The sequence below is a fragment of the Heloderma suspectum genome, chromosome 1, assembly GCF_057233095.1.
Source record: "Heloderma suspectum isolate Gila_16-S chromosome 1, 16-S_ref, whole genome shotgun sequence".
In the NCBI taxonomy this organism is placed as follows: Eukaryota; Metazoa; Chordata; class Lepidosauria; order Squamata; family Helodermatidae; genus Heloderma; species Heloderma suspectum.
The window spans coordinates 265,589,628-265,733,806 of record NC_139458.1 but is presented as its reverse complement, the minus strand read 5'-3'; the positions used below and the strand labels follow the sequence as shown (position 1 = coordinate 265,733,806).

The window sequence follows — 144,179 nt, the reverse complement described above, 5'->3', positions numbered from 1 at the left end:
TAAATGACATGTTTATAGCTTCAATTAAAGGTATGTATCTATGTATTGGTTCATACATTTTTTTTTTTACCTTCACACAATACATCCCCAGACTAGACTAGAAAGAAAAGGTAGACGTTTCCATTCAATTCAATACCAAAATCACACCATAATCATATTATTTTTCAAACAAAAAAGTGCACATTTTCAGTCTTACTCTCCTGCGCTTTTAATCATAAAAGAGAAAAAGAAATAATGGAAAGAATATTCTCCTTGATTTCAAGGAATGATGTTTCTGGTTTATAGTACAAGAAATAGAATAGATTACCCCCAAAGAATGAAACACTCCTATTCGGTGATGCTTTTGCATTGCTGATGAAGCATCTAGTCATTTTACTTTATTATTGAAGATCTGAAACAAGGGCAGCTTGGAAGCCAGTGAATATCTTCCATTGCTATAGTCTCCAGATGCTAATAAATCCATTTACGTTTGAGCAAGGATAACATAATCTCTCCTCCTGCCTTGCCCTCTATTTCACAAAAAGAAGATCCCCCATCCAGGCAACATAGCTTGCAATGCAGCAAAGGCTTGTTTTTAGGAAGCATTACATTACATGCGTTAATTTCAATGCAACCGGTATTATCCTTCTCACCAGCAATTGCTTTCCAGGATTTCAAGCAGTCTCCCATTCCTTTCTACCTAATCCTTTTAACTGAAGATTTCAGGTATTGAACCTAGGACCTTCTGTGTGCAAAGCATGTGCTGTCGGAACCTGGACCATGATGGGCAGGGAGGAGGAGTTTAACTCCCCCCCACACACACACTCACACAGTACAGTCCTGATTAAAAATCCCCCTCCCAGCTATTTGCATTGGGAAGGATTCCTCTTGGGACTGTGGTGGGGAAGTATTAAACTCCTGCTTATCCCTTCGAAACAGCGGCTATTTTTTGTTCTCAAAAACATTCATACATTTAATACAACTTGTAGTTTGGCCCAGGGCTATAGTGATGACAGATTTTGTTATTCTGTGGTACTGTGTTCAGTTTTTAACTGAATGTCCTTAGCCCTATTCATACATTGACCTATGGTGAAGGTGCCCTGCCCCAAAGTCGCACCACTCTTTCCACCCCTTCTGACACCATGTTCATCATAAATAACTGCTGCAATTGGGAGCCTCCTGTACTCATGAAGGCAACTTGCGCCATTTAGAACCCTGATTATGCATGCTCCTAAATCACACAGTAGTCACCATGAGTACAGGACACCCCACCCCCACAACACACACACAGATGCACGCATGCACGCACACACACACACACTTCAGAAGTTATGAAGAACATGGCAACAATGAGAGGAGTGGCATGACTTTAGGGCCAGGGCTAAACACACTGCCCCTTTCACCACAGATACTGTAGTCACACAAGTAACCAATGAATAGTGCTCTTTTGTGTCACATGTTCCACTGTTCATGAAGGACTTCTGGAAGAAGTTCACAAGTTTCATGTCTCCGGATTATGGCATGTATATTCTCCCTTCTAAGGCTAACAAGCTTTACAAATGGAAGGTACTAGATTTTCATAGATTAATACAGGGATGGGGAACGTGTGGCCCTCGAGATGTTGTTGGACTACAGCTTCCATCATTCCTCGCTATTGGCTATGCAGGCTAGGGCTTATGGGAGTTGCAACAACAATTGGAGGACCACATCCTTGTACTAACACCTAGGAGAAAAGGTGTTTCTGTCATATACTCCAGGATTTCCTACTTTCATAATAAGTAGGGGATGGAGAGGGTTAGGTGCCCTAGAGTGTTGGAGCAGAGTGTAAAATAGGGTTGATGGATCAGAACAGACGGCTTCATACACATCATGTATTCTTGTGCTCTTTACAGAGGAGTGAAAATCATTTTTGCCTTGGTAAGTATAATTTTTCTCATGCTTATTTTCTCATTGCTGGAAAATGATGCCTAACTGAAGCTCTAATACACGTGTTTGTCATTTTGTATCATTATTTTCAAATTGGTAGCAAACGTAGCAGCAGCACTAACAACAATGGTTTTATTTTCCCACAGGCATGTCAAGCTGACAGAGCCACAATGCATTCCAAAATCAAACAGCACAAATACAAAGTCATGCAAATGTTTCTTAGCCACAGCCATTAGCCTTAGTAATACTACTGCTGGAAAACAAAGATGATTACTAAGCTATGCTGGTTGTGTAAAAAATGGCTATTGGTGGTTCCATGTGGTACTGATTCCTTTGGTGATATAAATGTCCTTGCCTACATACTGTGGCAGCCTTCCTCAATCTCATGCCCACCAGATGTTTTGGACTACAAATCCCTTCATCCCCCATCATCAAGGCCAGAGGTCAGGTATGCTGGGAGTTGTAGTCTGAAGGAGGGCACAAGGTTGGAGAAACCTGCACTATGATATATTCTATTTATTTATTCATTCATGCATTCCATTGATCAGACGTACAATAACAATAGTCTTCTCAGCGACAAACAAAATAAAACTGATTGAAAAATACAATTCCAATAAAACAAGAATAAAAAAAGCAACAACTAAAACAGAGATTCCACAGCAGCGATCTAGAGATCTAGTGGTACAGGCGACCTTCTGGCACACCTCTCCCACAATGCCTGGCTCTGAGGAAGGACCCCCTCAGAGCCTAGCAGTTGGCCTGGCTGGCTCTCTGAAGAGCCCCACTGGCCACTTTTTCTGGCTGACACAGCTCTTCAGAGGGCCTGCTCACCCTCTGGCTCACTCTGAGAGGGTCCTCACAGTGAGCCAGGGGGCAGGTAGTGGTGATGGTGGGTGGATGAAGCAATGGGGTGGGGGTGACATGGTGGCAGCAACGGAGTGACGTGACAGCTGAGGCAGTGGCACATTTGTCCTCTCCCACCTCAGGCTTGTGCCGGCACTATCTAAAGGAGCTTATGATCATATTCGCTTGAACGTTATAGGCTTTGATGCAGTTGGGAGACCTGCTTTATCAGGGTCCCTGACGGTGCAGATATTCTACTTATATCCAAGTATTCAAGTATATCCAAGTATTCAAGTATATCCAAGCAGATATTCTACTTATATCCAAGTGGGCCTGTGTAGAACCCCCTGTCAGATCTCCCTGCTCAGTGAAGAATGGTTCAGGACTGAGTGGACATCAATGTTGGAGACAGGGGCTGCATTCAGACATCACTCTAAGCCACGGTGGCTTAATAAGCCACTCACAATAGCTTATTTTTGAAATAGTCCATGATACCCTGCCACATGACCAGGCTAATAAGCTATTGTGCCTAATCTGACCCATTCCCCCCACCCCTTGTCCTGCTGCAGTCCTCCCGCCTGAGCAGTAGTTTCACCCATTCATTACATCACAGCAGGGGCTACAAGGAGTGAAATCCTGGTGTGCACCAAAAAGGGGGTGGCATGAGTAACCCTTGGAAGTTGGCAGGATTGGGACCAAGCTTCACACACAGCCTCTCCTAGTGGGGAGGCACCTCATACACCATCAAAACCCTGCACAATTACCCCCAGAGGAAGGATAATTCTGGGTGCACCAAAAAGAGGTGGCATAAATAAACCCTTGGGGGTTTGCAGGGTCAGGACAAACATTCATAGGCAGCCTTCTCCAGTTGGGAGGCATCTGACGCACCTGCAAAACCCCCAGTTGCACATTTCCCCCCATAGCCATTGCTGGCATAGACGCCTTTAGTGTTTGCAAAATTGCTAAAGCGCTATAGAGCTTTAGCACTAAAGTGGAATTGTGCATTTCCCTCCATCCCAACATTGCTGGCAGAGCTGCTTCTGTTCTCAATATCGCTAAAGCACTCTGTCGCTAAAGCACAGTTGCACATTTAAAGGGTTAGCGCGCTACCACCTATGGGTTTAAATCCACAACTGCGATATAGTGACAGAGCAAATTACTGCTACCATGGTGAAAACAGCTGAAACTACTGCAGTATTGTCTATGGGTTTAAAGGGGGAAAATCCTGGGTTTAGGGATGTATGAAATGTACTTACCTTTCTGCGGATTATGTTTATTGGGGGGGGGGAGGCGTTCCGTCCCTCCCTCAGGAATCCTCAACGGGGGGGGAGGCGATCCGTTCCTCCCCCCCAGAGTCCTCGATGGCTGGCTGTGCTCCATGGCAGCTCGGCGGAGCAGCTGGCCAGGCCCAGACCAGAGCCGTCCGCAGCTGGATTTCCAGCCGCGGAGGGCTCTGGATAAAACAACAACAACAACAACAACCACGTACGCAAATGGCGGCGGCTACGGCCGCTGCCATTTGCGTTTCTTATTTTTGGCCATCTTAGTCTATGTAAATATTTACGTAGACTATTACGGCGAAAATAAAGGAGAACGCAAATAGCTATGCTATTTGCGTTCCCCTTTATTTTCGCCATAATAGTCTACGTAAATATTTACGTAGACTAAGATGGCCAAAAATAAGGAACGCAAATGGTGGCAGCCATAGCCACCGCCATTTGCTTACGTGGTTTTTTTTTTTTTTTAATCCAGCCGTGATAGGCTATGTAAATCTTTACGTAGCCTATCACGTCTCTGTAAAAAAACAAAAAACCCCTCCAGACTGCAAATGGCAGCTGCAGCAGCCGGTCGGAAGACCAGCCGCTGCCGCAGCCACCACCGGAACCACCGACGCCCGGAACATCCGCCCCAGGTAAGTCTCGTCCCGGGGGGGATCCGTGGGGGGGGCAGGGGGGGCAGGCTGTTCTGCCACAGATTTTGAGATCCGTGGCAGAATTCTCTGACATCTCTACCTGGGTCCCAGAAAGCGGGTGTTGTCTGTAAAGCCTTGGAACTCTGCAGGGTCGGGATGAAACTTGTCACACAGCTTCCCCACACCGCAGCAGAGTGGTACTGCCTGACTTTGCTTTTTCAAGGAGACGTAGCCAGAAAAGGAGGTGAGGGCTATAACTCTTTGGCATTTAGCTGGAATGAGGCAAAATGCACAGGTTGGGAGCCCTCATGGGGAGCCTCCAAATGCTGTAGTGGATAGCAGCACAGTTTTGTGTTGTTCATGGAAAAGCGAGCTTGTTTTTTTCCCCTATTCCCCCATTTTCCCCTATTCTGCAGTTGCTTCTGTTGCTCTTTATTTTTTATTTTTCCTTTGCACTTTTGTGCGTTTTCAAAGTTGTGCATTTTCTGAGTTGCAAACCAGGATTTTTTCCTCAATACTTTTCCTTTTCCTTTTACACAAAAACATAAATGCGCATTTTCACAGAGGCAATCAGCGAGGTTGCAGGAAACAACAGAATGAAATTTAATAGGGATAAATGCCAAGTTCTGCACCTAGGAAAAAGAAACCAAATGCACAGTTGCAAGATGGGGGATACTTGGCTCAACAACACTACAAGCGAGAAGGATCTTGGAATTGTTGTAGATCACAAGTAGGGATGTCAGAGAATTCCGCCTGAATTTTTAATGGGATCGAATTCTGACAAATCCAGTCCACGAAATTGTCCTCAGAACGGGGCAGCCCGGTCGACCCGGACCGGAGCTCACTCGGACCCTTTTTTTTTTGTCTGCCAAACTGGATTTTATGAAAATAATCACGAGAAGAAATCTATAAATCGGAAACAGAGGAAAAAGAACACAAACGGCTTTGCCCTTTTTACAAGGCATTTTCCCTGTGACCTGAGGCTTTCTTTTGCGGGGGCTGAGTCGCGAAGTTCACAGAAATCCTCCATCTTTTCTGTTTATTGTCTGTGGAGGTGAGGTTGGGTCAGGTCTGGTGAGGTGAGGTCAGGACAGGTCCGATGAGGTGAGGTCAGGACAGGTCCGGTGAGGTCTAGTGAGGTCAGGACAGGTCCGGTGAGGTCAGGTGAGGTCAGGTGACCGGAAGTCTCCTTACAAAGGGCTTTACCCTCACGGAGACTGACGGCGGGTGTGCAAAAAGGATTTTTCGGCAGTACTTACAGAATTATTTACGTAAGTTGGGGGAGCCAAAACCCCCCCAGGGGAATGCAGATGGCAGAATGGGATGGCCCTCGGCTCTGCGGAATCCTTGTGGAGCGGAGCCACTCCACGAGGATTCTGGGTGGGTGGAACGGATCGCCTCCCCCCCCATTCCCCACCACTTAATAGAAGCATAGCTTCCACTTAATAGAAGCATAGCTTCCAAATCCCAGGAAGTACTAATTCCCCTCTACTCAGCACTGGTTAGGCCTCATCTGGAGTACTGTGTCCAGTTCTGGACACCACACTTTAAGAAGGATGCAGACAAGTTGGAGAGGGTTCAGAGGAGGGCAAGGAAGATGATCAGGGGACTGGAAACAAAGCTGTATGAAGAGAGACTGAAAGAACTAGGCATGTTTAGCCTTGAGAAGAGAAGACTGAGGGGAGATAGAAAGCACTCTTCAAGTATCTGAAAGGTTGTCACAGAGAGGAAGGCCAGGTTCTCTTCTCAATCATCCCAGAGTGCAGGACTTAGAATAATGGGCTCAAGTTACAAGAAGCCAGATTCTGGCTGAACATCAGGAAAAACTTCCTGACTGTTAGAGCAATACGACAATGGAACCAGTTACCTAGGAAGGTGGTAGGCTCTCCCACACCGGAGGCATACAAGACGAGGCTGGACAGCCATCTGTGAGGGGTGCTCTGGCTTGGATTCCTGCACTGAGCAGGGAGTTGGACTCGGCCTTGTAGGCCCCTTCCAATCCTACTATTCTATGATTCTGTGAGGTCTGTGATTGTCTAACTTTGCAGCTATGCGATTGTTTTGCCCCTGCAGTAGGCTTCGAACTCTTAATTTAGAGGTGTCAAGATAGTGATAAATCAGATCCAGGTTTATTTACAAGGAGATACTTTATTGAGTACAATCAGCACACAGGCGTACCCAGTGGTTGGATCAGACAGCTTCTCTGAACTCAGAGCCATGGGGTAAAGTCGGTCTTATACCATACATGTTAGCAGTGAGGCAGCATGACACTAGCAAGTGCTGACTAGCATTCATTCCTAGCATAGACTAGCAGTGCTTGGTTCCCATCACAGCCACCTGCAGCTTTAAGACAAACAAACGTCGCTTCCTGGGCACATCTTGATAAGACACTCCACTCATTAGTCTTGAGGCCGCTACTATCACCCTTTGACTCATCCTGGTAAATCAAGAGGCCTGTTAAGGAAAACAGTAGCTTTCTGAACCAAAGTCAGAGAGCATTATGGATCTAAGCCACTCTAAAACTACTAATAGCTTGGTTCAGGCCTGGGGCCTTACAGGGATCGTGCGAACAGGGAAGGCTGGCCAGAAAAGGAAAAGGGGGAGGGGGCTCTAAGTCCTTGGCAGTTTGCTGGAATGCAGCAAAATTGCACAGGTGGGGTGCCCTCATGGGGAGTCTCCAAAAGCTGTACTGGCTAACTGTGCAATTTTGCTTCCTAGGGGGAAAGTGCACATAACAGGAAAAAGGGTGTGGCACCTCTAACTCCCTGACAGTTGGCTGGAATGGTGCAAAATTGCACAGCTGGGGTCTCTTCATGTGGAGCCTTCAGAGGCTGTAGTGGATAATTGCACAATTTTGCTTCTTCATGGAAAAGTGCACAGTTCTTCCCCTATTCCCCTATTCCTAGTAGTGATCAGGGAAGCCTCGCAATGATGCTATCAGGGGAGGCTGTCATTGTACTCCAGGAAAGCTGTCATTGTGTAACTTCACTGTAGCTCAGTATCAGGGAAGGCAGTGCTTGTTTGGCTCTGGTTGTCCCTCAGCCGCTTGTCAAATCTCGGAAAAAGAACTCTGCAGGCTGGAGCAGAGTGGCCACAACAATTTTGACTGCTCTTGCCAGGCAACTCTGTAGCGATCGGAATAAGCCACGCTCAGTGGCATATGACACGATAACCCACAGTGGGTTAAATAACCCTTACTGTAGACCGTGGCTTATCAGAGTGGCTTATTTTGGCCAAATAAGCCATCATGGATTAAAAAATTCCCGACAGATGACACAATAACCAATGATGGGTTAAATAAGCCACCATGGCTTATTTAACCCATCGTAGGTTATCATGATATGTGAACCCAGTCAGGGTGTACATGCACACCCACATCCCCACTTTTAGCCTCCAAAGAACAGACTGAATGTCTGCATACATTCTTGGGCAAAACCCTTGCCCTGAACAAATATGGTATACCTTCTAGGAATTCAAGTGAGGCTGCGATATGCGGAAGGAAAGAAAGTGTTTCTGGAATGTTATTTTATTTTTAAAAAATCCTAAATTGCTTGCGTTAGTTTCATTTTTGGTACACTCTTTCTGAGCTAAGCACTTCACTGAAACATTTTATTCACTACTTTGTTTATAGAGAAAGATGAACTTGAAGCCTTCTGGTGCAGCTTTGTTGAAAGAGTCTTTCTCTTACAGCATTGCTGCAAATGGTTTGTTTGGATTTCTTCAGAGACAACATACAATATGTAAGATTCTCCCACGCGGCAAGAGGGAGAAAAATTATCAAAGAAAGAGAACTACAGAAATATGTATATACAATTCCATGGCATTTGATTTCATTACATACAGAGTAGGTGAGCAGAACTGGACAATATTAAGGAGTGAAGGATGGAAGATGACAGGATAGCTGCCCCTACTATGTCCTAAAATGGCCACTGGTCATTGTTCTGGCCTCAACACACATTGGACTGCATATCTATCCAGGCAGCTAAACTCACATCCAGTACAGAGGATCAAATATTTAACTGGAGAAGGAGAATAAATGGAAGTTGAAGCAGTTAAAATAAAAGAAATGGTATGCATGAGGGAAAAGACCATACAAGGCCAGGCCGTCCAGGCTGCAACTCAGGACAGTAGCAAAGAACCAGACCAGAGGGAGGCTTATTCCTACTGAGGAATAAAGGCGGTTTGAGTTGGACTAAAGGTTCTCCCTAAGAACAACCAATAAATGCATGATAGCAGATAATAAGGCTTGATCAGTTGCAGACAGAACTATGCAGGGGAAATTAAAGCAGTTCTAAATGCGAAGACTAGGGGTGCAGTATAACAAACAACACAAAGCCCCGTTGGGACAGAGCAATCATAACTACTGCTCTCTCCACACACTCTAAATGTCTCCGTATCAGAGACTGCGGGAAGGGGAGCAACGGTATCCCTCAGCTATCTGGATTTGGCTATCAATGGCTAATCCATGATAATGTAAAGTAAGCAAGATTATCTTAAGCTGATCTCAAAATGGGATAAACTGGATAAGAAACATGACCAGATATGTAGTTTGTTCCCGTTTAATTTCTTTCATTGGATGCTTCATACCATCCCATCTCATGTCACCAATATAGTTCAAAGTGCAGAAACAACCCAAGCCTAGGAATACCTCCAGGGGGAGCAGGAATACTGGAATGGAAGTGAAAAGGCAGCACCACTGAATTTGTTTGCTTGCTTGCTTATTTATTTATTTATTTATTTATTTAATTAATTTCTTAAACACCCATCTGGCTGGTCACCTGGCCACTCTGGGCAATATAAAACAGTACAATTTAAAACAGTAAAATTACACATTAAACATTATTTAAAAATACCCTAACCCACCCCAGATGCCTGCCTGAATAACCAAGTTTTCAGTGCGTGGCAGAAGCTCATTAAAAAGGGGGCATGGTGGAGTTCCCTAGGGAGGGAGTTCCACAGAGTGGGGGCCACCGCAGAGAAGGCCCTCTCCCTCGTCCTCATCAGCCTAGCTGTCCTTGCTGATGGGACAGAGAGAAGGCCATCCAAGGCTGATCTTGTTGAGCGGCCTGTCTGGAGTTTCTGGAGGCACTCCTTGAGATAGGCTGGTCCAAAACTGTATAGGGTTTTAAAGGTCAAAACCAACACCTTGAATTTGGCCCGGAAAACAACTGGTAATCAGTGCAACTCCTTCAGCACCAGAGTGATGTGATCACGCCAGCGGCTGCCTTTAATCAGGCGAGCCGCTGCGTTCTGCACCAGCTGCAGCTTCCGGAACATCTTCAAGGGTAACTCCACGTAGAGCACATTACAGTAGTCTAGACGAGAGAAGACCAGGGCATGTACTACCGATGGAGGCAGATGGTCGGGAAGGTAGGGGCGCAGCCGCCATATCAGATGGAGTTGATACAGTGCTGTCTGGCTCATGGCTGACACCTGAGCCTCCATGGACAGCTGGGAGTCTAAAATGACCCCCAGGCTGTGGACCTGGTCTTTTAAGGGTAGCTGTACCCCATTCAGCACCAGGTCAACATCCCCCAACCTACTCTTGTCTCCCACCAAAAGTACCTCGGTCTTGTCAGGGTTCAGCTTCAGCTTATTCCTCCCCATCCAGCCACCCACTGTCTCCAGACATTTAGACAGGGATTCTACAGCCAACCTTGGTGAAGACTTGAATGAGAGGTAGAGCTGTGTGTCATCCGCATATTGATGACACCGCACCCCAAACCTCCTGATGATAGCCCCCAGCGGCTTCACATAGATTTTAAATAGCATCGGGGAGAGGGTGGAACTCTCCCCAAGTGAGCGGCCATGGGTCCAACACCTCCTCTCCCAGTGCTACCCTCTGGTGCCTGCCAGAGGGGAAGGACCGGAGCCACCGTAATACGATGTCTCCAGTGCCCATCCTCTCCAGACAGTCCAGGAGGATACCATGGTCAACGGTATCAAAAGCTGCTGAGAGGTCGAGGAGAACAAGGAAAGAACATTCACCCCTATCCAAAGCCCTCCTCATATCATCCACCAAAGCGACCAAGGCCGTTTCTGTCCCATGCCCAGGCCTGAAGCCCAATTGAGATGGATCTAGATAATCGGCTTCTTCCAAGTGTGCCTTCAACTGCATTGCCACCACCCACTCAATGATCTTGCCCAAAAATGGCAGATTCGCAACTGGGCAACAAGTTGTTCAAAACTTGGGGATCCAAGGAGGGCTTCTTTAAGAGTGGCCTTATCACTGCCTCCCTGAGGGCTGATGGCATCACTTCCTCCTCAAGGGAGGCGTTCACCACCTCCCTGATCCCCTCACCCAGTCTCTGTCTCTGCAGCTCATAATGAGCCAAGATGGGCAAGGATCAAGTAAGCAGGTGGTCAGCTTTACAGATGAAAGCACCTTGTCCACTTTGTCAGAAGGAAGAAGCTGGAACCGATCCCACAAAACCGGTTTGCCACAGGCTGCCTCTCGCTCACTAACTGTATCCACAGCGCATGGAATAACACTCCTGATCCGTTCAATTTTATCCACAAAGTGCCTTGCCAAGGCCTCACAGGAGGCCTTAGAATGCTCCAGAATGCTCCAACTGGACCGACCAGGCTCCGGACCACTTGGAACAGCCTCCTGGGACAGCACTCTGTGGACGCAATAGAGGCAGCATAGTATTCCTTTTTTGCTGCCTTCATCGCCACATGATAGGCTGAAGATACAGCTCTAGCCCGTGTCCGATTGTCTTCGGAGAGAGACTTCCGCCACCGGTGCTCTAGCCATCTCACCTCCTGTTTCAGGGCTCGTAACGGCGGATTGAACCATGGTGCAGTTTGAACCCTGTTCAGGGGGAGAGGGTGTTTCAGAGCCACCCGATCTAATGCCCCAGTGATTGCAGCATTCCAGCCACCCACTAGGGTCTCGACCGAGTGGCCGTTTGCATGCTCCAGAGAATTCCCAAGCGCTTTCAGGAATCCATTTGGATCCATAGGACGCCTGGGGTGGACCATTTTAATAGGTCCTCCACCCCTGTGGAGGTGTTGTGGAACCGAGAAGTCCAACATCACCAGATAGTGATCTGACCATGACAAGGGGGTGGTGGATATACCCCTGACTTCCAGATCACTCCCCGCTTCTCCAGAAACAAACATAAAGTCTAGTGCATGACCAACTACATGGATGGGCCCAGTTAGAATACGGTACTCCCAGAAAGTCATGGTTTCCATGAAGTCCTCAGGTGCCCCCGTGAGGACAGCCTCTGAATGTACACTGAAGTCCTCCAACACCAATAAGTTAGGGGACTGCACACGGACATCAGAGACCACCTTAAGCACCTCAGCCAGGGAGTCGTGCAGTAGGGTGGACGGTACATGAGCAGAATCCCCAGACTGCCCTTCGGGCCCAACCTCCAGTACATGCACTCTTGGTCTCCCAGAGAGGGGGTCTGGTGAAGACCAAGGACTCCCAGTAGATAACAGGCACTCCCCGTCCCCAATCCCCAGCCCTTGGCTGCTGTGCATACGAAAATCCAGCTGGGCACATGGCTGCCAGAGCTGGAGCAGCGGCCTCAGCCAGCCAGGTCTCCGTAATACATGCCAGGTCTGCACCCTCATCCAGGATCATGTCATGGATGAGGGAGGTTTTCTGGGTAACAGACCTGGCATTGCAGAGCAGCAAACGAAGGCCAGAAGGTGGAGTCACGCCTCCTCCAGCCATCCTTTGGCTCTGGACAGGCCCAGAATGGGACAGATATTACACATCTCTCCCTTGTTCTCCTTACCCGGCATTGCCTGCCCCTAGCACTCCGCCAGTGCCTGCTGCCCAGCCTTGGTATGTTCTGGCCCCCAATGCTCCCCCCACTGCCTCCGTCAGGTGGACACATGCATGCCCCCTCGCTCCTGCCTATCAGGCAGGCTACCCACCCCTAAAAACACAACAAAACCCCCACCCCCCCACCAACAGTTAAAAAACAAACAAAACTACACTGATTGACACCCCCCCCCCCAGGTCCCCTCAATTGGCCCAATATCCTTCCTCCCAGGAACATACTCAGGCCACCAAAAAGCCAGGCAAAGAAGCAGGGTCCAGGTCCTGCAGGCTCACAGCTGGGTGGTGTCTGGCCCCTCCAGCAGCAGGCGAGCCTTTGTAGCTGGAGCCAGGTTGGGGCCCTGCCCTCCTAGGCCAGGTGGAAGGAGCCAGGCAGGGAAGCAGGGTCCAGGTCCTGCAGGATTCACAGCTGGATGGTCTCTCATACTGAAGGGTGTGTGTGTGTGTGAGGAAACTGAGCTGTTTCCTTTGGAGTTCCTTCCAAATTCTGTGGAAGCAGGGAGAATTGGTGTGGGAATGTGCCCATGGGGCCAAAGAATTGAAAAAGGAGCTCCTCTGGAGGGGATGGAACATAAGGAACTTCCTTGTACTGAGTCAGACCATTGATGCATCTCACTCTATATTGTCTATGTTAACGGGCAATGGCCCTCCAAGATTTCAGGCTGAGATGTCTTTCCCAGCCATACCTGGAGATGCCAGAGATTGAACCCGGAATCTTCTGCATGCAAAGCAAGTGCTCTACCCCTGAACTATGGCCCTTCCTCAAGGAAAGAAAGAATATTAACCATTATTTTGAAGATGGGTCAAGTGAGCACCCTTCAGATCCCCAGTAGGGTGGAAGCAGTTTCTTCATGGTGGCTTGCACACCGCTAGACAGCAGCCACATGGACAGGGCCAGTCAGATGGTCTTTTCCACCCATCTGTTGCCTTCCCAGGATGCTGATGACCCACATGATTGGCCCTGTTGACACGTTGCTTTGTTCACAAGGATTCCCAAGTTGAATGGAAGCACGCCACAAGGAAACAGCTTTGGTACTGTGAAGCGGACATGGGCAGGGAGCACACTGGGGAGGTGGGGGTGGGGAATACAAACATAGGACCAACTTGTGTGGAGCAGAGGTAGGGGACCTGTGGCCCTCCAGGTGTCCTTGAACTCCAGCTTCCATCAGCCCCAGCCAGCATGTCCAATGGCCAAGAATGATGGGAGTTGTAGTCCAACATCTGGGGGGGCTACAAGTTCCCTACCCCTGCTCTAAAGGAAAGGGATCATTCATTTTTTAAAAAGTATTTACATCCTGCCTTTTAAAAGTTGTCAGGGTGGCTTACAAGAAAAAATAACTACAAAAACTTTTTGAAAAAAATTATCTGTAAAGCAAAACAATAACATGCATGAAAGCAGCATAAAATTGTTCAGTAGAGATAAAGTCAATTTAAAAGCTGCATCTCAGCATAGCTGCATAACCCAGTCTCTGGGGTAGAATTTGGCTTTCTGCATATCTTAGCTCCTCCATTAAATAAGGCGGCAGGTTTCCAGCTCTCATGAGATATTTGAAAATGTAGGATGATATGATGGTGATTTGTATCTGGTTAGTGATATAAACTATAACTTAGTTCACAGCTATGTTCATAACACATGTTATACTTAAGAATTTTAATCCACTGCTGAGTTTGTAAAGCCCAGACAAGCTCAAGAAGAATAACTTTCTAAGCAAACAATATGGATTGCCAGGGCTACATGGCTTGTTCAACATTAAATCTTTGAAGGAACAGTTACACAGGTATATTGGGTTAATTAATCACTAGTTCCCACACTTCCTAGCAAACAAAATAGGCAAGATGAACTTCCACCTGGCATTTCCATTTAAAAGAATATTTGACAGTTGGTGTGATATTAAAAGAATTGCTCTTCATGTAGCTGGAAAGGAAAATATTTCATATACTTGTTGCATCTCAGAGAAAAGGCTAACTCCTTTGGACATTTTCTTGTTGTGCAGGGGAAATATATTATCTCAGTACCTTGGATCAGAGGATGTTACGTTTAAATCCTGCCATGGCTGTATTAATAACTTTGAAATGGTTCAATGTTGATTTTGCAATTTGTGGCTTGATTTTTGTGGGAAAGGCATTTTCCCAGCCTTGGTCTCTTGAAGTGTCAACATTTGAAAAAAAACTAAACTGTTAACACTTTAGCAGGAAGAGTGTTACATTTTTAAAAGTTAAGCAGAAATTGAGAGGGGGATGAAATTTAGTAAAATGTTATGTGCTTTGTCCTACAAATCAGAGTGCCATCGATGTCATTTTTTTCTTTGCTTTTGTGAGGCACAGATTCATGGATGTATATTTAAAAATCATATCAAATGTCCATGCAATGTTGGGATATTCTGTTACAAGAAGACTGCTTTCCCCATATATACCCAGCTGGCCTTTAAGATCTTCAGAGGAGGTCTTGCTGATTGTTCTGCAACCAACAAAATGTCACCACGAAATACCTCAAAGGTGGATCTTCTCGGTGGCGGTGCCCTCCACCCTCCCGGAACATCCTGCCCCATGGAGTTTGGGAGGCAGAAAATTGAAACACCTCCTGAAAACACACTTGTTTGCCCAGGCTTTCTCTGGCTTGTAATTAATTCCAATTAATCATATGCTGATTAATATGATTACCATTCATGTCTTACCATTCCTTGTATTGCTTTTTATTGTTACTGTAGCTGAAATTGTTTTTTAATAGTATATTTTAAATGTGATTTTTAATATTTATATGTAAACCATTTAGAGTTTTTATTATATTAAGCTGTATATATGTATTATAAATCAATCAGTCAAACAAACAAATAATACAAAGGGCTTCTTCACACAGAGCTTTTATCCTGCTATTGAGATTGCTCACTCACTGAAGTTTGCAGGCCCCTTAGATGATGTCGTGAACCTCCAGGGCGTCTCCTGCACTAAATGACCTTCATTCTGTTTTTAAATAAATTGGAGATAATGCGGTATAAAATTACCCCGCTTATGTTCTGCTTGAGCTCCCTCTGTGAAAAAGGAAAAGCAGCAAGAAGAGGAGCTGGACCAATGAAACATGTGGAAGACTCAGATAAAGGGGAGAAGGAGGGGGAAAGGGGAGGGGGGAAAGGAAGCGTGTGTGAAGGGAGTCCATCGTGATCCTGCATTTAAAACAGATGCAGAAAGCCCTGTTTTAAATACGGGATTTTAGGCTGGTGTAGAGATACTCAAAGTTTCACTTCTCCATTCATTGAGTGGAAAGCAGGATCAATAGAGACTAAAACGTTTTACTGTTATGCCTGTATGTTTCTTATCCAATTAGAAGCCATAGTTACTCACAAAGATAACGTGCAGAGATACGTCACTGTCTTGCTGTGGAATTACTTATATTCCTGCAATTGGATGATTTTAATTGCTACCCGCTGTATGGGAAAGACTGTCAAATCACTGTTTTACATATCGAGGTTGCTTCGCATGCCTGAGGTTCTGTGTGGCCTCCACCCCCAATGGCACTTGACATACACTTACCTGGATACTGAAGTTTGGCTTCCAGGTGGCACCTCTGTCCTCTGGTGCTCCTGTCGGTGAAAGGAGCTGGCTTTCCCCTCTGCAGCTAAACTATCCAGCACTGTAAACAGGAAGCGGGCTGGTGGTAACTACTGGAACGAGGGACAAGACATGGTGAGACGTCCAGCCTTCTAAAGGTAAAACCTTTCTTCTTTCAGACCTAAGGAGGGGAGATACAAGGGGAGTGTGGATAAGGCCAAGTGAAAATATAGCTTAGTTTAGAGATAGTTCACTGAGGGATGATGAAAGAGTTGGACCCTGTTGATCCAGCCACATAGGTGAGGATTGTTCTTTGAGTCTTCTTGGCTGCACTGGTGCATGCTGTGGATGAGCCAGAGAACGTACCCTTCAACTTGCAGGAGGGAAGCACAGCTGCAAAAGCCAACTGAATGTCTCCTCTCCTCCTTGTTCCTTCAGCCTGTGAAGAGCCTGTTGTTCATATTTCCTCTAGAGTCAAGTACAGGAAAGCCTTCTGGTTATTTTTGTTTATTTCCTTTTCCCTATTGATATTGTTGTGTTATCCTTGCCTGAGTGAATAAGCATGGTTGTACCATGCAGGAAGACCAGAAAGCCCAATGCCCTGAAGTGCTGGGCTAAGTCACAAATGCCCAGGCAACCTCTCCTTGGCCTGCATCTGCCCATGAAATGCTGGCACACCACCACCTAACAGTCCTCACTTTAGAGCAGTCACATTGAAAGTGTTCTAAATGGAGGACAACCCAATCTGTTGGGTAGATGGCTGCAGGCCTGATCTGAGAGCACCATCAATTATGTGTTTCAAGTTGCCTTGTCATCTTTTCCTTGAGAACTTCAGATCTTGTATCTCACCAACAGTTTTGTGAATCCCATTGCAGTGAGCAGAGATTTCAGAACAACATAGCCAGTAGGAATAGCACCAGCTTATAATGGAAGAATGAAGAAATGTATGAAAACTTCCTTTCTTTTTCTTGCACAACATGAATTTTGTTTCCCTTCCCCATTCAGAGTTGATAACATTATCTGCTCAAGTTTTGAAAGGATCTTTACAGCCAAATCCTGGCCTGTTGAACTGGAATTGGGGGAGGGGGGGAGGGGGATCCATTTTGTCCACATCTCTACCATCCAGATGATAGAACACATCCGTCATGAGGATTTATTCAGGCAAGACATTTTTCTGAGGGTGAATACACAATAGGAGCCCGAACGATGTTAGACATTTCCCACTGACAAGGAATATTCCTTCTGCAGGGCAGATTGCTTTCTCTGCTTTCAAATAAGCCAAGGGCCCCTTTTCAAGGGCAATCCTTTGGAACCCCCAAGTAATGATACCTTGAGTTTAAACAACAGCAAAGTTGAAGGGGTTTCAGCAGGGAGTAGCACACCGTTTTGTTAGACTTGTGCCTGATTACTCTTCAAGCTTTGTTCCTTCACAGGGATTTCACTCCGAGAGTCTTTAAACAGCAATCTGTTAGTCTTGGCAACCTTCAGTCCAGAGTGCAGCATTCATCAGTGTCTTTCCTTTCAGTCACAAAGGCAATATACTTACCTCTAATGATTTTGCTGTGAAACAAAATGGGAAATATGCAAGACTCTCAGAGTGAAATCCCTGTGAAGGAACAAAGCTTGAAGAGCAATCAGGCATAAGCCTAACAAAACTGTGTGCTACTCACTGCTGAAAAACACATTTTGTGGAGTTGTGACAGGCTTGTTGGAAGGAGCCCCTTTCTTTAATTATTCTTTCTGCAGTTGTGTTCATGTTTTTCCCCTTTAAGTTTTTATCCAGCTCTGCAGGACTCATTCCCTTGGGGGTTGCTCCGGGGAAGGTTTGGCTGGGCTGAAACTGTGGTGCTTTTTACACCTAATGTATTTCCATGATTCCTTCACGATTAGCAGCATGGCATGCAGGCCTGCTGTGAGAGATGAAATGATTGGTTTTCTTCTCCCTTGAGGTGAACCACATTTTGCTTGTGTGAAAAAGCAAACATTCCTAACCAGACCAGAAAGCAGCCTACTGCTTTGGAGAGGCTTCTAACAGGCCGGGATGTAAACTGCTGACCTCTGTTGATGGGCCTCCTTGTGGCCATGAAAGGCTCCCCACGCAACATCCGGCCTGGCCACTTGGGACATGTATTTCTTAGTCATGTCTATGAAGTTTTGCTTACTGTGTTAAACCTTCATGAGCTAACTGATTATTTTACAAAGACTTATATCCCCCAAGATACACAACTGCATGGCTAGTTGAGTTAAATGGTAGCAAGTGGAAACTCGCACTCCGTTGCCCTGGAGGGCTAACTTGGTGTTATCCAACCAACCTCTACAGGACAGGTTTCTGGAGATGGGGAAATGTGTTTAGAATATTTCTGAATCTTGGCAATGGAAAGAACTACACATCATCTTGGCAAATATATCTTCATAGACCTGTGTTTACTGAGAGAACAGAAATCTGGGGGATGGTGTCTTTTTAGGGGTGACTAAGTAGGTGGAAGGAAGGGCTGGTTAACTCCTTGCACCATGCCCACTGATTAAGCCTCATCAGGCCACTTTCTTCTAAAGCCAGGTTTAAACCTGGCTTTAGACCCCAACTTGGGGAAAGGTATCTGGGGGATACTTTAAGGCAAGAAAAATCAGTAGACTGGGGAAGGGTTAAGCACTTTCTCCCACCTGGTGATCTCCCCCCACCCCAGACACACACAAACACACAACTACCACCACCCCTGCACAATTTTGCCTCATAAGGAAAACATAGAGCTAGGAGCCCCATGTTTTCTTTGTAACACATAGTTCTGTCTTAAGTTTGTATGTGTGAAAGAAAGGAACTATACCTTTCCCCTGACTCCCTCTGGGAATGGGCAGAGTGCTAGGGATGTACCCGGGCATATGCTCTTTGGCCTGGTTCACACATAACAGCAACCCAGGGTATGGGTTGAGTATGGGCTGTTGTTGAATCATGGGTTGTTGTTATGTGTGAACTGTGCACTATAGTTTAACTATAGGCTGTTAACCACAAACAACCCAGGAAGAGAACCCCTCGTTTGCTGTTGGGTTGTGAACTCTGGGTTGTTCGTGGTTAACAACCCATAGTTAAACCATAGTGCAGGGTTTGTAAGTAACAACAACTCATGACTCAACCATCCCTGATTCAACAATCCATATTCAACCCAAATTCTGGGTTGCTGTTACGTGTGAAGAAGGTCTTTATCACTTGAGTTTTAAAACCCCTTGATGTGTATTAAATCCTGCTCTGCTCTCCTTGAGGGCTCTTTCACATATCAAAAGAAGAGGACGTAGAAGGGATGTGTTAAGTTGAGGACTGGGTCTTTGGATCAACAAACACCAGTACCTGCTGCGAGAGAGGCTCCACCAATGTGCATATGTGGCCATTTTCTAGTAGGTCTTAATGAAGTGTCCCGCTTTTCACTGCTTAATGTATAAACAAATCCATCCATCTACTCTGATCTGATCAGTGACATAGGAACTTTGTTTCATTTCTTGGCAAAGGTATTACGTTGTATGCCATCTTCACATTTTTTTAAAAAATGTGTCAATTGGCTGGTTGTTTGCCTTTTAAGACTTTGGGAATTAATATGTGACATGATAATCAGATAACAGTTTTGTCTGAACAGAATGGAAACTGCTTCAAGTATAGTCCAATGTTGCACAATCTGGCCTTACAACCACTGCATAGTATACCTAGTATACCTATACACCTGGTATATCACTATATCCTTAAAGTATCTATGGTCTTGGCGTGTGACTATGGGTATTCTTCAGTATATTAATAGGGGCATGGAGTAAATGCAATTCTCCATGGGTATATGGTTATTCCCACATCTTGTGGAGGTGTACCAGGTTCCCTAACGTGCACATCACTGAAGAGAATATGTGAAAGAACCCAATAAGAGGCACTAAAGTGAAGAAAGATACCTCTCTTTGAAGTATATATTCCTAACCTTGAATTGTTTTTTAAAAAATGAATACAACCAAAGTCAGCTTCATACTTTCCTTGGGTATCTGCCTCTATCTTTAGGGTTGGATTTGATGGTCTTATAGGCCCCTTCCAACCGTACTATTCTATGATCTACTCCAGCAAGAGAGGCTACTTCTTCACCATGCTATACATGGTTCTCCTGGTGGGCAAGAAGTGGACACCTAAACGTTGAAATCGCTTAAACAATAAAGGAGTAAGGCACAAATCACACTTGAGTACCAGACATGGAACAACCTAATGTTTCTCTTTTGTCTATGTGAATGTAACCTATCAACCTTAAAAAGTCTCTCTAGCTCCATCATAGATTTTTTACTTTTGGATTAATGCAATCTCCGAGTGAAAAACTCAAGGCACATAGCAGCTTGTAGTTATACAAGAATTTCAGATACCATACATTTCATGTAGCTGTCTCTTTGAACAACGTATGCTATGATTATATCTGAACAAATCTGTAATCTGTACCTGTATTTAGTAACATCCACACTATGCTCTAAATCCAAAGGATTTTGGGGGGTCCAGGAGACCCTATTTAATGAAATATAATTCATGAGACAACTGATACTAAACACCAGTGGGAAAGATGGATTGTCAACAATGTCAGTTTTGACTGTCTACGTGGCACAAATTGCACAAAATATTTAGAGCTTGCTGTGATAAATATGTGTCTTTTCTAATTCTAGTTCCATAGAAGGGAGAAGGGTGTTCATGTTGCTTTCGACTTTAGCTAACCCCTCTCCAGAATCACAGAATGATTCTGTTGTTGTTGTTGTTGTTGTTGTTGTTGTTGTTAATGTCACCAATCTGGGTGCCTGAACTGTAAAATTATGAGCACAGGAGTAATCGAGATTTTGACTCTGCTGTGCTGTTTCTCTGGCTGCTCATTAAAGAAAAAACAACACGGTTTGTGTAAGCATAAAACAAGCTAACCCTCAGAGAGGGGACACTGAAAGCCAAAGTGAAGTGAATCATCTTGTGTGGAAGCTTATAAAAACTCAATCAGTCCCTGGGGTTCAGTAGGTTCATTTGAAAACTACTGACTAGCATTTCTTTCTCCACTGATGACAACATATACTAAAGATGCAGAGGGTATCAACTTTGAAGCCAAGCCGGCTCTCTTGTGCCTTGCCAGGACTTGTAAAAGTGAGGCCTGTGTCATGAATAGGATATTCCTCAGATTCTGGAGTCCCATAAGCAGAGGTTGGGTAAATATACTGCCTCAGTCAGCAAGTGCTTGAAAGTGTGGTAAGACTCTGAATGAGCTTTTTTCTTCTTCTAAAAATAATCTTTGTAATTTATCAGGTCTTTCTGGAACATAATTTGTAGTTTAAGAATGAAATGTGGCAAGAGGATGAACAAAGGTATTGACTTCATGGCCAGTAATGATTTTTTTAGTTATAAGAGGATGGGGGATGGAATTGTTTCAAAATGCCTTGGACAGGATGAATGTTTATGTCTAGCTATAATCACTGCTGATTATATTTTCTTCTTCTTCTTCTTCTTCTTCTTCTCCTTCTTCTTCTTCTTCTTCATTTCCATGAGTAACTCCCGATGGTGTTTGGCCCCAGGAAAAAAATTATTTCTGAGAGAAACATGTTTTAAACTCACATGTAACTGTAGTAATAGAATGCTGTAATATAGTAAAGTGTTAGGATGGCCCTTATCTCTCCTCCCTGCCACTAATATTTATAGGGATGGGTGGATTACTTACCCCGTTCTGGTTCGGGCATCCGCTGGGGAAGAGGGGGCAATCAGTCCCTCCCCCGGGAATCCTTCCTCAGCCAGCTCCGCTCCGCAGCGAGTTCGCAAAGCCGCCAGCTGGGCCCATCCACAGCTGGACTTCCGTCTGCTGCTGGGCTGCGGCCGCAAATGGCGTCCGGCGTAGTGGCCGCCATTTGCGTCCCTGTGTTAGCCGCTATAGGCTACGTATATATTTACGTAGCCTATCACGACAAAGAGCAAGGACACAAATGGCAGCCACTACGTCATTTGCATCCCTGTTCTTTTTGTGATAGGCTACGTAAATATATACGTAGCTTATCACAGCTAACGCAGGGACGCAAATGGCGCAGCAGATGCAAATAGTGTAGCATAGTTTAAATTTAACCTGGGAATCAGACAAAACTTCATTCTGTGGCATTGACCTTGCACTCATCTGCAAAACACATCTTCTATAACTCAAGTAACTGGGGCTGTAACATTTGATCTCTTAATTGGTTAGATTTATTGATGAAAGCATTTTGATCAACTAAGTCCCCCTGTTTAATTGGTCAGTAGATTCTTTTTTTAAAAAAATGTTTTAATTATATTTAATGTAAGTACTTATAAAAACTGTAGATTGCAAGCACCATCTTAGAGGCATTCCCTGTTGTGAACAAGAATGGGAAATGCATTTCCTAAAAGGATTCATCCTATAATACATGCATGTATCTCTTTAAAACAAAAGGTTGTGTCCAAAGATAGCCTTCCACCAATGGAAGGTTTTTTGATCTAGTGGAGACTTTCATCAGGGTAATGTGCAAGGAAATTATTTTTGCCAGGCCCTCCAGCTCAACCTCCCAGGCTGTTCTGAAGGCTCCCCAAACCTCTGCAGCGTATTAGCAGGGGGCTGCAGGGGGAGGGTGAATCATTGAAAATTGCCTCCCTATTCTGCTGACAGAAGCATCCACTGGATCATAGAGTCTTCCATCAGTTGAGGAACCTCATTGAATACACAACCTGAAGGATGTGTGTGTGTGTGTGTGTGTGTGTGACCTTGGGTCTGTCACACACTCTCAGTGGCTACTAGTCCTGATGGCTATATGCTACCTCCACTATCAGAGGCAGTGAGCCTATGTACACCAGTTGCTGGGGAACATGGGCAGGAGGGTGCTATTGCACTCATGTCCTACTTGTGGGTTTCTCACAGCCAGCTCATTGGCCATTGTGTGAATGGAATGCTGGACTAGATGGACCTTGGTCTGATCCAGCATGGCTCTTCTTATGTTCTTAACCTAGTCTACCTCATCTACCTCATAGGGTTGTTGTGAGGATAAAATGGAGCAGAAGGAGAATCATGTATGCTGCCTTGAACTCCTTGCAGGAAAGGCAAGATTTAAATATTGTCAACAACACCAACAATAACAATAATAGTTTTTAGTTCGTTCATTTATTACTTGATTCATCAGCTAATTTTCATATAATTGATTGACTAAGATTTCTTTAATTGGCAGAAATACCCTGCAAATAATACTTGCCTGTTGATCTATTCCTATGTATTTTGGTCCTTGATCAGTATTGCACTATAGTTCTGTGCAGATATCCTGTTTTCTTAATAACTTACAAGCTAATTGCAACAGAACTTACAAAATGTTTCCTCTTCAAAACGTGTGGTGCATCCAAGGTGCTATGATTGAGGCTATGCACAGGAAAAATATTCACCTGGGGACCTGCCTCATTGGCTCAGACAGAGAGTTGCCTTGGCTTGGTGGCTTGGATTAACATCACGCTTTGCTTCAGATCAAAGGCAGAGGGCCACCTTACCTTGTTTTCCAAAGCCTCAGAAAGACAACAAACTTTAAAGATTGGGGTTGGGTTTCTGGTGTTTTTTTTTAAAGATGTGATGCCATTCCCTGTGGTTTTGTGGGAAATACAGATGCCTCTAGGTAAGTTCCCTGCAAAATTCTAGAAGGATAGGTGTAGGGTTTAGGGAGTTATGAATAAAAAAGCAGTATTTAAAAATAATTATTTTGCTTTCTGCTCAGTTTGCACCAAAGTAAAAGAAAATACAAAGCTGGTTAGGACAGATTATAATGCATCCTTTCCCAAAGCACTGTGACTGGAGGTAAAAGGAGAACTGGGTAAAGTCATTCCTTTGCTGAAGGCTAGGGTTTTCAGTCAGACAAGTACAGCCTCCTTTTCCTTCCCTCTCAGAGGAACATAGAAAGCTGCCTTAAACTGAGGCAGACCCTTGGTCCATCTAGCTTAGTATTGTCGACACTGACTGGCAGCACTTCTCCAGGGTTTCAGACAAGATTCATTCCCAGTCCTACCTGGAGAAACTGGGGATTGAACCTGGGACCTTCTTTCTGCATGCAAAGCATGCACTCTACCACGGAGCTACACCCCCTCTCCTTTCTGCCTGGTATTTTCTATTTAGGGAGAGCTTGGGGAGAGGGTGTTTATAAAATATCTCAAACCGGTTCACAAAGCACCTTAAAAGCCTTCTCAAGGCTCCAAAGCAGTGCTGAAACCTTGAAGCCAGCCTGCTTCACCCTGGACTGCCTGGCATCTGAGGCACGTTGGCTTCTGCGACAGTCCAAATATCCCCAAGGCGGGGCTTTGTGCCTCTGACTCATTTCTTTCCCAAGGCGAATGCACAGCCCTCGGTACAACTACTGACTGCCAATTTATTTTGTTTATTTATTACATTTATATCCTGCCTTTTTTCCTCTTGGAAACTTGGAAGTCTGGATCAAATCGAAAATGTTTAATATTTCAGAAGTTGTGAATGATGTTTTGGTAGGTTATTGTTGATCAATAGGACTTATTAATAGGATTTATTGTTGTTACGTTTATATTTCATCTTTTTTCCTCTTGCAAGAAACCCAAGGTGGCTTACATGGGCCTCCTCTCCATTTTTATCCTCACAATAATGCCTGGGAGGTAGGTTAGAGAGTCAGTGACTGGCCCACAGTCACTCTTTGAGCTTCATGGCTGAGTGGGGACTAGAACCTGGCTCTTCAAGTCCCAGTCCAGCACTCTAACCACTACACCATGCTGGCTCTAATTTCCAGTTAATGGAGAGTACTTTTGACACTTGTCTCAGGAATGTAAAAAAAAAGATCACTAACATGTCGATGGCCTGTACGTTTTTCCAAGAGAGCCGGTCCTGGCAGGCAGCGGGACCGGGTGACGACTTTTACATTGCCAAAAAAGAGGAAATGTTTCACCAAAAAGAGGACAAAAAAGTGGATTTGCATAAAATCTGCATATGCTAATTTATATGTATAGATGCAAATTCAGAAATAATTACTATAATTTTAAATAGAAATACAATACGTCTCACCACAATGGGGAAGGCTGTGCAGTGTTGCTCAGTCTGCTGTCCAGGTGCTTACTGTTGATAAAAATCCCTGCTTGCTCTCCCTTCTTATGGTTCTCTGTTTTTAAAAAAGATTGGGACTGCACACCCCTTCAAATAGAAGATGTCTTCAAATGGAGGACTGTCCTCTGTAAAGCAGAACACTCGGCTACCCTACAGCATGATGAAATGATTTACTTCAGGCGGCACCAACTGAGGAAGGTGTTGAATCAAGAAGGAAGGAACTGGTGTCTGAATGGTACAGCAGAACTTTTCCATTTTCCATTCATTCATTTATTAGGTTTCTATACCACCCAACAGCTGAAGCTGTCTGGGTGGTTTACAAAGATTAAAACCATTTACTTACAAACATATAAACAGACAGCACATGCAGAGACACGCATATATCTAAAATAATTTTAAACAAACATATATACTATAAACATGTATACTATATATGTCTATAACAATTTTAAACATATATTTAAACATATATTTAAACATAAACATAGGTTTAAACATTTTAAGCATATTGTGTAAAAACCTATATCTAAAACAAATTTTAAACTGTTGTTCCTAACAGGAGAAGTGGGGCAGCGGCATGGGGTGGGGGATGGGATATTTGAGCTTCAGGAAAACTCCAGGCAGCAAAATGTCCTGGCAGTCCTCATTATAATCATTCCTGAGATGTCTTTCAGTTTAGAATTAGCTCCTTTATCCCTGAAATACCACTCTTTGCCAAAATATCCATTCCTACCAATGCACTAATATATCTGTTCATGCCAAAGAGGCAGCCGGTCCCTTTGTTGTTCTGAAGTATTCAGGAATTCCTTTAGATGCCTGTGACTAACCCTGGTGGTAGCTAAACTTAATTACGTCTCTGTGGGATAGATATTGAAGATACAGTCATTGTGCTTCAACAGGTTTAATTGTATTCTTATTTTATTATTAATTACACGCAGCATCAGATATGTATGGTGGTCCATGTGGTGTGAGTGCTGTGCAATATTACATGGACCTGATCTTTTTGTCCCGTTGATACCTCATTTAAGGGTTCAATTACTATTTAGGAAAAGTGAGCCACAGACACAAATGGCATCCGCTAAGCCATTTGTGGCCATAAAGCTCTTAGTTTAAGCTAAATGCTGCCATTTACGGGTGCATTTAGCTTAATCTAAGACCTTTATGGCCGCAAATGGCGTAGCGGATGCCATTTGCATCCTGAGTAACTCAGCCTCAACCAGCGAAAAAGCAGTGGCGGCCGTATCACTGGTGCTACGGAGCCAGCCGGCAGTTCCACGGAATCACTGCAGAGCCAGCCAGTGAGGATTCTGGGGGGGGGGGCACAGATTGCCTCCCCCCTCTGCAGACCCCCCCCCGGAATGGAAGGTGGGTCTTTCGTACATCCCTACAACAGCAAATACTTAGGCTGATATTCATGAGAAGGGGATTTCCCATGTACCAATGTGCACATGGAGAGCTCCTACACTTAGGGGTGTATGAACCCCACTCACACGTCTGGTCCGGGGCATCCGCTGGGGGGGGAGTTGATCTCTCCCTCCTCCAGGAATCCTTCCCGGCCGGCTCTTCTCTGTGGCTAGTCCACGGAGCCGCTGGCCAGGCCCGTCTGCAGCCAGACTTCCGGCTGCTGCCACGCAAATGGCATCCGATGTAGCGGATGCCATTTGTGTCCCTGCCCTTGGCCATGATAGGCTACATAAATATTTACATAGCCTATCATGGCAAAGAGCAGGGACGCAAATGGCATAGCGGACTCCATTTGCATCCCTGCCCTTGGCTGTGATAGGCTACGTAAGTATTTACGTAGCCTATCACAGCCAAGGATATGGATGCAAATGTTGTGCGCTATACCGGACACCATTTGCATCTGCAGCCCTGCAGTGGATGGCTGCAGACAGCAGCGGATGGACCCAGATGGCTGGCGCCAGGTAGGTCCATCCCTACCAGACTTTGCGGGGTGGCGGGGGGGAGCAGTCTGTTCCGCCATGGACTCCAGGGGGCCAGATTCTTTAGAATCCAGCCTCATTGGAGTCTGTGGCAGATTTTTCCACCATCCCTACCTACACTTGAGGAAGACCCCTCAGTGGGTCAGCTCCAGCTTTTCAGGAATGTTAGTTGTAAAGCATGGAGTAGCAGTGGAGGTGGGGGAGAAGATAAATGCTAGTTGTGTGCTTCTCAGCTGAAGTAATGGCCATCTAAAGGGGAAAGGCCATTCAGTCTAGGATCTAAAATTACCTAGCTGCACCACTGGGAACCCTGCCCAATCATGGGGCTTCTTCAAGTGTAGGAACTCTCCGTGTGTACGTTTGCATGCTCAGAGTATTCCTTCCCATGAATGTCCGTGTACCGCTAGTCAGGGGAGGGGGGGTAGTGCCACTAAAGGTTCCGATGGTGGGCAGGCATAACCCATGGACAGCCCCAGGAATTCCTCCACACATTCATTGAACATGCAGAGGGGTTTATCTGATTCTCCTATGTACATGCATAAAAAAAAAAAACATGGCACGTTTAGGGATGTCAGAGAATTCCGCCACGGATCTCGGTGAGGCCGAATGCCAATGCATTTGGCCCCCCGAACTCCCTGGCGGAATGGCCTGCCACCCCCTGCCCCCCCACGGATCCCCCCCGGGATGAGACTCACCTGGGGCGGATCTTCCGGGCGGCGGCGGCTCCGGTGGCGGCGGTGGACGGTCTTCCGACCAGCTGCTGCTGCCGCCATTTCCAGGCTTGTGTAAAAAAAAAAAAAAAGACGTGATAGGCTACGTAAATCTTTACGTAGCCTATCATGGTTGGGTGGGTTTAAAAAAAAAAAACTGCGTACGCAAATGGCGGCGGCTACAGCTGCCGCCATTTGCGTTCCTTCTTTTTACCGTCTTAATCTATGTAAATATTTATGTAGACTATGACGGCGAAAATCAAGGGGAACACAAATAGCGTAGCGGGCGCTATTTACGTCCCTTTTGATTCACCCTTTTAGCCTATGTAAAGATTTACGTTGGCTAAAATGGTGAATCAAAAAGGGACGCAAATATCTCCTGCTACACTATTTGCGTTCCCGTTTGTTTTCGCCGTCATAGTCTACGTAAATATTTACGTAGATTAAGACAGCCAAAAAGAAGGAACGCAAATGGTGGCAGCCGTAGCTGCCACCATTTGCGTATGCGGCTTTTTTTTTGTTTTTGTTTTAACCCAGAGCCTTCCGCGGCCGGAAATCCGGCTGCGGACGGCTCTGGCCTGGCCGGGCCGGGCCTGGCCAGCTGCTCTGTGGAGCTGTCGCGGAGCACAGCCGGCCGTTCAAGGATTCCGGGGGGAGGAACGGAGCGCCTCCCCCCCCCAGCCAGGATTCCGGGGGGAGGGACGGAACGCCTCCCCCCCCACCATCAACATAATCCGTGAAAGGTAAGTCACTTTTGTACATCCCTAGGCAAGTTCTAACTATCTACAGTATGTATGTATTTATTTTTTGAACACATATATATCCTGCCCTATTTCATTAGGATCTCAGGGCAGCATACAGATAAATAAATTTAGACAGTATAAAACAATAAATAATTTTAACAGCTAAAAACATATTAAACTATTAAACAAGCTAATACCAATTTAAAATCTAAAACAATAAAATAGTTAAAACAGTGTGCTACTTTAGGGAGTGCATTTAGCCCTCAAAGGCTAAAGCCATGTTTTAACTTGGCACCGAAATGAAACCAATGTCTGCTCCAATTGGGCCTTCGATGGGAGGGCAACTGGGGTGCCACAGCAGAAAAAGTCCTCTCCCACGTCCCACCATAGTGTATGTCTCATATTGGTGGGACACAGAGGAGGGCTCCTCCAACAGCTCTCAGTCCTCGGGCAGGCAGGTATAGGGAGATATGCTCCCAGAAATATCGCGGTCCCAAGCTGCTTAGGGCTTTAAATGTCATCAACAGCACCTTGAATTCTGACCAGAAGTGTATTGGCAGCCAGTACAATTCCTTTAAAATTGGTCTTATATGATATTTATGAGAAGTTCTGGTCAGCAGTCTAGCTGCTGCATTTTGCACTAGCTGCAACTTCCGAGTCGTCTTCAAGGGCAGCCCCATGTAAAGTGCATTGCAGTAATCTAATCAGGAAGTTACCAGCATGTGCACTACTGTGGCTAGGTTATCGCTGTCCAGGAAAGGCCATAGCTGGCAGACCAGCCAAAGCTGACCCCAAGTACTCCAGGCTCCAGGGCTCCAGTGACAGGGATGGATCTAGGAGTGCTCCCAAGCTATGCACCTGCTCCTTCAGGGGGTTTGCAACCCCATCCAGGACAGGGTGCTTACCCAATTCCCAGACTCAGAAACCACCAATCCGAGCAGGGGCGGGGAGCAGACATGTGCCTCAGACTTTGAAGGGTAGAAATTGCAACATGTGAAGGGGTTCTGCGATGCCTCCTAAAACATTACGCTACATCAGATGAGCTCTTTCCATATTTGGCTTCCTTTAATCTTTGGAATGGGGCAGGCTGCAGATCCAAATGTATACATGAAATAATGCTTGTCTGCCTAGCGACCTATTCTACACTTCAGTGCTTAGGACATTAATGGATGTAGTTGACTTTAAGTCTCAATTGTTGTATGATTATTATACTTTTTTTAAGCTGTTTTGTGGGCCTGTTTGAAGGAAAGGCAGGTTATAAATTGAAAAGTAAATAAAATAAAATAAAATGGAGATAGAAAAAGTTGAGGTGGCAGCCCAAACAGCAAGATGGATGGTAGCTCTTGGCACAGTAGGTTGATTTATGCAGAAAAATTAAATAAATCAAGCCTGCCTTTAAAGGGTTTAGCCCAAGGCTACATTGCCTTTAGGAAAAGTATGCTAGAATAGTCCAAAGTGAGGTGGTTTAGTGTAACTGTCTGACTGCATGTAGGATGGACTAAGAACAGGATGGTCAGAATGGTGACAAGAATGGGCCGGAAGAGGGCAAACACAGCTAGGAGCTGAGGTATTTAGACCTGGGGCAGATGTTGGACACAAGGAGGTTGGAAAGGAGGTTAAGCAATCTCTGTAGGGTTGCTCTGCTCTTCCCACTGTTCCCAACAGTGTTGCGGCCATAGCATTGATCACATCGTCATTTGAATTTTTAAATCGCCAGTTCTTTCCATTCCAAATCTGAAGAAATTTGCACATTTTGGAAAATTCTGATCAGAAACGAACTGAAATGAAATTTGCACCCTACTGATAGATGAACATCAACAATGGCAGTGAGATAGCATCTTCCACCACAACTGAGGACAGCAAGCTAGCTTCCTGAGTTCCCCAGATGCTGTTGTATATTATGTTTACCATGCAGTCTGATTGTTAACAGGTTATATGCACATCAGCCTTCAGGAAGCAACAGAAGACTACACAGAAGCTATTTCTTTATTTTTAAGTATTAATTTGTTTGATGACAGGTATGAAGATGGCTAAATAAAGGATCTCTGCAAGTGATACATTCCAGACACAACGCCAACTACAGAAAGTATGCTTCGAGTGCAAACCATTGAAAATCCAGAAGGTTTGGTTCATTCCTTGATACCATATGGTTGTTGCTATTATGGAAGGGTTCAGAAGTATTGTTTATGAACATTGCACAACCATTAATGCCAGCAATAATAATCTCATCAAATCTAGCCCAAACAGCATTTAACAAGATTCAAACTAATACATTATAATATGCACACTAATAACAAAACTCAAATTGTTTTAGAAATGGCATGAGGAGAACATTAGCCAATTTTGATCCTAATAATTATTTGCTTCCTGCACACAAATCTATTCAATATGCTTTTTTGCAAGAATAAATATTTGTTCTACTAATTGTTCTCCTGTTCTCATGGTTATTTTAAAGGGTTCAAAAGGAATGCTGGGCCAGCAGCTATCCATTAGAGGGAGATCTGGTTGTGTTTTTTTACTTTAATCATTGTACAGTATTTGAAGAAATTAGTTTGTCCAGTACTTCTGTCTTCTGTCCAGCTTTCAGTTGTCTGTATTTTGTATACCATTATAAAGCGACTTCTCAAGTAAATCTTTGCCAGATTAAACATGGTTTTTCCTTCTAGGACATTCCATTCAAAACCCCAAATACATATTGTAGGCCCTCTCAGAATTGTTTATAAGAGGTAGATTCCTGCATGTTAAGCTAGGTAGCTATTTCTAGGATTCCTGTGTTATTTTTTCACTTTAAAAAAATTACAATCTCAAAATGCCAGTTTTATAGAAACTATTCACATCTTTCGGCTACCGGGGGGGGGGGGGGATACAAATTTATAAAGGAAATATATGGATTAAGTGCATAAACATGATATTTTTAAATGGAAGGAAGGTATTGATAATTATCCTTCTGCAGAATTCAGGTTTGGTTTAAGGACTTTGCTGATTACAGCAACAGTAGTTTTGGGCCAAGCACCGAGTACTTGGGAATTTCCAGCTTAAATTCTAGGGATGGACGAAAGTCCCTTACCTGATCCTGCAGCTTGCTTTGCAGTGGGGGGGAGGCGCTCCGTCCCTCCCCCCGAAATTCTGGGCGGGATGGGAGGTGCCCCGTCCCTCCAGCCGAAATTCTGGCCGGGGGGGAGGTGCCCCATCCCTCCGGCCGCGAATCTCGTCTCCTGCCGGGACGCAAATGGCAGCGGCCGTAGCTGCCGCCGTTTGCGTCCCTGCAGTCAGCTGTGATAGGCTACGTAAATGTTTACGTAGCCTATCACAGCTGACCTTGGGGGGGAAAAAAGCATGTATGCAAATGGCGGTGCCCATGGGCGCCACCATTTGTGTTCCTTATTTGGGCACGTGTAGTCTACGTAAACATTTACGTAGACTATGGTGAAAATAAGGGCAACGCTATTTGCATTGCCCTTATTTTCGCCGTGGTCTATGTAAATGTTTACGTAGACTACACATGCCCAAATAAGGAACGCAAATGGCGGCGCCCATGGGTGCCGCCATTTGCATACACGCTTCCCCCCCCCCAAAGTCAGCCGTGATAGGCTACGTAAACATTTACGTAGCCTATCACGGTGTTTTTTGAAAATCTAGCCATGATAGGCTACGTAAATCTTTATGTAGCCTATCACGTTTGTTGTTGTTGTTGTTTTACTTGGAAATGGCGGTGGCGGCAGCCGGTCGGAATACTGGCCGCCGCCGAACCGCCGCCGGGAGCTGCTGCCGCCAGGGACATTCGACAAAGGTAAGTCCCATTCCGGGGGCGTGGCGGGGGGGTGGCGGACCGTTTCTCCACCAATTCAGGGGTCTGAATGCATTGGCATTCGGCCTCCCAGAGATTCGTGGAGAAATTCTCCGACATCCCTATTAATCAAGCTTATTTGGGCTACCTTTCTTCAATTAAGACTTTCATGGATTTGCTCTGCACGGTAGAGGAATATCAATCATTTCCATTGCTATTTTATGAAGGGAATAATCACCTAATTATCTTCAAGGGCCAAAGGAATGCCTGGCAGAACTGAATTGGATGGAACTAGTCACTCCAAATTTACCAAAGTAAATCCATTCACTTTGGAGAGCCTGAGATTGAAGTGTTCTACTTTTTTTCACAGATGGAATCCATCCCACAACACAGGACCAACACATTTGTCTTCTTCACACTCTCCCTGTCTTTGTCTCTTTACCTCTTACTTGTTCCTCCTTCTTCCAGTAAAGAGTTGGGGGCAGTATCCAATCCTGCCTCCACACCTCTGCTATTCTGTTTCACCAGCGGAGATGGCCACTAGCAAACCGGAAGTGCTAGCTTCCTAAAGCTACCCTGGAAATGAGCTGAAACACTCATTTCTTTGGGGGAGGGTTTAGGAACTGCCTGTTTCCTTGTACACTAGCTTTTGGTCCTGCTGGCACAAGGGCAGTGTTGGATACTGTCCTGGGACTTGAACCTGGGTATCCCTACATGAAATCTTAAACACTGTCCATTATATATCATTCTGTCCACACGACCTTTCCCACACTGAGTTGTTGTCTACGATCAATAGCTTTGAAATGGACCAAAAGCTCATGAAAGATGAAGAGTGTGGATGTGTGGATCTCCCCCATACACATCAGAAATATTTAGGGAATCTGATTAAGTCCCAACAATGAAGAGGGAAAGTATTTTCGAATGGCCCAGAACTGAACCCTGCAGAGCAAGTACATGCTAGAGGGTAGCTGCAGCAAAACCAATGAAGAGTCTTATGGCACCTTAAAGACTCACAAATTTATTCTGGCATCATGCATCTGATGAAGGGGAGTATAGTCCACAAAAACGTATGCCAGAACAAATTTGTGAGTCTTTAACGTGCCAAAAGACTCCTTGTCATTTATGCTTTAGGGAGAGAAAGATTAGCCTGAAGTAAGGATGGGTGAGAATAAGAATCTACCTAAGTCACACATTTCTTCATAGCTGGGACAGAAAGAATTTGACATTTTAAAAAAAGCAAATATGGGGTGGGGTGGGGACTGACATTTATCCATTCAGGCCCAGGGATTTGAGTGCATAGCTTTGACTTAGATTCCTGCATTGAACAGGGGGTTGGACTCGATTGTCTTAGGCCCTTCCAACCCTACTAACTATTCTATAAATTCCTCTGTATTCAACCATGTTTGCATGCTGAATTAGAGTTACGACCTTTTTTCTGACAGGCTCTTTATCTTGAACAGCTATCAGACAGGCAGGTATACCTTGGTCCTGTCTGTGCTAAGAATAGGTTTAGCTATTGAACTTGGCTGGTGCAGATGAGTGAGAAATTTGTTTCAGATCATTTTTGATAAGAATTTACCAAAATGTGCCTATTTTTTGATATGTGGGATGGAGAGAACTTTCAATATAAAAAATCTGAATATGGGAGAAAGTGGGTCAGTATTTATTTATTTATTTATTTATTTTCCCTACTGCTTTTTTGGGAGGGGGTTTAAAAAAAATTCAAAACATAAAAACCATAATAAAATAAAAACATAAGCCCTATTCAGGCGTTCAGAAAGGGGTTAAAATGAATGCGTGAGGATGCTCCAGCCCTGCTCCTCTCCCTCATCACGTTTGTCACTCTCAAGTCTGAAGAGGAGAGCTTCCTGCATCTGTAGGTAGAGGAGAATGCTGATTTTCCTCACGGGTTGATTTTAACCCCTTTTTGAATGCCTACATGGGACTATTGACAACATTAAAAACCATAACCATGATTTTAAGAGCCAAGTTTAAAAGATGCATCTTGACCCCCTTCCCGAATGCAGGTAGAGTGGGGACCAGCCATAACTCCACAGGGAGCAACACAGGAGGAAGACCTTCCCAATGTTCCTTATGAGCATGTCTCTGCAAGTGAGGATGTCTTCAAAGGGACCTGCTGATTTAAATAACTGAGCAGGTTCATAATAAGATAGGCAGTTGCTCAGGTAGCCAGGCCTAAGCTGTTTAGAGCTTTAAAGGTTAACACCAATATCTTGAATTGAGCCCAGAAAACAACTGGCAACTACTGCAGATCTTGGCAACTAGTACAGATCAGTATTGGATTGATATAATCTAGATAGCATGCACTGGCTAGCTGCCTAGCTGCCACATTTTGCACCAATCAGAACTTCTGGATGATCTCCAAGTGTAGCCCCATGTGCATTGCAGTAGTCTAACCACAATGTAACCAAGGCATAGATAACTGTTGCCAGATTAAGCTGACTCAGGAACGGTCACAGCTGGCGCACTAGACGTAGTTGTGCAAATCCAAGGCCAGCTATGAACCTTGGTCTTTCAGGGAGTGCATGACTCCATCATGAACAAGTTGAACCCCAGTCCCTGGGCCAGGCTTTCTATTGACCAACAGTACCCCTGTCTTCTCTGGATGTAATCTCAGTTTTTTGTTAACCCTAATCCAGCCCATTATCAAATTTAGGCAACATTCAAAGATGTTGACTGCTTCCTTGGAGTCGGGTGACAAAGAGCATTAGAGCTGAGTGTCATCAGCATATTGATGGCATCTCACTCCAAAGCTCTGGCCTATCCCAGAGGTTTCATGCACGTAGCCATTAAACAATATAGGGGACAGAACAGAACCCTGTGAGACACCAAAGGCCAATGGCCATGGTGCCAAAGAGCAGTTCCCCAACACTATCTTCTGCACATGACCTGACAGGAAGGACTAGACACACTGCAATACAGTACCCCCAAGGCCCAGCACCACCAGGCAGTCCAGAAGGATGCCATGACTGATGGTACTGAAAGCTGTTAAGAGGTCCAGAAGAACTAGTAGTTTCCCCCACCACTACCACCTCCAGTTCTTGGCATAAGTCACCCACCAAGGCAACCAAAGCAGTCTCAGTCCCATATGATTCCTGGCTGAAAGCCCGACTGAAATGGATCCAGATAATCAGTATCATCCACATGCATCTACAGTTGTGAGGCCACCACTTTCTCGATCACCTTGGCCAAGAATGGAATATTTGAGACTGGCCTCTAACTTCCTAGATCTTTGGGGTCAAGGGAAGGTTTCTTTAATAAAGGTCTTATTCCTGCTTCCTTCTAGCAAGAGGAAACATGCCCCTCTCACAGAAAGGCATTAATCGCTCCCCTTAGCCATGTGGCCAGTCTTCTCTTGGCTGATTTAATCAGCCAGGATGGGCAAGGGTCGATTCACCCATCCCTAGTCTGAACAGGTGAACATGACCTTGTGGAGGCAATGTATTTTTGCCAAATGTACCTCTCCCTCCCTCTTTTGGCTCCTATCTAAATAAACCTGCTCAGTAAGCATGTTTTAAGTGAAGGTGGTGGTGGTGGTGTGTGTTTGTGTGTGGAGAAATAAACAGATGCTGGTGGAGAAAGCAACATGGAATGTTTTCAGCTACAGCTAGACAGTCAGTGTAATGACTAGTTTTGCTCCTAGAATTAGTGAAGCTGAGAGCACTTTCTTGAACCCAAGCCTTCATACATACAGATGATGACTTACAAATAAAAAATCCAGAGTGCTATTCTCTTTTCTCTTCCTTGCAACAATACATTTTTGGAGGTATGGGAACCTTCATATTTGTCCCGAGATAAATTATTCTAAAATTGTCTACAGTCATTACCAAGTTGATCCTTGAAAGCATGAGCCCTGCTCTCCCACCCGTTTTAACAAAATGATGTGTAATTTCTCCCACCAATCTGCAGCCACAAATCTTGGGTGCACCCAAACAGCTGGGATTTCTGAATACAATGCAACCTTGACTGCATTCCATTGAAGCAATGTTCAGTTGCTGGGAGAATCTACTGGTGAATTCCGTAAGTCTCATTAATCACTTAAGCACTGACACTGCAGGGGAGGCCTTTACTTTTTTATTTCTCATTTGTCCTTGATATTCCCTGCTTATTACAAAATCCCTTCCTTTACAAAAGTGATAATGTAGCTGTTTTCAAATACAGCTTTATCCCTTTTCGCTCACTCTAGGAGATAGCTCCCCTGTGTGAGATCTGGGAACTAAATGACTTTTGTTGAACACTGAAAGTGTTCAGAGAATCCTTCAAGGCACAAAACACCTAGTGGATGAGCATCATAATGTGACCTGCTTGCAAAAACTGTCCTGCCAAGCATTGAACATTCCTTGCCTTGATTACTCTGGAAAATCTTCCATTTCTTATTCAGTGACTGCAGCTGCTGAGTACTAGTTAAAGGCAACATTTATGTTGACTTGAGCCTTGAATGTGGTGTCCAAGTGGTGTCTGCTTTCTGGGACTGGCTCTGGAGACCTTGTTGCATCTGCTAGTAAATGTTGATCCTCACCTTACCTCTGTACTACACTCATAGCATCATACATTTCATCTTTCACTTTGCTTGCTGTTCCTAAGTAGTGTGTGTGTGCGCAGGCGGGCGGGCTGGGGGACAGACAAAAACTCCAGTAGGGATCTTCAAATACATGAATGGTTGTGAACATGTCAAGGTTAGCAAGTCTGAAGTCACACCCTCAGCAACACTGTGGGGGAGGGCAGTTTGGAGAAAAATAGTGGCCCCTACAAGTGGCCACCATTCCCCCACCCCCCAAAAAAGCCCTCTTGGAATGAATCATGACACCGCATTATCCCTGGACTTCCTGGAGAAAAAGATGGTGGTTGCCACTTGCCAGTGGACTGGGGGGGGGGTAGGGAAGAGTACATTGATCGCACACAGCCCTTCTTGGAATGATGCTATATAATGAAATCGTGTTCTTTCAAGAGGGGTTCAGGGAAAAGAAAATGGTGGCTGCCTGCTGGCAACTACCAAAACAAATGTTGCTGCCAGCACTAGTAAGTGTCCTCCACACTTCACACCCCACCCTGAAAAACCTCCAATAATTGGGGTGGGGAGATTTGGACATAGCCGTACCAATTTCTATATATTATTTTTTCTCAGTCTGTGAATAATAGCATGACAGCGGAGCAACGGTCTGATACTGTTGACTTGAAGTTTGGCGAGAAGAAGCTCTTCCTGTTGCCGCTCTGAATCTCCCAGCCTCAATGGGCCATCTCTGACTTTAAAAGAGAAAGGACAGGGAGGGATCGCAGGTTATTATGTTTACCTCCAACGTTGTCTTCAGAGAGTTCTCAGGCTCCCTCAACAACCATGAACGCTCGAAGCGGGCCATGTAGGGGGAAACGTTTTCCCTTCAGCGCTTCTCTGCTGGATCCAGCTCATGCCTTTTTGTGGTTTTGCAGCACAGCAACATTCTTCAGAGTGCAGACATTCCTTTCAGCTTCCTGTTCAGCAGCGGCACACGAAGAATGTGGAATTGCTGAGCATGTGAACATAAACTCACGAATGCATATTTGATTTGTTGGTCACACACTGTGGAGCTGTGCCCGTGGATTATCATCAGGCATATCTGCTTGGCAAGAAGTGAGAGGGAAGTACTGCAGGGAAGTCTGGAGATAATGGTGTAACACCCTTATTTGCCTTGGGGCGGGGGGGAGGAAGCGGGAACAGTTGTTATCTTTCTGATCACTTCTCACATTGTTTCATCTGGACAGATTATGATTACAATTATTATTAATAAAGCTGTTTCTTGCCTGGAAATGGTCTTGACTATTTTTATTGGATCTTATTTGTAATGTCGTATATATTTCTTAATTGTAGCTGGCTGCCCTGTATTTACTCCCACTTCCAAAAGTATGGCAGCTATACCTGTTTAGATCAATTTTTTTAGGCTGCAATCCTATATACACTTACCTAGGAGTAAATCCCATTGAACTCAGTGCCCACAGTGACTTCTCTTCACAGTGACTTCTCTGTGCTCTGTCCACAGTGTCTGTGTCTGTCCCTCTGTCCCTCTGTCCACAGTGACTTCTCTTCACAGTGACCCAATCTGTCAGGGATGCTCTGACTTGGATTCCTGCACTGAGCAGGGGGTTGGACTCGATGGCCTTGTAGACCCCTTCCAACCCTACTATTCTGTGATTCTATGATTCTATGATTCTTCCATAGAATCAGATCTCTTGAAATGGTCTTGGTGTCCGCTCCTTGCTATTTCTATTAGGAGTAAGGTGGCTACTTTCACATCAACAAAAGAGGGGACACAAATTTGCATGATGTTTGCACATGCTAATTTATACGAAGAGGCACATTTAGAAATAATTACTATAATTTCAATGGGATAAATTCAATGGGGCATGAGTGGATGGCCTCAGGACTTCCCCTTGATCTCCTCTCACCTGCAGGACCTCATGCAACCCCCAATCTGCTCCAGAGGGCCCCACAATACTCTGGGGCAGATTTTGAGGGTGCAGGGAGCTGCAAGGGGAGAAAGGAAATGTATTCGGCCTGGGGTTCCATTCTGCTGGTGGACAGCCACCACTGAATCCAACCCATTAGACATGCAGTATATCTTAGCGCTGTGTGGAAGGTGGTGACTATGTGACCTGTGCGCTTGCTGTGTAGGTGCTCACTGTTGATGGGCAACTCCCAGGCCCCTGCTCTCCCTTCTAAAGGTTCTTTATCTTTTAACTGGACTTGGACTGGGCAGCCCTTCAAATGGAAGATGCCTTCAAACTGAGGACTGTCCTTGGACAGCACTTCAAATCAAAGACTGTAAAGCAGGCCATCCTAAAGATGATAGAAATCAGAGGCTGTATCAGGAGTTGGCTCAATTTCACCCAGCAGCCCCCTACTCTGTGTACTGGTGCCTTCTGAATCCTTGCTGAAGCCCCCAGCTGACCAGATAGATGTTGTTAAAATAAAATCATGGCAAGAATTCAAATTTCTGGGTGTTATTAAACAGTGTATGGTCTTGATGAATCACTGAGGCAGAAATGCAAATTCCTTCATGAACAAGAATTTGAAGACTGAGTAATAACAGAATCATGAAATAGCAACAGACCTATGTTCTTCAAGAATTGGCCAAGGGCATGTACTTTACGTCTGCATAGTTATAATATTTTGAGCACATTTGTGCTCTTTGATCACTCCGCCACCTACTCACTCACACAAAAAAGAAAAGAATAAACCAATGTTAACTAACTGGCAGAAGAACATCATAAAATATAACTTGTACTGGTCAAACTAAGTTAGGTTTGCATCTGCTAACACTAATGATTGCTAGGGTATACAGCAGATCCTGAATGGGCACATTCTGCTGGCCACTGATCATAGAGTAACGTAGATGACTGCTGTAGCAACAAATCTGTGTGCAGTATCCAGACAGCATGCTGAGCCCCTGCCGATTCCATTCCACAAGCAGGGCCCACCATTTGTGCAACACACTTCCAGGAGCAACTGGAAATAAAACTCCCATTTCTGGAACTGGGCAGGTCAGTGGAGCTTGTGTAAGGGAACTCTGCAGGCCTAGGGATGGAAGAAAGTCCCTTACCTGATCCCGAAGCTTGCTTTGCGGAAATTCTGGCCGGGGGGGAGGCGCCCCGTCCCTCCCCACTGAAATTCTGGCCGGGGGGGAGGAGTCCTGTCCCTCCCCACCAAAATTCTGGCCGGGGGGGAGGCGCCCCGTCCCTCCGGCCGCGAATCCTGTAGTCCTGCCGGACTACATAGCCATAGCCGCCACCGTTTGCGTCCCTGCAGTCAGCCGTGATAGGCTACGTAAATGTTTACATAGCCTATCATGGCTGACTCTAAAAAAAAAAAAAGCGCGTATGCAAATGGCGGCGCCCATGGGTGCCGCCATTTGCGTTCCTTATTTTGGCACGTGTAGTCTACGTAAACATTTATGTAGACTATGGCGAAAATAAGGGCAACGCTATTTACCTAGCCTATCACAGTGTTTTTTTAAAATCTAGCCGTGATAGGCTATGTAAATCTTTACGTAGCCTATCACGTTTTGTTGTTGTTGTTTTTTACTTGGAAATGGCGGCGGCAAACCGCCGCCGAACCGCCACCGGAGCCACCGCCGCCAGGGACATTCGAGCAAGTAAGTCCCGTCCCGGGGGGGGCGGGGGGGCAGACCGTTTCTCCACCAATTTCGGGGGGCCGAATGAGCTGGCATTCAGCCTCCCCGAGATTTGTGGAGAAATTCTCTGACATCCCTATGGCCTGTTCCAATCCAGAAACAAGAGTTTCTGCTCATTTGGGGTTTCCTCTAGGATGCATTAAATCTCTGTTGTGCAAGCGGTGGGTTCTGTTTCTGTAATTTCTGTAATTGGGGGAACTAAATTGGCAGGAGTGCGGTTCCCTCATTGGATACTGTCCTGTAAAGAGGACAGGCAAGAGGTGATGGCAGAAAAACTCTCATACTGTAGGGAAGGAAAATAGCTAAAATATCAGACAGCGGTTTGGATCCAGACTTAGTGATACTTAGAGTATACCCACAGAAATCAATGAGAGTTAAATGAGTTATGACTGAAGTCCTGTTGATGTCACTGGGTATAAGTATGACTAAGTCTGGTTTCAACCCAAACTTAAGACAAGGTCTTCTTTTTATGAATTAAGGTGAAAGTTTGAAAAGTAGGGAACACAGATGAAATGTAGGGAACACCAATCCTATGCAGGGTCCAGATCTGTTTTCTGCTATGCTGAATCCCTGATTATAACCTGACAGCCGATATCAAACTATCCCAGTGTGAGTTCTCTCACCCCAGGATAGCTTGGATATCTATATAGGTAAGTGAGTGCTAATATGTTGTAGAATGTGAAGTAAAATGGCTGCTTGTTTCAATAGAATTGGTGTGAATGCACACACGCACACACTTTTCCCAGGCAAGAAATGAGCTCATATTTACAATATATGGTGAAATGTAGGATACGTTACTCTTGAGCCCATTGCTTATTCATTAGGACTCGGAGAACGATCCTTCTGTTGTTTCATCAGCCCATACTCAAAACTCCTGGTTGTGAAAAATAATGGTGATCAGTAGGAAGGAACCCCTTAAGCATCAGAGAGGAAATTTACCTAGTCTGCCCTCCCATTCCAACTTCTCCATTACTCTGTACCAGGGTGGGAAACCTGTGCCCCTCCAGATGCTGGATTCCAACTCCCATCATCCACATCAGGCTGGATGGACAATGGTCAGGGATCATGGGTGTTAAAATGCAACAACATCTGGAGGGCCTCACCTCTGCTCTATACTTTTGGAATCAAACCAGGAAGAAAGATTGTTTGTGGCATTGTAGAATGGCAGTAATTCTCCTTACGCTTCTGACATAATTTTGATATTTCATACTGATGTTGTTGTGCAAAAACAATGTGCTGTATTATACTGTACTAAATTTAAAACATTACAGTGATATTCATATGGTTCGCTTATTAAAAGGACTCATACACACACATTTAGATTTGGGGTTGAAAGGGTATCATGCCTCCCATTTTAATCCGTAAAAAGGGTGTCTCCCTTGTATCAATACTCTGGGAAGCAGTGTCAGATCTTATCTTGATCTTTCAGTCTTGTAGCAAGTTTGAACAAGACCATGTAAAAGAGGGTGGCCACTTATGAATTGCCAAAAAAGAGGAAATGCCAAAAATGAGGACAAAAGAGGAGACCAATCTGCATAAAATGTACATATGCTAATTTATATATATAGTTGCATATTTAGAAATAATTATTTTAATCTGAATAGAAATACAGTCCATTTCACCACAGTGTGGAAGACTGTGATGAACAATGTTCTATCTAGCCCTGGATTCTGATGTAGGGATGTACGAAACTCTTACCTGGCTCCGTGCCGGGAAATCTGCGGTGGTGGGGAGGTGCTCTGTCCCTCCCCCCAGAATCCTCCCTGGCCAGCTCCACTCCACGGCGACTCCAAAGAGTCCACGGATCCTCCACATCCAGCCGCTGGGCTACACAGGGACGCAAATGGTGGCCGCTGTAGCCACTGCCATTTGCGTCCGTGTCTTTAGCCGTGATAGGCTACGTAAAAATATACGTAGCCTATCACAGCTAAAGACACGGACGCAAATGGCGGCAGCTATGGCTGCCGCCATTTGCATTCCTTCCTATTGCTGTGATAGGTTACATATATATTTATGTAGCCTATCATGGCAAAAGACAGGGGCGCAAATGATGGCTGCTACGCCATTTGCGCCCCTGTCTTTTGCCGTGATAGGCTACGTAAATATATACGTAGCCTGTCACGGCTAAAGACACGGATGCAAATGGCGGCAGCTACGCCATTTGCATCCCTGCCCTGAGCAGTGATAGGCTACATAGATATGTAGCCTATCACGGCTTGCCGGGGATGCAAATGGCAGCCGGCGTAGCGGCCACCTTTTGCGGCCGCAGCCCGGCAGCGGCTGGAGCCACCGGAGCTGCCGCTGCTGCCGGAGCCACCGCCACCACCGGAGCCGCCGCCGGATCCGCAGCCAGGTAGGCTCCATTTCGCGGGGCTTTTGCAGGGTGGTGGGGCGGGTTGCTCCGTTCTGCCACGGATCCCGGGGGGCCGAATTCACCTCACCAGCAGGACATCCTTAATCACTATGCCTTGTCATTTCCTTCAAACCCCCAGAAGCAAACTGTCTCCATTTGGCTTGCCATGCAATTAAAGACCTACCTCCCGTTAATTTGTCTTATTTAGAACAAGGTGGTCTGCTCTGGTTTTGGTTCAATAGAGATTTAGGCTGTGATCCTATACATTACACACTTACCTGGGACAAAGTCCCATTGAATTCAATAGATCTTATTTCTGAGTAGACACGTATAGGATTGTACTGTGTAGTCTCTACTTTGCTTTTCTGGAGTAGACCTAGGGGCCATCTAAAGGGCAATTAAAACGATCTAAGCTGATTAATTCCATAACTACTTCTTCACAGAAGATCCCTTCTGGTGAGTATCACACAACTACTGGTCAACAGGGCTGCACTCCTGGATCTGTCTCTAGCATCAGGTAGGCTGCTGGCCCTGTTTCTGGCTATCAATGTGTTAGTGTGGTCATCTGCTGTGAAGACTTTATGCGTGAGTAGCTGCTTATGTGTAGGTTTCTATACAATCTGGACACTGGTGCAACAGGGTGTCCCAGTTGCATGGAACCCAGTGTGTGAGCACCTGTTCATGTGTCAGCGTTGTCACTGCAGACAACCATGTTAATGTGCGGATGTCCAGATGTGGCATCAGCAGCATGCCCAATACTGGGGGCAGGATGAGGAGCATGGCGTCACTACCCAGTAATTGTGATATGCCCTCCTTCATGTGAGCAATGTGTGAAAGGGGCTAGAGACTAGAGTTGGAAGGGGCCTTGTAGGCCATCCCATCTGATCCCCTGATCGATGTGTAGCTACAGGCTGAGTTACAGTAGGGCATGGGAATTAGGTCATTGTGCCGGAGGTGTCACAGAAAAGGAAGGTTTTCCAGAATAATCATGCAGGTGCCTTGGAGGCAGTACCAAGCATACAGGGTAGCAGGGGTGAAGGGGCAGAGACATCTGAAGGAACAGGAGACCTTCAGACGGCTGAGGGTGATAGGGCTGGAGGAGCAAAGGACACAGGCAGGGATGTATTGGGGTACAGGAACAGAAAGACTGGGGCAGGGGGCAAAGCCACGGAAGGCCTTGAAGGTATGCTCTGTGTGAAGACATTCAAATAATAATGCAAGTTCTATTCTGTTTTAGGAGTGTGTGTGTGGGGGGGGGGGATTAAAATATAGCCTGGTGTTTTGGCTCAGGTTTATTTGGACTCTTCATTCCAGAACTTAACAAGCAGTTTTGAAACACTTTCTATGAGAAATTATATTTACTGCTAAGCCATTCTGTGGCTGTATAGTCCCTTATTTTAATACCCTATATCTTGAGTATTTCTTGGCTGCATGCTGGTAAAGGGCAAAAATTAAAATTTGGGATACGCATGGAATGCCTTTCTAATTCCAATGTGGTCAAAACCAGTTAGTGTAAATCATTTTGGGCACTGTTATTATCTATACATCTTGAACTCAAATGACCTCTAAAAACCATCAATGAGCTTTTAAAAACACACACACACACACATTTTTATAGCTTTTTATTTTTAATTTTCTTGGAATCATCTATTTGTGCCACACAATGATCTGTAAAATGAATAGTGAAAATGCTGCCATGATCTGATCAGGTTTGGACTATATGCTGTGTCTAACCTCAAACATTCCAAGTTCTATGGTCTGCCCCAGGAGACTAATGAACCCAGAGTTTCCTGATGTCCCTAAGGAATTCTCCCATGGCTTTGCCTGACAGTCCTGATGAAGTTCCCATTGAGACATGAAATTTGGAGATGACTAGTGCTATGGTTGTAGTCAGAGCATTGTCTGGTCCTGTTGCTGTGGGTTTTTTTCAGCTGACATTGTCTGAGGATGTTGATCAGCTGCTTGGAGGGCTGAGACCAACTCTTTGGATCCTTACCCTCCATGTCTATAAAATCTGGCAGGGCTGGGCTACATATTTGGACTTCAGAGGTGATAAATGCTTTGTTGAAAAGCAGTGTAGCTCCAGCCACCCTGAAGGAGGCAGTGGTAAAAGCACTGTTAAAGAAGCCAAATAGATCTGTTGGCTCTGGAAAATTATTGCACAATCGCAAATTTACAGTTCTTGAGCAAGGTCGTAGAGTTAGTAGGGGTAAGGAACATTTGTGAAGACACTGCTATTTCAAGAGGCCTTCCCTGACTGACCAGCTTTATTAAGTTCAGAATCTGTTCTTTTGAAAAGTTTTAACTGTTTTAATTATGGGTTTTATTCTTTTATCTTGTTGTTCACTGTTCCAAAATCTTTGATGTGGAGCAGTATATAAACAGTGTAAATGAATGAATGTCTTTGGTCCAGGGGCTGCATTACCCCCTGAGAGCAATCTGGCAGGCCTGATGACATCAGGGGCTGGGGGCCTGCGCCAAACCCCAACCCATCCATTGATGTCATCGCCCCCCCCCCCCTTTACCTTTCTCCGTGCAGAGAGAAACTTGGAGCTTGTTTCCATCAGGTCTGCATGAAGAAATGGTCCTGGATGGTGCTTGGAGAGCACCATCCTGGCCAGTACCTCCTTTGTGTGCCATTTGCCACACCAATTGGGGCAGTAAGCAGTACATGATAGGTAACTCAGATGGTCACTAGCCAAGTCAGGTGCCTCCTTTGCACAATGCACCCTTGACTGGGGTGGTGAGCACCGCAATAAGGGTCATTCCGATGGCGCCTGGAAGAGCAGCCCCAGGCACTGGCTGAGTCGGATGCCTCCTACGTGCGCCATCCCAATTGGAACAGCAAGTGGTGGGCTAAGGGGAATAATCCCCACTGTTATTCTTCCTCCCTTGCAGAGGTGCTCTTGGCAGCTCCAGACAGTCTTGGAGGGCACAGATCATTTAGATACGTTCCAATCTTTTCCAAGAAAGATTCTTTTCCAATAATTTTTTACAATGAATAAATATTGTTGGCTTTTATTGTTGCTTTTATCTATTTTATTGTGTTCATATTTTATCACTTTTAATATCTTAACTGTTTTTCTGTATTTTATTGCTGCGAGCCGCCTTGGGGGGGCTTCTGCCCTGAAAGGTGGCCAAGAACTTTTAAAAATAAATAAAAATTAATTAAATATAGAAATCTGGTTTTCATCCTGGGTTTGTAAAGGGAACAGCCTTCATCACCCTAGTGGATGGCTAATGCTGGGGAATGGATGCAAGGTGTGCAACCCTTTTAGATCTCCTTCACCTCTCAGCATCTTTTAATACCATCGAGCATGTCATCCTTCTGGGTCAGCTCTCTGGAATGGGACCCAGAGGCATGGTATTAGACTGGCTCGGATCCTTCCTGTAGGGGTGGGTCCAGAAGGTGGTACTAGTGAAATGTCTGTTCCACCCCGTAGCCATTGGCCTTTAGCTGCCTCAATGTTCTATTCTTGTCCCCCATGCTTTTTAACATCTAAATGAAATCTCTGGGAAATTAATCTGAAGGGTTGGGCTGCAGTGCCATCATAGAATCATAGAATAGTAGGGTTGGAAGGGGCCTCCAAGACCATCGAGTCCAACCCCCTGCTCCAAGTCAAAGCATCCCTGACAGATGGCTGTCCAGCCTCGTCTTGCATGCCTCCAATGTAGGAATGTACAAAATCCCTTATCTCCAGTTTGCTGGGGTCCACGGGGGGGGGGGGCGATCCATTCCTCCCCCCGAAATCCTTGATGGGGGCGGGAGGTGATCCATTCCCCCACCCTGAATCCAGGCTGGCTCTGCTTCGAAACCAAATGCCATTTGCGTCCCTGTTCACATAATAGGCTACGCAAATATTTGCGTAGCTTATCACAGCCAAAAACAGGGATGCAAATGGCATAGCAGACACCATTTGCGGCTGTAAAGCTGGTTGATTAGCCTAAATGCAGCTGTAAATGGCTGCATTTAGGCTAATTGACCAGCTTTACGGCTGCAAATGGCGCCCACTACGCCATTTGCATTTGGGGGACTGACTTACACAGAGGCACGGCATGGCAATGGCTGCCGGCCATATCAACTTTCTCCAGCCCTGCGGAGCTGGCGGCTGGCTCCACAGGTTCGACATGGACAGGGATCTGACCCGGACGGATCCCGCGGGGAGGTGGAGGTGAGTGATCCGTTCCTCCACGGACTCCAGGGGTTGGACTGGACAGCCATTCGAGTCCATGGCGGAATTCTCCGCCATCCCTACTCCAGTGTAGGAGATCCCATCTCCTCCCTGGGTAGTATGCAGTATGCCAGTGACACACAAATGTACCATCATCTAATAATGTCAGGGAGGTGATGGAAATTCTGAACCAGTGTCTGGAGCCAGTTTTGGATGGATGAGGGCAAACAACCTGACACTGAATCCTGAAAAGGCAGAAATCCTGTAGGTGGAGAAACTTGCAGATTTGGATGGAGGTGTGCAGCATGTTTACTTGGTTGCCTATTTCTAGGCCCAGCTTAAAGTGCAGGTCTTAGCCTTTAAATCCCTAAACAGGCTGGGACCTGGCTATCTTTAAGGACCACCTGCACCTGTATGAGCCTGCCCATACATTGAGATCCATGCCTGGGACCCATCTGTAAGAGATGTTAGATTAGTGGATCCTAGAAACAAGGCATTCTCAGCACTGGTCCTGAGACTGTGCAATTCGCTCCCACTCCCAGGTTTGGGTAGCTCCATCATTATTTGTTGTTGTTGTTGTTGTTTTAAATGATTGAAGACTGTTTTTATTTCAGTCTGCATTGTGTTAATTTGTATTCATTTTATTAATTAATTGCTGGCCTGTAGGGTGATTTTTTTTTTAGTGCTGTTCATTTTAAGTGTTTGCGCATATGTAAGAATGGTGTTTTTTAGATTTGTTTTTTAGGTTGTGCCGTTATGTTCTATTTTTTCCCCGTACACTACATTGTGAGGGCTTCAAGTCTTGAAAGGTAGTTTAGAAAACTATTATTAATAATAAAAAAATAAACATGTAGAGGGATTAATAAATCATTTTTCACCACCACCACCACTGCCAGGTTCATGGGGTGTTTTCTGCTGAAAGAGGCAAATCATTGATTCATTCAAGTCAATGCCAAAGCTGCCACTGACTTCAATAGCAGATAACAATTTGGTCTGACAGTTAATTAGTGGGGTGGGGTGGGGTGGGGGTTGGACAACCAGCTGCAGTCATGCTTTCTTTTTTTTTAAAAAAAAGAAGGAAAAAAGAGAAGCCCCCTTCTATTACTCGCTGTTTATGCACGAACGTTGTTTCTCACACATTTATTGTGTTACTTTCCTTAATTTGATACCATGCTGTGTCTCAGTGGGATGCCATTCAAACCTTACATCAGTGATCTCAGAGCTGAACTCCCAAAGGTTTCTTTTACAAATGGCTCCTAACAGAGGTGTGGCACACTTTATTAACTTAAGTACCCATTAGTTGAAAATTTCATTAGTTTGAGGGGAAGGGGGATCAGTTTCATCAATAGACCTGGTCTGGGTAGATTCTTTGTGTCAACCTGACCCATATCAAAATGGATTATTGTTGTAAGTGAGACAAGTGACCTAATGTTCTGCCTATTATGCACACATGATCTATAACCTTTTAAAATACTAGTGTGGGAAAACCGCACACTTCAGTGAATCCCCAAACCATAGATTCTTAACAGGTGGCAGTCCCTCGCTTAGCAACATTTGTTAGAGGCTGTGTGTGTTTGGGTGTGTGTATGAGTGATCAGGGGGTACCGTATCCAACCAGGTAACCAAGGGGAAATCGGAGCAGAGAATAAAAAGGGGACAATGAACAGCATAACACACATCTTAATGAGCTCAGATGCCCCCAGTGGGACTTTGTGCAGAGTGCCATCGTCTGACTGTCCAGAAGCATTTCGCCTCAGAGTTTTCATTCGCATCCAGGAAGGTCCCTTAGGTATTCATGTAAGTAATGTCAAAAGTTTGCTAATGCTGTGTAGAAGTACACCGCCTGATAATTCATACACACACACACACACACCTCAGCTGGTCCAGAATGCTGCAGACTGTTGACCAGGACAGGTTACAGGGATCCCATAAGTCCCTTGTTACACAGTTTTACTGGCTATCCGTCTGTTCCTGGGCAGAATTCAAAGTGCAGATTATGACCTATAAAGCCCTATCTGGCTTGGGAACAGGCTACCTGAAAGACTGCCTTCTCCCATATGAGCCTGCCCAGGTTTAAAATCTTTGGTGAGGCCCTTCTCTCCGTACCACCGCCATCAGAGGCACATTTGGTGGGACGTGAGAGAGGGCCTTCTCAGTGGCTGCTCCCAGGCTCTGGAACTCCCTGCTGAGGGAGGCTAGGTTGGCTCCCTCTATGTTGTCCTTTTGCTGGCAGGCAAATGTGTTTTATTCAGGCAGGCCTTTGGCATATAAGCTGGTCTGTTTCTGAAGGGGGCTTTAATTGGTTGGGTGCTGTTTATTTCTTTTATTGTGTGTTGTCAATTGTGCTTTTATTTTTAGTTTAGTTTTTTTGTTTTTACACTATGTTTTAATTAAGATTTTGTTTTTAATCTGGATTTTATTGGGATCCACCTTGAGCCCCAGTTTTTGGTGGAAAGGTGGGATATAAATTACATAAAGAGATTCTATACTACATCCATGGATAACTATTTGTAAGCTTTAGCTAGTGTGAACTGCAAAACACTCTGGTCCCCCTTCTGGTGGAGGAGGGTTGCCAAGATCACATGACATTGATGCTCCAGTGTTTGTACTATTTTTCTTTGTGAGTCAAGGTGCTGCTGGTGATGATGTAAGAGCTCTAATGGTACAATACTATATATGTCTACTCAAACGTAAGCCCCCTTGATGTAAGAGGGCACAGGATTGCAGCCTAAATGGCCCAAGAGACAACTGTCAGCTTCTGCGTTCCATCACAAACTCCAAGAGTGCCTTCTTCAGCTTACTATCTGTGCGCCAAAATCACAACCTCAAGAGTGCAGTGAGAGGCCAGTCTTGGCAGCGCCTTCCCAGTTCTGGAATTCTCTTCCTTTGGAGACTTACCCAAACCCAAATCTTCTGGAAGCAGTATAAATCCTTGTAATTCAAATCAGGTTTTGCTATCCAGAACCAGAGTAGGGAAGGGCAAGATGAGGATTTATTTGTTTGTTTGTTTATTTATTTATTTCTATACCACCCAATAGCCATAGCTGTCTTAATTAATCAGTATAATGGGGGTTTCGGCTGGGAGTTATAAAATAACCAGTACTGTATCTGACTAAAGAAATCTTAGGGAACAATCCTATGGTCACTAGTCAGTGGCTAGATGGCCATAGGATACATGGATTTCTGGGAACCGACTTCGGAGCCCGCGCTCCGAGGTCGTTTCCCTGAGAACCTACCTTCCCCCCCTGCTGTGCTGCCTCGCAGGCAGCTTGGACTGGCCCCGCGTGCCGCACTCGGAAGTGAAGCATGGAGTGGTGAAAATGGGGTGTTCCTGGGGGCGTTCCAGGGTGGGGAAGTTGGAAATGCTGGTACGACACATCCGACGTGTTGTCTGGCAGCCACCTCCCCCATTCCGCCGTCCTGCGGCTAGACAGCTGAAATCAGGCTGCATTGAGGGCGGGTGAAGCATGGAGGGGACGATCCCCTCCACGCTTCTCCTGCCCTGCATTGGATAGGCAGTCACCTCCGAGTTCGGGGGCAGCTGCCTATCTCAGTAGGATTGCTCCCTCCGTTGATTAATTTCATGAATTTTAGTTGATTAATTAATCTATTTACTATACATAAATTTCAATGTACAAAAATAGATCTAAAGCAGGGGTGGGGAACCTGTGGCCCTCCAGATGTTAGTGGACTACAACTCCCATTATCCTTAACCACTGGCCATGCTGGCTGGCACTGATGGCAGCTGGAGTCTAACAACATCTGGAAGATCACAGATCCACCACGCCTGGTCTAAATAAACAAAGCACCCTTTTTATTATTCGATTATAGATATGGTTGTGTCTATCATGGGGAAATCCAGCCCTTTGGGGGCTTGCCAGATCCCTGCAATGCCCACCTCGGCTTGCATTTGTGAGCCAAACCACATGTCAGTTCCTGAAATCCCAGAACTTTAATGGGCATTTTTATTTGCGCAAATCATGATCTGCACAAATCACAGCCACAACTAGTGCAATTTGTGCAAAATGTGTGTGTAACTGATCTAATTTGCACAAATTGGACCATTTATAGCTGCAATTTTGTGCAAGTTTTGCTTTTTATGGCCACGATTTTGTGCAAATTGCGATTTGCACAAATAAAAATGTGCCTGAAAATCCATGAGCTGGCTTGATGTGGCATGTGCAGAGTCGGGTCGAATGAGCAAGCTGGAGTCCAGGGGGGCTGTGTTGGGAAAAGCTCACTAAGCTCCACACTGCAAACAGAATTCTCCAACTTCCCTAATTACAGATTACACACACTTGCATTGCAGCAGACATTGTCTTAGAAGAAGTATTTCCCCTTCTTTGTCATACAAGAAAGAATACCTCTTGTAAGATGATGCTTGTCATCAGCAGTTTTTATAAGTACTTGTATTTTTTTAAAAAAGTTGCCCAGTAAATTGGGGACACATTTTATTAACCAACTAAAATAAGTTAATCTTACCAATTTATTGCCTAAACCAGGGGTGGAAAACCTTTTTGAAGTTGAGGGTCACATTCCCTCAGGGTTAAGTGGTAGGAGGCTGCATCCCAGCAGTGTGTGGGCCCAACCCCAAAGTGGGTAGGATTACTGCTTGACCTCTCTATTTCTGCCACCCCCTCTCTTTGTTACCTTCATTTTTCTTGTAACACACACTTCAATACCAGTGGGACTCTGTTTTTAACCTGCAGTGAGTAGAGGACCAGGCACAGGCTACTCTAGAACAACCTGGAAGCTAGACACAAAAAAGGAAAAGAGACTATGGAAGGACAAGACTGTCCAGTGGTGGTGACCTGCAAGGTGTGTGCAGTGTTTGTTTTCTTGCCTGAGAACAACATGGCCTACACCTGCAACAAGTGCAAGTTGATCACGCTGCTGGAAGAAAAAGTAAGAGGACTGGAGCGGGAACTGTTGACCCTCCAGGGACTAAGAGAACACGAGGAGTTCTTGGACAGAACGGTGGAACTACAGCAGCAAAGTGAAGAGCAGAAGCTTGAAGAGAAACAGCAAGCTGAGGCAGAAGAGGAAAACACTGAGGTGACGAAAAATGCACTAAAGGATACTCCTTGGAGAAGGGTGACAGTTAGGAGCAGAAGAACTAGAAGCCACTCTGCACCAGTGGAAGCAGTGGAGCTATGGAACTGTTTCCAGGTACTTGAGGATGAGACTGGAGGACAGCCTGCAGAGGAAGAATTACAGGGGAACCTGCATGAGGGTGAGCAAGAGGCTGAAGGTCAGTCAAGCAGAGGCAATGAAACCAAGGCCTACAACAACAACAAGAAAAGAGTAGTAGTAGTGGGACACTCCTTGCTGCATGGAATCGAAACCCAAGTATGTCGCAAAGACCCATGGACTCGTCAGGTATGCTGTCTCCCAGGAGGACGGATTAGTGACGTGACTGAAGGGTTGCCTGCATTCATAAAGCCTGCTGCCAGGTATCCCTTTCTTCCCATCCATGTGGGAACAAATGATATCAACAAGCGGAGCTACAAAGAAATCACATCAGACTTCAAAGCTTTGGGAAGGAAACTCAAGAACTTTGGGGCCCAGATAGTTTTCTCATCCATCCTTCCAGTAGTTAGAAGAGGGATAGAAAGGGAATGAAAAATACTCCGGGTGAATGACTAGCTATGAAGGTGGTGCCGACGACGAGAGAGATTTGGATTCTGGGACCATGGGCTATACTTCCTGGAAGAGGGACTGTTGGCAAGGTATGGGTTGCACCTCACAAGGGCTGGGAAGAATGTGTTTGGCCACAGCATGAAGAACTTTATCAGGAGGGCTTTAAACTGAATCCTACGGGGAAGGGAGACATAAAGTTGGGGGTAACAATGGACGAAGGCTCACGCAGCACAATGGAGAGAACAGCTCTAATAGTGCCCAATAATAGTCTTCACAAACATGTAGGAAGAAAGCCAGACCATGAAGCACATGGTCTTCAATGTCTTTATACTAATGCCCAGAGTATGGGAAACAAACAGAACAAACGTGAACTCTTAACACAAGAGGGAAATTATAACTTGATAGGTGTAACTGAGACTTGGTAGGATGACTCTCATGACTGGAATACAGCAGTTGAAGGACTTGTTCAAAAAGAACAGGAGGAACAGAAAGGGAGGTGGAGGTGCACTATAAGTGAAAAATACATATCTCTGCACAGAAATACAGGAGGATGAGCTTGGTAGCCCCATCGAGAGCATCTGGGTTAAAATAAATTCAGCAAAGAATAAAAGGACCATGATGGTCGGAGTCTACTACCGGCCACCCAATCAAGGAGAAGACAAGGATGAAACTTTTGAAAAGCAACTTCAATTTCCCCGATATTTGTTGGGAGACAAATTCTGCAAAACATGGCCCCTCCAAGAAATTCCTGACTTGTTGCAGATAACTTCCTCCTACAGAAAGTAGAGGAAAGAACTAGAGGATTGGCTATCCTTGACTTGATCCTAACCAACAGAGACGACTTAGTGGGTAAAGTAGCAGTTACAGGAACTCTGGGGGAAAGCGACCATGTTATACTTGAGTTCTTGGTTCTAAAGGAAGCAAAAGCTGAGTGTGGCCAAACGATTCCTGGATTTTAGGAAAGCCAATTTTAATAAACTCAGAACAATGATAAGTAAGGTCTCATGGTAAGTGACTCTAATGAGAAAAGGAGTCCAAGATGGGTGGGAGTTTTTAAAAAAGGAAATTCTCAAGGCACAATTACAAACAATTCCAACAAGAAGAAAAGGTGGAAGACAACAGAAGAAGCCAATGTGGCTTCACAAAAAGCTTAGAGATGACCTGAAAACAAAAAAGCACACATATAGGAAGTGGAAGGAAGGACAAGCAACAAAGGAAGAGTACAGGCAGGTAGCACAGAATTGCAGGGATGGCATCAGGAAGGCTAAAGCTGAGAATGAGCTGGGGTTAGAGAGGGAAGCTAAAAGCAAGTAAAAGGCTTTGTTCAGATGCATGCATAGTAAAAGACAGAGGAAAGAAATGGTGGTTCGACTATTAAATAAGGATGGCAAAATGATAACAGATGACAAAGGAAAGGCAGAAGTGCTCAATTCCTACCTTGGCTCAGTCTTCTCCCCAAAGAGGGTCTATGACCCCCCTGGCAAAGGCAAAGTACAGGCTGAAGGGGCAGGATTGCAGCTTGAGATCGATAGGCATATGGTCAAGGAACACCTAATTACTTTGAATGAGTTCAAATCTCCTGGGCCAGATGAACTGCATCCTAGAGTAATAAAGGAACTGGCAGAAGAACCCTCAGAACCACTGTCTATTATCTTTGAGAAATCATGGAGGACGGGTGAAGTGAAAGATGACTGGAGGAGGGCTAATGTCCCTATCTTCAAAAAGGGAAAAAAGGAGGAACCTGGGAACTACAGACCAGTCAGTCTGACATCAATCCCTGGGAACATTCTGGAGCAGATGATAAAGCAATCAGTCTGTAAGCACCTTGAAAATAATGCAGTGATTACTTGAAGCCAACATGGATTTGTCAAGAACAAATCCTTACAGACGAATCTCATTTTTTGATCAGGTAGCCTCCCTGTGGGAATGCCGTGTGGACATAAGATACCTTGACTTCAGCAAAGCTTTCAACAAAGTGCCCCATGATATCCTGATGAGCAAACTAGCTCAAAGTGGGCTAGGTGAAACAATGATCAGGTGGATCCACAGTTGGCTACAGAATCGGACTCAAAGAGTGCTGATCAATGGGATCTTCTCAAACTGGGGAGAGGTAACGAGCGGGGCACCGCAGGGCTCAGTCCTGGGCCAGTGCTCTTCAACATTTGTATTAATGACTTGGAGGAGGAGGTGCAGGGAATGCTGATCAAATTTGCAGATGACACAAAATTGGGCGGGATAGCTAATGCCTTGGAAGACAGAAACAAAATTCAAAGTGATCTTGATAGACTGGAGTGCTGGGCAGAAAACAGAATGAAATTTAATAGGGATAAATGCCAAGTTCTGCACCTAGGAAAAAGAAACTGAATGCACAGTTACAAGATGGGGGATACGTGGCTCAACAACACTACAAGAAGGATTGTGGAATTGTTGTAGATCACAAGCTGAATATGAGCCAACAATGCGATGTGGCTGCAAAAAAGGCACATGCTATTTTGGGCTGCATTAATAGAAGCATAGCCTGGGAAGTACTAGTTCCCCCCTACTCTGCACTGGTTAGGCCTCATCTGGAGTACTGTGTCCTGTTCTGAACACCGCACTTTAAGAAGGATGTAGACAAGCTGGAGAGGGTTCCGAGGAGGGCAACAAAGATGATCAGGGGACTGGAAACAAAGCCGTATGAAGAGAGACTGAAAGAAATGGGCATGTTTAGCCTTGAGAAGAGAAGACTGAGGGGAGATATGATAGCGCTCTTCAAGTACCTGAAAGGTTGTCACAGAGAGGAAGGCCAGGATCTCTTCTCCATCATCCCAGAGTGCAGGACACGGAACAATGGGCTCAAGTAACAGGAAGTCAGATTCTGGCTGAACATCAGGAAAAACTTCCTGACTGTTAGAGCAATACGACAATGGAACCAGTTACCTAAGGAGGTAGTGGGCTCTCCCACACTGGAGGCATTCAAGATGAGGCTGGACAGACATCTGTCAAGGATGCTCTGACTCAGATTCCTTCATTGAGCAGGGGGTTGGAGACTCGATGGTCTCGTAGGCCCCTTCCAACCATACTATTCTATGATTCTATGATTCATCATCCATTCAGTCTCTGTTTCTCTTGTACATATGTGCATAAACACAACACCCATCCATTCACACACAACCAAGAACACACTCCATTCATCCATTATCCTTTCATTCTCTCTCTCTCTCTCTCCTGCGCTTGCTCACCACTTGCCCCAAAAGGGCTACAATGCATCAGCAAAAGAACACTCCACAAGAGCAGGCCATTGCATGTACAATGCTGCCTTGAGTGCCTGGTTTAGGCTGACCACTTCTCGGCCTGCTTGCTTAGTCAGGGGCCTCTCGTAATACATGGGAAGGAGGCGACAGCTGAGACAGCTGGGGTACTGGGTCATTCCAATTCAAGCACCAGCAGAGCTTTTGTGCATTAGAGGTGTGTGTGTGTGTGCGTGTGCGTTCGTGCGCATGTACTTGGAGTGTACTGGTTTACCCTCTTTATGCAGCAGCTCTTCATCACCTGCTGATAAAAAGAAGTCCCCTCCATTCTATCATCATGCTTCCCTTTTGATTTGTTTCTGCATCAAGGGTCCTACATGTCCTAAGGCAAGTTGTGGCAGCCCTATTCGGATACTTAGGCTGACTCTACGTTAAAGAAACCTCCCGCAGTCCTCCCATTGTGGAGCCTTTCCGCATTTATAGTAGGCTCCCAGATGCCAGCCATGTGATTGCTGAGAGGGGAAGCTTTTAATTTTCAAGGTTCCATAGAACCCAATGAAACAGCACCATCTAGTGGCTGTTTTAATAGTGCAGCAATCTGATGTATTTTAATACTTCATTATTTCCGGATCTATTTGACATGGAATAACCGGGAAATAGATCTGGATGTGTCCTGGAGGTTGACAACATCATGAAAAGGACCCACAAACTTCCACAAGTGAGCAATCGCAATAGCAGGATAAAACCTCAGTGTGAAGATGCCCTTAGAATCAAGTGAAACCTTTTCTAGACTGCTTCACCTCAGGCTACAAGTGGGGAGTCTGCCTCCATTTTCAGCAGGACTATGTAGTCATTATTTTTCCTTCTGTCTCTTAATTATTTTGGCTTTCATAGAAAATGGAATAGAATAATTCTTACTAAATGAGGCCTTATGTTCTTCCTGATTTGTTGGTTGGCATTCTGGGCCAGTTCTCATGTTGATCAGACACCCCCAATCTGGCAACCTCCAGATGTGTTGGGTTACAACTCCCACCATGCTTTGTTAGCATGACCATTGGCTATGTTTGCTGTGGATGGTGGGAACTGTAGTCCAGAACATCAGGAAGGCACCAGGCCAGAGAAGCCTGATCCAGATCAAGTGGACCTTTTTTTATAAACATGGCATGCTTTGCGTGGAGCCTAAATGAAGCATTTCTGAAGCAAATTGAAACCAATGTCTTCTGAATGGAACCAAAATCTCTTGCATAGAGCTCTTATTTCATAAAGGTGTGGTTTCTTACTGTTCAAAATGTGGAATAAGTGGACAGTTATTTAAATATGTAGAAGAATGTGGAATAGAGTGGCTATGCTGGAACTTGTCAGGACAGTTTAGTCCATATTTTGCATCATTTATCTTCATCAGGATTTGGGATGCAACATCTGAGTGTACAGCAAGAGGGGAATGGACAAGAAGGATTCAGACAAAATTTGGTCAGGGAAACATGACACACCATTCTAATGCTGCAAATATTCTCTTAGGTAGGGGAAAACTAAGTATTAAGTACACATGACAGAGAAGCCTATAGAATTACTTCAGCAAAGTAGAAGGTTATGATTCAATGGCTGGGTTCAGACATTTGGAGATTTTCTACATGAGACTGTTAATCATTTTATCTACTTTTAGTTTCATGGCAGAATTAAGATCCAAGCTTTACACAATGAGCATTTCCTTTCCTGCTTTTCCACTATATGACCTCTAGGTGGAGCTGTGCTGTAGTGGAATAGTGGAAATACACCAGCAGAAACAGTGCTTTCAGGAATAATACCCCATTTTCCCCATTCTAAAAAAAACACCTGGGAAAGTGCTCTGAAAAAACTGAAGAAAAACTGGAGAATCACTACATTGACTAAAGAACCAGTAAACAACCATAAGTAAGGAATCACAAGCACAGAATAAATGTCTCATGTAGAAAAGCTACACAAGACATGGTTTGTTTGGAGCTGGCAACCCAGGATCCAAAAGCATAGTTCGACACAGTTTGTGCTAACAACTGCACTTTGATGTTATCTGAATTCGCAGATCACTGACAAGCCACAATTTGGGCTCTTGCTCAAAAGGTTGCTTCACCATCAAGTTGGGTGTGAACTTATGAAGCTAAGTCCGGAGCAGATGGAATATGCAGAGAGACAACCCATTCTAAACAGTGGCTTGCCTTTTGTACATTTAAGGTGTAATGTTTAGACAGAAAAATGTCCTACAACTCCCAGCATGCCCTGACATTTTTGTCTAAACATGCATAGGATTGCAGCCTTAGAAACTTAAACCACGGTGGGGCTTCTCAACTGTGGTTAACATGAAACATGGCTTCATGTTATGTTTGAACCCACATGCACTGAATACGTTTTAAATACACCTGGAAAATACATGTTGAATCTCTGAAACTGCCTTATACTGAATTACGGAAAGGGATGGTTTGCAAAATCCAGGCTGAAAAAGGTTGTTCAAGAGCACCCCTGAGAAAGAACTCTGTTTGAAATGGATTGGGCTCAATAAAAAAAAAACCCAGGCCATTTTTCTCATGCATCTGGAGGTTTCCTCCCCCACTTCCCCTGTGGTGTAGTGGAGTGAAGGCTCATAGGGTCAAAGCACTGGCACGATGACATCATCAGGCTTCCCAGTTCCTTCAGCGCTTAGCTCCAGTCTTCACAGTAGCTGAGGAAAAATGGATTTCCCCAGCAATATTGGTGTGAGCTATCCCTGTCCTAACACAAAGTATAATGTGGTGTCTTGTTGAATGGATAATTAAGACCCATTAGGTTTACAAAAGGCATATATAATACACACAGAGAGAAAGGTGGATCAACACAGCTTCCTGCATCTTCGGACTCTTCTTGGGGCATTGCCAAGGGAACTGTCACGATGAGCTCCTGCACTTCAAAATTTATCACTGCACCACTACTTGTAAGTGGTGACCTCCAGCTTCCAGTGCCCTGCTTATACTGAATTAGACCACTGGTCTATATTGCTGTGTCATCTACCTAGACTAGCCACTGAGCTATGAACCTTCCCCATCATTTGTAACCCCCAGGTGCATCCTTTCCACAGCCAGCTCTCCCAGAACTCTTAAATTCATCTGGTCTGACAGTCCAGTTGCCAACCTTGTTGCCAATTGCTAATTGCCAACATTAATCCAACATTCAGCGGATGGAATTCATCTTGGGTATAGTCTTGAGTGTTAATATATGCAATCATGTTATTAATGGATTGTAATGATAATGTGGAACAGTATTTTTCCACTTGATGGGCACCTAGCCTGTTTGGTAGTGGGTAGACTACATTCCCAGTTCAAAGCTAGTTTGATATGGTGTTACCTTAATGGGTTGTATCCAACTGTGTCCATTCACCAGTGGAATGAACACCGCCAGTGAAATGGACTCCCCTTTCCCCCTGCAGCGCCCCCCCCCTTCAGAAGATAGGAGTGCCTTTGAGAAGGTATGAGAGCATGTGGCGGGGAAGAGAGGAAGTCCACTTGTGTGATGTTGGAAGGAACTCAATGTCATTTTCCCCCCTGTAGTTCTGCTGGCTGGCTTGCAAAGTTTTGAGGATCAGACATATTTTCTGTAAATCATATTCTACAATGATGTGGCTATGCATAAGGTGTAGTGTTCTCTGACTCTTTACATTCTCTAGGGTAGAGTTGGATCAAAAGAGCCATGAGTGGAAGGAAAATAAGATACTAGCATTGTTCTGCAACAGCCTGTGCAAAAGTTCATGCAGCACTATAACAGGTTTTATACCAGTTTTCATGTGTCTACCCCTGCAAGAGGCTGTGCAAATTCTTTTGCAAGCAGAGGGCTTTGCATTTCCTTTCACTTTCTTCATGCAATACACCAGCACAAAGTGTAAAATAGCCCCTCCGAGAATGGAAGTACTCTCCTAGGAGCAGAAGGGCATTTGGATCCAACCCCATAATATGAAAGAATCCAACAAAGCATGGACAGTTTTAAAATTTTTGTGAACCGCCCAGAGAGCTTCGGCTATTGGGCGGTACAGAAATGAAATAAACAAATAAAAATAAATAAAATCAGGCTGCTGTGCCCCCTTGAGTTACAGCAAAACCAGTACTAGCAGTCAAAACACCTGGGAGGCTGGGGAAGAGAACTTCATTGCCACTTCCCAGTAGTCCTTTTCTGATGGAAGGGCCTCTTTGGACAGTGACTCAGCTGTGAACCATCTGGCCAAGTGAGAAGACCCCACCCCAAGATCCCAAACGGGATTTAACTGGGCTGTTATGACCCCTTGGAGGGCAGCAAGAATAGCATTAGCGGCAAGAGTAGGTCTACTTTCCTCCCTCCTCCCCAGTTAATCTTGATCTTGCTTTGGATCCAGTTGTTATGTCTTCATTAAGTGTGGTGAGCAGACTGGATTTAATTGTAACATCGAATCTATTAACATATGCCTTTGGAATCCTTGATTTTTACCTGTTTGAATTTGCTGACATCTCTCGCTGTTTGTGTTCAAATAGAATGGTGCATTTTGATTTTATGTTTATTGTGACCCTCTTGGGGCATGGATCCTAACAGAAAAGTGGCATATAAAGAAACCTGGCTCAGCACAACACAGAGAACTGTACACACAGCCAGCGGCATCCTTGACATTTAAATCATAGGAGTTTGCACTGCTGAAAAGACACACTGTTATGGGTTGCTGTTGCTCATGTAAATTGAAAGGTGGGATAGGCACATGGTGAAAGCTTCAAAGAACACTCTGGCTGCAATGGTTTTTTCTTTTATTTTCATTGGGCATATGGGGACCAAGTAAAAGTGCCCCAGGGACTACCGGTGAATCTTCTGCATCATTCCAACTTAATGGAATTTCCTTTCTTTTCAAAAGAATACTACAGTTTGGAGACCATGTCCCTTCCATTCATGGAAGGGGCTGAAATCCAGTGGAGGCTCCAACTAGAGGAAGTGGGGGAAGAGGCAATTTCTCTGGCTCTCCCTTCCTCTTGTAGCCCCTCACACCATCTCTCATGCTGTTCTGGAGAATGCCCAACACACCTCCAAAGCAGCTTTCCAGGGGAAAATGGGGGAGGAAGGAACTGGCAAAAAATCACCTCTGCACCCCTTTCTACCAGTGTGAGCAGAGTTCTGCTCATGGGGACTCTGGATCCAGCCCTATAAATGAGTTTCAGAAATGGTGATGGAATAAAGTTGAGAACATGCTGGTAGATTTGGTTGCTCCTGAAATTATTTTGGTTACTCCGCCAAACTGCTTCTAGTAATAACAATTTCCAAAGATGAGAGTCATGGTAGAGGGAATATAGTTGAATATATTTGCAAAATTGCTTTGTAAAGAACCTAATCTATATCCAAATGCCAAAATAAAGAGTCTGTCGAAAGAGGAATAAGAAAAAAATATGATGCACAACAACCTAATCACCCGGTTGGCGTGTAACATAAAGCCAAGATTTAGCGTTATGTACATGAGCAGGAATGTGCTTGTGCAATGTGCAGGACTCACACACTCTCTTCTCCCCCATGCGACTGGGAGAAGGAATAAACCAGAATTTCATTTCACTTTAGCAGATTCCTGGTTTGTTATGTGCAAACCAGGACTTGTGGTTTAAAACAAATGATAGTCAATTACTAAAGAAATCTCAAATCCTGGATTCATTTTCAGATTTATTTAGAGAACTAGTTTCTTTTAAGCCATAACCCAAAATCTGCTAAAGCAAAACGAAATTCTGATTTACCATTGCACGGGAGGAAGTAAAGGTAGGGGGGAGTGCACAAGCCTTGCACTTCTCATGGGATCATGCCTGTTTGTGTACATAATACTAAATTATGATTTAGCATTAAGGGTAAACTAGCCCAAGTAGAGCAAACCTCTATTTCTCAAATGAACGAAGTAACAAAACATACAGAAACTCCTAGAGTGAACAGTTTAATTAAGACACATACATACAACATTCTACTGATATTGCAAAAATGAGTTTATTCTGATAGAAGCAAGAGGGGAGCAGAGAGGGAGGGAAGCCCATTAGAACAAACTCTGATATGTACATAGCATTCTAAATGCAAAATATAAAACCAAATAAATTATTAAGCCCAGATATTTTGCTTTCAGTAATTTTAAATGTCAACGTTATGAATAATTTTTTTAGGACGCCTCCTACAGGGCTGCCCGAAGGGGAATCCTGCATCTTTAAATGTTGAGCAGCAGAGAGAGCTCACTCCTGAAATACTGCATCTGCTGAACTTTTCCCAGCTGTGTAGTACTGGCACAGTAAAGACAGAAAGCAGCACAGGAGCATGCTTCAGAACATGGAGTTGGCAACCTTGGATTAATCTGAAGTTTGCCTGAAACAATGGCTGACCTTAGACTGGATCAAAAATGAAATGTTTCACAATTAAAATAGAAATATAAAAGCAATGGTTGCAAAGCGCAGAAAATACTAAGTTGGTTGACAAGGAAAATGAAATTATTTCTGCATCTATAGTGCTTGACCCTTGATTGAGGGCAGAAAAAGAAGCATTATATTTTACTTGTAGACAGATTAATTTGACCACCCATGTCTTCTTTCTTTTTTTTGTGTGTGTAGAATGCACAGATTCAAATCCAACACTTATTCTCCATCTACTTTGCTCCTGCTTTATTACATAAGTATATACAGATATATCTGTTACCTTCCCAATTGAAAATTATTTATAATTTACATTCTTTAGCTTAGACTGACCTTTACCTTATAAGCTGCTTCTTACTCCATATGGTTCTGAACATCCATTGAGACCATTTACAAAATGTATTGCACTACAATGGTGCTGACCTTATAACCTCTGAAGTCATAGTCTTCTATTAACAAAAACTGGATCACAATCTAGCTCTTACAAGAAAACTGTTTTTTAATAAAGGACACTGAAAGGTCATGCAGATTTCATTTATTGGCTTTTGCAAAGCATTAAACTCACCCGCAGATTATTGAGCTTTTGTTTACAAATACAAAAATTCAAATGAATAGCTTGCTGATGTTCCAAAACAATTATTGCTGCTGGTTTTAAATATGGCACAATAAAATCTTGCACAACCTTTCCTCCTGTTTGTCCATTCAAGACTGTAGACACTTCAGTATATTTTGCTTGATCTGTTACATGAACAGTTGCCTGGTGCAAATCTGCAGATCAATGAAACTCCAGAGCTTTTTCAACTTCTTGGCGCGCCGATCAATGCCTTGCTGAATCAGTTCGTTCCTGTTGGAGATCTTCCTCACTTAACTGGGGCATTTGATAAATGGAGTTAATAGATGGCAAGTCAAATGGCTTTGGTATGTCTATTCTGAGCTCTCCTTGACGAACAACTACATAGGGCCTCAGGGTGTCTGCTGTTGCTTTCTCAAGCCCACTAACAAACTCCTGGAGATACTGGAAGAATGCAGTATAATTTTCTACCATCAGGTCAATCAATTTTTGGGTCTCAGTGATGAGCCTTGCATATGAATCAAAAAGGTACTCATGTGCCTCCTGTAGCTTAGCATTGACCTGTTTGTTTTGTTCAGCAGCACTCTTCTTAACAGCTTCAGACCAATGCTGGATCTTGTCATGAGCCATCTTAGAGTACTCCGTGACTTTTCCATGGTTCTCCACAAATTCATTTGCTTTTTCTGTCAGACGTACAACCAAATCAGAAGCATCACTAACACATTTGGTGTGCCACTCTATTACAGCATTGACAAAGCTCTTCAGCCAAACCAACACCTTCTCTTCCACTTCATAATATTTGATGGACCACCCAACTATGCTTGGGTCAAAATATTCCTTCCGCAGATCTTTCATAGTTTGCCGAACTTCTTCTAGCTTCCTGGAACTACTCTGCACGAAGTTTTGCATGAGGTTTTCGACATAAGAAGCCAAGTATTTTGTATCTTCTGCTAAGCTTTTCAGTGCTTGTACGGGCTTTGTAAACAGTTGTTTCGTCTGGTCTTTTACATATTCATAGTTTTGGGCTTGTAAATTTTTGATCAGCTCTTCCACTCGTTGGAAGACTTGTTGAACTACTACTTTTAGGTCTCTTAGGTGTTGTGCAAAGTCAATCTCCTGGAGACCAACAAATATCTGACTGACTTTCTTTTGTACATGTGTTATAAAATTTTTAATTTCATCAAGTATAGCACTACCTCTGATGATCTCGGTGGAAGATGGAATGTTAACCTCTAGCTCATTGACAAATGCAATCAAGGCATCAAAATATTCCTGCACTCTTGTGATGCAGAGGTCTGCAACTTTTGCTAACTTTTCAGTGGCCATCACATAAAGTTCTTCACCAGTGTGCTTTCCAGTGATTCCTGGCATCTGGAATCTTGTTACCTTGAAGAATTCAATGGTGGAGTCAATAAGACGCTTCACCCTTTCATGGTAATCCACTATTATATCCATAGTGGCATCATAAAACTTGGCTCTGATCTGGTCATAATCCATCTGATTGGCTTGGTCTGCAGCTTCATGATACAACTTTTGGGTTTTTTCCCTCATAATTTCATATTTCCCAGTGGCCTCATTGGTTACTTCGTGAAGCCTCTGTTCCAGTTCACTGATACTGTTCAAAGTGTTTCTGTAAGCTTTGTCAACATTATCTCTCAGGTTGCCCTTCAGCTTTAAGGTAGCTGTACTGATCTCCATCCCTGTATGTTCACGGTGGTACTTGTTAACAGCATTGTATAAAGCATCAGCCATTTTAGGCACCTTTTCTTTTAAACCTCTGACTAAGTCCATGGCACCATCCTCTTTCCAGTTGGCTTTGACTTGAATCAGTTCAGGATTTTTGAATGATATCTCACTTTTTAAGATATCGACATCTTTCTGCGGGTTCGACTGCAAATGTAAAGTACGTTTACAGGAAAGGTTATTCTCTGCTTTGTTATAAAAACAAGACATTCACTATTCAATTAAATAATTTGCCCTGATTTTACAGTCTACCAAAGACTGTGAAATAAAAAGTAATGTACATAAAAATATGTGCAAGTGCAAAATCATTCACCAATAACTGGGTACTGCTATTATGGCTGCTGTTTCATTATTTTATGTAGTACACATTTCCATGTACCATTGGGCTAATATCTACAAATTCTTATATACCAACCTGCTTGATGGTCTTAGATCCAAACTAGACTAAATTTGCTCCCTGTCACTTTCACTTGTGCTCAAATCAAAGTCTGTCCAGCCCTGTTTCCACAGTATCGTGTGGCTTAAAAAAAAAAAAAAATCCAAATGAACTGCCTTTTAATCTCTTCCCCCTCCCCTGCCCTTAACAGATAATATCCACCTGGGCTGAATCTACATATAGCAGTTATACCGTTATCATACCGTTATCGTAACCATTGGCACACATGACACCAATAGGCACCGATAGTTACGACAACGGTATGATAATGGTATAACTGCTATGTGTAGATCCAGCCCTGGAGTGGCTGGAATGCATGGCTATTGTCACACATGTTTAAAATGTGGCCACAAACTCCCCTACAAGTCATGCGATGTGATGATGTGTTGTCCGTCCCATGGGCGTTGTACAGAAAAAACGATGGCTGGTAGAACTGCTGATGTATTATATTCTGAAATGTTCTAATCGGCCTTGGGATGCAGCATCACATCTTGTTGCTTTTCTACCCACATCTTATAGACGTAATCCCTTAGAACAGCAGAGTGGTACGTTACTCAGACAGGCAGAGGAAGTTATACTGATAGGTGCTACAATGCCAGCTGCCTGCCTGCAAGGTAAACACTTCCTAGAGTTCTGCCTTGCACCGGTGCGGGAACCCTACAGCCTATTCACGAGTCAACGTTCTGGCTCATGGGATTAGGCCAATAATTGGATATTCATTCAAATGTTTAGTGTGCAAGTGTTTTTTTTTATATCTATGTATCAATATCCACCTATTCATCCATCTGTCTGCTTTTTCTTAAATGTTATATATTAACTTTCTTCTAGAACTAACACCAAAAGAAGATGTCCTTTTCATCATAGGGGATTGGAATGCCAAAGTAGGAAGTCAAGAAATAACCGGGATAACAGGCAAGCATGGCCTTGGTGTACAAAATGAAGCAGGACAAAGGCTAATAGAGTTTTGCCAAGAGAACATGCTGATCATAGCAAACACTCTTTGCCAACAGCACAAGAGGCGACTCTACACATGGACATCACCAGATGGTCAATATCGAAATCAGACTGGTTATGTACTTTGCAGCCAAAGATGGAGAAGCTCTATACAGTCAGTAAAAACAAGACCTGGAGCTGACTGTGGCTCAGATCATGAGCTGCTTCTTGCAAAATTTTGGCTTAAATTGAAGAACGTAGGGAAAACCACTAAACCATTCAGGTATGACCTAAATCATATCCCTTATGAATACACAGTGGAGGTGACGAATAGATTTAAGAGATTACACCTGATAGACAGAGTGCCTGAGGAACTATGGACCGAGGTCCGTAACATTGTTCAGGAGGCAGTAACTCAATCCATCCCAAAGAAAAAGAAATGCAAGAAAGCAAAGTGGCTGTCTGATGAGGCTTTACAAGTAGCTGAGGAAAGAAGGGAAGTGAAAAGCAAGGGAGAAAGGGGAAGATATATCCAACTGAATGCAGAGTTCCAGAGAATCGCAAGGAGAGACAAGAAGGCCTTCTTAAATGAACAATGCAAGGAAATCGAGGAAAACAACAAAATGGGAAAGACTAGAGATCTCTTCAAGAAAATCGGAGATCTCAAGGGAACGTTTTGTGCAAAGATGGGCATGATAAAGGACAAAAAAAGGCAGGGACCTAACAGAAGCAGATGAAATTAAGAAGAGGTGGAAAGAATACACAGAAGAACTATACAGGAAAGATCTGAATGTCCCTGATAGCCATGATAGTGCGGTCACTGAACTTGAGCCCGACATCCTAGAGAGTGAAGTCAAGTGGGCCTTAGGAAGCATTACTAACAACAAAGCTAGCAGAGATGACAGTATTCCAGCTGATCTATTGAAAATCCTAAAAGATGATGCTGTTAAAGTGCTGCACTCAATATGCCAACACATTTGGAACACTCAACAATGGCCACAAGACTGGAAAAGGTCAGTTTACATTCCAATTCCAAAGGAGGGCAATGCCAAAGAGTGCTCAAACTACCGTACAATTGCACTGATTTCACATGCCAGCAAGGTTATGCTCAAAATCCTACAAGCTAGGCTTCAGCAGTATGTGAACCAAGAACTATCAGAAGTACAAGCTGGGTTTTGAAGAGGCAGAGGAACTAGAGATTAAATCGCCAACATTCACTGGATCATGGAGAAAACAAAAGAATTCCAGAAAAACGTCTATTTCTGCTTCATTGACTATGCTAAAGCCTTTGATTGTGTGGATCACAACAAATTGTGGCAAATTCTTAAAGAGATGGGACTACCAGACCACCTTACCTGTCTTCTGAGAAACCTGTATGAGGGTCAAGAAGCAACAGTAAGAACCAGACATGGAACAACCGATTGGTTCAAAATTGGGAAAGGAGTATGACAAGGCTGCATATTGTCGCCCTGCTTATTTAACTTATATGCAGATTACATCATGAGAAACGCTGGGATGAATGAATCACAGGTTGGAATTAAGATTGCCGGGAGAATTATCAACAACCTCAGATACGCAGACGATACCACCCTAATGGCAGAAAGCAAAGAAGATCTAAAGAGCCTCTTGTTGAAGGTGAAAGTGGAGAGTGCAAAAGCTGGTTTGAAACTCAACATTAAAAAAACTAAGATCATGGCATCTGACCCCATCACTTCCTGGCATATAGAAGGGGAAGAAATGGAAGCAGTGACAGATTTTATTTTCTTGGGCTCCAAGATCACCGCAGATGGTGACTGTAGCCATGATATTAAAAGACATTTGCTCCTTGGGAGGAAAGCTATGGCAAACCTAGACAGCATAGTAAGAAGCAGAGACATCACCTTGCCGACAAAGGTCCATATAATCAAAGCTATGGTTTTCCCAGTAGCAATGTATGGCTATGAGAGCTGGACTATAAAGAAGGCTGAGCGCCAAAGAATTGATGCTTTCGAACTGTGGTGCTGGAGAAGACTCTTACGAGTCCCCTGGACTGCAAGGAGGTCAAATCAGTCAATCCTAAAGGAAATCAACCCTGAGTGCTCATTGGAAAGACAGATACTGAAGCTGAAGCTCAAATATTTTGGCCACCTAATGTGAAGAGAAAACTCACTGGAAAAGACCCTTATGCTGGGAGAGATTGAAGGCAAAAGGAGAAGGGGACGGCAGAGGATGAGATGGCTAGATAGCATCACTGATGCAATGAATATGAATTTGGGCACACTCCGGGAGAGAGCGGAGGACAGGAAGGCCTGGCGTGCTATGGTCCATGGGGTCACAAAGAGTCAGGCATGACTGAACGACTGAACAACAACATATATTAACTTTCTCTTATCCAGTCAAGCCTTTTGAATAAAGTAGACTATGTATTTCAAACAAATGATTGACTGCCTGACTGAATATGTGGGACGAGCTAGATTAGTTTGGATGGGACTATTTATTAGGCCGACATTAGAAGAGCAAGTCTTGGTCTTCCCCTCTTTCTCCTCAGCATCACTGCCTGAGAATTGGCAGTGCTACAGCGTTACAAGGAGAAATGCTTGGGTAGTATCCAACGTGGTCCTTGCGCAAATGGCCCAGGGGTGGCAGTGGCATGCATGGGGGTGTCCCTGTCGTTGGCACGTGTGACCCCTACTGGCAGTGCCGGCGGTGATGCAGGGCTTCCGGGGGGGAAGTGCCACAAGGAGCGGAAATGTTCCTTTCTGGAAGGGGGGTGATCTGCCCCTTCCATAAACTAGCATTTCTGGTCATTGCTGAGCTTCCCCCAGAAGCACTACATCTCCACCACTGTTGGTAGCAGCTGTGAGTGCCCACTGGGAACTGGTGGTGCTTGATGCCAGCGGTAGGTCCTCATGGGAGCCTACCCAACGTGTGGAGGAGAAAAGAGGGAAGCACAATGCTGTGGCAAAGGGAAAGGCCAACTCCAGAAGTTGGGTTTCTCCACCACAGCACTAGTAATACATTCGCGATCTTGGATCCAGAGTAAGTTAGTTGAACATAGGTCCCATTGAAATCACACAAGTTGACTTGGTTGTCAACTTCCTGACTGTTAGAGCAATACGACAATGGAACCAATTACCTAGGGAGGTGGTGGGCTCTCCCACACTGGAGGCATTCAAGACGAGGCTGGACAGCCATCTGTCAGGGATGCTCTGACTTGGATTCCTGCATTGAGCAGGGGGTTGGACTCGATGGCCTTGTAGGCCCCTTCCAACCCTACTATTCTATGATTCTATGGTTGTGACCTAAATCCCATGGATTTTGGTGGGAAGTAAGTTCAACTAACTTAGGTCTGGATCCAATCTATTATATTTAAGCAAGGGTTCATATTCTAATTTTAGACTTCCCTACCTGAGTTTGGTAGAAAATCTTGCTCTTGAGAATATCGGTGTCCAGATTGATAAGAAAGCTGAGGGTGCCAGCGGAAGGAGAAGATACCGATGTAGCAACCTTTGAGCCATCTCCTTGGAAATGCACTTGAACATCAGTGAAGGTTGGGCTGGTGATGTCCAGAGAAGCTGTGTGGGCAAAATTTCTAAAGTAGCCACAAACAGATCAGAGAAGAGATAAATTAATTACTGTTACAATTTAAAATGGTAACTGCATTTAAAGAAATGCATATTGTGGAATTTTTTAAATGAAACTCATTTTCTTTGGAATGCCATCTCCAGAGAGGCTTGCCTGGCACCAAATTTGATGTCTCTCTTTGGCACCAGGAAAAGACCATGTTATTTGCCCAGGCCTTTTAGAAGCCTTTTAAATGTTTTAATAGGTGTTGCCTGTTTTTCTTGGTTTTTAAAATTCATTAGCTGTTCTGCTGTTTAAATGTTACTGGGTTGCAACCAATGGAGGTTTTGCACTACTGGAAAGCAGTTCAGCTGAATCAGCTCACAGATAACGAAGCACCTGATTTCTGTCAGTCTCCTCTTCCTGTTGCAAGTCACTGTTCCGAATCCCATACTGTTCAAGAGGGTCCTCTAGCCTGCAGGAGCAGCTTCTCAAGAAGGCATGGGAACTTCATTGGGTAAGGTAAATTGGCAAAAATTAGGTGCCCTAGGTTGCACAGAAATGCTTTCTGTTACCCCAAAGCCACCATTAGATACAACCCTTAAGTTCATTTGGTTTTATCTGATTGCTTTTTTTCATCAATTTGGGAACCCTGCTGGGTAAAGAGCAGGGTGTAAATTCCTGCATAAATAAGGAAATATAATAATAAATACTTTCCACAAATATTAGATAGCATGACTGAGCTAAATAGCATCACGTTGACCCTAGCTTAAAGAAGGACAGAAGGAAACACTCCGTGTTTAATTTAAAAGAATTAAAAATTAAAATGAACGAAGCATGTTTGGGTGGCTTCGTCTTTTCTTGTTGCAGCAGGAGGCAGAATTGGGTTATCCCCCAATTAGTCCACATACTTCATTCATGCAGGGGTCAATCTTTGTACGCAGAGGCTTTTTGTACATGCATTTAATTTAGGGTGCAATCCTATACATGTTTAGACAGAAAAATGGCTGGCTGGGAAATGCTGGGAGTTGTAGGACTTTTTTCTGTCTAAACATGCATAGGATTGCATCATTACTTATAGATTTATAAGTTAAGCCTGCTTTTTTACTAAAGTCTCCATAGGGGTTCACAACATAAATAACATTTTATCATGTTAGCTATTGTACTTTAACATTTAAAATAGGATCAATACGAAAAAAAGACAGTGTGAGGCAGGAGGCAGCATTTAAAGCAGCCACACCCAAAGGCCTATAATAATACAAAAACCTGTCAGGAAAAAAAAAAGTTTTGAGAGTCCTCCTAGAAGGAATGACTGAGTGGAGCTGGCATACTTCCACTGGGAGGGAAGCCCATAATGGAGGGGCCACTCCTAAAAAAGCCTTATTGGAACTTATGATACAGTCTCACCTTGGGTGGTGATGGAACCCACAAATGGGGTTTCCAAATCTGAAAGCACATGAGGCACATATGGGTTGGAGCTGACTCCTTCAGACATGACTCCCACGGAGGGTATTCCCTTCCCTCATCAATTGTGCGGCAGTGCTCAGGACTCAGGAGCACACTAGGTGACAGGGCAAGCACCCATTTTACAGTGTAGTTCAGTCCATTAGGATTCTACATATATGGCATACAGTTCGTCATTTGATTTACTGATATGTTGACCAAGAGAAAGAGAGTCTTTACCTGTATCCTTGTACAGTAAAAACGTCTCTGTAGTTTGCACTCAGGTCGCGATGTGCAAAGGTGCCTTGAGTATTTACTGTGAAGCGGCCGCCTTCATATACATAGGTAGACTCACCTGGAAAGGAAAGGTTTCACATAGGTGGAATTAGAATGTAAGGAAATATTGCCTGCATTGAGAGCCTAGGTCTCCAACACCATACACTCAAGATCTCACTGCGGGTTAAATATTCTCTGCACCGTATGGAGCAGTTTCTGCCATTGATTTCTTAAATTTTAAAGGAACTGCTGCAGTTTAGAGAGCTAGTGTCATGGAGAGACTGAACAGTGAACCAGAAGGCTCCATGCAAATCTCCCTTCAGCCATGGATGGCCTATCTTTTATCCTTAGTCCCCGCCCCCCAGTCCCTGCTTCCCAATCAGCAACGTGCGATTAATAATGCTGACTACCTTGTGCTGTCCCCACCTCCAAAGTCCCCATGCACGCCGACACTGCCCACTCCACCCCAGTCTATGGCTGAGTGCACTTAGAAGCCTCTCCACAATCAGGCACCATGGTTGCTCAGGATTCCTGATCATGGAGAGGCCTCTTACATGCATCCAGCTGAATGGACTTGGAATCTCCCTTCATTTTTCATGCTCAATGTGCAAAGGTGGCTGTGGAGGAGGTGGTGCCAAAGTGCACAAGGACACTGGAAGTGGGGCCAGTGCACATAGCCCCACACCCCCTACACAGTTTGTGCCCTCATGTGTTCTATCTGAATGTCTAAACTGGGCTTATGAGGTAGTTGTAAGGATAACTGAGACAACACAAGACTGTATTATAGGAGATGTTCTATATAAATGCTAAGTATTATTATCAACTAGATAAAACAATATATTTTCCTTCTGTAATATAATACTTTTATTTCATTGGTTTGGTATAGCAGGTTCATATTTTACTGAAAGACAGTGGCTTGGATCCCAAGAAAGATAAGTATCTCGATCCCTCATCCCTTGCAGCTGCCTGCACTCTCTCGGGGTGGGGACAACGCATGGACAATGCAAGGGCTATTGCGGGAGAGGCAGTTACCCCAAATTGAGCAGAAGCACTTCTGTTCATGGATAGGCATTTGGGAGGGGGCTGCAGGGGGAAGTGGGAATGGGACACTTCCCTTCCATGGACTTCCTTCCATTCACTTATTTTACGATCCAAGCCACTATGTTCAACCCCAAACTGAAAAAATAAAAAAGGGAGGGGATAATAACCTTACCATCTAGATCATACTCCAGAAATTGCAGGGGTGAATTTGCAGTAAAATCAATGGAATGTTGGAAAGAATCCTCGTTGTTCTTCAAATCTGTTTTCCACGTGGCACTGTACAATGGGGAAGCAACCTTGAAAGAACCAGCCCAAACTCCAAATTTTGGAACGTAAATTCCAGCAGGCAAAGCGATTTTAAAAGCTGGGATTTCAATCTGCTGCTCAGGGATTGTAATCGTAGGCAGATCAAAGTCAGCTATTTTATTGGCTACAGCATTGAGATCCACAGTCATATCACCAAGAGAAAGGGTCTTTGGAAGAGTAAACTGGGATACAGTTAATAGATACTCGGGTACAGTCAGTTCAAGATAGGGAATTTTATATTCTTCCAAGTTAATGTACCTGGTTACTACATCTAACTGGGGAACCTGTATTTTTGGCAGTGAAGGCAAACTGATGTCAAATGGTAGTGTGGTCAGCCTTTCGGGGACTTTGATCTCACGTAGGTCAATGGTGTAAGATGGAACTTGCAAAGTCGTAAAAGGAACACTAAATTCTGGAGTTGTGAGAGGATTTTGAACTTTCAGTTCAATTTCAGGAATTGTGAATGTAAATCCATCTTCCAGTTGGTTCACATTTAAGGGGATAAAATACCCATCCTTATTTTTCATGTATACTATGGATGTTGATGCATTTAGGTATTGCCTCTCTTCAGCACTAGTGGTGAGATCCAGCTTCAAGATATTCCATAGGCTCCTATCATAAACTGGCAGGACAAGGTGTTTGAGGAAATTCAAATGCCCTCCCAAAGATCCTGACAAGTCAAACTGAACTTTTGTGTTGTCATTTGCTAACTCTAAGCCATGTCCAAGGAACAGAGAAAGGATTTGGCCTTCACTGTTCCAAACAATCTTCTGATTTCCATTATTGGTGGCAATTAAAAAGGCATGGTTAACTGAAGTCTCACCAAGGAAATTATTTGGCTGGGCAACTTGTATCTGAACAGCAGCTGACTTACTTCCTGGAGCTAGTTCCAAAGTTACTTTGCAGTTCTGATTTCCTTTACTTGTAACAATTGGATGATAATGTAAATGATTTTCTCCACTGTGTTCCCATACTGCATAAAGACGACGGGTAGAGGCTTCAATGGCAACATTTTCTTTCATATCAAAATTCCAGATTCTATCTATGTTAGAACTAATCTCAAGCTTGACTGAAGACCGAGCAGCTTTAGCGTTTAAGTAGGCATTTGCTTCATGATTCAGCTTTCCAGAAAATGGTTTTCCCTTGTGAAATACTCCATTGATGAAACTGTTGGTTGATGTATCGACAGATATGTAAGATACAATGCTTTCTAGAGTTATCCTGTTAACAACTCCTCCTTTAGCATTGGCACCATAAGTATCCAAATCATAATTTAAATTAATAGCTGAAGAGATTATTGGTTTTGATTTAGTATTTCCTTTAAGTTCCTGCCCAAAATTCACAATTAAGCCTGGTACATTTATTTTTGTTGTGGTTGTCACTGAGGCATCTATGTTTCTCTTTGTGAGACTTATAGTACTGTCATGTTTTCCCCCTATAAATTTATTGTTCAGGGATAGTGCAGTTGCTAGCTTCAAACCCCTCTTCCTTGTGAGACTGGTTGTTCCATCCAATTTATACTGCAGGGCATCAATCACAGAAGAGGAGGATGAACCCAACCGAGCAATGATATCAGATTGGTTAAAAAGCCCGGCATTTATGTTCAGGGTAATAATGCTAGATTTAAATGAAAAGTCATAGGTAACATTTCCCAATGCTGGAATATAGATTCTGTTGGATGGGGTGTGTGCTCGATATCTGGGAAGCTTAAGTGTCCGCAGGCCTTGAGGAATGTGAAGGACTGGTAGCTCCAGTGATGGAAGGACTAACGTATATGATGGCACTGAAAACCCAACAAGCGGGACTGTGAAACCTGGGGTGCTCATTTCTTTTGGGATCATGTAGCCAAAAGCTGGGAGCTCTGCTGTAAAGGGAGAAACCTCAATGTTGACCACTGGAATGGTGTAGCCAGGAATTCTCAAGATCTGTGGGACTCGGTTGACTGAAGTATCCACTTTGTATTTGTCAAATCTGGTTTTGGCTTGGTTATATGACTCTGTAAGTGAAGCTAAGGTGGCATCCCTACCACTTTCAAAATGCCTGTTGAAGATCACAATGTAGCTATTGAGTGCTCTATGCACTCCATCTAAAGGAATGTCAAAAGAGTGCATATCTTTGTTCTTCTTGTACTGGGCTTTTAGATTTAAATCGAATGATTGCTTTGTGGTCTTCAGTAAATTCTTCAACCCTGTTTCCTCCCACAGAGAGTATTGTTGCACGTGGGGTGTCCTGATGCCAATGTAGGGGACCGATTGTTCAGGAAATGAAAGAGGAATGTTGAGGAAATCCAAGTTAGCATCACCGTTCATGGATACAGAAGCTTCAATGCTATCTTCATTGTTACTAGCAGACATATTATGAGCATATTTGTATTGGTTAAATCTTCCCACAGCTATCCAGCTGACTTGCTGAGTGGAAGGATTCAGCACCAGCCCATAGTTATTCAGGAACTCAATTTTGCCAACTATTTTCAGTGGGAAGCTAACTTTTACATTCATGTCATTATTTGTTGATGTGTTAATTTCAAAGGGCTGTACCAAGAAGGCCACATCATTGTTTATAGTACCAGAGATACGTCCGCTCAGCTTAGCATTATGTGTGCCCTGTAGTTCTATTTTCAGCTCTGCAAGATTCACTGTCCCTTGTAGATTTAAGGTACTACGTCCCAGTTGTGGAGATTCTACTGCAGATTCAACCTGAAGCCTTGCAGAACTTGGTAAATTATATTCATATTCCAGTCTTTGGTTGACCTTCAAGTATTTATCATTTATCCTATTTTCTGCCACAAATGAAGCTACAGATCCTCCTACACTGAAACTGATTGTTGATGCATGGGTTCCTTCATCAGAGTAATCACGAGTAGCCCATTTCCAGTCTCCTTTACCAATAGAAGTAACTGATATACGTCCTGCTTCCAGTTCTGTTTTTATTTCATTGCTTAATTCAGCTTGGCTGGTGAACTGGGCCTTTGGAACATTTAGCCTGTGTGTGTATGTTGTCTTGCTCTCCATAGAAATCTTCTTCTGCACGTTGACCATTAACCTATTGTGCAGTTCTACAGCATTTCGTGCAGTACGGAAATTTGCGGTGGTTTCAGCATTACCTTGAACAGAAGCCCTCGAAAATGTTATTTCACCTGTATGATCAGCTTTAAGGTACAAGTGGGAGAACTTCAGGATGTCTCTTAGGACTAACCGCTGCATCTCAGGAGCCAAAAGGTGTGCATCTGCATTCATGGTAAAAGCAAAGTAGTTTAGTTTGGATGTCGCTACAGCTGAAACAGAGGCCACAAATTCGGGGCTGTGGTCAAAAGCAGTTACATTCTTAAAATCAACATTAGTAGTCAGTGTGAAGAGGGGAGAGGCAAGTCTGAAAGCACCAGACAGTTTTCCAAATGTAGGGACAGTCACAGAGTCTGGAATACGTGGCAGCTGGACTTCTGGCACATTGATACCTTCGAACTGGAATTCATTCAAATTGAGCTTTGGGATCAATAACTGAGGTATTTGTAGCTCAGGCAAATTCATTTCTGGAAAGGAAAAGTCAGAAAAAGACATATCTTTCATCCTTAGATCTTGGAAATACACATCAGCTGTTGGCAGCTGAAAGTCACTCGTCATTATTTGATCTATTGTCTTCACAACCTTCAATTTGATTTCATTCAAATCAACTGTATAGGAGGGAACTTTAACGGTATTTAGAATGGTAAACTCAGGAGTAGCAAACCTTACTGGAATTCTGATTTCTTTTAATTTCTTGAGATTTACCTGATAAGAAGGGACATACAGATCGGTTAATGGAATAATAAAACCTGGAGTTTGAAATGTTGCTTCCCGTAGGGCCCGGAGGCTGACTTCAAAAGCAGGCATGTTGATTATGCCTGTTCTGATTTCAGGAACTTGAAAACCGGTTTCAACAAACTGGTTCAAACTGTCAGCAATGTTTTTAACATTGTATTGCTCAGCTAAAAGAGTTATCTTCTTTGAGGCAGTGTTCCACTGCTCAACAATATAGCTGATTATGGTATTGTACAACTGGCTTGCCTTCTCAAGATGTCTCTGGCATTCTCTTGGGATGTCCATTTGATAAATTCTATCACGTGCATCTTCCAGATAATCACATATCTTAATTCTCAGTTCATTTATTGCTGTAGAGCGTAGGAGGTCGTTGAACCAGTCAACTATTACAGCAAGTCTAGTGTCTTTTAATTTCTCGACGTATTGAGAAACCACGGCATTTACTTCTTTGATGTATTGTTTTGCTGCTTCCACTTTCTGTGGTAGCTCTAAGGCTCTGATTTCATCATTGATTTTCTGTGTTGCCTCACGAATTTTATTGTTTGTTTCATCTACAAACTTGTTGTAATCAAAGGACTTCAGCTTCATTATAATAGTATCAAGTAAATTGTTGATTTCTTCCACCAGATTTTTGAAATCAAATGTCTGGAGCTGCTTAACAGCATCATCAGTGAATTTCAATACTTGACTGAAGGATGATTTCATGTCAATTTTTCTCAGTGAGATGGTTAATTTCTGGACTGTTTCTATGATTTTCTGTTGATTAGACAACTCTATCATCTTGTCCATTAGAACTTTGGCCTGCTGATCAACTTTATAGTTTACAATAAGTTCGCGCATTTTGGCTTGGAGGACATTGATCTTCTCAGATACTTCATAGTCCTCCATAAAACCTAGAATCATATCTTTGATGGTTTCAAGGATTTGATTAATTTCTTGAAGTGGGAAGGATGCTTCCAGATTTTTAATAAGTGTTCTGAAGTCAATTTCTTCCACTTGCTGCTTCAAACGCTCTGCAATATGTTGGACATCTATACTCTGAATCTGGTTCTTCAGTTGATCTAATTTTTCTTGCACCTGAGCTTTGATTTTATACTTAGCATCTATATTTTGCACCCAAGTTGCAGCATTGCTTCCTATCTGGCTAGGGTCATACTGAGAGATAATAGATTGTAATTCTTGAATAGTATCAATCATTGTTGTGCTGATTTTGTATTGCCTATCTATGACTTTCATTTTTTCAACAATTTGCTCAATAAGTTGTACAATAGCTGCCCGCAAGTCATAGCTCTCCCTGATATATTTTTCAGCTTCTAGCAGGAATGTTTGCAGCCGAGATAAAGCTTCTTGAAGATTTGTTTGGGCATTTTCCAAAGCAAGCTGAAGATCATCCACTGTTATGCTATAATCCTTTGTGAAAGCATCCAGTTTCTCTTTTAGGTTGTTCACTTTACTTTCCAAATTGAAAGTGTTCACATAGTCACTAACCTGCTGGGGGAGCTTATCTAATGTTGCTCTGTATTTTCTCACAAACTGATCTATATTTGCACCCCTCAGGTACTTCTGCACAGACTTCAGTACAACTAAAACGGACTGCCGGATTTGCTCATAATAAGCTGGTAGCTTTTCCAAGATGGGTAGATTGATGACATGAACATTCGCATTCTTATCATAGGTCACAGAAAGAGAGAGACCAAATTCTTGGGGCTGGGCTATACTTCCCCTTAAATCAAATGTATCAATTAGATTGACTCTTTCAGTATTCGTGAATGGTATATTTATAGGGAAGTCCAGTACAGAAAGGTCTGCTAAAGTTTGTCCACTCAGCTTCACACCAATGGTTTTAGCATCATTAAAAGCACTAAGTTCTTGGTTGTACACATTATTGTTCAGTTCAGTCTTCATTATCCAGCTGCTTTTTTGTTCAGATGGAGTGAAAAGGACAGTGGCTTTGTTATCAAGTGATGTCTTGTATGTTTTTCCAGAGTTTAGCTTGTGGACAGTGGATCCCTGATAATCATGGGAAAACGTGAAAGTAATGGGTTCCACATGTAGCAGGAATTTGTTGTATAGCCGCCCTGACTGCTCTCCCAAGACCAAGAGTCGTCCGTCAGCGTTTGTATGCACATCAGCAGTGACACTAAAAGGGGCTGCAACAGATCGTATTTCGTTAGAAAAAGTTAAGAATTTTGATTCACAGTTTGTGTTGACAGTGACCATAGAGGAGAGTCCTGCGATGTTCACAGTTACTCTGTGGGTTAGAGCTGCACCTTGAATGTTTGCAACTGTGCCTGTCTTCAAATTTGTCAGCAGATCTGCATAGGTGAAGGTGTAGGTATGCTTCACCTCGTCGCCATTATAAGCACCTTTCACGTTGCCATCCAGACTGACCTTCAGAGGCTCAAGTTGCAACCGGGCTTTGTTGTTTACATTGGCACTGCCGTATTTTAAGTCATTGTTCACGTTGGCTGTGAGAGAATAGGGCTGCAGCTGGAAGTCCAAATGGTGCTTGTGGGACTTGTCCAGGCTGATGGTATGATCTAAATTTGAAGCGTAAGTCAGGGACAAGCCGACAACGTTCAAGTCATGAGTTTGTTCAAGCTTCATTTCTTTGTAAGACCCCATCAAGCTGTTTGAAAACTTGAGTCCTCCTTTATTCACTCTGAAGTTTAAAGTGTTTGTGCTGTCCATATCTGAAATGCTGCCTTGATATACACTTATAAGCATTATTTCTGTGAGAGCAACTTTTCCATCCAAGTCAAATTTTGCATTGTGTTTCCCGAATCGTCCATTAGCATTAATCTTTGTTGAGGCACCTGACATGCCAATGTGGGCATTCATTTCATTCTCCAGCATCAGTAGGTTGAACTGCAGTTTTGTTGTTGCACTGCTGGCCAGACCATCCTGGTTAATACTTAATGTGGACTTGTGTTCTGCTTTGTTTCTTTCACCGCTCACTGACACATGGCTAATCAATTCAGCACCTCGGTTATTAGCAGAGCCTGAAATCAGGGCATAACATCGGTTTTTTATGTAACTGGCCTGGTACTCAGAGCGAAGTACAGCCCCTTGCTTGTCCAGAGTAACGTCGAACTTATTGAGAGCTGCAAAGTCCCTGTGGTTTCCAGCTGTCTCAGATGACAACTTCAGCTGGCTGTTTTGATACTTCAAGGAAGCAGTGTTAGTCAGAAAGCCATTCTGTACATTCGAGACAGATGTGATTGTCCATGCATCTTCAGTATGTCTGCCAGTAATCTGGTTAGTAGCCTGAAGGAAGGAAGAGTCAAACTTCAGATTTGATGCCCCTGTCCACATGAGCTTGCTTGTATCATAGGTGACTGACTGTCTATATGTGGTTTTAGCAAAGGCTGAAGCAACATTTAGTTGCCCTTCCAGGTCTACATTTGCAACCAATAAGTTGTTGCTGTCTTTGGAGTCTTCGTGGACAGATAGAGAAAACTGAGCACCCAGGGGGCTGGAAGTCTTGAATGTAAGAGCACTTCTACTCGTGGGACTGAGACCAAATTTTGCCGCCTTGCTGTATTGAAAATGAGAGTCGAGGAGCCCATGTTGCAGCGTGTTTTCATAATCACAGGTGAAGTCGTTCTGGTCCAAACTTACTCCTCCCTGACCTGAAATAAAAAGGAATAGAGAAGATAAAATTAGAACTGGCACCATAAAAATGTTAAACAACAGAGGCAACTGTGACTTTCAAATGACTACTCACGCATTTCTTCTGTAAGCCAAAGGGCTTGGATTTCAAGAAACATGAAGCTTGAACTCGTGCATGTTTACTTGGAAGCACATCACAGTTTGTTCGAAGGGACTTTCACCCAAGTAAGTGAGCATAGGGTTGACTCAAATTGGTTTTAAAACCCACTACATTTACAATCAAATATGTGGGCTTTAGTCTTGTAAGGCTGCAATCCTATACACACCTACTTCCATGTAAGTCTCACTGATTTCAATGGGGCTTGCTTCTGAGTAGACATATAAGATTGCATTGTCCCACTGAAGTTTAAAACAGGGGAGGCAGAAAGCAGATCTCCAGATTTACTCAAAGCATTCCTGACCACAGGTCATGCTGACAGGAGCTTCTGGAAGTTGAAGTCCAAAAGATCTGAAGATCTACTTTCTGCCCCCCCTGATCTAAAACACACAGTTAATATACCACCTTTTCCGATTTATGAACTAGACTGTAATTCAGCTTACGTTCAAGTCTGTTGGCTTAATTGGGTTGTGACTGTAGCAACCACTGAAGGAAGTTCATTTCAAATCTGTAGCATTTACTTCCTCACAAGATTAGCTTTGTTTATCTTAGATTTTAGATAATGGGTGCTTATGGAATATATATGCTTATGCCTTTTACATGAAGTCTGTTTTGTACATTCATAAAAAATATTAAAATATTTTAAGATAAATGAGCAAGAAAGCTATCCTAACACATAGCTGGGAGTAAGGAGATAGTGATACTTCACTCCGCTAGAGAGCTGAACCAGTGTGGTACAGTGGATAATGAGCTGCACCTGAATTATGGATACCTGAATTCAACTCTCCCCTCCCCCATTGAGTGTGTTCAGATGTAACACTAAACTATAGTTTAGCTTTACGTGAACGAGCTCCCCACTCCCCTCTCCTCCAGTGCAGCTGCAAAGAGGAGATTAGAAGCTTTTGCTTCTGTTTTCAACTAACCACAGTTTGCCATTATATGCACATCTGAACAAACTGTAGTTAGTGTTAACTGTGGTTTAGGCAGCAAGACAGCTTCAGACAATGGTTTTTGATCCGGAGTTGTTTCTTTAAACCAGGGGTGCAAACCTTTTCGGCCCTGAGGGCTGCATCTGGTGTCCGTTGGGGGCTACATATATTTGTACACGGACACACTCTTCCCTGCACCCATCTCGCCTCCCTGCCCACTGGGATCTCAGGGTGGGGGGAGGTAAAAGCCTTTACCATACCCCAATGATTGCCACCAAGATTACTGATTCTCTGTTGCTACTAGCAGTGGGAAAAGGTGATCTCCGAAGCCAGGGAACAGAATGTTTTCCCCACAGCCAAGATGATCAGGGGAACAGTGGGTGGGGTCCTGCCAGCTTCAGGCACCACACAGGGAGTAGCCAAGGGCCACATGCAGCCCCAGGGCTCCAGGTTGTGCACCCCTGCCTTAAACCACAGATAACACTAACCACGTTTCTTGGTTCGCACATAATCAAAAAAATGGTAAGTTGAAAATGGAAGCAAAAGCTTCCAATTTTCTCCTTGTAGCCATGCCAGAGCCAAGAGGAGAAGAGAGGAAAGGGGAATTCATGAGCCAAATGCTTATGCATGTAACTCTAAACTATGGTCCAGTGTTACATCCAAACCCAGTCACTGGGTGGCCTTGTGCTGGCCATTATCTCTCAGCCTCCATTCTCCACCTGAATATTAGTGACCTCAGTGTTGCTCCAAGGGCAGATGCAAAGATGTTTGTAAAAACTTTGTGAAATGAAACTGCTATGTAAATATTACATTGTTTTTTCCAGTATTGCATGGATGTGATCTGGCTGCCACAGTTTCCTGCATGAATAGCCACAAGTATACAAGTATTTTGAACATGGCCCTGGAATCGTATATTCACAAGGAGTCATGTGAGTACTACAACTTTTATCAAACTCACGGTGAGATTTACACGATTAACTTTTGGGCAAACATGAAATAATGTTAACATTTTCATGTCAATGGCTACTAGTACTGATGGCTATATGCTACCTCCGGTGTCAGAGGCAGTATGCCTATGTACACCAGTTGCTGGGGAACATGGGCCAGAGGGTGCTGTTGCACTTGTGCCCTGCTTGTGGGTTCCTCTTCAACAGCTGGTTGCCCACTGTCTGAACAGAATGCTGGACTAGACAGACCCTTGGTCTGATCCAGCACAGCTCTTATATTAATTTTTGATGCTCAGGGAAAAGCGTTTGGGACATATTTCTCAAAGAAAGTATTAAACTGACATGAAAACATAACACATGGTTAACTAATATGTTCTTACACCATTAATTTCCCCCTGCTTTACCCTTAAAGGCAGCCTAAAAATAATTTTGAACGACATAAATGCATTTTAAATAAATGGAACAGATTATTACCTCGTACGTTATATGAAAGGAGATCCAAAACAGAATCGGCTCTCATGAAGTAGCTTGTTGTCAGGCTGTAGGCATCCTTTGAGGTATTAGCCAAGGAGTAGGAGCCAGACCAATTGTAGTAATTGCTGTACACATTGGAAGAAATTTCAAAAGTGCCCAGCAAAGGCACCTGAAGTGTGTAGGACTCTGGGATGGTGAACGGCGGAAGCCTGTACTCCCGTGACGGCATGTTTACTCCCAACGATTGCATTACCAATGGAGGTGTTTTTACAGTCTTGGGAACTTTTATGTCATAGGATGATTTACCACCAAATGGCAATGGGATGGTAACGAGAGCATTCTCCTTGTTCCAAAGGTACTTGATCTGGCCGTCGCTGTAATACAAAGATACCCAGAGTGAAGATCATATGAAGATCACAAAATAACAAATGGTGCATTTTACTTTGGAAGCTGCCTTATACCAGGTCAGACTATTTTGTCCATCTACTCTGCCTAATGTGGGGGTCTCTCTAGCATCTCTGTCAGATAAGAGTCTTTCCCATCACCAGCTACCTGAGATCCCTTTAACTGGAGATGCTGCAAATTGAACCTGAAACCTTCTGTATGCAAAGCATGTGATCCACCACTGAGCGATGGTCCCTCCCCACATACAAACATGTACTGCCCCTGTAGACTCCACTTATACAAAAACAAAATAAGTTCACTTCAGTAGACCACAAACAAAAGTGATAACTGCAGAACAATGCGTATGAACAGGGCTGTGACCTCACTTGGAAAAAAAAGTCTCACTGAAATTAACAACACATTTCTTTTCCTCTAGAAACACAGGGTGCTTCCAGACGAAACCTATCCTGAAAAATTGTCTGCCTCATTCACATAATTTTACAGGGGTTCCAGATGACATAATCTTCCATTTGTAACTCTCCTGTGTTTTCCCACTGCTTTTTCTGTCTTTTTTCTTATCACAAAAACATCTGTTAAGGAGGAAAAGACTGAATAGCTCCACAATGCCTTTTAATTGGTAGCATTAGGTGCTGTTAGACTGGAAGCATCCATAGTTAAAACCCAGTTGTTTGGCCTATACTAGTTTCCTATTGTATTAAAGGTTGCACCAGTGCAGATAGTAATGCTGTTCAGCTTCAAGGCCACAAAGGGTCTCTCTGCTGGCATCGAATAAAACTTCTGTAAGGACTTCTCATCTTCTCCTTTACCTTTTGAAGAAAAGCTCCTCGGGCATGCTGATAAGATCCATGCCCTGAAAATTTAGCTCCTGAAGTCTGCTTAATTTACTCTGTAGAGTTTGGGCATAAGGAATATCCATGGATGTCTGCTGTAGCCAGGTACTGGTTGCCTGCAAAATCAGAGAAGGTGTCACAGTAGAAGAGGTGAACGATCAGAAACAATTCAGTTTGTTCTTCTGACCCATCTGACACAGGTAAAGTGCTAAAGCCCATGGGGATTGGGGAGTTGCCTTAGTCAGCCCCACATTCAGCCAACTTTGGCTCAGTACTCAGGTTACCCAGATGGGGTGTGACCTGCAGCAGCAGCGTCGCTTCTTTCTGCACTGCGCAGGGTTATGTGAGAAACCTTGAACTGTTCGGGAGGCATCTACACCACAGGTCTCCCCACACCGGCACATGAAATAAGTGAGTTGCCATTGGCATGGGGAAGAACCACAGCATGTACTCCTCAGTGTTTAGTCCCTGGCTTCCTGCTGCCCTGGTGGCATGGTGAAGTGGCACACTGCTGTGGCTCCAACACTGCTGGAGTTACCTTTCTGGCATCGCTGGGCCTTTGCCTTCCCCAACCCAATGCATCATGGGATTCATCCCCCCCCCCAAGAGACAACAATCCAAGCTCTTTGTCACAGATACCTATCTGAGACCGTGAGGGCTGGATGCACCTGATCTCGTCTGATCTCGGAAGCTAAGCAGGGTCAGCCCTGGTTAGTTCTTGGATGGGAGACTGCCTGGGAATCAGGGTCCCTGCATTGAGCAGGGGGTTGGACTCGATGGTCCTATAGGCCCCTTGCAACCCTATGATTCTATGATATATAATGGCTAAAAACCACATTTCTCTCTCACACATTCACTCACAGTACGTTTCTGAGGGTACACGTTCAGTGTTTTACAAGTACACCTTAAAAACCTATCTGTAATCAAGAACAATGCCCACTTTATTATTTATTCTTTTTGATTAGGTTATGTTTCTCTGTGTTTTTGTCTTCTTCTTCAACTTAAGCTTTAAAATGTTGTCATATAAATACCCAAAGCCTCATACAACTACCACACACGAATACAGGCTATGATAATCAGCTATGCCAGGAACTCGAGCCACTCACTAGCAGGGCATCATATGGTGCTGCCTCCACTGCCGCCTGCCTCTACTGCCTCCTAGGGGTGGCTATGCGTAGAGAAGTAGGGCCTCCCTCCCCCTTAGTCACCCCTGAGTTATGCTGGACATCTACTGCTTTCTGCCCCACCTCACCAGCTCCTGCTGGGTTTCATATATATTCTGCTCATGCTCACTCACTGTATACAGTGCTCACTGGAATTGGCTACCTCCACACTCCTGAGTGTCTCTCATTAGCACGATTAAGAGTGGGTTGATAGGAATCTTTGATATGGCTGATACATTCACTTACAGCTATAAAATGTGAAACAATATGCCGGAGGGTCATGTCTGTGTTGGCTACTTTGTGGTCCAGCAGCTCATTGGCACGTTTCTGCAAAGCCTTTGAATAATCCGACAAGTCTACAGGCATGGTAGGTGACATTTTCTTCAGGGCGGCGCTGGTGCCTGAATTCCACTGCACTTCGACTTTCTCATCATCTAAAAACCATAACCAACGACACCAGATTATCCCCCATGGAGTCCAATTTGCAAAACTGAAACACACACATAAACCCTATACAGATGTTCAATCTGATGTGGTGGGGAGAGGGGGAGAGGCCCAGGGCATGTAGGCTGAAAAGGCATAGGAACCTAGATAGCTACCTTATACCAAGTCAGGCCACTGGCCCATCTAACGCAGTATCTGACTGGCAGTGGCTCTCCTGGGTTTGAGACAGGAGACTTTCAGTGCCCTATCTGGAGATGTGGGGGATTGAACCTGGGACGTTTTGCATGCAGATCATGTACTCATGTATGTATGATGTACATGCTGTGCAGTTTGGGCCTGCATTCCTTGCGTTCTGCACATGTAGATTGCAATGAAGATGTCCAATGTGTAGATACTGAAGGGGCCCAGAGCTGGTGATTAATACAATCCAGATCCTTCATTGCACATCAGATGAGATGTCTGCACAGAGCTATTGTTTTTACAGGGCTATCATTTTTGGTTGTTGGTGAAGATCTTCCATGTTGAGAAAGGAACCCACCATATCTGAGGACAATCCTCTCTGAAATCGAGGAACCATAACTTGTGCCTGAAGAATCAATCTGAAATACCATTCCATTATGCGACCGTAGCAGCGAAACATCTGTTTTAGCTTGGCTCTGCAAGCGAGGAATAGATATCGCCGCTTCCATTGAGGACTCTCTCCCAGCAACATATCTGGAAGAACACAAACACGACTATCATTTTTCAGTTGATTTTTACTACTGGTGTTGTTGCTGGTGTTGATTTTTACTACTAGGTGTAAAGTGGATGACGAAAAGGTTCATTTTAACTTACAATCTTCCATAGTCTCTATCATTAATAAGTTTAAATAGTTGCTATCTGTTTATTAATTGAGCAACTAAAAATGATACTAGGCTTCAAAAAGTAGGTTAAGATACACCAGATTGTACAAGAACTGTTGAAGTCAGCCTTCCCCAACCCAGCTGCCTCCAGGTGTGGTGGACTACAACTTCCAGTTTCCTGGGAGGTGCTGGGAGTTGTAGTCCAACGCACCTGGAGGCCACCAGGTTGGGGAAGGCTGGCTTAAGCTATCTTCCCCTTACTGAAAATAACTTACTTTTTTTCCCTTAGTTAAGGACAAAGTAGATTGTCATGCTACTGAAGCCACTTATTCCGGAGTAGTCAATTAAAAGATAAAGACAAACAAATTTAAAACTGTTCTCTTAAAAAGTGAGCCATTATAAATCTCTCATTTCTCCCCATGAATATTACTGATAAACAACAGGGAGCTGAAAGGAAGCACACTTTTCACAAACATTTTCATCTGGCATGAAAAGTACCTCCCCTTTTGTAATTTTTCAGAGACTTCTTTGAAATTGGGTGAAAATATGCCACTCAGAGTGAGGGCAATGGTGATCCAGGAGACATTGCCTTCTCTCCAGGTTCACTTTGTCTGTGACATTGTTACATAGCCAACTCTGATTAGCTACCTAAAATGATCAGATCCTCTTATTCACTAATTGATTGGCTCCCATTGGCTGAGAATCACTCATGTGATTGACCAAGGAAAGAGGCATAGGGTTGTATCCAATGTTAGTTTAACTTAAGTCCCATTCATTTCAATGGGTTTACACCAAGTAGGACTAACATTGGGTACACCCCATAGTAATCAGAAGACAAAGCAGAATGCCAAAAAAGAAACTGACGAATAGCAGAGAACTCAAATGGGAGAGGGTGAAGTTTTTGTGCTTCGGGGGTTTCAGGAACTATTGTGCCACTCCCCAAAGCAGTAATAAGCAAATATTCAGTGCATTCATTATACATTGCAACAACATTCAGAGACCACTGGAAACTGCCTCCAAATGATGACTTATTTCCGCCACAGCCATAATGTGAATTGCCAGCCATCATGTGACTTTTGAGCCTGGCACAAAGACTCCTACATCAGCAATGACAGCAGTGAAGGGGGAACATTCCACACCATGTAAGCTGCAGCCTTTGCAAAGGTCTCCAAGATGCCAGGCCTGTGGAGCAAGGTCTTTAGTTGCTAATGGCTTTCAGTAAGCCACCCCACCCACCCAGTTTGGCAGAAAACAATCCCCAGAAATTCCGAATGGGCAGAGTATTCCACCAAATTTGGTGGATGTGTGTGGTTTTGACCATCTCTAGTGAATACTGCTGTATCTGCAATAATTAGGAAATGGTTGTGGCATTACCCCATTTGTCCTGTAAGAGTAACTTCAGGAATTTTCTTGTTGTTGATGTCTAAGATAAAGGCATATGCTCTTCTTTCCTGAGTGGAGTAATCAGTAATTTTGAGGTTGGTACCCAAATCAATGTCAAAATGGGGAACTTGGAAGTCACTAGTAAAAATCTTTTTGCCTCGATTGTACCTGAAGGTCAGTTTTACACATTCATATTGTTTTACACCTGAAACACACAAATGGCAATAGATGGTTTACAAATAGCACTAGTACTGACTGCCATGTATGCAGTAGCAACAACGGTAAATGTCTGTCCCAAAGAACAAAAGGAAACAAGCAAAGTGGATTCTTTGGATCCTGGCTTTAAATTCTAAAAAAAGCTTATCTTGCAACCTGTATCGGGGCTAATTCATGCATCTCTCTATACTTGATCTCTCTATACTTGATGACTGGCAGCTGAACATGTAAATTGACTCATCTATTGTTAAGTCTGCGGCAATCGTCAAGCGACAAGTGTGTGTGTGTGTGTGAACCAGCCCTCTGGCTCCAGTACATCTGGTTTACTATGTGTCCATTTCATCAAAATAGCTGACGTTTCTGGTGATTTATGTCCTGATCCTTCAAGAATAGTTTTTGGCAGGAGAACTAGGTGCTTGCATATGGTTGCTATAGAGATTTTGGCAGAGAAGGGTCTTTTTTTTCTTTTTTTTTGCAAATCTTACCTTTGCAACATTTACATACATAAATAATTGCAAAGCCTCTTACCTTCAGCTTGAGCAGTGAACTTCAAGGTATCTACCAAATCCCCTTCCTCCTTCTTTAGTTCATAATCAGCACCTGCAGTATATACCTGTACTTCCCCTGTTGGCTGTAGTTCAACTTCATACCTAGTGATGCCAAAATGGAAAGATCATCTGTCATTGTAAATAATAAAATATGATCATAATTGTCCCGTTAAATAAACATTTTACCAATAAGATATGACAGTGTGCTTGTTTGTTGTTGTTAAAAAAAAAATCAAGATGCATTTGGCAATGGTTCCAATTTAAGATTTAAAAAATTGATGAAACTGTATTAAGGTTTATTGTTCATAGGACTGGTGATGGTACCTAGGGTGTATAATGACCTCCAATGTTAATTTCTATGGAGTCTCATAAGCCTTAGATACCTACTCATGCACGTTTCCTAGGCATGGACAAATCAGTCTATTTCCAGTGCATGTCACTTCAACATGTATTCATTCCTAAATCTGTCCTGTCCTGTTTCTGCATTAATCTGCAAAATCTGCAAGAAAATCTGCATTTAAATGCACATTTAAATATGTACTTTAAACTTAGTTTCTCTCAAAATACATATTTTAATTAAATTGCATTTTAAATTAATACATTTATTGAACCAATAAATGTTGAAACATTTGGAAGGTGCAAGGTGCAAGTGCTGGTGGATAAGTTCCAATCTGCTCATTAGCCCGGGTGTTCTGGATCAAGTCAGTTTGTACTAAAATACATAAAGACTGAATTCCTCAAACAGTCCTAGCTTTTTCATTCCACTCCAAGACCTGGTTTGCCCATAACCGTGGCAAACTGTGGTTTGCTGTAGCACATGCTAGGAGCGTTCCGCTGCCATTTCAAATATGCAGCCTCCAATTGGACCCATCAGGGGTTGTTCCATGACATCCAAACCAGACACTATGAGTTTATCATTGGCTTAACAACCCACAGTTAATGTACAATTAGTTGATAGGTTAACTGTTGGTTGTTTAAACCATGATTAACTGACAGTGTCTGGGTTCAGACATCACCGAGCAAGCTCCAATTGGAGGTTGCATATTCAAAATGGCACCTTGGCAAATTTGCTGCTGTTATGTGCAAATGGGACCCAGACCTCCTGGGGTATTTTTTTTTTTTTTTAAAAACTGAATGGTTAACACTTCTTTCATCTTAATGGCTGCATGAATATAAAGCAGTGACTGTGTTATGAAATGAAAATGTTAACCATAATGAAGTCACTTAGGTCTGTCGATGCTTTTGATGTGCAGTGTGTTCATCTTCTCTCCCTTTCACTTTAATTCATACCTAACTGATGCCATTTTAATTAAATCTTCACATTCACACATACACACAACCAGTTTGCACCTAATGATAAGGTTTGGATGTACCATTAAACAAATTAGCAGTGAAGGTTTCCTGGTTTGTTTAGTCACTTCCTCTTGCTGGAAGAGCCAAGAGGAAGCAGCTGGGCAGTGTGCATGAATGCAGTGCTTGTGAAGGTTCAGCTAGAATTCTCAGTAATCCTGGCTTACTGTTATGTGCAAACCAGTCCGTTGCCCCCCCCTCCCCAACATGGGTGTGGGGTTCAAACACAGACCAATCACGTATAAATAGCACAGATTAGGAGGGCAAAGCCTTACAATTTTTATATCCCTTTGTGGTTTTGAAAAAAACATACCATAGTGTTCAACATACTGATAGTTATATAAACAGATGAAGACCATCAGTTTATTTTATATTAAAATATATAGCATAGCTTTCTATTGAAAAACAATAATGAAGGTAGTTCAGACAGGAAATATTGATACAATAATACATACAGAGACATACACAATTAGATATAAAATATTTGTCATCAGGACAGTGTATGTTCCGAGAGTCCATCATGCAAATATGAAATCTGACACTGAGCAAAGAACTGAAGGTCCTGAGAGTAAGTTTTCATATAAAGAGTGTGTGTGAGAGAGGGGGACGGGGAGGTTCTAGTCCTCAGATAGCGAACAGGCTTCGTTCAAAGTGTGTGTGTAATGCCTGTTGTAATCTTCACAGCCAGATATGGCTCCAGGTTTTTGAGTGCCGTAGGGCAATCTACTCAATGGGACCTCTCCTTCAGTGAGTCTATTCTCTCACTGCCATTGTCACCAGCTGATATTGCTCCTCACCCTCTTTCTCATCATTGCTATGACTTGCTTGCTTGACAGGCTCCTCCTCCTCACCCCCTCTGTTGTCTGGGCCGAGTGAGGGGCAGGTGAACAAGCAGGTTGCAATGGTGAAGTGGAGGAGCATCTCCAGGGAGCTTTTGTCACTGGGCCCCTGCTGGAGTGTGGGCTCTTGGCAGGGGCCTAACCATGACTACCAAGTCAGATGCTCTGAATTGGATTCCTGCATTGAGCAGGGGGCTGGACTCGATGGCCTTGTAGGCCCCTTCCAACCCTGCCATTCTATGATTCTATGATTCTACCCCTGATACTGGCTATATTCACAGCCATTGGGGAAGCACTGGGCATGGTGTACCAGTGAGAAGGAGGCAGAGCTTCCCATTGCTAGCCCATTCCTACAGATATCAGAAGCAGTACATATTATGCAAATAAATATGTACATGAACTTTTGATTTATATAGTTACAGAAGCCATCTTTTCTTGGTGAGAACATGGGTTGGTTTGAGGCAGCAGAAAAGGTGGACTACAGATGTACACATGTAGAGAGCATCTCTACACCAGCCTAAAATCCTGCATTTAAAACAGGGCTTTCTGCTTCCGTTTTAAGTGCCGGATCGCAATGGACTCCCTTTACACATGCTTCCTTCCCCCCTCCTTCATTTTCCCCTCCTTTCCCCCCTTATCTGAGTTTTCCATATGTTTCATTATGCAGCCACTAGATGGAGATGTGGTCTAGCTCCTCTTATTGTGGCTTTTCCTTTTTCATGAGGGAACTCAAACGCTGTAATTTGATAGCTCATTATCTCTGATCTTTTAAAAAACGGAATAAAGGTCATTTGTGCAGGAGACACCCTGGAGGCTGACAACATCATAAGGACCCACAAACTCCTGTGAGTAACTAAGCTCAATAGCAGGATAAAAGAAGCCCATGCAGAAAGCCACATGGGCTGACTTACCTAGTTTCCCCTGTGAGTGGATAATAAGGTGCTTCCTCTGTGGAACTAGCATTGGAGTATTCTACTCTGGAACATAAGTTAAGACCAGCAAAGAAAGATGTGCAAGATGTCTGGGACTCTCGGTTCTCAATCAGAGGGGGGATCACTTCAGTGCGGGTTGGGGTGACCAGGTGCAAAACGTTGCTACAAAAGTAAAGAGAAAAATTACCTTTCTATTTCGATTCCTATTGACTTTAATTAATCAGCTATCATAAATTTGGCTTGTAAAAATAGATATGTTACCATCTTGATTTGAACAGAAATCTCTAACACTGCACTTGGCAAGCAAATAAGTTAAAAAGAAAAAGAGAGGAATGTTTAATAGCTTTCACCCTAGGACAAGGGTGTTGAACCTCTTTCAGCCCAAGGGCCAAATTCAATTTCGCTCTCAGGGACTGTATTCCTGTGGTGGGCAGGGCCAAAGGCAAAAGGAGCGGGGCCAAAAATACTAAACACACCAGCATGTTGTAGCTTAAAGTTCTTGCTGCCAGGAACTAAGCCTTGGGAGAGCTATTTTAATCTTTTAGAATGGGCGGGGAAAGCATTAAAACCACTGCACAAAATCGCAGAATGATTGGTGATTGGAGGCAAAGTGGTGGAGCCAAGGAAAGTGGCCCCGGAAGGCTGGACTGGGACCTCAGGAGGGCTGGATTGAGACCTCAGGCCTGAGGTTCCCCTGATCTTCTTGGCTTGCCCTAGGGATCTCAAACTGGCTTATATGTCATTCCAGGAGTGACCGCATGGAAAACATAAAGCTCTAAACTGCAATCCAGACTACCCAAACTACTCGGTTCTACTGCCAAAACATTCAGACTAATAGATATATCTATCATCTGGTGGAAAACTGCAATAAGGCTAATGTCCATTTCATTTGGAGAGAAAGAGAATGTATGGACCAGTGGATCATGGTCATTTTTGTGAAGACAATAGCTGAAAAAAGGGTCACACCAATTGTAGAAACTGTTGCTGAACGTTTTCATAATAAGCCTACACATATGTTATGTTATTCTGTGGCAGTATGCAAAATGCATCACAGTTTTTTACAGGTCAAGGACCTCCCAAAAGGAAGGAAATGCTTACACATCTCATATTCCCAAACAATACCTGATGCTGAGGAGCTTGGTTGGGGTCTTTGGGGCAGGAATGGTGAGCTTAAGCTTTCCGGCTCTCAATGCAACATTGGCTTCAATTCCAGACTCATGGTATATATTGGTGTTCATCTGCACGCCATTTCTAGCAAACTCAGGGATGTTCACTCCAATATGCGTTACAAACTCAACTGCCACAGAGGGTTTAGCAACCAATTCTGCTTGCATCTACGGGACAGGCACAAAACACTAATGCTTATTTCTCTTTCATGGAGACTCTTCCCCCACCACCTTATTTATTAAAACTCAGAACAATTCCTTTCTCCTGGTGCTGTTCATATTGACAGTATTTCCCTTGTTAGATGGTAAAGTTTGTCTCCTAAGGCACCATGCAGAAGCCATGCTTAGGTGGATGGCCAGAAGATCTCATGGTCATAGGAATGGTTTTACATACACCCAGATTTCTACAATCTCATGCTACTTTTATGCACAGACTAAAGAGAGACTTCTCCACAGACAGATGGATAGATTAGTGCCAAAGTACAAACTGGCCTAGGACATTGGAACATGGTCTTTTAAAGTTCATAAAAGTACTTGGAACAACAACAACAACAACAACAACGGCTCAGTATACAAACCAGAGCCAACATGAAAGTTCAGACTGAGATTGCGATATTGGTGCTCCACAAACTGATTTGTGTTTGTGGGCGGGGGGGGGGGGAGAGAGAGAGAGAGAGAGAGAGAGAGAAGGGGGACACATTGTTCACTGCACTACAAAGTGCAACTTTCCACATACACAACGGAATCTGCATGTTGAACACCATATGCCCATTGGAGCTCCAACAGGTGCAGCACATCATTGGATCAAGTTATAGATTTAACTAACCAGTGTGGAAGACTGGTGGGAACAGAGCTGTTGAACCAAAGGAACGCTAGCATGGAAGGTACTTTACTGGGCACCATGGAGAGCAATCCTATGGTCTCTAGACAGTGTCTGAGTGACCATAGGATTGTTTGGTTTTCTGGCTCCAACCTCGGAACCAGGAAACTGTGCTCCCCTCCCACTCAGTACGCCATTTCGTATGGCCGTCGCAGCCTCCTTTTCTCCCCCTCCGAGGCACTGCTGCTATTCAGGTGAAATCACCTGTCTAGCAGACATGCAGGGTGGCTGGAGCATGGAGGCGAAGATTGCCTCTGCTATCAGCCTGCCCTGCATTGGATACTCGGCAGCCTCCAGGTTCAGAGGCTGCCGGCTATTCATATAGGATTGCACGCTTCATCACAGAAATGAGTAGAAGCCAACTAAAGTCCTACTTGGGCTGGACCCACTGAAATGAATGGGACTTGTTAGTCATGAATAACTTAGGTCCCATTCATTTCAGTGGCTCTGCTCTAAGTAGGACTTTAGTTGGATTTTACCCTATGTGACTCAAATATTTCATACGCAAGTATAAAATGATTCGATTCCTTGTTTTGCTTTTGCATTTCTTCATGGGAATAATCTTTATGCCACGTGAGTTCCTGTAAGGCTTGGGACCAGCACATAGTCTTCCAAATCAAAGTGGCTGTGCAGCCTTTAGCATGGTACAGTCACAGACTTGTTACTAAATCCCCCGAAGTTACCAACTGCCCCCTGCCCCCAAAAGAAAATTACTCCCCTGCTCTTTACTCATAGCAAATCCACAAACCTCACCTCCCGACACCACCAAAGTTTTAGTCAAATCACACACATCCTGTAGCCTTATAAAAATGGAAGCTAAGGAGGCAATTGCAAAGAGTAAAGGGAATGGGCCATCTCTGCCCCCTGCGATTTGAGCACTGCCTTGCTCAAACTCAGCAGTTACTGTACATCACACCTATCACTTCTTTGCTTGCACAATATGGTTGAAGATCAGGCTGAAGGCATCTAAGACTTACATGCCTCTGTGAGATTTTCACTCCAGCCTTTGCTCCAGGAGTGGCTATTCCAGATAAAGCAACCTGTAGCTGCAGTCCTGCACCAGTTGGCAGCTCAAATTCATTGTCCATAAAGATGTAGTGAAGAAAGAAGTCATTCCCGGCCCCTTTTGAGATGGCCTGGACAATCTATGGGCAAAGAGGGAGAAAATGAAATAATTTATTACATCTCCATCACCTACATCAGCCACCGTTAGCCTTTCCACACTCTGCGATATTTACGCAAGTTATACCTTGCTGCATGCTTGCAAAAAGTGAATTAAACATATAAGGGAGATTCTTTCAAATATCTGATTTAACCTTCATAGAAACAAGGAAACGGCCAAATGTTTTGGGGATATTTAATTACTCCAGACTACATTCAAGTGTAACTTGGGGAAGTAAAATGTCCCCAAAACAAAACAAAACAAAAGGACGGTATCAGAAGACGTCTGCTTCCCTCTGCTGGTTTTGTTTGGAAAATGTCACAAGGCATTTTTTATCCTGATACATTAACACTGCCTGTGACATAAAAGCAGCCAATGGCCAAAATCAAGAGATCGGGGGCGGGGGGCAGCCTAGGACAGCTCTGTATGGACATGCAAATCGACTTCCCTGGATCAATACTAGTTGGAAAAATTGAATCCAAGATATTACATTAGCCGGGACAAAAAATACCCCACAACCAGAGATCCAGGGTGCTTCCAGAGGGAGGGGTCCTGGCATTACCAACCAAAAGACACTGTGCAGCAATTCTGTCTTTTCCTCCTTAATGGATATTTTCTGGTAAGAAAAAAGACAGAACAAGCAGTGGGAAAACACGGGAGGGCACAAACTGGAGATGTCATCTGGACCCCCTGTAAAATTCTGCGAATGAGGCAGGGCGATTGCAGGATAAAAGCCTTGTCTGGAAGCACCTTCAGTTGCTTTGTTTTGTCCAAGGTGCTTTTTCTGTACAGTGAGAGAACTGTAAATAAGTATTGCCTGAAATTTGGGGACACTGTTTACTGCATGCAGTTGACAACCTCCTAGAAGGACCACATTATAGGTGCAAATTCTGCAATGAAAAGGGCATCTCAGGCATAATTTACCCCAGTTAGAAAACATGGATGCAATGTACTCTCTGTGGTTAAAAGTTTCTCTTCTGCCAAGCTTGTATGGATCTGACTGCAGGGAAGCCAGGATGCACGTAGAATCAGTCACTGTGAATAGCTTTTTAAACTAAGGGCTTTTCTACACTGTTAATCCACTGCATCTACTTGTGGCTTCATCACAGAATTGAGATCCGAGCGCTACAAGAGGAGCATTTCCTTTCTTGCTTTCCCACTACATAACCTCCAGGCGGCACTGTGGTATAGTGGAATAGCATAAATACTCAAGCAGAAACTGCAGTTTCTTTCCACCATCAGAAATAATACCTCATTTTCCCTGTTCTACAAAGAGTTGCTGAAAGTGCTGTTTACAAACAGAAACAAAACTGGAGGGTCACAATGTCGACTGAAGAACCTATAAAGAACTGTGAGGAGGAAATGATGAGCACACAACAAATGCCTTGTGTAAAAAAGCTCTAAATAGCATGTGTGGGTGGGGTGGTGGTACTAATCTGGACTGGGTCCCTGGTGGAGAGTAGGGAGGTTTAACCCTTTGCCCCTGCTGTGGTCCCAGTCCATATCAACTGCCATCTCCCCGTTACTTGCATTGGACAAAAAAGCTCCCATTTGTGCCAATGGAAGCTTTTATTCCAACACACATAGCAGGGATGGCCCCCCCGGTGAGGATCAGGACTGCAATGGAGGGCAAAGGGTTAAAGATCCCCTTATCCCCACACCAGAGCTTGGGTCTGGATTGGGCCCCTGCACCTGCTACTTACTTTTTCAAAGCCATTCACATAATTGGTAATTGCATGAATGACTTCTCATCTAGTTTGGCTTTCAGGCCTGCAGAGCTGCAAGATTATTTTTTACTGAATGAATCCCATGACTTCAAGAGAATAATAAATACTTTTTAAAAAACTAAGTACCTGCCTTTGTTCCAATGAGTTGTGATATTTGGCCAGCTTATGTAGTTCAATCCTAAGCATGTTTACTGTGAAGCAAGTCTGTCTCTCTATCTTTTGTGTATCTATATTTTGCCTTTCATTGTCTGAATTCCAGAGCAGTTCACCATAACATAAAACACAGCACTACAATAGAATCCAATAAATCCACAGCAGCAGCTTTTATTCAGTGAGACTTGCTGCAATTCAACCCTGTGCATGACAAGTCAGAAGTATTCAATAGAGCTTACTACCAGGTAAGAATGTATAGAATTGCAGGCTTACCCCCTAATAAGTGTGTTTAGGATTGTAGCCATAAACCATGATTTATATACATTTTTGGTAGTGGTGGTGGTTGCACAGTGACAGGGATAAAAATATGTGGGGTAAAACACACTACACAATTATGTTTGTCAATATTTTGTAAACCTACCTTCTCAGGCATGGTCTGCAGGGTTTTAAGGCTATTCAGAATGAGGTTTCTCAACAACTTAATATCACTGAGTTTCAAGTAGCCCAGCTCTTCCCCGAGGATTTGGAGGTAGGCTCTGGCTTCAGGACTTTCTTTGCTGTTGATGTCTTTGACCACTTTCCCTAAATTAAGCATGATCCCTTCGAGAACATCTTGAGACTGCAAGAAAAAGACAATTAAAAAGAATCTTTATAATAAACCTCTGAATTCACTCTAGGCTAACAAGCCCACACATGCATATATGGAATTTTTGATTTTCTTTAGGTGACTAAAGAAGGGACCTCTGCCTCAAATGGTCTAAAACTGACTTACAGCAACTTGGATCAAGAAATAAATTTACTTAAATTCTTATGTCATCTACATGCTTTTGTATTATACCCAGCATCCAAAGATCCTTAGACACAGGTGACTGGGGTTTCTGTAATCTCCACTGTCTGACCGCAGCTCCATAAGCTGCATCAGCTATCTATCAAGGAAGATGCCTCTGACTTTTGAAAAATGGCTTTTTAGATGATGTGGGAATCTGCACTAGAAAGAGAACCGAGAACTTGGAAGCCTTTGTCTGTGGGTGCTTATGCTCCTGCATGGTCCTTTGTATCTAGCCCTTTATCTTTGCCTCTTCTCATGGGCCACAGTCCCTAACTAGGGTTGCCAACTGATCAGAAAAGGGTCCTAGTCTTCTATACCTTCAACAACTAATTGATCTGCAGGATTTAGTAAGTAACCCTTTTCACACCTCAAGATAAACACTGCCACTTTCTAATATCTGCAAATGACACTGCTGTTAAAGGACACATGAGCATGGGGTAGTCCAAAAGTTGGCAACCTTACTCAGTGTTAAGGAACTTTTGCTGCCATATTTCCTTATGTTCTCTCCTGAGATATTGCATAAGAAAAAGAACTAAGAATATGAGAACACAAGAACTGCCTGTGGTGCTAAGAAATCATCTAGCTCAGCAATCAGTCTCTAACAGTGTTTAATCAAATGACCCTGGGACATTTACAAGCCATCCCCTGTTGCTTCTCTCTGTTCTCTGTGTTAAACCTGTTCTGGAGGAGGATCAGGTTTGTAGTTTGGAGGTACTCTTAGACCCAGAACTGCCACTTGAGGCCCAGGTGGACTGTAGGAATCTACGAAAGTCCCTTACCTGATCCCGAAACTTGATTTGCGGTGGGGGGGAGGCGCCCCATCCCTCCCCCCCGAAATTCTGGCTGGGGGGGAGGTGCCCCATCCCTCCCCCCCCGAAATTCTGGCCGGGGGGGAGGCGCCCCGTCCCTCCGGCCGCGAATCTTCCTGTTCTGCCAGGACACAAATGGCGGCGGCCGTGGCCGCCGCCGTTTGAGTCCCTGCAGTCAGCCATGATAAATGTTTACGTAGCCTATCACGGCTGAGTGAAAAAAAAAAACACCGCACGTACGCAAATGGTGGCGCCCATGGGCGCCGCCATTTGCATTCCTTATTTTGGCACATGTAGTTTACGTAAACATTTACGTAGACTATGGTGAAAATAAGGGAACGCTATGTAAACATTTTACATGATAGGCTACGTAAACATTTACGTAGCCTATCACGGTGTTTTTTAAAAATCTAGCCGTGATAGGCTACGTAAATCTTTACGCCTCCTCCCTTGTGTACCTGCCCAGACTTTAAGATCATCTTCAGCAATCCTTCTCTGGGAGCCCCTGCCGAAGAAAGTGAAGCACGTGGCTACCAAGAAGAGGGCCTTCTCTGCTGTGGCACCCTGGTAGTGGAATGAGCTTCCCATAGAGGCTTGCCTGGCTCTTACGTTGTGCTCTTTCTGGTGCCAGGTGAAGACCTTTTTATTTTCTAGGCATTTTATGTTTTTAGTCTTTTAGCTCTGCTGTTTTAAATCTGTATTATAAATCTCTGCATTGCTACTAGGTTTTATTCTTGCTGTACTTTAAGTGATTTTCCATTGTGGTTTTAAGCTTTTATATTTTATATTATTTTATGTGTATCTTGTGATTTTCATTTTTTGTGAACCGCCCAGAGAGCTTCAGCTATTGGGTGGTATAGAAATGAAATGAAATAATAAATAACTTATAGGTAAGACAGAAAAGTAGTTTGGAAATATTGCAAATTCAACAATAAATAGCCCTAATTCTAAGCATATCTAATCAAAAGCACGTCCAATAGGGTTGTTACGCCTTAATAGGTGTGCTTAGCTTTGCAGCCTTAATAATATGTTGTTCGTTAGTATGCTGGTCAAACATTGTGAAGAGGCTCTAATTGTTGCAATACTTTATCGGTTTAAATTGTTGTACACCACCTTGATGGCTTTTTAGCAGATAAATGTTAATATCAAATTTTAAAATGTCTGTTTCTGAAAGAACAGCTATACGATATCTAGAAAGCAAGCAGTATACCTGATCCCGTTTTCCATCACTGGGGTATCCAAAGTAGTCAAAGAGTGCTTGGGAAACTTCGGGCGGTACCTTGCCATCAACCCAGTACAAAGCTTTGGTAGCACTGTCAGGGAAAAACCCTTCTGGTCCAAACAAGGCTTCCAGTGTCGGCTCAAAGCGTTTCCCATCCAAACCAATCTAGTGTGGGGGAAAAGGGTGAGTAGAAAAGTTGAGAACTGAGCTTAACTGAAGAGGACAATTACATACACAGGCTGCAAGCGAGCGTGGAGGCTTCCATGTGCGAGCCAGGCAGCCCTGTGGGTGCTGCTCCTCCAGATGGAGGAGTCTGAGTGTTAACTATTTGAAGGCATGCCCAGCTATTCCATCTTTTTTTCCCTTAGTGGATTTTCTGGGGTAAGAAAAAAGACAGAAGAAGCAGTGGGGGAAACAGGGCAACAACACAATAAAAGCTTCGTCTGGAAGCATCCTGGGTCTCACTTGGGGTAATATGCTGAATTCCAGGCACACTGGTATCTATTTTATTACTTTAAACAAAGTGATCTTAAACAATGAGAGCATCAGTAACCAACAGAAAGCTTGCCTAGCAAAGTAAAAGCTTCAAAAAGCAGCAGATTCCTAAAGCATATCTCCAGGTTCTTCTCCTCTATCTCTGGCTTCATTTATAATGACCGAACCACTTTGCAGAAGCCAGGTCTCCCCAGTCCTATGCCAGAACTCTAACCACTACACCACACTGGTTCAGTGCGAGCCTATACACATCTACTCGGAAACAAGTCCCACTGAGTTCAGTGGGGTTACTCCCAGGTAAATGGGTACAGAATTGCAGCCTAAAAAAATATATGCACTAAATTTGCTGGTGCCGCTGACTTCACTTCAGCTCCGTTGGGTGATTTCAAATATAAAGGCTAATTGCTCTCTGTTCTTAGGCCTGGTCACTGCATTAACGGGCCTTTTCTTTTGAGACCAAAATGTTAACAGGACAAGAGTGTGAGCCAATTTAGCAATTTTACTCACACGCCAGCTGATGACTGAAATTCTCCCATTTAGCAGCATACTTTTTGATGGCTGACACACTGGGAGTATGCACTTGCTTTCTCATTGTATTACATTATTTTGATTTTGTAGTTTTAACTTTTGTACACTGGTCTGAGGGCCTTTGGTAAAAAAAGCAACATAACACACTTACTTGTACAGACTGAAACAGAGGTGTAGTGGCAATCAGCAACACCAGATAGGCCACTCAACAAGATCAGCCTCAGATGGCCTTCTCTCTGTCCCATCAGCCAGGACAGCTAGGCTGGTGAGGACAAGGGAGAGGGCCTTCTCTGTGGTGGCCCCCACTCTGTGGAACTCCCTCCCTAGGAAACTCCGCCATGCCCCCTCTTTAATGAGCTTCCGCCACACATTAAAAACATGGTTGTTCAGGCAGGCATTTAGGGTAATTTTAGAAATGTGATGTTTTTAATGTTGAATTTTATTGTTTTAAACTGTTTTTATTGTTGTACATCGCCCAGAGTGGCTGGGTGACCAGCCAGATGGGCAATTAATAAATCTAATAAATAAATAAATAAATTTTTGAACTGCAGACGCTCATCATGACAGTTGCCATAGCCACACCCCCAAGGGGAGTCTAAAATTGCAGGCAGCTGTGTTGATCAATGTCAACAAACCAATTTTCAACTCCAGTTTTCAAAGCAGTTTTCATCTCCACCAGGAGCAGGTCTTTTGCAAAGCTGATGGGTCTTCATTGCCCATTCAGGACCAAGCCTTTGCATTACAACAGGAAACAATATTGTTGCTAGGAAAATCCATTTTCCCCTAGGTACTGTGAGGATTGCAGCTAAGCTCAGAGGGAAGAGGTAATTTGGGGGTGGGGGGGGCAGATGACATCAGCAACCCTGCTAATCCAAAAAAGTGCTGGTGCTGCATCCCTGCAAACCCTGGCTCCACTACACCACCGGACTGAAGTCAATATTAGCAAGCAGAAAGAAAAGGCAGTAAACAGTAAGAAAGGAGCAGGAACCCTTTGAAAGTTGTGGTACCTCAAACACATCCACAGGCCTCATTCCAAACAACTGCAATGTCGTTTTTAGCATGGATTCCTTAGGTACATAGCTATTTGGATCAAACAGCAGATTTCCTTCCAATTTTCCTGTAACTGGATCATTGAACCATGGCATCGTCAGCGAAACCTGATAATTTCGTGAAAATCTTCGGAAGTCTTTGACTGTTGGAACCTGGTCTCCTTTAAGAGCCTCTTGAATTTTGTTTTTAAGCCTGATGACATGGAAATGACGCATCAAAGCTATTAACAAAAGAATCTTGGGCAATATTCAGTTATTAGTTTTTGGTATATAAGTTCTATTTAATGCTCTTTGCATCTTTGTGGGGACATCTTTGTTGTTGTTGTTGTTCAGTCGTTCAGTCATGTCCGACTCTTTATACATCCCTATCTGGAAGAAAATCCCTTTGAACTCAGTGGGACTTACTTCTGAGTAGACATGTATAGGATTGCTTAGTGGTATATTGGATTAACTCAGCAAAAGCCAAAAGGACTAGCCTCGATGTTTCCTGCATGTTCTTCATTGTATTTCTTTATTAATTTACTTACTTACTATATTTATATAAGGCCAACCAGTAACCCTGTTCTCTGGTCAGTGAATTAAAAACAATAAAATACAGTTTTAAAATACAGTTTCATAAAATTGCAGTGTGAAGCACATTTTTTTTCCCAGGCAGTAAGGGGAATAAAAGCAAACAAAATCAAAAGTACATAGCACATAGTGGCTAAAAGCACAAAAAAATCACATACTAATTAAAATCACAGTTTTTTTTAAAAAAAAAATATTGGGAGAATAAAAAAGTTTTTACTTGTGACTGAAAAAAACCCAGGGAAGTCGGTAGGCACATCTCTCTCAGGAGTTATTACACAGCTGGGGTGCCATGATTTAGAAGGCCCTCTCCCTGGCAGGCACTCCTTTGCTTTACTTGGCGGGGGCACTGGAGCAGGGTCTCTGAAAAGGACCTCAAGGTTCAGGTCGGTATTTATGGAAGACAGCTCAGCATCCCAGCACCAAAATGGTAAACCACTCCACTTCTCAGATTCTACCATGTATATAAAAAGTAGTTTGATGCTGGGAACTTCTTACACAAACATTATTTAACAAACCATGCCATATTATAGAAATGTTTTCTGTGAGGGATCAGCAATGGGTAACTGGAAGCCCACAAGCCACATCTGGTCCCTACCTGCAATTTTGTGCAGTCCTTCCTTCTTCTTCAAACCTGGCTGCCTCACTTCTAATTTAGCAGCCCCACAGACCACTGAAATTGTGTGGAGACCTCTGGGAAATCCTCTCATTTGGTGTACAAAAGGCACCTGCCAGGTGTAGGGATGTACGAAAGTGACTTAACTTTCACAGATTATGTTGATGGTGGGGGGAGAGGCGTGCCATCCCTCCCCCCGGAATCCTTGACGGGGGGGGGAGGCGATCCGTTCCTCCCCCCCAGAATCCTCTGTGGCTGGCTGTGCTCCGCGGCAGCTCCGCAGAGCAGCCGGTCAGGCCCAGCCCAGCCCAGAGCCGTCTGCAGCCGGATTTCCGGCCGCGGAGGGCTCTGGGAAAAAAACCCAAAAAAACCCGTGTACGCAAATGGCAGCGGCTACGGCTGCCGCCATTTGTGTTCCTTATCTTTGGCCGTCTGAATCTACATAAATATTTATGTAGACTATGACAGCGAAAATAAAGGGGAATGCAAATAGTGTAGCGGGCGCTATTTGCGTCCCTTTTTGATTCACCGTTTTTGCCTACGTAAATCTTTACGTAGGCTAAAATGGCAAATCAAAAAGGGACGCAAATAGCGCCCGCTACGCTATTTGTGTTCCCCTTTATTTTCACCGTCATAGTCTACGTAAATATTTACATAGACTAAGATGGCCAAAAATAAGGAACGCAAATGGCGTCATTTGCTACGCGGCTTTTTTTTTTTTTAAACCCACCCAGCCATGATAGGCTACGTAAAGATTTACGTAACCTATCACGTCTTTTTTTTTTTTTACAAGACTGGAAATGGCGGCAGCGGAAGCCGGCCGGAAGACCAGCTGCCGCTGCCACCACCAGAGCCGCTGCCGGAGCCGCCGAAGCCTGGAAGATCTGCCCCAGGTAAGTCGCATCCCGGGGGGGGATCCGCGGGGGGGGCAGGGGGGTGGCAGGCCGTTCCGCCACGGAGTTCAGGGGGCCGAATGCGCTGGCATTCGGCCTCACCGAGATCCGTGGCGGAATTCTCTGCCATCCCTAGCCAGGTGTGCTTTCAAGTTCAACTGTGCATCTCACTAGTTTGTTGGTTATGTCATGGCTGGGGAGGACAGCACTCTACCCCACTTGCTCAGGGATAGGTCAGTCACCCAGGGTGAAGCTGGCTGTTACTGGTCTAGGTGAATATCCTATGAACTCTTGCCTTAATACAATTATTTCAGAAATCTGTTAACATAGTGACTGGGATTTCAACTTTAGGTGAAATGCTACAGCTATATCAGTGGATTTTAAAATGGCTTTACTTACAATTCAGTGGAAGGGTCTTCAGAGTCTAAGACATTGGCAATGTGCGAGGCTACAAAGCTTTTTACTTGTTCATTCTTGTCCCTTGTAAGGGCTTTAATGACCTTGGAAACGTCAGATGGGGAAGGGTTTCTCATCAGCATGAGATAAGCGGCCAGACGTTTGTCAACTGGAGAGGAGGCCTCCTGGAAAACTTTAACAAGAATCCCTCGGTCCTGTAACAATAGGAAGAAAGGAATAGTGAAATATAAAAATGGCAACAATGGCTTGAATATTACTGTGGGAAACTTCTGAGGTTCATTTCTTCAGTGTATACACCCAAAGTCTGTTTTAATAATGAGTGACACTCTTTGAGCTAGATCCTCACTGTAAATCAAAGCCCTGCGGGTCTACCTCTAGCAGGGCCAGCCTTACCATTAGGCAAAGTGAGGTGGTTGCCTTAGGTGGCAAATGCTGGGAGGTGGGAGCAAGGTGTTGAAGGAGAGAACTGTCTGCCACATGGACTGCCTTTGCCCCCTAAGCTGCCTTCAGGTGTGGTGGAGGATGATGTCCCACTGCCGGCTGAAGAAAAAATTCAACTATCATTCCAGTCAGGTTTTTTGTACATGGAGTGGGCACCATCTTGTTCTTTGCCTCAGGCAGCAAAATATCATGGGCCAGTCCTGACCTCTTGTACCAAATACCAATCCGATTCATTCACTTCCTATTTTTAATATAAATCAGAGTCAACTGGTGCTAGTTTACACAAAGTTGTTGCACTTCTTAGAAATAAAATGGGATTTGTCTGATTACCAGTCTAAAGCATAATATATGAAAAAAGAAAAGAAAAAGCCCATAAACTCACAAGACATTCTGTTTTACCTCATCAGTAAGAGCCATTTTTCTCAGTGCCTGAATAGCTGCTTTCTGGACTGCAGCTGATGCAGCATGGCTTCGAATACAGGTTTTTAGAGACTGTTTCACATGAGGATTGGCATCTTCCATCACTTCCCCCATATTGCCAATGATCTGTGGATCACATACGGAAAAGAAAAGTCAGTTTTCTCCAACCAGGGAATCTAGGCATGTAATTATGGGCAACTAATGTACATAAAAAAAAAAAAAATACCCTCAGGGTCAGGTAAGTGAGTTCATCATCCCCAGAGCAATCGTTGTTGATCAGTGATGTCATAAAATTTGCAACATCTTTTATTTCTGAAGTCATGGTTCCTTTGTCATAGTAGAATCTAGAAGGAAGGAAGGACGCAAGGAAGGAAGGACAAGGTGTAAAATAACTTCAAAAGCTGCAAGGATAATTCAGAGCAAAGAATAAACAATTGGCAGCTTAAGGGTGGCATCCAGCTTTGCAAAGCTGTTTTATCTGCCCCCAGATAGTGCTCTCAAACCAAGATGTGGTGAAAACTGCCCACAGATTCACCCATAAAGAGAATTGTTTCCAAAGGTTGTGTGTGGTTAAAAAAGCCACATGTCCGCACTTCAATATGATAATCTCTTTGGGGCTTTTGTATGTAATGCCACAGTCATGCTCAAGTGCTTGTGCCCCACAGTTGTGCAGCCTTTGCTGCTAGATAGTTCTGACTTCTTCATAGACCCTGATTGGATGGAAAAGGATGAGATTGTACAGCAAAATATACTAGTCATCCCCGACTCCAGGATGTTTATTTGCAATCCTTAACAAAATGGATTCCCCACCCCACCCCACCCCCCCGCAAAGAAGAAAACAAATTATAACATACTCCGTGTTCATCTCAGTTACCTATATCTAGATCATTTCCTGTATCACTATCTGTCTAGTCAGATCATGATTCCACCCCTGCCCCAAGCACGCAGTTCTGAGGGATCTGGATAATACAGCTGATACTCCAAGGAAGACCTCAAGTACATTTCAGTTGATTGATTAATCAATTTAAACTGCATACAGTTGCATATGACTAACCCAATAATTTTGATGGGAAAAGCATACTGCCTTTTGTTTGAAGATGGTGGATGTATATGTTGCAGCAATTGCCAGAAGAGGCATTCCCTCCTGTGTAAGGGTAAGGGGGAACGCCTCTTCAAAGATGGCACAGTTTTCGTAAGTTGTTGTTGTTGTTGTTTTAAAAATCATTAAAATGCATTGGCCAAAGAATCAGACCAAACCTTTTTGGTCAATGAAAATGTTTTATAATATCTTTATTTCAACAAATTAGTTGGTTGAAGATTGCAGCCCTAATTAAGGCACGTTTTAGTCAATGCTGCATATTCATCAGCCTTCCTCAACTTGTCACCCTCTAGATGCTGGGTAGGGATGAAGGGAGTTGTGGTCCAACCCATCTGGAGAGTGCCAAGTTGGGGAATGCTGATCTTCATTCTTTCCCTAAGAAAGTCCTTTATCCTGTCAAAAACACATCCATTGCCCACATACCTACTGACTGCATGGCTCAAGGCATAAAAAGAAGCTCGGCTTTGGTAATACTGGGCCATGTTAAGGATTTCCCGTATCCTTTTGGGGCATGGAGAAGGCAGTAGTCCCAAGCTGTATGTAACGGCATCTGCCACCATTGGATCAACATTACCCGTCCTCAGCATTTGGAGGATAGCTCCAAAGCACTCTGGGGTACCGCACTGAGTCAAAGCCTGTATTGTGATGGAACTGAAAAGAAAAACAAACAAACCACAAGGCTGATTTGAAGACATGTTCACAACAGCACTTTCATTGTATCATCAACACACAACCCAGTTTGAACCATTTATGTATTAATTATTGTTTCTGGTATTTCTAGTTTTGTTATTGTTGATCTGTTAGAATGGATAGCAGTCACCTTTGTATATAAATATGTTAGTAAATTAAACAAGAATGGCTGGTTTGGCAAACCTCCACGAGGCTGGCATTACAGTTGCAATGCAGCACTACTGAGAAGCTAGTGCCCCAGAGACTGCAAGATTGTCTTGATTTATCACTGATCCCAGAAAGCTCATGGGAGTGTGCGTGAGATTTTCTCATGTTCACAACAACTCTGTAAGGTAGGCTCAGCTGAGAGAGGGTGATTGGCTCAAGACCACTCGGGGAACTTCATGACTGAGCAGGGATTTGAACATAGAGTTCCCAGTCTCTACACCGCATTGGCTCTCTAATTTCTCATGTTCTAATTTCCCAAAAAGAGGGGGACCCAAAGCATGGCCTTCTTTGAAGACCCTAGGACTCCATGAAAGTTTATTGCATTTTGTACTCCACAAAAGTAAAGAGCTGTGTGATGGCTCATACAGTTGATGGCTCATGCAGTTGTGTATGGCTTATACCAGGGCAGAGATCCTATATTGGTATGGGGGCCGGATTGCCCCCTTCCAGATCAAGTCATCAGACTGGATGATGTAAAGGGGGACCAAGCCCCTCTCCTCCCCTGATGTCACCCGCTCTGCCCATTTTCCTTTCTCTGTGACTCTCTCTGCATGGAGAAAGACCCTCTCTCCTTTGTGTGCCGCTTGCGTACTGATAGGGGGTGCGCATGGTGCGCAAAGTGGCTGCTGAACCCCTCACCTCCTTTGCGTGCCACTCATGTCCCAATTGGACACAACATCTGAAGTTCTGCACCCCTGGCCTAGGGTCTCTCCAAGGAAAACATCTGCCAACATTTTTTCTCGTACTGTGCTTTCTGACACACGCAATGTCTGTCCTTCCTTTGCAACACCAAAGCGGCTTTGGCTGTGTGTTACAGGACTTATGGCTGAATATTTGATGTTTGCTGTTACTGTAGGTGCTACCATATTTACACAACTTCTTTTGATAAAGTACCTGGAAGTTTCTATCAGCTTTGGCACCAGAGCACTCAGAGTGACATTGTGCAAGCCTCTCAGGCCAGTGACAAATCTGTAGAAGAGGCTGGCTCTTTTCTGGTTCTGTTCGGAGGCTGACAGTTTCTGCAGTTCCTGAAGGACTTTCAGAACAGCATTGCCATGCCTGGAGGACTTGGTCTCAACACCTTCTAAGGACAGTCCTCTCTTTATCAGGCCGTCGACTGTAATGAAATGCATCATTTCAGAAGGATACAGTTCATCTCTAGGATTGCTCCCACCATGTGTGTGTGCGCACACGCATACACTCACACAAATCCCTTATGGAAGACAACTGAATAACAAGCAGTCGTTGGGTTGTATCCAACGGTGGCATTGGACTAATGGAATGCATTTCTACTTGCACAAGATGGGGCACCCAGTTTTCTCCAATCCACCCTATCTACTACAGTCTCTGAAAAGCTTCTCCAGAGTGTTGGGGATGTTCTGAACCAGTACAGGATATGGCGGTTTGCTGTAGGTAGCAGGGAAGGGATTGACAAAAAAAAGATGCCTCATGTTGTGCAAGTGGAACTACTTTCGGTTAAAGCCACCATGACATACAAACATCATCATCATCATCAACAACAACAACAACAACAGCAATAATAAAACATTCATTCATTCTTACATTCCCACATTCTGTGAACAAATGTACTCATATCAATCATGATGGTGAACTCTGCATTACTACCATCCTCTTTCAAAATGCTCAGAACCTCATCTTGGGAACCAGCAAAATAGGCAGTGCAACACACCTGTCACCTAGCCAAACAAAAACCTCTAATAAATCCCCCAGTTTAAAAACGAATCAGCTCTGTGGCAAGGCTGAGAAATGTCAGGTCAAAATTCTGCCCTTACTGGTTATTTCAATCCATCTTACAGGAAAAGGAAACCTTATATTAGCCTAAGACCCTTGATGGGCTTTTCACAAGCCCTGCCTCAGTCGGTCTCTGTCTGATGTATATGGTATCAATTCATTCATGTCATCAGTGGCAGATGGACCCCCTTTGTCGGTCCTAATGCGGTAAACTTTTTTAAAAGAGATGTGCCCAAGAACCCATACCTTGTTGTGGAGGATATATGAGGCTATGCACTACCAACAAAGAAAGCACCAAGTGCTCATTCTCCCTCTGCATGCTGCACACAAAGACACCCCTTACCTCCAGTGGATCCAGTGAACAAGTTTTACTCGTCAGTAAATAAATAAATAAATAAATAAATGAGTTATCAGTGATAACTGTGCCTTGTACAACTACAGCTGTCCCTCATCCCTCCCTTGCAGTGAAACTGTGGGCTAATCTCCAATGCATACCTCACCCAAGGTTGTACCCCTGCTAAGTGCTGCTCTCTAGGAAGCCAGTTAGGTGCAAGGTCAGTTCTTCTTCTCTTTCTATAGTACGCTTAAAATGTCCCACTTTATCTATGACCCATAGGAAATAGATCAAACCGAGAATAATATCAGCAAAGCCTTACCATCAATATTTCTGTTGTTGATTTTGGGGGTTTCTTCAAGTTTCAGAGTTTGTGTGACTTTGGCCATCATGCCATACTCATTTCTAATGAGCAACAGGGAAAAAAGTACATCATTGTCATCACCACAGTGTCTGAAGTAGTAGTCCCCCTCTACTCTGCACTGGTTAGGCCTCATCTGGAGTACTGTGTCCAGTTCTGGACACTGGACTTTAAGAAGGACAAACTGGAAAAAATTCAGAGGAGGGCAATGAAAATGAAAAGGGGACTGGAAACAAAGCCCTATGAGGAGAGACTGAAAGAACTGGGCATGTTTAGCCTTGAGAAGAGAAGATTGAGGGAAGATAGGATAGCGCTCTTCAAGTACTTGAGAGGTTGTCACAGAGAGGAAGGCCAGGATCTCTTCTTGAAGAATGGGCTCAAGTTACAGGAAGCCAGATTCCAGACGAACATCAGGAGAAACTTCCTGACTGTTAGAGCAATATGACAATGGACCCAATTACCTAGGGAGGTGGTGGGCCCTCCCACACTTGAGGCATTCAAGACGAGGCTGGACAGCCATCTGTCAGGGATGCTCTGACTTGGATTCCTGCATTGTGCTTGATGGTCTTATAGGCCACTTCGAACCCCACTATTCTATGATTCTAAATACACAGTGTTAATTTCAACCATAGCTGTAACTCCTAATAAGGAAGCATGGAAATGCATGACACACAACCTACTTGTATGAGGACGGCACGAATAAATGTTTCTCAGTGCAGATGACTCCAGATATATGCTTTTTCTTTGTGTCGATAGTGTACTGACAACGCTGGTTGCTGCTTAACAGGGTGGATAATGGCATGTTCTGTAAATGGGATGGTGGCTGTGTTAGTTCACAGCAGTAGCGAAACAAAATACACTGTAGGCCAAACTTGTAAATAAGTCCACAGAAGGTACTACCCCGTGAAGATTTTTACTAGCGTATTGGTGGCTGTATGAGAAATTCATTTCAGTTTGTTTTTGATCAGGTTTTACGCAGTTTGCACCTTCTGGACCAAACAGACTCAAACGCAATCTTCATTCCAATGTGATTTGTGGACCCCCGCCCCCGCAAATGCATTCATCAGCATGCATATATTTGAAAACACAAATATAGCACACAAGCACACTTTACTCAATGGGAGAAGAATGTCTACATTTCAAAAGATGTGCACAATTGAGGCATACATTTGGAAAAATACACATAAAATAGACACAAATATTCGTATACCCCTCCCTCCCTGCCCCCTGCCCCAGCTTGTAATCTGATAGGGACATGAGATGGAGTGAGCTTTGAGGTGGAATTTCGAGAACTTTGACAAGCTTGAGTTTTGCCTGTATGCACATCCCTCCTAGCGGGTAGCAAAGAAGGGTGGAAAGCTTCGACCCTTCTTCAGCTGTCTGCTGCATTTTAATGCTGGACATGGAAGGGGAAGCTGGCCATCTCTGGCACTGCTTGGTTACTCTGCTGGGCACAAAGGAGAGATAGGCCACTCTGGCCCCCCTTCACCAGTCCACTCACTTACCTGCATGCAGTTGCTTATTGCCTAGGTCTACCAGGTGGTGAGTGCTTCAATATGAGGCAGCTGTAACCACTTGTTAAGCTGGTCGAACCTGGCAAGTGGTGTGGAGAATTTGACTACTCAGCTGCTTTCCTGCATTTCTGATCAGGTGCAAAAATGTAGTTAAATTGTCTTCACAGCTTGGCAGGATAGTACAGATGACCAGCTTACCAAGTAGTTACATGCACGCTGTAGTACATTTGTAAATGTTCATTTATATTCAGCAAGTATATTAAGAAACACGTTCATAATATCATTCCAGAGACAGAATTGGATAATGGCTGGAAGGGAGGGCCTCTATTCCTTCATTTTCTCATCATGCCTCAGCTTAACCTGAGGTCTTTTGCACAAGGCACAGCTCTCACCAACAGCCAGGTTTGCAAAGAGCCTTCTCCATTACCATCCTAGGAACAAAGCAAGCTATGGATTGGACTTAGCATCACGCCTGCTGCCAGAAACATTGTTTTTCTCTTCCTCTTATTTGTTTTTAAATTCAACATCCAGCCTGAGAAAGAATTCTGTGCAATTAAGCTTGCATATCACATTGTGAAGCTTGGTTGGTCATAATAAGGTTATTGTTTTTACCACTTTGGAAAGAGATTTTATCAGAGTATGTTGAAAAGTTAGTAGACAAATTTTGTCTGTGAAGATGATGATATTGGAAAGTGGGTGATATCAGAATGACATCATATACAGACTAACTGGACAAATTTCTAGAGGAGAAGGCTATCAATGGCTGCTAGCCCTGATGCCTATATGCTATGCCTATGTACACTAATTGCTGGGAAACATGGAAGGGAGGGTGCTTTTGCACTCATGTCCTGCTTGTGGGTTTCTGGTCAACAGCTGGTTGGCCACTGTGTGAATAGACTAAATGGACCTTGGTCTGATCCAGCATGGCTCTTCTTAAGTTCTAATTCTCATGTCAAGCTCCCAGCTACTTACCAAGCCTTTAAGGAGGGCAACAGGGCTGACATAATCTCTGATGGGATTGAAGTTATCACAGGTTCTCAGGTTCCTGCTGATCACAATGTCTGCTCCTGTAGCAGGGTTGCTTTTGCGGTTGTTTATTTCAATGTCGCTGTCACATTTTCCATACACAGTATCCTAGGAGGAGGAAAATATCAACTACAGTTTGTGTCTCCAAAATCAACTGAAGTCTATCTGAAAGGATTCCTTGATGATCCAAGGCTAGCTTTCCCACTGGGTACAGGCACTTCGTCTTGGTCACTCACCTAGATTTCACTACACAGTTGAAAAGAAAACAGAAACGGTGATGACCACACCACTTACCATAGAGAGTGTTTGGGCACTGACTGTCTCCATTGGCACTAAAAGAGCAGAGATAATGCCCCTCTTGATGTTGAGAATGTGCGTAGGTTCATTGTCCTCAGGATACAGCTGGACATTCTTCCCATCCTGAATATTGAATTTCAGTTCAAACCTGCCCCAAACAAACAAATATGGCATTTATGGAATGAACAGCAGTGTTTAATATTCACATCTAACTTGTGGAACTTGCAACAAAATGTCGCAGTGTGGAATGCTCCAGGTCACTGTTCCAGTTAATCAGCCATGACTCCATGATATTCCATTCCATTCCCCTTTCCACCTGTTTTTCTGTTTGTTAGTCAGCATTCTGTGGCCATGGAGCATGATCCGCTGTTGTTGGGCTCTATTAGGGTGTTTTGGCCCTCTTGGGGATTTTTCCTAAATATTTTATTGCGCTCCTGCAAACCTTGGGCTTCCTCCAAGTATTGCAGGAACCCAATACTTTTGGTTACATAGCTGTCATAACTCAGCACCTGAATTTGCTATTAGTATATATGATGATGATGATGGCCACGAGGTTCCCCATCCTTGATCTAAGCCTTCCCCTACTTCACACACCCCTGCCACTGCCCCACTCCAGCTGGCTCCCAGCTGGTCACTTTGCTACAGTGTCAAGGGAGCATCTAGCCATTTCCAGTTACATGAGCCCTGCCTGCCACACCTCAGGTTATCCACCACTCAGTCCTTCCTGTTTCCCAGGCATGCAGATAGCTACCACAAACAGCATGAATATGCTGTGCACTAGGGACCTGGAGAGAAGCAAACTACTGGATGAGCGATGGCTGGTTGCATTGCAACTCACTTAACATTGCAACAGCCTCAAACTAGCATATGCCCAATGGATGAGTATATCAAAAACTCCTAAGGACAATACTATTTATTTATGTATCTATTGTTAAAATCTTATATGCCACCTATTTTCGTAAGAGGTGAGCATTTAGAGCTGCTCCAGGATCTGTCTTTGGGACACCACTCCTCAGTAAGTGCTGTCATTCATGGCCTGGCAGATGACAAGAATTACAAGGTAATCTAACTAATAACTATGGAAAGTAGTTTAAGTCTTCCTTACTGGGACATGGCAGCAGTAAACTCATCAGAGTTCTTGGATTCCTTTAGCAAAGCCTTTCCCTGAGGGTCAATACCAGACACCTCTCGGAGGGTACATTCGCTTGTCTTTAGGATGAAATTGCATACTTGTGGGACTTCCAGCTCAGCCTAAAACAGAAAGAAGGTAATATCAGTTAACATCTTAATGCTGCAGTCTTAGGGTTTCCTCTTTCCTGCAACCAATTAAATGAAAAAAATTCCTGGAAGGGAGATAGGGATGTCGGAAAATTGTGCAGTGGATTCAAATGAGTTCAGATTTCCTGTGGATTCTGCAGTGGACTGGCTTTTTCGGAGTCATGCAGATTCCGTGGACTTGCAGACCTTTTTCTTTCTTTTTTTACACTTTTGTGGGGGGATTGGTGCAAATTTACACTTGCACTAATGCACATTAGTAATGAAACCCATGCCACTGCTATAACATAAGAACTGGCCCTGAGACTGGCATTTAGTGTTTTAGTTCACAATACCTGGGGTGTTCTTGGATACAAACCAGATCATTCCCATTTTCTTCAACAAATTAATCTTGACTTAAGATGCTGGTAGGTCATGCGGCGCCGGTGAATGTCTTGGATTCCTTTGAAAGCATATTTGAATTCACAGCATTTTGAAGAAACCTTAATACAGAGCCATGTAAAAGAAAGGTACTGCTATATAGGTCTAAGTGACCTATAGAATTTGGATTTTATTCCTGTATAATTTTTCTGCAGATCTGAATTTTCATACAACATAGGAACTATGGACTTCCATAGAACACAGGAACCAAGGGTGTCAGAGCCATTCAAATGTCTTATATGTACTTGGTGAGGTTTGGAGAGCAAGGCTATGCTTTGTTGGCACAAATTACAGAGGAGGCCCAGGGCAAATCAACTGGCAAATCAACAAGGATGGATTCCATTCCAAATCAACTAGATTCTTGTGGTTCCCAAATAGGGGTGTACGAACCCCACCTACCTGGCTCCGCTGGGGGTCTGCAGGGGGGAGAGGCAATCCGGTCCTCCCCCCAGAATCCTCCCCAGCTGGCTGCGCTCTGCCGCAAGTCCATGGAGCCGACGGCCAGGGCCAGCCGGGACCGGTCTTCGGACGCAAATGGCATCCGGCATAGCTGACGCCATTTGTGTCCCTTTGCCTTACCGTGATAGGCTATGTAAATCTTTATGTAGTCTATCACAGTTAGGCAAAGGGACACAAATGGCATCCGCTACGCCAGACACCATTTGTGTCCGAAGACTGCCGTGGATTGACCCGGCCGGACCCAGACCTGGCAGTGCCAGATACGATCCAGCTGGGTCGGACTTCGCGGGGTGGTGGGGCGGGGTGATCTGTTCCACCACAGACTCCGGGGGGGGGCAGAATCTAAGAATCCGTCCCCCCCAGAGTCTGTGGTGGAATTCTCCCCCATTCCTATTCCCAAATGGTGTTTTTGACACTCTACTCCTACAGTAGAGTGTTTTGACATCCTACAGTAAGTAGGATGGCCACTTATGCATCACCCCCAAAGAGGCCATAAGGATATGGATTTGCATAAATTTTGCATGTGCAAATTTATATGTATAAATTCAAATATAGAAACTATTTCTATAATTAAAATAGAAATACAACCCCATGGTGGGGAAGAATGTGACCAGGGGTTTCTCCACAACGGAAAGAAATGGAAGGAGAAGCCAATCGTGGCTTACCAAAATTTTTCAAGGAGATGACTTTGCTCCATGCAGGGCTCCACGAGCAAGTGCATTACACCAGTAAAGGTCACTTCCCAGAACATACTTCTGGGTAGGGTGAGGGGGTCGGAGTGAATGTCATCTGACGGGCAGGGGCTGCTCAACCAATAAGAGTGACTCCCCTGCTTTCACCTTTGATAAAATCCCAGCAGGTTTCCTCCTGTGCCACTACATAAATCACTCTCCTTCTCTGTCTGTCTGTCTGTCTTTCCCCCTGCCCCCGCATTATGTACTCTTTTAAAGAACAATCACTAAAGGAACACAATATTCTTTCTGCCCTGATCACCTGATGATGTGATCAATCAAAGCTTTGAAGCTTCAACATTAAGGCTCCTAAATGCATTATTTTGATTCATGGGGATCTAGTATTTCCAAGAATGTGCATTTCGGGGACAAGCCTCATTGACCCCAATGGGAGTTACTTCTGAGTAGACACACATATGTTTGTGCTGGGAAAGACAGAGGGGAAATGAAGGGATGGGAAACCAGCCCCCTTTCTAACCCAATGCTGTGCAGGATCTGGTGATCGAAGGTGGAAGTAGTAACTTCCAAATGGCAGTAAACCAAATAACAAATAATTGCAGCTTCAGCAAGCACTTTACAGCCCTTAGGGAATTAGTGCTTTAAAATCTGCTCTTTCAATTGAGGGTGATCTCTGTAAATGCTGGTTGTGCACATTCAGGGGACAAGCCTCACAGACCACAATGGGAGTTACTGAGTAGATACTAATTGGTTTGTGCATGGACGGGAAACACACAGGAAACACTTGACTGCGGTCATGGTGAAAGGCACACCCCTGGGCAGGGCTAGCATACCCAAGGTCAATGCGTGGGTTAGGGCACACAGCAACTATACCAGGGAGAACCCGACTTAAGGAAAAGAATCCGGAAATCCATTTTTTCCGTGATAAGCTCTGGAGTGGCTGCTGGATGGTCATGACATCATATATCCCTAACGACCTCCAAACGCAGCCAGCTCGGAGTAAATTTCTCATGGAGACACCCCCCAGGTGACCTGTGTGCCTGTTTGGTCTGTTGTCCAGGTGCTAACTCTTCAAGGCCTCCACTTTCCTTTCTTCTTATAGTTCTTTATCTTTAAACAGAACTTAGACTGGACAGCCCTAAAAACAGAGGACTGTCCTATGTAAATTAGGGCACATGGCCACCCTGCTGGATTGTATGTGTGTGCGAAGCTGCTGTGTATAGCTGATGGGGCTAATGCAGTGAACAGCTGGGGTCAGTGAAACAAATTATGTTAGGCAATTTATCTGAGATTGTGGTAATAGAGATTCAGCACTGCCAGCTGGGTTCCATCAAGAACAGACACATTTATTGTAGGATAAAATCATAATTGGGGTTCAGAGCCCATAACTACCGTCGGCCATCTTAAACAGAAATAACAACAGCAGCCAGAGTTCTCCTTCCCACACTGCTCTTCACTCACCACAATAATGTTTGTACATACTTTACCACAGATATGAAGTTCTAAAACAACAGTACGATAAGTAATTTTTCACACGCCAATTTGATTTATTCAAATTGGCCTTGCTCCTTCTCCCTTCTTACCTTGCATTTAATTTTGGAGCCACTGTGTGAATCTGCTGTCCCTGTCACCCCACTGGCGGTTTCTGCTTCGTAGTTATAGACATATTTCCTGAGGTGCTTAAATCTGGTGGCTTCTCCTAAAAGGTATAAACAAGGAAGTACGTATGTATTAATTTTCACATACACTTGTCTGGATTTAAATCACTGCAGAAATAGAAGGAAACATCACACAATATAAATAATTCTCAGTAATGGCCAGGATCCAGAGTTCTTTCTTTTTCTAAGAGCAGAGCAGCTCTTGGGTAGGAAAACTCACACACACACACACACACACACACACACTCGCTTCATACAAAGAACATCTTTTAATGTAGAATTTTGTTTCTAAAATTTTTACTGGAGTTTGTACACCCACATACATAGCTGCTCAACTGACAGTTTGTTTCATACTCAGGATATCTGGATTGCAGCCAGATATATATTTGTATCATAGTTCAGTCTTTGTTACAAATTAGTTAAATAAAATGGGTCTAAAGGTAGAAAACAATCAGTTATTAGGACCAATGGGAACATATTTTAAGGGCCATTCATACTTCACATTTTAGGTGTACATCTAAGCTGGATTAGGTGTACATCTAAAGACTGAACTCAGTGGGACTTATTTCTGAGGAGACGTATATAGGATTGTACTGTTAACCTCAAACTATCATGGGTGCTGGTCGTAAGAAAGACCCTATATGGGATGGGAATATGTTAAAGACATTCCCTCTATAGGTATAAAGGAAAGCATGCAAAATACATACAGTGAGACAAAGAGATGCAAAGCCTGCTTGTAAGAATGAAACAGTGTAAATAATACTCATTTAGTTGTAAATTAACGGGGTTTAGTGGTCTGATTTGCACCATTGTTCAGGAAATACATATAAGTTTCGACGGGAAACTTGATTTAAATCAGTGATTTAAACTGTCGCTTTTTCTTGCTGATTTAAATCAATCCACCCAGAATGTAACTATTTTTCTATTGAAGTTTAGAAATTTGGTCTTGCCTGTTGTCTTAATTATTAATATACTAACATAATATGTTACAGTATTTTCAATACCAGCATTTTCAAGCAAAGGCGATCTGTGTGTGAAAACAAATTGCTGTGGATTGATTTGAGTGGTCTTCTGAATGTGGTCCCACATGAGGAAAGAGTTCTGATCAGGGAGGGTGGGAAACAGCACCCAGCTCTATAGGTGCAGGACTTTTACTGCATATGCACACCACTGACAACATGGTCAGAACTGACAAGTTCTGGCTGTGCAGCTCAATCATTGGAGGCAGGGTCAGCGTCAAGGGTAGGCATGGCCGGGCACCTTCCAAGGAGTTGTTCCTCCTCTTCCCCATTGCAACCTGCTTGTTCACCTGCCTCTCACCCTGGCCCAGACAATGGAAGTGGTGAGAAGAATGAGAAGTAGATGCCACTGTCTACCTGCTTTCTGACTCTCTGCCTGCCAATGCAGCAAGTGGTGGCAACGATGAAAAAGAGGATGAGGAACAAGAGAACCTGACGACAATGACACTGAAAAGGTAGACACGCTGAGGGAGGGTAGTACCGAGGCTGTCTTGCGTACGGACCCTCAAAAACTAGAGCCAGCACTGGTGGGGGGAAACTCATTCCAGACAATCAGTTTCTCCCCAAGAAGTGATTGGAGCTGACAGTTCTAACCATTCTAACCACCTGCCCAGACACTTGCTTATAGCAATTAGCACGCAGCCTGCCACTGAGTAAAAGGATCTCAGGTTCAAGGCCTCCATTTCTATAGGCTGCTTGGTACATATAGATGACTAAATGAAACCAATCAATTGATCCATATTAGTGTTTCAGTTGCCAAATTAGTGCTTAAACATATCAGTCCCATAAAACCAAATGACTACAGAACAAAGATACCATGTGAATCCTATTGCATGATATTTATTCCAGTGGAATGACCATATCTCTTGCTTTCAATACCTACAAGACAATACTCCTGTTTTTCTATGTTCTTTTTATCATTGCTTTGCTCACTATTAGTTTTGCCTGTACTAATTCCTATATTTGCTTAAAATTCGTTTGAACACACACACACACACAGAGGATATACACAAAACAAGTAAGATAAAGGTGAGATGTTCTGCAAAAATACATAACTTTTGTCTGTGCTGGGCTGAAAAAGTAAACTAGTCATAATTGTCTGTAGATGGTGCTAAAGTGCTGTATTGGAGAGTGCAAAAGCTGGTTTGAAACTCAACATTAAAAAAACTATGATCATGGCATCTGGCCCTATCACGTCCTGGTATATAGAAGGGGAAGAAATGGAAGCAGTGACAGATTTTACTTTCTTGGGCTCCAAGATCACCACAGACGGTGACTTTAGCCATGAAATCAAAAGACGCTTGCTCCTTGGGAGGAAAGCTATGGCAAACTTAGACAGCATAGTAAGAAGCAGAGACATCACCTTGCCGACAAAGGTCCGTCTAATCAAAGCTATGGTTTTCCCAGTAGTAATGTATGGCTGTGAGAGCTGGACTATAAGGAAGGCTGAGCGCCGAAGAATGGATGCTTTCGAACTGTGGTGCTGGAGAAGACTCTTACAAGTCCCCTGGACTGCAAGGAGGTCAATCAGTCAATCCTAAAGGAAATCAACCCTGACTGCTCATTGGAAGGACAGATATTGAAGCTGAAGCTCAAATATTTTGGCCACCTAATGCGAAGAGAAAACTGTCTGGAAAAGACCCTGATGCTGGGAAAGACTGAAGGCAAAAGGCAGAGGATGAGATGGCTAGATAGCATCACCGATGAAATGAATATGAACTTGAGCACACTCCGGGAGAGAGCGCAGGACAGGAAGGCCTGGCGTGCTATGGTCCATGGGGTCACGAAGAGTCGGACACGACTGAACGACTGAACAACAAAGTGCTGTATTAGAGAACACAAAGCTTCTTAAGCTAAGCTTATCATCAGGGGACAGGAGCAAAACACCAACTCATTGGATACTTTGACCCTCAGGATGAACATCATGTGTCTAGCTAAGCAGTCAGGGACAAACAAATTACTTTACAAAGGTTGTTCATAAACACTTCCTGGTCTTTCACCCTGTCATTTTAGTATGTCATTCTACCATTTTCGTTTCAAGCCAATTACGTGTGTGTGTGTGTGTTACAAAGAATGTCTGGAATTTCATGCATGTTGATATTCACATGTGAATACTTGAAAACAGATATATCCCCCCCCTTTTTTTGTACATATACGGATGATGCTGACAATCAAAGGTTGTCAACATTCACTGGATTTTCAGACATTCAAAAAAGTTGTCTAACATAATCAGTTGATCAGACAGATTATCAATTTGTTCTTAGAAACTTGGTTCCCCTTGGGCAGAATCCAACGCGACACTTATGCCCACACCGATCCCTTTCAGCCCCCTTCCACAAGTGGTGGGTCCTGCCAATTCCACTGTGCAAGCTGGACCCACTGCTTATGTAAGGGAGATTTAGCGCTTCCTAGGGGAAGTCCTGAAACAGGTGGAAATGTTTGTTTCTGGAAGAAGGCAGGTAGGCGGAGCTCCCTTATGTGAGCTGCACCAACCTGCTTCCTTCAAGAAACAAGTGCTTCTGCTTGTTTAAAATTGCCTTGGATTTGAAACAAATTTGAAACACCATTTGAAACACCATTGCACAAGTGGTGGGAGCTGCTTGCACAATGGAATTGATAAAGGGGCACAAGTGTCCTGTTGGATTCTGACCCTTCTTTGCATTAATTAATGCAGGGCCTACAGATCAGCATCCGATGAGTTTCCAGCCCTAGGGTAAAATAACTAGCAAAGCTAATGGCTGAATCGTTTTCTATTTTATTTATTATTTATTTAAAACATTTATATCCCGCCCTATATCATTAAGATCTCAGGGCGGCATACAGATAAAATCAATTTAAACAGTATAAAATGATAAATAATTTAAACAGCTCAAAACATATTAAACAGTAAACAACCTAATCATAATTAAAATCTAAAATAATAAAACAGTTAAAACAGTGTGCTACTTTAGGGAATGCATTTAGCCCTCAAAGGCTTTGGTAAAAAGCCATGTTTTTACTTGGCGCCGAAATGAAACCAATGTCTGCGCCAATCGGGCCCCAGTTGTATTCCACAACTGGGGTGCCACAGCAGAGAAGGCCCTCTCCCACATCCCACCATAGTGTATGTCTCACACTGGTGGAACACAGAGAAGGGCCCATCCAACAGATCTCAGTCCTAGGACAGGCATCATATATAGGGAGAGGTGCTCCTTCAAATATCGAGGTCTCAAGCCGCTTAGGGCTTTAAATGTCATCAACAATTTTATGGCTGTAACAGAGAAAATATTTATACGAGTGTATGTCCAGGAACGACGATACTAGAATAAGCACAGAACTTGTGATGAATCATGTAAAAGAGGCCACATGTGTATACAAGGTTGATGTTTTTGTATGATGTTTTATCTTGTGTTTGTAAAATAAAATTTTTGTTTTTTAAAAAGGTTGTGTGGGATTGACAGCATTCACATGGGAATGTGAAAAATACATCAAGCTTCAGACACGAGGTGGGATCCAGAATCATGTGTAAAGCTATTTGCAGTTAGTAAAGTCAATGTTTTTTGCTTGAGCTGGGATTCCAGCATTTATGCAAACATTTTTGGAGGAAGGGATCAGGAGTGCATACAAATGTCCATGCAGTATTTTTCCCAGCAGCCTGAGCAGCTCCCCCTCCCCCTCCCCATGTGTTTGGCAGATATATTAGTCAGCAAATTAAAAACACTGATTCAGTAGCCTCTCTTGGCCTTCCTCCCATGCTTCAATGGACTTTTCAGCTTCTTATTTTTAAAGCACTGCATGTACATTTATTCAATTAAATGTATATTTATTGTTACCATTGTCATCCTCCACCCCCCATCCCCCACTATCAGACTCCATTTTTAAACTCCGAAATACTGCTTCAGGGAAGAAAGGAGATATGGGTTTCTGCCATCATCAGTTTCCAAGCAGTTAGCACTGTACTTAGAGGGCTTTTGCTGTTAACATGAGCTCCCTGAGTTCAAGCCAGGAGAGAAGATTGCACATCTAACTAAAATGCATTGGGTACCATTCTGTTATGCATGTCTGTATGCCCCCTATGAAATCCAAAACCAAGAATTCACTAAACAGGTGTTTTAAGTAATCAGCAAGAACAGAAAGGACAAAAAACCAGATTGTTTAAAAAGGCTTACTTGAACAAATTGGATTTGTATTTTCAGACCCATCATCTTCTGTAAAATAAAATTAAAATGGAATTAGTTTTTCACTTTCTAGAAAGCCTAGAAACAATTGTTATCCAACAACAATGAGGGATTATGTTTAGAACCAACACAGCAATACAGAAAGACAGATCACATGGGACTATGCAGTTTTGTACTCAGGGCAGATTTTGTAAGAGCACCTCAGTAATCTGTGAACCTTTTTAGCTTCTGTATTTTGATACTGGTACACTATAGAAAATTTGATCCTAAGGGATATAGCTCTTCACAAATTGGGCTAACCTGAAAAGCAATCCCCACAGGTTGCTATTGTATGTAATCAAGTGTCAGATGAATAAGCCTTTTGATGCGCTCAGTACTACAAATGCAATATGAAAAGGGCAACTACAGTTCCAATTATATGCTATACTAGCAAACTACAGTAGAATCTCCTTGTAAACATGTTGTTTATTAGACTTTAAAGTCCCATGGCAATGTTCCATTTGAGTGGGAACATTAGCTTAACTACTTTAAGGATTGAACTCTAAGGCCGCTCTTGTTTTTGTCTTTGTTAACAAGTGGCACATCTCTTGTGCTTGTGAATGATAATCCTTGAGACAGAAGAACAGAGACCATCAGGAAGTGCAACTTCATGCAAGACTGGTAAATGAATTTATTGCAAATTGTCTTAGCCAAAATCTGCACTCCTTCAAAACGTACGTTCTGCCTCAGGCTAATTAGAAAACAACTGCTTCAAAAGGGTGAGACTGTTGCTAAAATATTCTTCCTCTTCAAGGAGAGTTTCACTATAATAAGGAGTTGTATGTGATTTACCATATGCTTTTCTGCCTAAATTCTTAATAGGATCTATTTGTACAGTGTGTATGTGTGTGTGTGTATACACCCCCCCCTCCCCAGGAGTTGATGAAGCTATATCGTTAAAAGAGTAGGAAGCAGGGCTTTGAAAACCCAGTGCAGGATCTGATCCTGCTAACCTGTTATTCTCTTCAGTGGCTGAAGAATGCAAGTTAGTTGCAGTCCCACTGTGCAAAGTATGCAGGTCCATCAAGAACAAAAGGAAACAATACACAGGCAACTATACTGAGCTTATTTTGCTTCAAACAATATGACTCTGCCGAAGCCAACTTACATCTCAATCCTACTCACACTAACAGTACCACCCTATACATGTCTACTCAAACATAAGCCCTAGGTACAGTTCTATTGAAATCCATGGGGGTTTCAGCCAGAGGAAATGTGTTTGGGATTAGGCTGCCAGGCTGCCATCCTGAACCTAGTGACATTTGCTTGAAGCCACTGACTTAAAGTGATCCTCAATATGTTTCCTTTGACTCTAGTGCAGCCCTCCCCAACCTGGTGTCCTCCAGATGTTTTGGGCTACAATCCCCAATATTCCTCACCATTGGTCACAGTGGCTAGGGCTGATGGTCCAAAACATCTGGATGATACCAGTTGGGGAAGGCTGGTCTAGTGGAACATGTATCTTGGTAACTATGCTTAAAATTGCAGCAGCCTCAATGCACGCATGTTTAACTCTGGAATAAATCTTAGTAGGTATAAAGGGACATACTCCTAAGGAAGTAGCCATAAGATTGTCTCCTCATTCTCCTTGGTACAGGGTTGTAGCTTCATATTACAGTAAATGTTCTAGTCAATAAGTTACACTGAAGTTTTAAATTTTTAAATTATAAAGTGTTTTAGGGAGCTCTGAATGTAAGTGTGTTAAAAGGAATGTCACAAACTATGATGGAGACTCTGGTTAAAACAATAACCGGGATACAAATCTTTTTTAAAAGCCAGAAACCAGCTGTTCAACAGACATTGTTTCCTATCAAATGCCATCCTGTCAACTGTGCCATCCTGTCACATCACAGCTGACCAAACCAGTTATTTCACCTCAGTCTTCTCCTTAAAAGTGAAAGGAAGCCACACTAACACATACAGCTCGACAAAAGTCACACCATGCGAACAGTGCATAGGATGTGCTATAAATCAGCCTGGTAACATATGAATAGATTTCCATAGATCCGTTCTTGACTTAATAGTTAACAATTCATTACGGCTACATTCATTGATCATAATCATAATCTACTGGAAGACCTCTTATCATTAGCTGCTCTCTCTTTCCTGTGTATCCCACCTAGATTTAACGTTGTAATATATAGGGATTTGTTCAAGTAAAAAGGGGTGGGGAGAAGACAAATCAAGTTGAGACGCTACTCACGTGTCAAAGCCCCACCGCTTAGCAGCAGGAGCAGCCAGAGCTGCGGGGGGCCCATATTGAGCAAGGGACCCTTGCTCTGCTCGCTGCTCTTCTCCTAGCCCAGTGTCAAAGACAGACTGCGTGTCTCTACTTGGACCGGCCTTTAAATAGTCCCTGGGAAAGGAGCTGAGCCAAACGGTTTAGAAAGTTCAGAGTAAATTACAACAGGTCCAAAGGTTAGAGTCCTGGATATGCTTTGCAATAGCCACGGAAGGCTTCTCTGGGACTTACTGAGGCGGCCGCGGCAGGGGGTATGCAGAAGGCACGAGAGGGCAAAACAGTCCTCCGATGTTCCTTATTCAGTCATGTTCTATATTTTCCATACAATCGTTTACATGGATATCTTTCACATACAACACTGGATATCTTTGAAATATCATGTGATAGTATCATCCATACCAAAGGACCTTATAATTTAGTGAGAAAGTAGATTTTATATGTTAAGAACCTCACTGGCTAAACCTCTGAATCAGGATTAGTACTAGAATGCTAGGCAGCTAGACACACTCTTGTTACTTGCATTCCTCTGATCTGCAAACAATCACAGGTGTAGGTAACCTTGAGAAAAACACAGCTTGCCCAGGGTAAAGTTTGAACCTACCCAGGATCTACACTTCCAGTTCAGATCAGTGCCCATGAGTTCTCAGGGCAGTTGCTATCCCAGACAACAACGGCAATAGATTCTGCCCACTAATTGGCAATTGAGTTCTCTCAAGTGTATTTGGAGGCTTTGGTCCCAGCTGTGTTTCTCTTTCCTGGCCTCTCCCTTGCTCCACCTCCCACCCACCTTCCCCTGTGACAGCTTTACACTGGACTTACATGCTGGTGCATTGCAACAGATCAGGGGCATTTCCAGATATTTTGGATAACATTTCCCATAAGCCCCCACCAGCATGGCCAATAGTCAAGGATGATGGGAGTTGAAGTCCAAAATGTCTGGAGGGCACCAGGTTGCCTACCTCTGCAATAAATCACCACAAGATCCTTATATGACATTTATGTGACTTGTATATGTGTGTATAACACACACACACACCCCTACACACATTTACACACACTGTCCATAATAATAAAATACTAGATAGTCATAATTTCATGCTGTCTTTCAGGGTTGAAAAATTGGTTAGAGCGTATGGTGCTATATGGCTGGTGTAGGTATATTAAGGAACAAGGAACAGGCCAAAGCTAATGACTAAGTCCGAACATCCAGCATTCTCCCTGCAGATTTCTCAGATTCTTTTCTTTGTTGCCTAACAGTAATGGCTGCAGTCCTGCATTCAATCCTATATCCTGCTCTAAAGGCTACTTAAAGGCTTAAAGGCTACTTGAACAAAAAACACAGCACCTATTTGTCTGAAAGTTGGCAGGCTTCATATAAACTAGAAGAGGCTCTACACCTGGAAATTCTGTCCAATTCTGTCAATAAGCAAAATTGTTACAGCCATTAGTTGATGTCCCCACTGGGGAACCTATGAATCTTCAGATTTTCTGAAGTGAGGTTCAGATTCAGATCCGAGTCAAAGTGGATGACCTCCAAAGCAGTCTGGGCCAAATCAGGGTTCTTTCCAAGGCAGGGTCCGAACCTCATCTTGTCTTTGGGGCACATATCCCAAAGAAGTACTCCCTTCCACCTAGCCTGAACCTACTGCCAATCCATTTCATTGGGAAATTCCAAATTCCAGTATTATAAGACAGAAAACTTGACTACATGCACAATATCATATCATAATAATCATTGTGGCAATTATGCTGTGGGGTGCCACAAGGTACCATTTTATCTCGGATATATTTAACATATATATGAAGCTGTTGGGTGTGGTCATTAGGAGTTTGGGGGCAAGGTGTCACAGTATGCTGATGATACTCAGCTCTGTTTCTCCATTACATCTCAGTGAGGAGAGGCCATGCATGACCTGGACCAGTCCTTAGACGGAGTGGTGGGCTGGATGAGGGTCAATAAGCTGGAGATGAATCTTGATAAGACAGAGGCACTGTGGATAAGTGGTTCCCAGATCTGTGAATTAGGGAGTTCACCTGTTCTGGACGGGATTGCATGCACCATGAAAGAACAGGTACGCAGGGGGATGATCATAGACTCATCATTGTCATTAGAACCCCAAGTGATTTCTGTGGCATGGAGAGCTTTTTACCAACCTTGGCTGGTATGTCAACTGTGCCCATTCCTGGACAGGGATAGCCTTACCACTGTGATCCATGCATTGGTAACCTCGAGACTGGACTACTCTAATGCTCTCTATGTGGGGCTGCCCTTGAGGCTGGTTTGGAAGATGCAGTTAGTGCAGAATGCTGCAACAAGGCTGTTGAACAGAGTGCCTTCCCATGTGTACATAGCACTTGTGCTGAAAGAGCTGCACTGGCTGCCAGTTTGCTACCGAGCTAGTTTCAAGGTATTGTTATGGACATATAAAGCCCTAAACAACTTAGGATCAGGTTACTTGAAAGATCGCCCCCTCCCTATAGACCTGTTAGAACACTATGATCTTCAGGGGAGACTCTGCTGTCTGTGCCAAACCCTGCAGAGTCCCATCTGGTAGCAACACAGCAACGGGCATCTCTGTGATGGTGCCATCCTTCTAGAATGACTTCCCCCCTGAAATATGTCAGGCACTGACAATTATGTGTTTTTGATTATTACGAAAAACTTTCTTGTTTGCCTTGGCTTTTCCCAGCCATTAACTTATCTAAATGCTGCTCTGCTATTAATGATGTATTGTTTTGTACTATCTTGTGAACCGCTCCACTTTGGGATTTTTTTAAAAATGGGAAGCAGTATATAAATGTTCTAAAATAAATAATAAAATCATAAACCTCAAACATGGACCTCTTAGTTGTCTTTTTTCCCCTAGAACCACTCCTTTGGTCCTTTCTTCAATGCCTTGATCACGGAGGGAGCAATGCTATGAACCCTAGACAGAATCTGGGGGGCCATAGGATAATTTGGATTCCTGGATCTGAGGTCAGAGACAGCGCTCTGACTGCGGATCCAGGAATCCACACTCCCCCCTCCCCCTCGCAGCCAGCATGGACAGAACTGCACCAGCTGCCTCTCTGAGGTTGCAAAGGTGACCTTAGCGAGGGGGTTGTCAGGGTTCCCGTTATGACTTGGACCCCCTGAGCAACTCCTTAAGGCTCTCTTGCCTCCTTAAGAGTTCCACCTTCCTTCTTTTACTTTCCCCTTTCTAATAACGTGGGGTTTAGGCTGTAGACGTGGGGTGATTGACACTCTAGACACAGGGTTTAACCACAACAGTTTACTGGTAATTTAAAGCAAGCAAATCACAACTAAAGGTATTTGCACAATATAGCTGAGTGATAAAAAAAGGCCTTAAGAGAAAATCAAAGTTGCAAAATGCAAGTTCCTTTACCTTAGTTGTACTTAGACTTCCCCAGGCTGCTTTTCCTGCTTCCTCCTCAGGCTCTGGTCTCCCCAACTCTGCGCTTACTGGCTCTCTCTCTCGCTTTATCTACCTTCCTCCCTCAAAACTGCAAGTACTGTTTCAAACCTGAAGAGATGAAACTTAACTGAGGAAATGAAAATGAAACTTAACTGGGGAAATAAAACTACTCCTCTCAGGGATACCCCCTCCCACCAAAAAACTCCAGGCCTCTGACCTTTTTCCTTTCCTCGCCTCTGTAAGCCTCAAACCTTCACAGGGGTAAAGGGGGCATACCCATGGGTGGGGAGGAGCCTGGGGAAGCCAGGATATGACATATCACCAGGCCTCTCCCTTCTCCCTCCCTCCAGCTCTGCAGAGCCCCAGTTAGACAGTAGAAAAATCCTGTCTAGAGAAAATGCAGAGCAGGAAGAGTGGGGGAGGGGGTAAGACTGCCTCCGCTGCTCCTCCCGCTCTGCATAGGATACCCATAAGCCTCTGAGTTTGGAGGCTTACGGGCATCACCATAGGATCGCACCCTTACTGTCCTTTTCCAGCTCCATTAAATCCTTTTTTGAGGTGAGCAAACAAAAATGTACACAGTATTCTAAACCTTGATTCAGGATATATTGAAAGAAATGTGCAACTATAACTGCACATAACTATATAGTTCTATAATACAGAAACATCATTTTTTACTACTTGCTGTGTTTCCATTCCTTACCTAAATGAAATCCTTTTCCAGTCCAATACCGAGTTAACTCAATTTTGAGACTTAGCATGTCAAATCCTTATAATATATTAATGTATTTTCTTATTGAGGCTTCCTCCCACCTCTCAAATTAAAACTGAGTTCTTAATTCAAAGTATCCATGAAATTGCTTGTGTTTGTGTGCTATTTGACCAATCTGTGTTTCTGACTTCTGACTGTGCCAAAGAAAACAACAAACACTGGCAATAACATTTGTATTGCCTTTGATCTGCTTCAGATATTTGACTGAGCTAAAGATCCTGGTCTTAATGGAAAAGAAGAGGGGAGATCATCTAATTTGGCCCTCCATACCGACTCATGTCCATATTGAGTGCCTGCAAAACATGTTATAGTATAAACATGGTGGACAGAACAGCACAAACCCGTAGAAGGATTAAGAACAGCTGTAAGATTTTGCAGAGAAAAGGCAGTAAAAAAGATGCTAAGTTTCTAAGGTCTTTCAAATATATCATTATCAAGTGAAAATTCCCATATCTGTCAGTGTGGTGCAGTAGTAAGAGTGGTAGACTAAGACTGGGAGTTCCAGGTTCAAATCCCCACTCAGTTATGCACCTCGCTGGGTAAGCTTGGCCCAGTCACTATCTCCCAGCCTAACCAACCTGACAGGATTGTTGTGACAATAAAAGGGATCATATATGCCACATTGAACTCCTGAGAGTAAACATAATGAAAATATTCATGGGAAAATTGCTTTAAAAAAACCCACCACAGTAGGCTACTTAACTCCGTATGTTCACTGGATTATGTTGCACTTTAAAAAAATCTTTATTATTATTATTATAAAAAACAACCACCAAGAATTACATTTGAGGTATTTAAAATTATCCAAAACAGTAACAACAAAACACTTACTTAGCTGCAACTTTAACAAAAGTCTACGTAATGCAAGGGATTTACTCCAAAGAAAAAGTAATTCGTTGTAACTTTGTAAAATTAGTTTACACATATTTATCTTGCACTCAGTTTAGGGTGCGATCCTATGCAAGCTTAGACAGAAAAAAAGGCCTTCAACTCCCAGCATGCCCCAGCCAGCCATGGGAGTTGTAGGCCTTTTTTCTGTCTAAACATGCATAGGATTGTGCCTTTAAGTGATCAGTTTATAAACTAACCAATCAACCAAATGAATCAATAGTTTATGCCTTTTTTGAGCGGTTTTCATTAGAGACTTTCCCCTTGATAAAGATATCCTCAAAACACATTTGAGAACTTACTAATATTTGCAGCTGTCTATTTGTGTAGGGTGTTGTTGTGTTTTTTTTAAGAACGGTGCACAAATGGGCTCTTGAAATTCTCCACCTTATTTCTGGGCAGAGAAACTGGGGGGACAATTTCACCAAATTTCTCCAGGAGGAGGAGAAATTCTCAACAGTTTCGCACAGGCAGGGCTCACCATTGGCAGGGCTTGTAGCACAGCTTCTTTTTTTCCTAAGGGTTTTTGTTTTTGTTTTGTGCTGCCATTGCAAGTGGCCACAGCATCAACTGCGTTGGCAGCCTGGCTTCCATTTTGCATCCACCACAATGCAGGTGTGAGGGGGGCATCATGTCCAGCTCCAGGGAAGAGGTGGAGCTAGTGGTGAGCCAAAATATGTCCTGACAGTTTTCGTTCTCCATGAAAGAGGCTTCCATTATTCTGCCTCATTTTCAGGGTGTTTTATACAGTATTTTTGTGGTGTTTTTGAGCTTACCCAATTACTGCAAGGCAGACAAGGGTGCTGTGTGTGTGTTTTCTTTCCATTACACATGTCCCCATTGCTCTGCAGCCTCCCAGGCTGCCTGTGCTTCCTGATCTGAAAAAGCCCTATGGGGGGAATTACCTCACGAATTCTTCCCCTGGGCTTTAATTGAAGTGTGGTAAGCTGAGGAGGTTACAGGCTGCTGGAGAGATGACTGCACAATGAAAGACAGGACACTTGTGCACGCTCCTTGGCCACCTCCTCGGTAAGGCAAGCACAAAAAAACCTGAACTCAACCCATGTGAATTTCTCAGTAATTTTCTCCTCCTTTGAATTTCTTTTTGAAAGCAATTTCTTTTCTATCAAGTTGAATGAGAATGGTCAAAAAAATATGGGAGACATTTTCGGCACAGCACTGGTTTTTCTGTCCTTCTCAAGAGCATCTTCAGCCCCTGCAAGCACGCTTTTGGGATTTCTTACAGCTAATATGCACAATTATATAAAGGCACAGAGCTGAACACTGTCACTGACACACCGTAATTTTGGAGAAACAATTTTGCTCTCCTCCACCCCACTGAAAAATGAAAACAAAACATATTGTTTGCGGGGGGGCGGGGTGTTTAAAAGCCATACTTCTGTTCTGTAACTCACTGTGACACATTTGTTGCTAAATAAAGACCATTTTTTGCACCTATGACCTTTTTGTAAATATCTGCTTGACGCTGGGTAAGTGCACTGGCAGAAAAAAAGACATCACAGACCCAATTGTTTTTGATCATGACCATACTTTTTATAAAAGCTCTCATTCTGGGACGGTCTTCTGCTACAAATTAGGCATGCAGCAATCCTTATGGGTTTTTGATAGGGATGGCAGAGAATTCCCCCATGGAACTCCGTGAGGCTGAATGCCAGTGCATTCGGCCCCCTAAACTCCGTGTCAGAATGGCCTGCCACCCCCCTGCCCCCCCCGTGGATCCCCCCTGGGATGGGACTTACCTGGGGTGGATCTTCCAGGCGGCGGCGGCTCCGGTGGCGGCTCCAGCGGCAGTTCGGCGGCGGTGGCTGTGGCGGCCGGTCTTCCGACTGGCTGCTGCAACCGCCATTTCCAGTGTTAAAAAAAAAAAGACGTGATAGGCTACGTAAAGATTTACGTAGCCTATCATGGCTAAGTTAAAAAAAAAACAACGTGATAGGCCACGTAAATCTTTACATAGCCTATCACATCTGACTTAAAACAAAAACAAAAACGCGTGTACGCAAATGGCGGCGGCTATGGCCGCCGCCATTTGCGTTCCTTATTTTGGCCCGTCTTAGTCTATGTGAATATTTACGTAGACTAAGACAGCAAAAATAAGGGGAACGCAAATAGCGTCCGCCACGTTATTTGCGTTCCCCTTATTTTTGCCGTCTTAGTCTACGTAAATATTTACGTAGACTAAGACGGGCCAAAATAAGGAATGCAAATGGCGGCGGCCATAGCCACCGCCATTTGCGTACGCGTGGTTGGGTTTTTTTTCAGTCAGACGTGATAGGCTACGTAAAGATTTACGTAGCCTATCACGGCTGACTACAGGGACGCAAACGGTGGCGGCTATAGCCGCTGCCATTTGCGTCCCTGCTAGGCAGTGGCCGGATGTCCAGCTGCTGGCAGAGCCGGCCGGCGGCTCCATGGAATCCCCGCGGAGCGGATCCAGCCGGCCAGGATTCCGGAGGGAGGGACGGAGCGCCTCCCCCCCCCCAGCGGAACCCGGCAGAGACAGGTAAGGGCAATTTTGTACATCCCTAGTTTTCGATACCTAATAAAAACATACCTTTTCCAACAAGTATTCCTAGAAAAGTAATGTTGTGCTCTGGACATTGCTTAGAAATTTCTTTAATATAAGCAATTCATAGATATCGTTAAATAAATAAATAAAATACAAAAATGGGACCATGGTTCCCCATAATGAATGTGCAAGATCAAATCTAAATAATAGTAATGCCGGGGCATTTAGAATGTTGAGAAAGTGTCAAGGGCACCTTCACAAAATGTTTGCTGTGGTGGGTGGGGTCAGTGACAAAACACCCATTTCACAGAAAGGCAAACTATCATGAGGCTAAAAGACAAGTAACTTGCACAAGAACATGAATACAAGGTAGAGGTGGGTCAGATCTACACCTTGTGTCATACCAATATGATCCCATCATGGTGACGCTATATCCCTCTTGCACATTTATACCTTGTAGCACACACATGACATCTGTTGCGGTATTTGGGATAATATGGAATAAAAAGCAGGAAATAACACTAGAAAAGTGGTATACAAAATGCATAATGTACCCCAACCATTATCAGAGTACTTCAATACTGATAAAAAGCACTAGTGCAGATCTAGCCCAGGAGTCTGAGTCCCACTACCCAAAACTTTTCCTTTGAACCCATGGTTTTCTGTTACAAACTGAATACCTGTTTCACAGAAAGGCAGGGCAATTAATTTCCCCCAAACACCTCTAACTTCAGCAAGGAGATCGTTACCTTGTCGTGGTGCTGGAGCTTGAGCACCTCAATGTTGCCATGAGCTAAACCATGAAGGGACACCCAAGACGGGAAGGTCATGGCAGAGAGGTCAGACTAAGTACGATCCCTGGGGAAGGTAACGGCAACCCACCCCAGTATTCTTGCCATGAAAAGTAAATGGATCAGTACAACCAGAGTTATGTCGGTATACCATCGGAAGATGGGACTCCCAGGTCGGAAGATGGTCAAAATGCTACTGGGGAGGAACAGAGGATAAGTTCAACGATGTGATGATGCAGCTAGCTCAAAGCCAAAAGGATGGCTAGCAGCCGATGGTGCTGGTGGTGAACGACGAATCTGATGTTCTAAAGATCAAAACACCATAGGAACCTGGAATGTAAGATCTATGAGCCAGGGCAAATTGGATGTGGTTATTGGGGAGATGTCATGATTAAATATAGACATTTTGGGTGTCGGTGAACTGAAATGGACTGGAATGGGCCACTTCACATCAGATGACCACCAGATCTACTACTGTGGACAAGAGGACCACAGAAGAAATGGAGTAGCCTTCGTAATTAATAATAAAGTGGCTAAAGCAGTGCTTGGATACAATCCAAAAACCAATAGAATGATGTCAATTCAAATTCAGGGTAAGCCATTTAACATCACAGTGATCCAAATATACACCCCAATTAGGGATGTACGAAAGTCACTTACCTTTTACGAAATTTGATTCGCGGTGGGGGGAGGCGCTCTGTCCCTCCCCCCGAAATTCTGGCTGGGGGGAGGCGTCCCATCCCCCCACAAAATTCTGGCCGGGGGGGAGGCGCCCCATCCCTCCCACTGCGAATCCTGGCTGGCCGGGTCTGCAAACGGCGGCGGCCATAGCCGCCGCTGTTTGCGTCCCTGCAGTCAGCCGTGATAGGCTACGTAAATGTTTACGTAGCCCATCACGGCTGAGTTAAAAAAAAAAACCGCACTTACGCAAATGGCGGCGCCCATGAGCACTGCCATTTGCGTTCCTTATTTTGGGACGTCTAGTCTACGTAAACATTTACGTAGACTACGGCGAAAATAAGGGGAGCGCAAATAGCGTAGCGTCTACGCTATTTGCGCTCCCCTTATTTTTGCCGTAGTCTACGTAAATGTTTACGTAGACTAGATGTGCCAAAATAAGGAACGCAATTGGCCGCGACCATGGGCGCCGCCATTTGCGTACGCGCGGTTTTTTTTTTTAAACTCAGCCGTGATAGGCTACGTAAACATTTACGTAGCCTATCACGGTATTTTTTAAAAATCTAGCCGTGATAGGCTACGTAAATCTTTACGTAGCCTATCACGTTTTTTTGTTTTTGTTTTTTTTAAAACTTGGAAATGGCGGCAGCGGCAGCCGGTTGGAAGACCGGCCGCCGCAGCCACCGCCGAACTGCCGCTGAACCGCCGCCGAACCGCCGCCAGAGCCGCCGCCTCCAGGGACATTCGCAAAAGGTAAGTACCGTCCGGGGGGGTGCGGGGGGGCAGACTGTTTCGCCACCGATTCCGGGGGGCCGAATGCGCTGGCATTCGGCCTCCCTGAGATTTGTGGCGAAATTCTCTGACATCCCTACCACAGATGCTGAAGAAGCATAAGTAGATCATTTCTGTGAGGATCTGCAGCACCTACTGCATAATATGCCAAAAAGAGATGTTATTTTCATTACAGGAGACTGGAATGCTAAGGTGGGTAGTCAAGCGACACCTGGAATTGCAGGCAAGCATGGTCTGGGAGAACAAAATGAAGTGGGACATAGGCTGATAGAATTTTGCGAAGACAACTCACTGTGCATAACAAACACTCTCTTCCAACAACCTAAGAGACGACTTTATACATGGACTTCACCAGATGGTTGACACCGAAATCAGATTGACTACATCCTTTGTAGCCAAAGGTGGTGGACATCTATGAGTCGGTAAAAACAAGACCTGGAGCTGACTGTAGTTCACATCACGAACTTCTTATTGCACAATTTAGAATCAGACTAAAGAGAATAGGGAAGACCCACAGATCAGTTAGATATGAGCTCACAAATATTCCTAATGAATATACAGTGGAGGTGAAGAATAGATTTAAGGGACTAGATTTAGTAGAAAGGGTCCTGGAAGAACTATGGACAGAAGTTCGCGACATTGTTCAGGAGGCAGCAACAAAAAACGTCCCAAAGAAAAAGAAAACCAAGAAGGCAAGATGGCTGTCTGCTGAGACACTGGAAGGAGCCCAAGAAAGAAGGAAAGCAAAAGGCAACAGTGATAGGGGGAGATATGCCCAATTAAATGCAAAATTCCAGAGGTTAGCCAGAAGAGATAAGGAATTATTTTTAAACAAGCAATGTGCAGAAGTGGAAGCAGATAACAGAATAGGAAGGACAAGAGACCTCTTCCAGAAAATTAGAAACATCGGAGGTAAATTCCAGGCAAAAATGGGTATGATCAAAAACAAAGATGGCAAGGACCTAACAGAAGCAGAAGAGATCAAGAAAACGTGGCAAGAATATACGGAAGATCTGTATAGGAAGGATAATAATATCGGGGATAGATTTGACAGTGTGGTCAGTGAGTTAGAGCCAGACATCCTGAAGAGTGAGGTTGAATGGGCCTTAAGAAGCATTGCTAATAACAAGGCAGCAGGAGACGACAGTATCCCAGCTGAACTGTTTAAAATCTTGCAAGATGATGCTGTCAAGGTGATGCATGCCATATGCCAGCAAATTTGGAAAACATAAGAATGGCCAACAGATTGGAAAAAATCAACTTATATCCCCATACCAAAAAAGGGAAACACTAAAAAATGTTCAAACTATCGAACAGTGGCACTTGTTTCGCATGCCAGTAAGGTAATGCTCAAGATCTTGCAAGGTAGAGTCCAGCAATTCATGGAACGAGAATTGCCAGATGTACAAACTGGGTTTAGAAAAGGCAGGGGAACTAGAGACCAAATTGCCAATATCCACTGGATAACGGAGAAAGCCAGGGAGTTTCAGAAAAACATCTATTTCTGTTTTATTGACTATTCTAAAGCCTTTGACTGTGTGGATCATCACAAATTGTGGCAAGTTCTTGGTGGTATGGGATACCAAGTCATCTTGTCCACCTCCTGAGGAATCTGTATAACGACCAAGTAGCAACGGTAAGAACAGACCACGGAACAACGGACTGGTTCAAGATTGGGAAAGGAGTATGGCAGGGTTGTATACTCTCACCCTACCTATTCAACCTGTATGCAGAACACATCATGCGACGTGCTGGGCTTGATGAAACCAAGGCTGAAGTTAAAATCGCTGGAAGAAACATTAACAATCTCAGATATGCAGATGATACCACTTTGATGGCTGAAAGCGAGGAGGAGCTGAGGAACCTCATGACGAATGTGAAAGAAGAAAGTACAAAAGCTGGGTTGCAGTTAAACCTTAAAAAAACCCACAAGATTATGGCAACCAGCTTGACTGATAGCTGGCAAATAGAGGGAGAAAACTTGGAGGCAGTGACAGACTTTGTATTTCTAGGCGCAAAGATTACTGCAGATGCTGACTGCATCCAGGAAATCAGAAGATGTTTACTTCTTGGGAGGAGAGCAATGACAAATCTTGATAAAATAGTTAAGAGCAGAGACATCACACTGACAACAAAGGTCCGCATAGATAAAGCAATGGTTAAAGCAATGGCATAGTTAAAGCAATGGAGACACCGTATTGCGGTGGTTCCGGTCCTTCCTCTCCGGCAGGTACCAGAGGGTAGCACTGGGAGAGGAGGTTTTGGACCCATGGCCACTGGGGGCTATCATCAGGAGGTTTGGGGTGTGGTGTCATCAGTATGCGGATGACACACAGCTCTACCTCTCATTCAAATCTTCACCAAGGTTCACCTAATATTTACATAGGCTAGAACAGCGAAAAATAAAGGAACGCAAATTGCTTTCCCCCTTTTTTTCGCCATTTTATCTTCCGTAAATATTTACGTAAGATAAATCGGTAAAAAATAGGGAACGCAAATGGCGGCCGCCGTAGCCACCGCTGCGTATGCTGCGTTGTTCTTGGGTTTTTTTGAGGTTAGCCATGATAGGCTACATAAATTCTTACGTAGCCTATCATGGCTGTCTGGCTGGACGCCACTACGGTGGCCGCCATTTGCGTCCGCACCAGGCCGTCCGCGGCTGGAAATCCAGCTGCGGACGGTCCTGGCCGGCTGCTCCGCGGCCTGGCTGCGGAGCTGAGCCGGCCATCAAGGATTCTGGGGGGGAGGATTGGATCGCCTCCCCCCCATCGAGGATTCCGGGGGGAGGGACGGAGTGTCTCCCCCCCACCGCAAAAGATTCCGCGAAAAGGTAAGTGACTTTCGTACATCCCTAATTCCGGCCCAACCTATCTCAAGCAGCGCCTCCAGCAACACCAGACAGGCCGCTTAACAAGATCAGCCTCGGATGGCCTTCTCTCTGTCCCATCAGCCAGGACAGCTAGACTGGTGGGGATAAGGGAGAGGGCCTTTTCTGTGGTGGCCCCCACTCTGTGGAACTCCCTCCCAAGGGAACTCCACCATGCCCCCTCTTTAATGAGCTTCCACCGTGCATTAAAAACGTGGTTGTTCAGGCAGGCATTTGGGGTGGGTTAGGGTATTTTAGAAAAAAAATTTATTGTAGAATTTTATTGTTTTAAACTGTTTTATTATATGCTGTACATCGCCCAGAGTGGCTGGGTGACCAGCCAGATGGGCGATTAATACATTTAATAAATAAAATAAAATAAATAAATATTCCCTGTAGTAACCTATGGCTGCGAGAGCTGGACCATAAGGAAGGCTGAGCTAAGGAAGATAGATGCTTTTGAACTGTGGTGTTGGAGAAAAATTCTGAGAGTTCCTTGGACTGCAAGAAGATCAAGCTAGGCCATACTCCAGGAAATAAAGCCAGACTGCTCACTTGAGGGAATGATATTAAAGGCAAAACTGAAGTACTTTGGCCACATAATGAGAAGACAGGATACCCTGGAAAAGATGCTAATGCTAGGGAAAGTGGAAGGCAAAAGGAAGAGGGGCCAACCAAGGGCAAGATGGATGGATGATATTCTGGAGGTGATGAACTCGACCTTGGGGGAGCTGGGGGTGGCGATAGCCAATAGGAAGCTCTGGCGTGGGCTGGTCCATGAAGTCATGAAGAGTCGGAAGCAACTGAACAAATAAACAAAAAAAACCTCTAAAGGCCCCAAATGATCCCTAACTACTTCAGTCCACTGTGACATACCTCATACTGTTCCAGAGGGTCCCTCAAGTCTCAAGAGCAATTTTTCAGGGTGCATGGGAACCTGCAGTAGAAGGGGAGATCAGAAAAATTCTGCTCGACCTCTTATCTGCTTTTGATACCATTGACCATGGTATCCTCCTGAATCAGTTCCATGGGATGGGTATGAGAGGCACTGTGTTACAGTGTTTCTGGTCCTATCTCTGGGGCCGATTTCAGAGAGTAACACTGGGTTTCCTTGGTCCCTTGGCAATTGAGCTACGAGGTGCCGCAGGGTACCATCTTTTCCCCAATGTTGTTTAACACCTATACGAAGCCTCTGGGAGCGGTCATTAGGGGATTTGGAGCCGAGTGCCATCAGTATGCTGATGACACGCAGCTCCATCTCCCTGTGACATCTGAATCAGGAGAGGCTGTGCAAGTACTGGATCTGTGCCTAGACTTAGTAATGGGCTGGATGAGGGCCAATAAACTGTAGCTGAACCCTGGCAAGATGGAAGCCCTGTGAGTGAGTGGTTCCCAAGTCTGGGAGATAGGCTCATTGCCTGTTCTGGACAGGGTTGTACTCCCTCTGAAAGATCAAGTCCATACTCTGGGGGTACTCCTAGATCCATCATTGTCTCTGAAGGCCCGAGTGGCCATGACAGCTCAGAGTGCCTTTTACCAGCCTTGGCTGGTTCGCCAGCTACAGCCTCTCCTGGACAGGGATAGCCTGGCCACAGTGGTACAAGCATTAGTAACCTCAAGACAGGATTACTGCAATGTGCTCTATGTAGGCTTGGTCTGGAAGCTGGAGCTAGTGCAGAATGCAGCAGCTCGGCTGTTGTCAGGAGCTTTCCCTTTTCAGCATGTAACTCAGCATGTAACTCTGAGGGAACTGCACTGGCTGCCTATTTGCTACCAGGCCAGGTTTAAGGTAGTAGTACTAGTGTATAAAGCCCTAAACAACTTGGGTCCATGATATTTGAGAGACCGCCTTCATCAGAGGGCATGTCCTTGGTAGGGATGGACGAAAGTCACTTACCTGATCCTGAAGCTTGCTTCGCGGTGGGGGGGAGGCGCTCCGTCCCTCCCCCTGAAATTCTGGGCGGGGGGGAGGCTCCCCGTCCCTCCCTGCCGAAATTCTGGCCGGGGGGAGCGCCCCGCCTCTCCGGCCGCGAAGGTTCTTCTCCTGCCGGGACGCAAAAGGCGGCGGCCATAGCCGCCGCCGTTTGCGTCCCTGGCCTGCAGTCAGCCATGATAGGCTACGTAAATCTTTACGTAGCCTATCACGGCTGACTTTGAAAAAAAAAAAAAAGCGCGTACGCAAATGGTGGTGCCCATGGGCGCCGCCATTTACATTCCTTATTTTGGCACGGATAGTCTACATAAATATTTACGTAGACTACGGCGAAAATAAGGCGTATTTATAACAAAAATAGCGTTGCCCTTATTTATAACAAAACAAATAGCGTTGCCCTTATTTTCGCCGTAGTCTATGTAAATATTTATGTAGACTACCCATGCCAAAATAAGGAACGCAAATGGCGGCACCCATGGGCACCGCCATTTGCATACGCGCTTTTTTTTTTTCTTTCAAAGTCAGCCATGATAGGCTACGTAAAGATTTACGTAGCCTATCACGGTGTTTTTTGAAAATCTAGCCATGATAGGCTAGGTAAATCTTTACGTAGCCTATCACGTTTGTTGTTGTTTTTTAAAAAAAACTTGGAAATGGCGGCGGTGGCAGCCGGTCGGAAGACTGGCCGCCGCACCTCCGCTGCACCGCTGCCGGGAGCCGCCACCGCCAGGGACATTCGCCGAAGGTAAGTCCCATCCCGGGGGGGTGGCGGGGGGGGTGGCGGACCGTTTCTCCACCAATTTCGAGGGGCCGAATGCGTTGGCATTCGGCCTCCTGGAGATTCGTGGAGAAATTCTCCGACATCCCTAGCTCCCATATGGGCCCATGGCCCGGCTGGAGACCACAAGGAAAAGAGCCTTCAGTGTGGTGGCCCCTTCCTGTGGAACTCCCTGCCTTTGGAGGTCAGGCAGGCGCCAACATTGTGTTGCTTTTGGTGTCTCCTGAAGACATTGTTATTTCTAGAGGCCTTCCTTGAGTGACCAGCCGTGGTTTTTTAAGTTCCCAATCTGTTTCTTTTAAAATGTTTTAATTATTTTAATATGGTGTTTTATTCTTTTATCTTGTTGTTCACTGCTCTAAAATCTTTGATGTGGAGCGGTATATAAATATTGTAAATTAAATAAAATAATGAATAAAAACTGTGTCCCTTGCACAAGCAGAAATCCTGTCTCTACTAACTCCAAACTACCCAATCAGCCCCATAATACACAAGGAACCACACACACACTGCAAACACAAACAAAACCACAACCCCCCCATGCTGCAAACACACAAAAACTGCACACTTCCACACATAAAAAACCACACAAACTGTAACCACACAAACATATATACCACACTCTCTCTCACACACACACACACACTCACACAACACATTATTTTCTCTTTCAGGGTTCCCCCAAAGTTCCCCCTCTGTTTGGATCACCTCAAAATGCCTTCTATCTCTCTACCTCCCTCTCTCACCACCCCACCCATTCGCAGACATACTACCCTCCCCAATGCCCTGGCTTCCTGGTTCCCTCCCTAGTTCCCTACCCCTGGCTTTCCCTACCCCCCTGCTAGCTTCCCAATACCATTTACAGCCTGCCTCCCCTCTGCCCCGCTGGTCTTTGGAAATGAAGATGACAGCTGGAAGCCAGAACTTCGCATTGAAGTGATTCTAACAGATGGGAATGATTTCTTTCAAAATCAAATCAAATTGGGAGGGGTAGTGGATCTTGGTAGGTGCCAAGGGAGGTGTGTGGGGGTGCACTGGCACCTGTAGGCACTGCATTGCTGACCCCAGTTCTAAGGTACTCTAATGCTTTATATGACTCCTACTTGGTGGGGCGGGACAATTTTGATCAGGATCATGATGTGTGTTGGTGGGAAGGTTAAATAAAAGAGATGCTTATAGGGCTTTTCATTCATTTATTACATTTAAATCCCACCTTTCTTCTATCATGGAACAGAACTCAAGGTGGTTACATGTGGTCTCCCCTCCAAACAGGGGCCAGGACCAAACCTGCTTAGGTTCAGCAAGGTGGCTACCTCATGTGCCTTCAGACTACACCCTGGGCCATGTTTCTCTATGGCTAATGGTAGCTTGAGGTGGGAGGACTTGTGTCCTTTCCCTTTGTACCTTGGCTTTGATTCAAATTTCCTCCTTCCCAATGTCTTTTAGGGAGGAAAAAGATTTTGGTGATGCATTCATACATCAACATCATATATACTTTGGCCTTAGACTCCTTGCTCACTGTACTGGGTTATAAGGTGAAAGCATTTTCAACTTTTTTTAAAAAAAAATACATTTTGACCCCACACTTCAACCCTGAAGGGTTCCCAGAACAACTCACAAATCAGCAAGTTCAGACAACAATTTATCAGTAGCTGTGCTTTAATAATTTTTTAAAATGTGGTTTCCCTTTAAAAATGTGGTTTATATTTTTTAAAATGCTGCTTTTATTACATGAAGTTTTTTCAGTGTATTTTGAATTATTTTTATTCTGTTTCATCATACGTGTGTGTGTGTGTGTGTGTGTGTGTGTATATGAATGCTCCATTATATTTTTAGAACATGAAGAAAGCAGAAATATAAAATGTGTCTGTGAAAGAGAGATTGATATACTGTTTGGTACAGCTACAGTTTTTAAAAGAATTCAGCACATACTTAGGACACTTAAAATAAAATATCAGATTTTCAAACCCATTCCTGAAGTCTTAACAAAAAGAGTATCCACCATGGAAAAGCACTACACTTCGTTTGTTTTAAAATCTGTTCATGGTGTTTGATTTATAATGGTAAATGTCTGTTTAGCTAGCATAATTTGCAGGTGTTCTGTATTTTTAGAAGAAAAGGGACAGATTCCAGGGACCCAAAATATGTTACATGTAAATGTGCACATTAGATATAAGGGCTGGATTTTGTTTTAGAAAAGCCAGTTCATGGGTGGGTCATTTTCAGTAAAATAAATAAATACAAATGTGTGTGTAGTGTTTAAACCTTTTTTCTGCTTCATCTTGCCCCTCCAAGAGAGCAATCCTATGACCGCTAGACAGACAGCCGTAGGATTTTTCGGTTTCTGGGAACTAAGCTTGGAGCCAGGTCTCCGAGCTCCGTTCCCAGAAACCACACTCCCCACCTCCTTCTCTGCCGCCTTGTAGACAGCATGGTTCTTCCCCATCTCCTCGCTTGTAAATGCAATGTGGAGCAGGTGAAAAGGGGGCGTTCCCAGGGGCAGGGTGGGGAGGAGACCAGGGAAGAATCGTTAGGACACGTCCTATGCATCATCTGGCCTCCCCCGCTCCTGCTCCAACATTCCCAGCTAGACAGCCAAAACTGGCTGTCTAGCCACAAATGTAGAGCAGCCAGAGGAACTCCTTCGTGCGTCGCCTGCCCTGCATTGGATAGCTCAGGGGTGGTCAACTATCCTGATAGAATTGTGCTCTTAGGGCTCTTAGGTTGGCTGGGGCATGCATGGGAGTTGTAGGCCTTTTTTCTGTCTAAACATGCATAGGCGGTGGCCATGGCTGCCGCCATTTGCGTACGCACGTGTTTTTTGTTTGTTTGTTTTAAGTCAGCCATGATAGGCTACGTAAAGATTTACGTAGCCTATCACAGTGTTTTTTTAAAATCTAGTCATGATAGGCTACGTAAATCTTTACGTAGCCTATCACGTTTTTTTGTTTTTGTTTTTTTTTAAACCTGGAAATGGCGGCAGCGGCAGCCAGTTGGAAGACTGGCCACCGCAGCCGCCGCCGCCGCACCGCCGCCGGAGCCGCCACTGGAGCTGCCACCGCCAGGAAGATCCGCCCCAGGTAAGTCCTGTCCCGGGGGGGTGGCGGGGGGGTGGCGGGCCATTCCGCCACCGATTTCGGGGGCCGAATGCACTGGCATTTGGCCTCCCCGAGATCCGTGGCGGAACTTTCATACATCCTGTACTTTCGTACAGGAGTTCACTCATGACATCTTCCTGTGGGCTTTAATTTAATGGAAGCGTGAGAAGTCGGGGAGGCTACAGACTACCAGAGAGGTAACAATACGTTGCAACACAGGACACTCACACACACTTCTCCGTAACCTCATAACTAAGATAAGTGCAAGAACCACACACATGAGAATAACACTGAAATGTTATTCTGCTTTGATTCTCCCCCCGTCTCCCACACCCCAAAAGTAATTTCTTTTATCATATTGAATAAGAATGGTCAGGAAAAAATCGGAAGAAGTTTTGGCACAGCACTGTTCTCAACTACGCTACCCCCCAGTTGCTTTTCTGAAGCACCAAATGGCTCTGGTGCTTTAGAGTCTAGACTAAACATAATGTGCACATTTGTGCATAATACACAGTTAGCCTTTTGGTTCATGTTTTAAACACTGTCTACACAGAGATACTTTCTGGAGTTATTTTCATTTGTTTGCACTAACTCTCTTTGTCTATTTAAATAAACCCCAAACTGCAAATTTAGGTTAGAGATTATCTGCTGATAAGTGCAGGTGTCAAGCAAGTAAAGGCAACAGATGTTATTTAGTAACTGGAAAAAATATTCTAGCAGTTAATTTTTTCTGTTCTTTTGAAAACAGGTTTACTGAAGGTAAACAGAGTATCTACACAGCTATTCAGCAGGAAAAAACTGTTTGGAATTGCTTTGATAAAGTATTATTCAGTGTTCATCTTCAGGAAAATAATGGGATCATGATAGGCAGATTGAAGACAGTATGGTATAGTAGTTAGAATGTCAGATGAGGATTGGGGTGTCCCTGTTTCAAATGCCTACTCAGCCACAAAGCTCACCAGGTGACGCTTGGGCCTATCATTCTCTCTCAGCCTAACCTACTCCACAGGGTTGTTGTGAGGATAAAATTCGGGGAGGGGAGAACCATGTACATTATCTTGTAGAAAAGGCAGGGCATAAATGACATTATTTTAATGTAATGTATTTAAGCCAGTTGTCCTCAAAGTGTAAGGCAGGCCATGGGCAGTCATCATGGAAGATATAATATCCTCTGACCTCTCCCAGTGTGTGGCTTGATTGGACCAGCTACCGTCTATTTCCTTTTTCAGGAGAGTATTGACTGTAAGTTCATAGGATAACTTTCCACTGTTTATCTCAAAACGCCAATCGTCGGTTTCAGCTTTGATGAAACTGATTTATACTTTTGGTGATTTGTCTGGCTATTCAATTAATTGGTCAAAGTTAGAAATAATGTGGATTGGACACAGGGTATACTGTAGTGTATTAGCTAACTGGCAATGTTGATGATGCCCAAATTTCATTACTTATATGGGAATAATTATCCCTAGAGATATATCTCAAATGATTATGTAAAATTTAAACTAGTTGATTAATGATATTTCACGAGAGATAAATAGATGGGCATCTTTAAAGTTGAATTTATGGGCTGAGGTTAATACACTCAAATTATTTATGTTAAACGTGGGATTCCTGTACGTATACCTGGCAAATATTTT

The 144,179-nt window shown here is 44.0% G+C and overlaps 2 protein-coding genes across 2 annotated transcripts; both read right to left on the bottom strand.

Moving 5' to 3' along the window:
- Positions 1-60,624: 60,624 nt before the first annotated feature.
- Positions 60,625-101,624, bottom strand: APOB (apolipoprotein B). The gene is made up of 16 exons (XM_084811406.1): positions 101,367-101,624; positions 99,325-99,501; positions 96,898-97,095; positions 94,412-94,579; positions 92,511-92,722; positions 91,368-91,550; positions 88,248-88,369; positions 87,495-87,708; positions 85,817-85,992; positions 85,081-85,268; positions 83,648-83,787; positions 82,437-82,810; positions 72,387-79,949; positions 71,138-71,252; positions 69,299-69,482; positions 60,625-64,689 (listed from the first exon to the last, which is right to left on the bottom strand). The coding sequence occupies exons 1-16, from the start codon at positions 101,622-101,624 to the stop codon at positions 63,046-63,048; spliced, it is 11,916 nt and encodes a 3,971-aa protein (XP_084667532.1). The 3' UTR covers positions 60,625-63,045.
- A 1,689-nt stretch (positions 101,625-103,313) lies between these two features.
- Positions 103,314-124,081, bottom strand: LOC146359066 (apolipoprotein B-100-like). The gene is made up of 13 exons (XM_084826510.1): positions 123,962-124,081; positions 121,711-121,749; positions 116,469-116,584; positions 113,148-113,293; positions 112,040-112,190; positions 111,692-111,853; positions 109,886-110,010; positions 109,167-109,249; positions 107,653-107,875; positions 106,285-106,512; positions 104,989-105,106; positions 104,742-104,888; positions 103,314-104,095 (listed from the first exon to the last, which is right to left on the bottom strand). The coding sequence occupies exons 1-13, from the start codon at positions 124,014-124,016 to the stop codon at positions 103,880-103,882; spliced, it is 1,809 nt and encodes a 602-aa protein (XP_084682636.1). The 5' UTR covers positions 124,017-124,081; the 3' UTR covers positions 103,314-103,879.
- Positions 124,082-144,179: the final 20,098 nt, after the last annotated feature.

Coding starts and splice junctions, on each gene's coding strand:
- LOC146359066 (XM_084826510.1), bottom strand. CDS start 124,016: ATGGGCCCCCCGCAGCTCTGGCTGCTCCTGCTGCTAAGCGGTGGGGCT. Junction 106,513..107,652: donor AAGCTGATAGAAACTTCCAG/GTACTTTATCAA, acceptor TTTTCTTTTCAG/TTCCATCACAATACAGGCTT. Junction 105,107..106,284: donor TTGAGCCATGCAGTCAGTAG/GTATGTGGGCAA, acceptor CCTTCCTTCTAG/ATTCTACTATGACAAAGGAA.
- APOB (XM_084811406.1), bottom strand. CDS start 101,624: ATGCGTCATTTCCATGTCATCAGGCTTAAAAACAAAATTCAAGAGGCT. Junction 94,580..96,897: donor TGCAGACCATGCCTGAGAAG/GTAGGTTTACAA, acceptor CTTTGCCCATAG/ATTGTCCAGGCCATCTCAAA. Junction 64,690..69,298: donor AGATTTTCTACCAAACTCAG/GTAGGGAAGTCT, acceptor TTACATTTGCAG/TCGAACCCGCAGAAAGATGT.